The sequence below is a fragment of the Drosophila arizonae genome, chromosome 4 (genome assembly GCF_054131065.1).
Source record: "Drosophila arizonae isolate 15081-1271.41 chromosome 4, UAZ_ARI_1.0, whole genome shotgun sequence".
NCBI lineage: Eukaryota > Metazoa > Arthropoda > Insecta > Diptera > Drosophilidae > Drosophila > Drosophila arizonae.
This window is the reverse complement of record NC_142924.1, coordinates 21,609,735-21,750,846: the sequence shown is the minus strand read 5'-3', so window position 1 is coordinate 21,750,846 and position 141,112 is coordinate 21,609,735. Positions and strand designations below refer to the sequence as shown.

At 41.9% G+C, this 141,112-nt stretch overlaps 18 protein-coding genes across 30 annotated transcripts; 6 read left to right on the top strand and 12 right to left on the bottom strand.

Moving 5' to 3' along the window:
• Positions 1-782: 782 nt before the first annotated feature.
• LOC108614460 (ankyrin repeat and BTB/POZ domain-containing protein 2) lies at positions 783-27,759 on the top strand. 3 transcript variants are annotated; one of them, XM_018008598.2, is made up of 7 exons: positions 783-1,818; positions 10,346-10,526; positions 23,320-25,267; positions 25,325-26,306; positions 26,378-26,741; positions 26,800-27,127; positions 27,211-27,759. In XM_018008598.2, exons 2-7 carry the CDS (start codon positions 10,408-10,410, stop codon positions 27,454-27,456), a joined length of 3,987 nt encoding a protein of 1,328 aa, XP_017864087.1. In that variant the 5' UTR covers positions 783-1,818; positions 10,346-10,407; the 3' UTR covers positions 27,457-27,759. The 3 variants fall into 3 exon arrangements, with proteins under 3 accessions (XP_017864087.1, XP_017864086.1, XP_089325322.1); XM_018008597.2 differs by lacking the exons at positions 783-1,818; positions 10,346-10,526 and adding an exon at positions 17,530-19,107; XM_089469196.1 differs by lacking the exons at positions 783-1,818; positions 10,346-10,526 and adding an exon at positions 23,204-23,254.
• On the bottom strand, positions 27,752-28,427 carry Cpr78E (Cuticular protein 78E). The gene is made up of 2 exons (XM_089469197.1): positions 28,267-28,427; positions 27,752-28,197 (listed from the first exon to the last, which is right to left on the bottom strand). Exons 1-2 carry the CDS (start codon positions 28,276-28,278, stop codon positions 27,778-27,780), a joined length of 432 nt encoding a protein of 143 aa, XP_089325323.1. The 5' UTR covers positions 28,279-28,427; the 3' UTR covers positions 27,752-27,777.
• Positions 28,428-33,981: 5,554 nt separating this feature from the next.
• LOC108614013 (pyruvate kinase) lies at positions 33,982-36,493 on the top strand. Its single transcript, XM_018007881.2, has 2 exons — positions 33,982-34,832; positions 34,890-36,493. The coding sequence occupies exons 1-2, from the start codon at positions 34,361-34,363 to the stop codon at positions 36,350-36,352; spliced, it is 1,935 nt and encodes a 644-aa protein (XP_017863370.1). The 5' UTR covers positions 33,982-34,360; the 3' UTR covers positions 36,353-36,493.
• Als2 (Amyotrophic lateral sclerosis 2) lies at positions 36,395-42,078 on the bottom strand. The gene is made up of 5 exons (XM_018007874.2): positions 39,463-42,078; positions 38,781-39,405; positions 37,569-38,714; positions 37,034-37,185; positions 36,395-36,979 (listed from the first exon to the last, which is right to left on the bottom strand). The coding sequence occupies exons 1-5, from the start codon at positions 41,780-41,782 to the stop codon at positions 36,750-36,752; spliced, it is 4,473 nt and encodes a 1,490-aa protein (XP_017863363.1). The 5' UTR covers positions 41,783-42,078; the 3' UTR covers positions 36,395-36,749.
• Positions 42,079-42,219: 141 nt separating this feature from the next.
• Positions 42,220-45,590, top strand: LOC108614010 (uncharacterized). Its single transcript, XM_018007875.2, has 4 exons — positions 42,220-42,479; positions 42,531-44,588; positions 44,652-44,780; positions 44,842-45,590. The coding sequence occupies exons 2-4, from the start codon at positions 42,546-42,548 to the stop codon at positions 45,079-45,081; spliced, it is 2,412 nt and encodes an 803-aa protein (XP_017863364.1). The 5' UTR covers positions 42,220-42,479; positions 42,531-42,545; the 3' UTR covers positions 45,082-45,590.
• A 9,913-nt stretch (positions 45,591-55,503) lies between these two features.
• Positions 55,504-70,708, bottom strand: LOC108614011 (uncharacterized). 6 transcript variants are annotated; one of them, XM_089466884.1, is made up of 3 exons: positions 68,764-70,708; positions 57,380-57,613; positions 55,504-56,279 (listed from the first exon to the last, which is right to left on the bottom strand). In XM_089466884.1, the coding sequence occupies exons 1-3, from the start codon at positions 70,427-70,429 to the stop codon at positions 56,158-56,160; spliced, it is 2,022 nt and encodes a 673-aa protein (XP_089323010.1). In that variant the 5' UTR covers positions 70,430-70,708; the 3' UTR covers positions 55,504-56,157. The 6 variants fall into 6 exon arrangements, with proteins under 6 accessions (XP_089323010.1, XP_017863367.1, XP_089323011.1 ...); XM_018007878.2 differs by having other exon boundaries at positions 55,504-56,276; XM_089466885.1 differs by having other exon boundaries at positions 57,380-57,550.
• A 20,531-nt stretch (positions 70,709-91,239) lies between these two features.
• On the bottom strand, positions 91,240-95,718 carry LOC108614014 (uncharacterized). Of its 4 annotated transcripts, none has more exons than XM_089466786.1 (4): positions 95,330-95,718; positions 92,863-93,622; positions 92,401-92,796; positions 91,240-92,333 (listed from the first exon to the last, which is right to left on the bottom strand). In XM_089466786.1, the coding sequence occupies exons 2-4, from the start codon at positions 93,436-93,438 to the stop codon at positions 91,740-91,742; spliced, it is 1,566 nt and encodes a 521-aa protein (XP_089322912.1). In that variant the 5' UTR covers positions 93,439-93,622; positions 95,330-95,718; the 3' UTR covers positions 91,240-91,739. The 4 variants fall into 4 exon arrangements, with proteins under 4 accessions (XP_089322912.1, XP_017863371.1, XP_089322913.1 ...); XM_018007882.2 differs by having other exon boundaries at positions 95,536-95,718; XM_089466787.1 differs by lacking the exon at positions 95,330-95,718 and adding an exon at positions 94,589-95,317.
• A 117-nt stretch (positions 95,719-95,835) lies between these two features.
• Positions 95,836-96,571, bottom strand: Polr2H (DNA-directed RNA polymerases I, II, and III subunit Rpb8). The gene is made up of 2 exons (XM_018007883.2): positions 96,392-96,571; positions 95,836-96,339 (listed from the first exon to the last, which is right to left on the bottom strand). Exon 2 carries the CDS (start codon positions 96,332-96,334, stop codon positions 95,885-95,887), a length of 450 nt encoding a protein of 149 aa, XP_017863372.1. The 5' UTR covers positions 96,335-96,339; positions 96,392-96,571; the 3' UTR covers positions 95,836-95,884.
• An 85-nt stretch (positions 96,572-96,656) lies between these two features.
• Positions 96,657-97,531, bottom strand: LOC108612684 (uncharacterized). Its single transcript, XM_018005643.2, has one exon. The coding sequence runs from the start codon at positions 97,508-97,510 to the stop codon at positions 96,713-96,715; it is 798 nt and encodes a 265-aa protein (XP_017861132.1). The 5' UTR covers positions 97,511-97,531; the 3' UTR covers positions 96,657-96,712.
• Positions 97,532-97,737: 206 nt separating this feature from the next.
• Positions 97,738-98,409, bottom strand: LOC108612685 (uncharacterized). Its single transcript, XM_018005646.2, has one exon. The coding sequence runs from the start codon at positions 98,365-98,367 to the stop codon at positions 97,795-97,797; it is 573 nt and encodes a 190-aa protein (XP_017861135.2). The 5' UTR covers positions 98,368-98,409; the 3' UTR covers positions 97,738-97,794.
• Positions 98,410-99,763: 1,354 nt separating this feature from the next.
• On the bottom strand, positions 99,764-100,476 carry LOC108612795 (uncharacterized). The gene has a single exon (XM_018005796.2). The coding sequence runs from the start codon at positions 100,422-100,424 to the stop codon at positions 99,867-99,869; it is 558 nt and encodes a 185-aa protein (XP_017861285.2). The 5' UTR covers positions 100,425-100,476; the 3' UTR covers positions 99,764-99,866.
• A 1,319-nt stretch (positions 100,477-101,795) lies between these two features.
• Positions 101,796-102,535, top strand: LOC108612774 (uncharacterized). The gene has a single exon (XM_018005772.2). It carries the CDS (start codon positions 101,856-101,858, stop codon positions 102,444-102,446), a length of 591 nt encoding a protein of 196 aa, XP_017861261.1. The 5' UTR covers positions 101,796-101,855; the 3' UTR covers positions 102,447-102,535.
• Positions 102,536-104,251: 1,716 nt separating this feature from the next.
• Positions 104,252-105,348, bottom strand: LOC108614638 (uncharacterized). The gene has a single exon (XM_018008848.2). The coding sequence runs from the start codon at positions 105,210-105,212 to the stop codon at positions 104,592-104,594; it is 621 nt and encodes a 206-aa protein (XP_017864337.1). The 5' UTR covers positions 105,213-105,348; the 3' UTR covers positions 104,252-104,591.
• Positions 105,349-106,554: 1,206 nt separating this feature from the next.
• On the bottom strand, positions 106,555-107,436 carry LOC108614639 (uncharacterized). Its single transcript, XM_018008849.2, has one exon. It carries the CDS (start codon positions 107,307-107,309, stop codon positions 106,803-106,805), a length of 507 nt encoding a protein of 168 aa, XP_017864338.1. The 5' UTR covers positions 107,310-107,436; the 3' UTR covers positions 106,555-106,802.
• A 2,061-nt stretch (positions 107,437-109,497) lies between these two features.
• Positions 109,498-110,551, top strand: LOC108614506 (uncharacterized). Its single transcript, XM_018008664.2, has one exon. It carries the CDS (start codon positions 109,652-109,654, stop codon positions 110,435-110,437), a length of 786 nt encoding a protein of 261 aa, XP_017864153.1. The 5' UTR covers positions 109,498-109,651; the 3' UTR covers positions 110,438-110,551.
• A 1,347-nt stretch (positions 110,552-111,898) lies between these two features.
• On the bottom strand, positions 111,899-113,038 carry LOC108614507 (uncharacterized). The gene has a single exon (XM_018008665.2). It carries the CDS (start codon positions 112,951-112,953, stop codon positions 112,048-112,050), a length of 906 nt encoding a protein of 301 aa, XP_017864154.1. The 5' UTR covers positions 112,954-113,038; the 3' UTR covers positions 111,899-112,047.
• Positions 113,039-116,233: 3,195 nt separating this feature from the next.
• On the bottom strand, positions 116,234-140,705 carry Syn1 (Syntrophin-like 1). 3 transcript variants are annotated; one of them, XM_018008661.2, is made up of 8 exons: positions 140,192-140,705; positions 129,019-129,318; positions 128,444-128,904; positions 118,576-118,791; positions 118,190-118,506; positions 117,857-118,051; positions 117,391-117,765; positions 116,234-117,332 (listed from the first exon to the last, which is right to left on the bottom strand). In XM_018008661.2, the coding sequence occupies exons 2-8, from the start codon at positions 129,258-129,260 to the stop codon at positions 117,249-117,251; spliced, it is 1,890 nt and encodes a 629-aa protein (XP_017864150.1). In that variant the 5' UTR covers positions 129,261-129,318; positions 140,192-140,705; the 3' UTR covers positions 116,234-117,248. The 3 variants fall into 3 exon arrangements, with proteins under 3 accessions (XP_017864150.1, XP_017864151.1, XP_089322690.1); XM_018008662.2 differs by having other exon boundaries at positions 118,196-118,506; XM_089466564.1 differs by having other exon boundaries at positions 140,487-140,705.
• Positions 125,656-126,630, top strand: LOC108614505 (uncharacterized). The gene has a single exon (XM_018008663.2). The coding sequence runs from the start codon at positions 125,702-125,704 to the stop codon at positions 126,554-126,556; it is 855 nt and encodes a 284-aa protein (XP_017864152.1). The 5' UTR covers positions 125,656-125,701; the 3' UTR covers positions 126,557-126,630.
• Positions 140,706-141,112: the final 407 nt, after the last annotated feature.

Below are 141,112 nucleotides of genomic sequence, written 5' to 3'. Positions count from 1 at the left end.
ATCAAGTGACTGCCCTGACGCTCGGGCTCGGTTCACGTTTGGGGCATTGGCAGGAGCAGAGCACAGAGCACAGAGTACAGAGCGCACGGACGGCGACTGGTTTTATACATTGCGGCAGCTTCAAGCAAAAAAAAAAAAAAAGAAGCAAACCAGGGGAAAAATGCCGCTCTTTATTGTCATAAGATTTGAAAAGAACCGACGAGCTGGCCAGAACAATGTCACACTAAACTAAACCGAGCTGAGCCGAGCCGAGCAACGGCTGGGCAATAAATTCTGAAATAAGTTGAGGCCGATGTCAGCACAAATCTTTGAAACTTCGCACACACGACAAGGTCGTTTCAAAGCTTCCAGTGCTCACACATTCTCCCTGTTCTACTCCTCTGCTCCTCCTCTGCTTTGGTCTCTCCTGCTGCAGGCTCGGTTCATTGAACCAGCTACTCCTACGCCGCAAAACAGAAATCCGCGCGGGAAAAGGAGCGGAAAAATCGAATACATTTGGCAATTGGCAATTGGCAATTGACAACTGGAAACAGTAGCCAATAGATTTACGCCAACTGCAGTGGAGTCGGGAGTGCGCAGAGCAGCGCAAACCTGTCGCCGCCGCCATGGACATTCCTGGGCCACCAAACATTGCACGGGGTTGGAGGCTGAACGTGTGCCAAGCCCACGACAACGACCACTGCCACGGCGCGACGCTGCGACGTTGCGGCGTTGGCAGCGGAGCAGTAGAGCCACGTCTGGTCATAACAAGAGCAAAAATGCTAAGCGTAAATAACTCATAGATAATAATGCAATGCATTTGCGAGTAAAGCAATTGCAATGCAGGCAAAACAAAAGACTTAGGACACGAACTCGCCAAAGGAGCAGCGCGCAGCAGCCGAGTCATGTAACAGCCGCAGCCGCAGCCGCAGCGGCAGCAGCACTCGCAGTAAAATCGGCTCAAAAACAAGATCAACTGGTTTCAAAGCAACAACCAGAGGCAAAATAAAAAAGAGAGAAAAAAAGACTCACTCAATATGTTGAGCTCAAGACCTGTTGAGACCCAAGCAAGACCCATTGTTGGTCTATTGCGCGTGCCGTGCGCTGTAAAAATACTTTTTCCCAAAGAAGTTTCAGTTGTGTTTTTGACTTTTCGTCGTGCAGAACGATTCTGCTCTAAACGTGATTATCGCCCAGACGCAAAACGCAGACGCCGCGGGCGTTTTATGGGTGTATGTGTACGTGTATGTGCATGTGAATGTGTGAGTGTGTAATATTCGCGAAAAGTTGTTTTCGCTACAACCCATACTTATATACATACAAATATATATATGTATATATACGGTGTCTACCCATATGCATGCATACATATTTGTATATAAAGTCAATTTTCCTGTTAACGAAACCTGCCAAAACTGCAGCAGCAGCAACAACAACAACAACAACGACAACAAAATGCAACATACGTAAATTTGGTGTCGAGTGCAACTCCCCCCACATCCTCCGCGCTCTCCGCACTGGGTAAACATCGCATCTCTGTGTGCTCTGTGCGCGAGTTTAGTGATGTGCTAAATGCTAAACGTCTAGCAGATCAAAGTACTCGCAAATATGCAAATGCTACATGAATAATTATATGTGTGTACGTATCTCTCGAGTGGCCGCCGTTGGGTGAAAGTAAACGAATTTGTTGTAATTAATTGCACGCGAGCATCGTTTATGAAGTCTACATACGAAAGTGGATAAATATTTAAGACAATCTTCGTCTCACTTGGATAAACAGCGAGCGACATAGAATTGATGGGATTTGTCGACAAAGCTAAATGGATAAAACTATTTGAGGTGAGCTGAAGAGATGCCCGGTGCATGCTCCAATCATTCATTATGTTAGAACGAAGACTGAGATTGGGCCCAGCGAATGAGATAAAGCAAATATTTTGTTGCTCAAATTTACTGTTAAAAAGAATGTTCAGCAACGATGTAGATATCTAAGAAATTCTTTTGATTGGAATAAGTCCTCAATTCAAATATATACATATATGTGCATATACATTCATATAGCGAGATATATGTATATAATCTAGCCCATTTAGATATCTCAAATTCATAGCTAAACTGTTGACTTTGCATAAGCCTTTAGCGGACTTTAAGTCAAGTAGCGAATTAGATTCCACACTTAAGGCATCCATTTCTATTCACTGATATGTTATGAATATGTTAAGAACTCCAGAGCAGGTTGTAGGTCAAAAACGAATTGGTTTATGCAAATATTGAAATCTTACAACGGCTCAACTGTGTCGCCAGCCCCATTCCATAAGTTTCGGCAAATTTATGCCGCGAATAAAACCCGAAACCCAAAATTTGTGCCTTTTGCCCGACTCTTTGACAATACGGCCGAGCCGCCTTTTTGGCAGCAGCCACAAAATATGTCGCCTATCAAATAGATACATTTGCTGGTCTGCGTTCGCTGCTCTCTGTTCGCTGTTCTGGTTTTAAGTGGAAAACAAACAAGCTCTCAAAGAGTTTCGAAATAGCATTCAGGCAAACAGAAATGTTTATGCATATACCCACAGTTGCTGGTTAACTATTTTTATTGACTCTAGCTTCGACGCTTGACACCTTTGCGCTTTTGTTTACGATCTCGGCCAATGAGATAGAGCTTATTGCTTTCTTCTTCTTCTTCATCTGGTTCCCTATTTTTGGGTATCGAGTCATGTAAAGTGCGGTCCACGGGCGGGAATGACAACATTAGGGCGGACCAAACGATGCTTAAATATGTCATTAAAGTGGAATTTCGACATGTGATACAAATTCAAGCTCCGCAATAAAAGCTTTACTAAAATAGGAATAGAATAGAGTGAATAATCTAATATATATGTAAGTGTATAGTCCATGAAATTTTATACATGTCTCTATATTAAATAGATATATGCAAAACTAATATAGCAATAAAAGTTTATTAAGTCTAAGCATGGAATTTGTTGAGATAGAAAAATGCATTAAAGATAATAAACAAGTCATTTTTATATAATTTATGAATGTGGAACATATATAAAAAAAGATTAAAAATATCATGTTTAAAAATATCATGTGTATTTGAAGTGTTCTGCTTTCGGTTGAGTTTCTTATGCTAACATAAATTTTAAAAAATCAGGGTATAAATAGATAAATTAATACTGATATTGATATAAGCGCCAGATCACTCGATACATATATATATGTATTTATAACCATGTATATTTGTATACATCAGCTACTTCTCTACAGAAAATAATAATTATTAATATTGTATATGAGAAAAAAAAAAATTAAAACAAACAAATTTTGATAATTGAACAAATTAAATTACAGCTAGATGTTATAGAAAGGGAAACTTATATTGCTCAATACGATCAAAAATAATTGAACATGCTCAATGCTCAAGTATAAAACGAATTGTATAAGCCACATTAGACAATGCTCGCATAGAGCACAAATATTCTTTTGTGCCAGCACGAGAAACTCAACTGGAGCCAGCTGGTCGGCAATTGAGATGGAGACTTTTGACTCGAGAGTGTGGGTTGTGGTGCCCTCCAGTGCAGTGGGCTGAATTGGGGTAACATGAGACATAAGTCGCTCGTGCCGACACACCTGAGAGCTGACTCAACGGCAACGGGAACGACAATCGAGAATCGACAGATCGAATGGAACATTACGAGATCATTTTATAGGGCCGTACTCAAAGCGAAAGGGACACAAAAGCCAAATGCGGAGTGTGAGGTGGACACAAATGAGAAAAGAAACAACAGACAAACAGAGTGTGTGAGTGAGGGAGAGAGAGAGAGACAAAGAGCTACCTTTGTCAGCTCCAATCAAAGATCATAGATCGAGCTAGGTTTTAATTACCAGTGAAGCCCATTTTGTTTTTTGTTTGTGTTGTTGCTGTTTCTGGTGTTTGATGGGCGCATAATCGACACCGTTATTCCGCTCGCTGGAGACAACTTGATACTGTCCCACTTGGAGCTGTCAGCTGGCTGGTGCACCTCAAGCTGGGCGCGGTTCCCGAAGCCAATTGTCCGGCAAATGCGAGCTGATTACTCCGATTGCATAAGCTGCAAGTCAAACAGATTTTTCACTGTCAGATTTCCGTGTTTCGCCCCTTGGCAGAGATCACGCGACAGTCGAGCTGCTAAAACGCCGTTTCGGTGGCATTTCTGTTGGCCCCAATAGCAAAGTGTACACACAAAATCCAAGCTCCACAATCCATAATTTAAATGTCAATGAGCAAAAGAGCAGACAGCTAGCTAACCCAACAGCTGGCAGCTGGGTAGCTGGGTAGCTGGGAGATGCTAGCTGGAAGCTGGCTCCAAAAGCTGACCCAATTTCGAGCAGCCAATGCAACAGGTCGAGGCAGACCCGCAGACCCGCGGAGCCGCAGACCTGCAGACCCGCAGCTCGTCGCCAGCTAAGTCTCAAAACAGAAACACTTTCTCTTGATCGGGTTCTCGAGCGACTTCGGTCGTCGCGTCGACCGTCTGCAATTAAGAGAAAATTTAATTTTGAATTTATTAACAGCAAAGAAAAATACGAGCATGCAACACACATCAGACAACATACAGCAGCAGTACCAACAGCAGCAGCGCCAGCAGCCAAAGTCAGTTTGGATCGTTCGTTTTGACATTAATCAAGAGTTTGCCTGTTCTCAGATGAGACGATGGCAGCAAATACAACAATAAATAATTTATGCCATGGCGTATAATCAAGTTCAGGTCGAAAGCAGAAGGTATAATAATTAGGCACGTTATAGATTGAGCTTCTTCAACGAATGATAAATAAGGCGGTGCAAACTTTTCCTCAACTTCTCTCCTCTCCCCCTCTGACTCGCTTAATATTTTCAGCACTGTATAAATCAATGAATTTTTTAAATTGTTTGGCAGATTCTTAACAGATTAGCTAGTTGGTGGCAAGAATAATATATTTTGTAGTTTTTAGTTAGAAATTTACAAGCAAATAAAAAATACAAGAGGTATATAAGATAAAGTGTGATGTTTGATTGTTAACAATATTTATTTAATAATCAAAATAGTCCTAAATATAATAAATTTGTTTCTTGTCATTTTATTATGTTATTATAATTTTATTTAAACAATAAAAAAATAAATAATAATATAAAAAATAATATATTTTTCAATTTTATATTTATTGCTTTTTGCTTTTATTTCTAATATTTTTGTATATTTAAAGGTAAAACAGCTTGATAAAATACAAATAGTATTAGTATTAAAATAATATTAATAATAAGAAATAAATTAAAATAAAATTTATATGTCATTTTACATGCTTTTTATAATAAAATATTCTAGTATAAAAATATTTGTTTTTTGAAGCCGCTCATATATACTGCAACATCAAGAAAGTATGAATACAAATATATATATATATATATATATATATATATATATATATATATATATATATATGTATATGTATATATATAAAGTATAAAGACAAATACATACATAATGAGAAGTGCTTTTTGTTGTTTGTAAGCAAACAAATCGTGGCATATTCAGTGTAAAATAAAAAACTATAATTATAGTAAACAAAAATGCGGTATATTATGCAAAAAAGAAATAATAATATATACATTAAAAAAAATATATTAAGTAGTTTATTTTTTGTAGCATATGCTGTAACAAATTAAAAAAATAATATAACCTGATGCCACATTATGATAAAAAAAAAAAAAATTGAATATAAAATTCAGAGAGTTTTAATGAAATTGAATATTCTTTATAAAAAACAGTCAAAGTTCGTATTGTGATCTTACTATATTAATTACATATAGTTGTCTAGAAGGGTTACCCTGAAGATAAACTTCATAGAATCTATATGATCTATTGTGATCTTAAATATTTATATATATGTGATTTACTCTGTATATATGAAGTGGTACAAAAATACTCAAAATTGAAGCTGCCATTCAAGAATAGTTGTTAGTTATAAAATAGAAATACGCTCAACAGGCGCATAAAATCAAATGGGAATTTCCAATGAAATCATTTTATATATTGTAAAAAAGAACAAGTAAAACTAGATATATACAATACATATATGGAATTTATATTATTCAATGCAGAGACAATCAAAGAGGCCAGCATGATATATGTGAAATTCTCTTCTCATATAGCAATTTATTGGTTCAGTCGGCAATGTGGCCAATGTGTCAGCTGCTTGGCTGCCAGAGTAGCAAGCCCGCAATGCTCCAATCAAGGCGAAGTTACAAGAGCTATAAACTGCTGTGGTATGTCCGATTGTTTGAGTTGAAAACTCGTTCCCGATTCAAGTGTTTGCACTACGCTTGACAGCAAAGCGCAGCCGATGGAATTCCTTGAGAGTATCAGTTACAAAACGTTTCAATTTTTTTTGCTGCCTCACTGCGCCGTGTCCATTGGAAAAGTAATTTCGGATCGGTTATCGTTGGCCATTTGTTTGTTTTGAGCTATTTAAACACGCGCTCGCGCCCCCTGGCCCTAAATGAGACAATCAAACAGACAGGTAGACAGACATACTATAGTGAGAGCTGAGCAGAGACAATGAAATGGAAACAAGATATTTTTTGGCATATTACTTAAAACGCTTACCAAATTGGCTATAAATACATAAAGCGATGAAATGGATAGCAGCGCCAGTTGAACTCATTGCCTCACATAGACTCACATGGAGATTGGCAATCCGCATCTGTTGCCATATCTGTAGCTGTATCTAAAGGCATCTGCGCAACTGCCACCGCATCTGGCTATAAATGGCTAATGACAATCGATTTGCATAAGCAACGCAATTAATCTTTGTAATAAGTAGAAATCGAACCGCGACCAGACCGCGAAAGACAAACACACAAATCACGCCCGAGGCTTGAAAACTACTATTTAAAAATTTTTCAACGTATATCTTTTAGTATGATTAATGAAAAGATGTCCGAGCCGTGGCCAGACACAGAGACAGAGTCAGAGTCAGAGCCAGCTAAGCCGGGCTTATCGAAGGGACAGAGTGTCATTATTTAAATTATTTGTAAAGGGCGTCGATGGCCGCATCCATTAGTGTCACGTCTATGCGGCTAGAACAGAGCCCACAGACCACTGAGCAGAGCCCATAGCCCAGAGCCCGATCACACCAACGCCTGGACTCTGGATTCTCCACATTGTTGCATATTAATGTGCCATGGCCAGCTGCAAACAGTTAGTTCCATGTGCGGCATATTAATTATGAAATTTCCTACTCCACTCTCTGTGTGCGTGTGCGTGTGTGTTTATATTTATGAGTATTTTTCACGGCCTCTCTCTTTCCCTCTCTCTCTCTTTCTCTGTCTGTCTTTCTCTCGCTGACTTTCTGGCCTTTCACTTTGGAATGCGGTAGCCGCAAAAAGCAGCCCATAAAGCACATAAAAACAAGCCGGTCAGTTCAGATTCCATTTAGCAGTAAGCAGTGCAATCAGATTTGCCCAAATATTTCCCCAGGAGTTACGCAGCTTGCGAAAAAAAAGAAAACAACTTAAAATAAATAAATTATGTGCTTGCATTTAGGTACACTGGCAAAATTCTTTGCCTTAAGACCTCTTTAGCGATTAATATATATTTAGTTTATATATTTACATGCATATAAATATGTATGTTTATTTATATTTATCTATTTTTATTATTATTATATTTGTATTATTAATAAATTAAATTATATGCGATAGCCCAATTTTTGTAATATTTACTGACAATTTTTATTTAAAGAAAAAATAAAAATAGAAAATAAATAAATATGTTAAAAATGTTTTCATACTCAATAAATTAATAACTGAAAACAAAAAACTATAGATTTCTGCCTCAATCTGTATAGCACATAAATATCAAAGAATATTTAGTACAAATATTTATATGTCATTTATGAATTTCACACACTAATATATTCCAATATTTTATGTTTATATTATAATGCCGCATAGAGACAGACAATGTTCTCTTAATGAAATTTAGTTTCATCTATTAAGATATCAGTGTATATATAAAATAAATATAAAGTTCCCATTATCGTCATTTAAATTTAAAAATTTGAATAAAACCTCAACTAAAGCCCCAAATTTACAATTGATAAATTGATAATGCACAAAGCCAGCCACTAGACTAGATAACGAGTATACAAAGGCAGTCTTTAGATAAGGAATAGCAAGCAAACAAAGAAATCTCCCAGACATGGACTCAACCGTGATTAGGTGCAGCGCTTTAATATAAACACATTAAACCACAAAATTTGTTAGTTTGAGCACATGGAGCTGAAATGGGGTGCCAGTCTATCGTCAACTGAAGAACCGAGAAATAAAATGAATGAAATTCTTTCAATAGCAACTGCTAGCTGGCCATAAACTCTGTAAACTGATATCGCTGATCGAGCAGAATCATTTGAGCTCTTCAGCTCACAGAGCTTTCTCGGCGTTCGCCATAAATCTGGCGGACAGCACTTGAGACAGCGACAAATGCCGTTTAAAGATGCCTCAGCTGGGCTGCTATCGGGGCTCTATCGATTAGCAACTTGGCTAATTAATGCGCGGCGAGGGAACAAGACATAAAAATAAACTCCAAAACTCTCCAAGAAGAAACGAGCAACAGAACAACAGAAATCGCTCGTATCTTTTTGGGCTATCGATAAAGGGCCGCGGAGTCGGACGCTGGGCAAATATTGAACAAAAATAATACTATGGTCGAGGTTAATGCGAGCTCCCGGAGTGCTCTTCAGCGGAAGCCCGCACAATCCAAATTGAAGCTCAGCTCGAAATTATGAAATTTCGTGTATGGCACCGACCTTGTCGACCAGCACGAATCATTAATCATGCAGCACTATGGATAGTTAGAGACGCGTCTAACGGTTGCCCAGCCGATCTGCGTTACGTGTGGACGTGTCTTGCTCTGTGGCTATCGCAGAAGCTGAGGCATCGGCATCTGGCAGTCGTCTGCTTGGAATAGACAATGCACTCCCATCGCACTCGTCCACACCCATTTAACCAGTGCCACGTCCCCCTTGGGCACTTCCGATAAGATCGCCTGCCCCAGCGGTTCAATAGAAACCACAGAACAGAAGGCCCTCTGCATTTGCCTGAACCTGAGCCTGCGCATTTTTACCGGGAACGATAACATAACCAGCTGCATAACATGACGTCCAAAGAGCGATAGAAGTCGCTTCAGACTCTGATACTCTGTAAAATGATTGTTATTTAAATTCATGTAAGAGACAACAAATGAGAGGAAGTTTAACATACCCAAAATTAAAATTAAATTAATAATATTTATATATAATTTATTTACCTACATGCATTGGGAACTCTACTCTAAACCTTATTCCAATAATTATTATTACCCAAAACATCAGTTTGAATATTAATTAAGAATCGAAGCAAAGTGCCTGGGCGCCCTTAATCTATAAATAATTTGTTGACTCTGAAAATGATTCGATATTCATATTTGAATTTGCTTTGTTAATATTGCCGTTCGATCACACTGAATTTCAATTAACAATTCAGGAAATTTTCTTTAGAATTTTCTTTGTTTTAATATTATGTTTGGTTTGTGTTTCACTATCAACAAACTTTTAAGCAGAAATATTTATTTCTTCCTCTTCAACATTTGTTTTCCATGAATCCATACTTTGTCATGTTTTAATATACCCTGTTTTGAAATATCTTTTCAACTGTCATAGCTTGCTGGGTATTGTCAGAACACTTATAGCGCAAATATCTGGCATTATGCTCGGCAACAATTTCCAGCGAAATGAAATCGAACGGCATTTATTGCATGCCAATGTGGCTCCAAAGTTCTTGGCTGACACCTGCAGCCAGTGCTTGGGCAGAGTCAGAGTCATAGGCAGAGCCAGAGCCAGAGCCAGACAAGAAACCATTTATAGAGTAGCAAAACGATCAACAGACGATCAACTTTCAAGGCAATGACGCAAGGCACGCAATGCTGCCGCTCCCGCTCCCGCTCCCGCCTCCTCTCCCTTGCTGCTGCTGCCACTCCCGCTCCTGCTACTGTTTCCCGTAGCGCTCGCGGGCCCATCTCCTTGTCTCAATCACAGACTCTGTGTCAGTCGCAGTCGCAGTCGCAGTCGCAGTCGCAGTCGCTGCCAGCTGTCTGGTGACTTTGTTTTGTGGCTTTCTCTGAGAACGCTGGCTTAATTATTATGGGCAGAGGAAGTGGAGACGACGTTGGCAGCGGCTAATTGCGCTCGCTGTGCCTGCTTAATTTGTAGAGCCGGACGACCACTAGACACCTACCTAACTAGCCCAACTCGACTTCCCACTGAACAGAATTCAATTTTTAATAAGTTCTTTGATTTTCCCATTCGATTGCAGGGCCACTAAAATGCTGCGACAAAAAACACTTTAAGCATATTGTATAAGCAGCTCTTCGCAACATGCCCACTCGCCACAACTGGGATACAGAGCGCGTGGGCGTGGCACATTTGGCAGGTGCACTCAGTCCGCTGTGCATAACAGATGCCAATCATGAGATATTACGTCCAAAGCCACGCAGGTAAGCTGAAATTATTATTATTTATTTATGGGAATATATTTTGGTCTAATATAATTTTTATCTTATCTTTAAATATATATATACTTTTTTTCGTAATATATATCAAATGAACTTGCATTGCACTTTAAGTGCTTAAGATAGTGTTAAGCGCTCGCAAATGAACACTAGATGACGCCATTTTATTTTGAAACTGCCTAAAAGCATGCAACACTTTTCGTGAAACAAGTCAAGAAAATTTAAAGAATCGATGCAAAAAAATGCGTAACGAATTTGTTATATATATTTATTTAAAATGAACTAAAATAATATTTCAATTTTTTTTTTATCTTATTATTATTATTATTATTAATATTAGTATTATTATTGTCTGGCTAGACACCGGAGCAGACTAGCGAGAAGATTGCTTCCTGCGAGACCACTAAGGCGGTTAAAACGCTTGGGTTTTGCCAAAAATATTAGATAAGTTTAGTTTAGGGATACTTGTAAATATATATTTGTAAGTCCTCCTGAATACATCAGAAGGTTAGGTTCTATATAAATAATCTAATTGTGTTGTTAAGGTACTAAACTTGCATTGTACAGATTCAGCGCTTAAAATAAATATACACAAAAAAAAAAAAAAATTTTACATCCATGAATTTCCCATATTGTTTTCTCAGTTCTCGAATATATTTCTTGTTCTGTGAGATGTACTTCAATAAGTACATAATGTAGAAATATTTATAGTCTTGTCATTTTTAATTTATATTTTCAATTTCCAATTATTTTTTTTACTTTTACTCAATGTCTACAGAGTATTCTAATTTGTATTTAATATAAATAATTTATTATGATTTTATTTTAAGAGTATAAACTTATTTATATAGTATGTAAATATATATGAGAGTAGTACACAATATTAGACATAATTCTCTTGCACTATCGAAAGACTTTTAGCTAGAGTATTAGAATATTTTGGATAGAGCTTGAAGGGATAGCTCTTCCATTCAGGTGTTTCTCGTGCTTTTATCTCTTTCTGTTGTTTCCGATACGCGTATCCATAGCCGAACAATGGATACTATTTTCGGTCTTGGACACTTGCATGCACAATTGTGCACAAAAGCGTGAAGCGTCTGAAGCTGAATGGACAATAAACTTTTGTGTAGTTTTTGTTGTTGTTGTCTGTTTGTGTTCTTAGGCGGTGAACTTCTTTTCGGAAGTAGTACGTCGCAGTAGTAGTAATATCAAGCAGACGCATTCGAAGAATGGCCAATGGTAGACGCTATTTATTTTTTTCTTTAGGAATTGGGTTTGTTGTGGCCGAACTAGAAGTAGAAACGGGCACAAGACGTCTAGATATCAAAGTTATTTTGTTTTTGTTTTTGTTTTTCTACTGGCATTGTGAAGCCGGTCAAGGTTAATTTGGGGGGAAAATTAATGCCAGCGTGAGACGAGTAGAGCAGAAGATCTCTTGGTCGCCGGATGTGTGCCAAAAGCATATATATCTATACATCTATTATGAAAGTCCAGATGAATATTTGAAGCTGAATTTCGATAGTGATACGGACAGCACTGGGCGAATTCAATTAACTGCAAACTGGAGCTGAAGGCATTTCAATTTTCATACGCGATTTCTCAATCGAACAAAAGCCGCAACAACAATTGCAGATTGTAAGTATCTGTGTGCATATGTGCTGGTGTGTGTGTGTGTGTGATGTACACAGGAAACCGAAATATGACTGGCATTTTGGAAACTTTTTGCATTGGACAAACAATTAAAAGTTTTGAAATACGTGTAACAAACAAACAAATGACAGTAGAAATTCACACAGATGAAAGTGAAAATCGCGAAATGTGAATAATTAGCTGCGAACAATAATAATGCCATAGCAAACGAACTCAACTCAGCTGAAATAGGAAAAATTTACGAAAAATTCGCCACACACAATTCGCCAGCTAACAACAACAACAACAACAACAACAACAAATTGTATCTGTATCTATAGCAGCCACGTTAACATCTGCGCCAATGACAATGGCACGGGCATGGGCATGGCTCACGGTATCTCTCCGCTCTGGGCTCTGGGCTCTGAGGTCTGGGGCCTGGAGTCGAGGGCATTAAACCCCCATAGTTGTTACATTTTTTTATTAAAGCATCTTCAGCGCAGCATTAAAAATGCGACGACGACGCGAGGCAAGTGAAAATGTAGTTACCTTTTTACCTTGTCCATGGCTGTGCCCGTGCCCATGCAGAGTGCAAACACTTTCTTTCACACACACACACACACATTCAGATATATACACACGCACACATAGGCAAGGCACAGCACGGCATATTACCCATATGTATCTGTGAGATACTTTTAACGTTTGTCAAAATGCGACTATCTACTAACAGCTAAATCGCAGCTTAGATAGAAATATCAAGCAGAAAGGCAGGAACTGAGGCTGACTAATAGATACTCCTTAAAATTGAATAAAGGAAATTGAAATAAAACTTGCTATATGATGTATTGTATATTAATAAATGGATTGCTTAATGAGGGAAATAGTAGTCTATAAGCAAATATGTATTAATTAGGTAGGTTTTATAAAAAATATTTGCATTAGTTCAAGGTTTTATCAAAAATATTTGCATTTATAATTTATAATTTATATTTGCATAATTATATAATTTATATTTGCATAATTTTTAATTGGAGGATAAGTATTGGAAAAAAATCAATTAGCTTCATTTATTTATTTTTTTTTATATTCTCTTAGCTCACTTTGTTTTTACAGGGTATCATGTAGATACTAAGCCATGACTTGAATTCATGAGAGAATCATAATTTGGCACAGACTCTGTCCGCTCATTTGACAACTTTCTCCGATCGCTTTATGGCTATAGGTCAGCTGCAGTCAAGTACTAGACCAGAACGTGGCTAAGTAGCCAGAGCTGTCATCAGCACAGGGTATCTGAAGTCAGGCTAGACTGCACAGCTTAAGCCAGAGCTCAGAGCTTCCATCAGCTGTTGCTCAGTGCGCCAGATGCTGCTGCTGCTGCTGCGGCTGCTGTGGCTGCTGCTGATATCTGCAGTCAGCTGTGGATAGACAAACGTCTCAACGTCACACGCTCAACTAATTAAGTCGTTGGGGCCAAATGGGATTTAAAATTGGTTAGGTGGGCGAGTGGAAGGGGCAGCTCGAGCGGGAGGGGTAGCGTACGAGTGCGAACGGAAGCGAAGCTACTCGCATCCAATGACCGCATCTGCTGGCTGCTGCTGCTGCTGCTGCTGCTGCTGCTGGCTGGCGCCGTGGTTAATGGCCAATGTAAAGCAGCCAAATGCGGAAATCTTGTTAGCGCCCCGCGCACAATCGGCGCATATTTATCTATATATCTGTGGATCAGGTGCGATGTAATGATAGGGCTCGCTTGTAGCTACTAATGCATAAAACGCTCTGCGTTTCATAAGAGCCGCCGCGCACACAGCACATCACAGCAACAACAGCAACAACAATAATGATAATAATAATAATAACAATAAAAGAAAAATGAAACAAGTGCGATATACGCTGGGGCTAAAGCCCTTATATAACAACTGTAATTAGCTGCATAAACAAACATCCAAAAAGAAGAAAAAAAAAAAAAAATACAAAACTAAACGCACGGCAAAGTCGTCTTTGGTCTTTGGTCTTTGACCTCTTTTACGTTTCCTGTTTGAAATCGTACACAAAATAATGTTTAGATGACCAATCATGCGCGGAATTACCAGTGCTCTCAGTTGATGATTATGATTAATATTTGCGAGCAGAAATAAGCGCTTCAGAGATGCGCCAAAAGTGTTTAAATTTGTCTTTAAAGGGCATTCATTATATGAAAGAGCTAACATCTTCATAATTCATTAATTAGTGTTAAAAGTGGCGATGGTAAATCAATTCGAATTAACAATTTCATCATGTTTCGAGCCAGCAGTCAAAACTTTGTTCAAATATATATTTAAGTTATTTCTCAAGTCATTTCTGTATATTTTTTATTTAATTTTTATTTCATAAACTAAACTTGACATTTTGTAAAAATGTTATTAATTCAATATTTCATTCATTATATTCACAGAGATACACATAAATATAATATAATAATTTATATGTATAAATTAGTTAAAAGATATTTTTACATACTCGCAAGGCATCTGATAATATCAACTAATTCAACCGCAAATTGCAAATTTCATTAGCATTCTCTTCAAACTTTAGAGCTCTGATTGACATCCAACATAAAACGGGCTGAATAAGAAAATTTTATTAACGAGCTAAACCAGTTCGAGAATAAATCTAAGCTCTATCTCTCCCTCTCTCTCTCTTAAAACTGAACCTAAAACAACAATCTCTTCAATCTCTAAGATCTGAGTGCGTTTCTTTGTAATAAAATATATATATAACTATACACACATACATACATGAGCACAACAATATTTTCGGTTTTTCTGTTTTCCCAGACATGACTCGACACAAAAATAGAAACATATTTCGTCTTAAGCAATTTATGTCAAAGAAGTGTCGAAAGCTCTTGCATCGTGGATTATTGATAGCAGACTTTACTCTGGCTCGAGTTGGCAGAAAACAAAGAGCTTAAGACTCGAGCTAGCCTTGGCTAGAACCACTAACCACACTAATTAGCAACCAAACATATTGGCTTATGTCTGGACGATGCTGTTATTAATGGTTCTGAAGCACAATTTCCTGACTCGAAAAACGAAAGTAACCTAAGCCGCGGTGTACTGCAATCCCATTAGCCGACCTCAAACTGAAGTGACACACATATTTTGGATAGTTTCGTATTGCTTGGATAGTTCGGGCAGCTTGGAGAGTCTGTCCATAGCACTGCAGCCCAAGGGGCCGGGCACAGCTAATAGGTTTTTGGGCTTTTCTTTGAGCTGCAGTTGCCGCCTTCGGCCAGTTTTTCTACTTTTCTTATATATATGCTTATATATATTTCTTACAGTTTTTGGTTGAGTTGTTTAATAAACACGCAAATATTACATTAAACTCTCTGGTTTACTTTTGCTTTTGGGGCCTGCTGGAGCGCTGCTTAATGGCTGTACGCATACTTATTTACAGTCTGTCATTACAATTCAGTAAATTAAGCTTTTTAATGCGCAAATTGTTTCGAGCAACATAATGTTTTAAATAATTAACAACGCCAGTCGGGGTAGACTAGAAGCAGAAGAAAAGCAAGCACACGAAAAACAGAGGAAAACGCCAGAGAAACGATGAAAGTTATTGTATAATCCAACGGGCGGAGAGTACGCCGTACGCATGGAGCGAGCGTCTATTAGAGGTAGCGCCCGCCCAAAGTTTTTCCGCATTACGTGGGTGGCTCTAAACTCTTTCCCTCCAAATGACCGGCTATCGGTCTTAACTTTCTAATTGCGTTCGGGCTTCGTTTGTGGTTTGCCGGGCACGGCCCTAGGATGTAATTCTTCATTGGCACAAAAGAACCTCAGCTAGGTAGCTGCTGGCTGTAGGCTGATGGCTGCTGGCTGCTGGCTGCCCAATAAAAACCTCAAAAGACCGTTATATCAACAAGATGAGCTGGTATAAATCATTAGAAGCAGGTTATGGCCAGCGATTTATCTACGCTACACATGAAATGTATCTGCCAGATGTATCTTGAAAACCTACGCGTGTCTGCACATGCTCAGAACACAAAACGTGATCTTGGGCCCAGGCGCGGAAGGAAGCTGGCAAAACGATCTGATAAGTGTCAAGATTGTATAACCTTCGAGTGCGTTCCAGGCCACATAGTTCTCTCTCTCTCCCTCGCGCGCGCGTTCTCTCGCTCCCTCTCACTCTCTGACTGTATGCCTCACTGTGGAGTTGTGCATAATTAAATTCATGAAGTCTATGAATAGAGATGAGCTGAATCGCGACTTGACTCAAATAATGTTAGAGAAAAACCTTGAGCTCTTTTAACTAATTTATAAGTGAGGAAGATGGAAATTGTGTGTTATTTAGAGTATTTGATAAATGAATTAAAGGCAAAGCATCCAGTGTACTAGAACATGATTCAAGCCAAAAATCCATTTTCTTTATAACAAAAAATAAAGACATTAAAAAAGAATTATTTTTTATATAACATATATTGATGCTTTTAAACTATTTAAGTTTATATTTAATACTAATTTGTGAGTTCATATTATTTTATTATATTTTTATATCATTTAATTTTTATATTGTTTATTTATTGTAATGGAATTTAGGTACTTACATAAGCTTTCTTATTTATAAATTATTATACTATATATGTAATTATAAATAAATATATATGTATATTGTTCATTGCAATTTTTTAATAAGTTATTACTGTATATTATTATTAATATTTTTGAATTTTTCAGTACTTTTTGTATGCTATTACTGATTGTTATTAATTTAATATATTTTTTTTTTTTGTATATATATATATATATATATATATATATATATATATATATATATATATATATATATATATATATATATATATATATATATATATATATATATATATATATATACATTTTTTTTTATTTTGTTGGCCTAATAATTTCCTAATTTTTTAATTTTTTTTTTTTTATCATTATTATTTAATTTGCTATTTATTATTTATAAGTTTAATTTCTTTATGAATTATTTTCTAGATTTTTTTAGAATAAAATTTTATTGTAATAATATTAGTTTAGTATAAAAATTATACCAATTATAGTTAAATTTAGAGAGAAGACAGATGTAGAGGGGAGAGGTAGCAGTTTGTTATTGAATATTTTAATAGAAATATAGTACATGAAGCACGTCTGTATGCAGACACCCAACTCGCATTCACAGTGACTCGAAAATCACAATATCACTTTCAAACGAAGTACACACAACTGTTGGGATCTGCCCTGGAGTAAATCTCCGCCTGCTGCTGCTGCTGCCGCTGCCGCTGCTGGTGGTGTTTGTTGGCTGTTGTTGGATGTTACAGTTGTGCCATTGTTTTGGTCACACAGCTGAGAAACAACAACTCACGGCAGCTGAAATTACCCAAGCCAAAGACCTGCAAGGTGGCATGGGCTTGGGCCCCAAAGGCCTGCGCTACACTCTGTGAAAATCAGGAAAAACAGACGTCGCGTCGTCGCCGCGCTTAGACAATGACTCGGCAGCGCGGCCGACGTCGCAACGTCGACAGCGGCAGCAGCGGCAGCAACTGCTTTGGCTTTGAGCCGCCGGCTGGCAGTTGGCAAGCTTCAGTCAAGCTCGAAGTGTGAGCGCGAGCGGTAACGTGTTCAAGTTTAGTTTTTCCCGAGTTGTGTGAATATTCGGAGTCGGAGTCGGCAGTCGGAGCCGGGATTTCGGTTTCGGAATCAGATTTGGATACGTACGTCGGCCACGCAACGCTGCGCACGGCGCTGGAGCAATGAAAATTTATAATTTGCATAATTGTTGTTATTATTTGGTGTATTAAATTGTGTATGCCAGAATCGCAAGTCGAGTGCAGAGTGAAATGGAACCAAAGCAAAAGTCGTAGCTAAATGCGCCGCAACATCTAAAAGTTTTACAATTTCCAATTTTCTGAAATCCAACTCGATTCCTATTGGAGCCCCATCAGCATGTACTGCACCAAAGATTGCGCCTGTCGCCTCTGCCGCGAGCTGCGCGACTACAAGCTGAGCGCCAAGAAGTCCGCCATGCCGTTCCAGTCGCCCGCCAAGTCGAAGGCGAAGCTGGCCGGCAAGGCTGCTCCGCCCAGCTCCCTGCTGGGGCGCATGCTCAATGAGAACTTTATACTGAGGCGTCGCGGCATCTCGCTGAAGAACTTTCAGCCGCAGTCGCTGCGCAACAGCGAGATGTGTCAGTCGCAGCCGCGGGACTTGCCACGCCCAGCGCAGACACCCTCGCCCACGCCCATCGAGGAGCTGCCCGACTGGGCGGCCACACAGCGCAGGCGGGAGCGGGAGCGGGAGCAGGCACGGCAGGATCGTGATGGGAATGGAAATGGAAATGGGCATCTGGGTGATCGCGAGGTCAAACCAAATCACAAGGTGGTCATCTATTTCGGTGACTCCATGAGTCGGGCTCCGCAGCAGCCACAGTCGCCGACACCCGCATTGACTCCAAAGCTGCCCGCAGATGGAGGCAATCTCCACTCGCAGCTGCTGCAGGAGATGTCCCAGAAACTGCAGGCCAATGACAACGCCAAGCCCCAGACCGAGGTGGTGCTGGCTGCAGACGGGGCGGTGCTGGCGGGGGCGGAGGCTAGCGCTGATGATGAACTGCCGCCCTACATTGAGAGCGTGCAGAATGGCGTAATTAATATCAGAATTGAAGGCAATTACCGGCGCGCCAGCGCTCTGGTGGAAACGGTGGCAAAGCCAACTCTGGCCGTCGTTGGCCAAATGAAATCCGATGCTGCTGGCAGCAAACCGACTGCAGCTGATCATCATGATAATGCTGGCAATGATGACGATGATGATGACGACGACGACGACGATGATGATGATGATGACAGCGTCTCTGGCCCTGGCCACGATGCGGAGACCGCGAGTCAGTCAGATTCATGCGATTGGAGTTACGTTCAGGAGTGGCGACGCGCCGCGAGACGGTAGTGAAAATGCTTTAAATGATTTGCCATTATTTTCCATCCATTTCATTTCTTCTTTTATTTTTCACCATTGCTGTTGCTGGTTGCCCTCCGTTTTCGTTTTTGCATCAATTGTTGTCTGAGCTCCCATTCTGGCGCTGTGAAAGCAACCAGCCAGCTAGGGCTTGCCCTCAGACTGGCAAGTGAAAACCCATTTCGGGGCTCAGTTTTTATTTGCATGAGGACGGGTGGGAGGGGGATTGGGAGGGGGCTTACATGAGAGTAAAAGCGAAAACAGAAATCGTTACATCTGCATATCTCATTTGTCTAATTAGAGGAAATATGAATCAAGCTTCTCCTGTTGCAATTATGAAATTAGCATAATCTAACTTAGATCTAAAATTGAAATAATAATTGGAAAATGCCGCAGGCTCGAGCGTGCTCAATTAATTCTTTAATATTCTCCCATCTAACTAAAATTGGAATAATAATTGGAAGAGGCTGCAGGCTAGCGCAAGCTCTGTTACATCATTAAGATTCTCTTCTCTAGACTATTTTGTTGAGATGAAAGACTTGATTCTCTGTTTATAAGTATTGAAGGAAGACTCCAACACAACTGGAATGATTTTGAATAATTTGTAGCCATTTAAATCCTACATTTTCTTATAGAATATTATTGAATATTTTTATTTTTATTATATTAATATTATATAGAATAATATTATTTTTAAATCTATAATATAATAATAATAATCGTTAAGTAATATGATTTTTGGCATATCGGAAAATTTAGGCAGATCTGGAAAATTTTAATACTCTTAAGTGTATGTGTATAATATTTTTATCATTCGTTTCCGCTTAACTCTGCAGCGATCGACTGTTGCTGTCGCTGCATACAGAAATGCGAACAGAAATGAGGAATAGGGTTGAAAATGTTCGTTAACATGCATTAGCAGTCTACTGTTACCATACTGTTATTTAACAGAGCAAACACATTATTCTGTTACTCATTCATTCTGCTGCTTATTTCTGTTCCCCTGTTACCTCTGAAAACTGTCGTTCAAATTTTGACCCCTCTAACTATTTCTATTTTCCTCTCTTTATCTCTCTCAACTTCACTCCCTCTATTTCTATTTACCATATATTTCTCTATATTTCTATATTTCTCTGTGTCTGTCTCCCTCTATTTTTCCCCAACTCTCTCTCTCCCTCTCTCCCTCACCATCTCTCTCTCTCTCTCTCTTTCTCTTTCTCTCTCTCTCTATTTCTCAATATCGATTTTTTATTTTTGTTTCTCTCTTTCTTTATCTCTCTCTGTCTCTCTCTCTCTCTCTCTCTCTCTATCTATTTATATTTCTCTCCCTCTCTTCCTTCCGTCCCTTTCTCTCTTCTATTCTTCTCTTAAAGCTAATATTTTTCTATAACTTAATACACCATATTCAAAAGTTCTCAATCAGCGCCAGATAATAACAAGACTTATTTAACCAAACAGAAACATTTTAATTTGATATTTAATATCTTCATTAAACACAGCCAACTTCCTCTGCTCATAGTGTTAATCAAGGTGTAAATCATTGGGTAAAGCATGTCATGTCTGAAATGAGATTTAAAGAGATTAAAGTAGTTTGCATAGTAAACATCAGTAGTGCAAGCATCCGTTTGCCATTAAGTGTTTACACTAAAGAGTGGAAGTGGCCAAACGATGCCAAGCCGACTACATTGATCAGTCAATCAGCCAATCGATCAGTCAATGTGTGTTCCACATGCATGTACATATATAACTACATTATATATATTTTGATTCAGCTCAATAATGTCGAGAGGTCACTGCTCATTTCAAGTCGGCCAAATGAGCTCAGGTCTCAGCATTGTAAGACAATTCAGGAGCTATAAATCGTATTTAGCGCAACTCAACTCAACTCAACTCAACCATCGGCAGAACAATGGACAGTTTTTGGTGGCTAGAAGAAGAGGAAAAAAGCAGCTAAATTCTGGGTCAATCAAACATGGAGACCTCGCGACGTTTTATGTTACAACATGAAATCAAAAATCATAATAAAAGCAAACGATTTAACTTCAGTCTGTGCGCCATGCAAATGAGCGCTCGTAACTGCCTCTTAATTTTCGAGTCTTTTTTTCTGTATACTGTTTTCTTTGGGGTTTTTTCTTGCTCGGGCCCAGTTAGTGGGGCCGACGACAGTGCAGAAATGTGAGAACGAATGGCAACCCACTTTCATAAACAAAAGGAAACCTTTTAATCTTGCCGTGCACAGAGATCGTGATACTCTTCTAATAAATACTCTAACTGAAGCTGATGATTAAAAAGAAAAAAAAAAGTGATTCCAGTTAGAAATTTCAAGACTCGAGTGAATATTTATATTTTAGATTTAATTTACAAAGAATTCCTTCAATATAAATGATGGAATTAAGCTTTAGTCATATAATATAATTAAATTGATTTTTGTTTTATACACAAAGTCAAGGAACTTCTTAACAAATTCTCGATGAATTTTAGAGAACTAAGCTTAAAGTCCAATAATATTTAAAAATCTTAATTAATTGAATTCATAAAAATTATGCAGCTTAACAGTCACTTGAGGATTATTATTTTATTTAATGGAGCTGAGCAGACACGCGAAAGTGCTTAACTCATATTGCCAACAGGTCTTCAGCTTCAGGTTCAACAGCTTCAGAAAGGCCTAAGTCCCCTTTTGTTACACAGATTGCCAAAAGAATTTGACAAAGTCTCGCAAGACGCAGCAAGGGCATCAGCGACTTTTATCTGCTTTTAATTAGGTGCCACCACCCAAGACCAAGCCCCAGTCCAAGCTCAAGCTCAAGCTCGGCTAACCTCACACAGATGCACAGATGGCCAAGTAGATTGGCAAGACGGTGTGAAAGATAAGCGTTAATGTGACTGATAAATAGATACACAGATAAACCCATGGCAGCCGCTGATGCGGCAACCGTTAGGCGTTGCTTTGTTTACTTTCGGTTGAGAAACTCTCTTGAATTCTAATTGGTTGCATAACTGATGGCCCGCTGCCTTGAAATGGGTCAAGTCTCCAAGTATTTGCATAATAAATCCATTTTCTTGCTCTCTTTTTCGCCAGTCTGCTTCAGAGTGTCATAATACCCTAGTCAGATAGTAAAAGATCTTTGGCTAAACTTTAGCATCGGCATATTTTAGCATATTTAGCTATGCTCATTCCGCAATTCATAACTTTCAATAGATTATATCTTATAGGATTTCTCTAAATTTCTATAGGGGGCTTATAGATACCATGCGTCTTCTTTGCTTTCTGTTATTTGTCAGCATTCATTCTAACACCTCGAACTGTTACGCGGTTCCATTTTGCAATCATGAAAATGGGCAATTCATTAAACTTATTCTCTAAAGAATTTTAGCATATGTTCGCATTGAGGATATTTATGGGTGAGCTAAGGGATAATTGTAGTTCTTATGTAACTGAACTCAAATCCAGGCTTAAAACCTTAACAAAGCAGTTGGAGAAGAAAAAGGTTTTATTCTATTTATTAAAAGACTGAGTAGAACTGTCGTTAAAATTATTAGGGATAAAAAAAAAAACACAATTTTTAAAGGTGTTTTACTTCTTTATTTATTATTATTATTATTTCATTTCTTAATATTACATAAAATATTTTAATAATATACATTTATGCACATAGTAAATATATTTATGTATTTTTCACATAATAAAAAATTTTAAAAAGAACAGGAATGCTGACTTTAACTTAAATTGAGTGACAACAAAATTACTTTAGATAAATTATTTAATGTGGTCTTCTTGAAACTTGGATTTGACCTTGAAACTATTATGAAAAAATTAAGGCAAATCTTTTTTTTTCTTGACAAAAATTTGGTTACAACCATTAAGACAATTAACTTGAATTGACAGCAAGTAAAATTTAAAAAATATACGTTAATCTATTTAAAATTGTCCAGCAATAATAATTGGCTTCTATATATTTTTCTGTAGTCTTTTTTCTTTTATTTATTTATTTTTTATTTTTTATAACCGGATTTTGAAGTGTTCATGATACTAAAAAAGTTTAGTTAGTTTATTTTATTTCTATGACTGATATAAAAATATCACGCATTCATTTTTATTCCTGCTTTATAAGAATATTATACCTATACTGAATAGTAATTAATAATAACTAAAGCAAATAATATAATTTTAATATTCAATATATCTTATGTAATTGCAGACCCACGGGAAATTTGCCGCCCAACTTTGGGCAGCAGGCGTCCGGTCAGATGACGGGACTACCGCCGGTGCCGGTGCCGCTGCAGTCGCAGCTGCAGGCACAACAACAGACGCAGCCAGCGCTGGCGCCGCACACGTTGCAGGTGGGCGCTGGTGGGGCTGGCTTGACGGTGGCCATGGCCACTCCAGCGCCACGCGTCTTCAAGGAGCTGGCGCAGCAGCCCAACAAGGCGGCGCTCAGCAACAAATCCGCAGCGAATGCGCTGCCCTTGTCACAGCAACAACAACAACAGCAACAACAGCAGCAACAGCAACAACAACAATTGGCATCGCCAGTCATGAAGGCGGGCATGCCGCAGCGGGCGGTGGCGGGACCCGCCCGGCTGACGGTGCAGAGTACGCCCGTGAAGTCGCAGCCGCCGCAGCTGAGCGGCAGCCTGCAGAGCTCGCCCAGTCGACCCACGTTGGGCATACCGACGACGACAGTGGCAGCGACGCCGACGTCGACGTCGAATTCAACGCCGGCGCCACGCGCGCATCAGCATGAGCAGTTCCGAGCCCTGCAGCGGGTGCAGGAGTGCCACAGCTCCTCGGACGAGAATCGCAGCTCGGGGCATGCCAGCATGTCGGACACGGGCGGGCACAGCTCGTCGCCGGCCGGGGGCATGACATTGGGACCGCTGCCCGAGGATCGACTGGCCGCCGGCGTGACCAATCGCAGCACGCGCTCGCGACGCCATCGGGGCATCATGCCGGCCGGCAAGGCGCCCTGGAGCGGCAGCGGGCTGGAGGACATCAAGCTGGCCATACAGCAGCTGACGATGCGCTCCCAGACGAGCAGCAGCACCTACAGCAGCCTCAGCGCCGGCTCGGAGAGCTCGGAGCCGGCCCGCCGTCTGGGGCGCTACTCCTCGCTGGAGACGGTCATCACCAGCACCAGCGCGGATGAGTTCGTGTGGGTGGACTCGCACAACCGGCTCGTGGAGCTGCAGCACCCGCCGTGGAGCCAGCAGTGCATCATGCGCGTGCTGCGCAACGGGCGCTGCAAGCAGCAGGCGGATCACATCTCGGTGGAGGTCATCTCCAGGCTGGGCTACCTGCTGCAGCGTGCTCTGGTGCGCATCGCCAGGGAGATTCAGCGGTTCTCGGCCGGACTGGGCCTGTGCTCCAAGCAGGAGGTGACCGGCGCCTTCAAGGTGGTGCTCTGCTCCACGCTGGCCGACTCCTGCACCAAGGCGTGCCTGCGCGCCGCCGCCATGTTCGCGGTGCCCGGCGAGAGCGCCCTCAAGCAGAGCAAGTCGTCGCGCGCCGGCCTCCAGCTGTCGGTGGGCAGCTTCTTCAGATGGATGACGGACGCCCGGCTGGGCAAGTTCATACACGAGTACGCCGCGGTCTACCTGTGCGCCGGCATTGAGAATCTGCTCGAGGAGATCATGCTGCAGTGCGGCGGCGCTGGCTCTGGGGCAGGAGGCGGCGGCAGCATCACAGCCGCCGCTCTCGATCAGAACATCGCAAGCTCGGGCGACTTCTGGGGCCTGCTGCAGCCATTCGCCCACTTGAATGCCGGGCGCATTGCGTCCGGCGCACTGGCCATGCCACGCTGGGCCAGCCCCTTCTCGCTGGCCACCTGCGTGGGCAGCATCCGCGAGCTGAAGGAGAAGGCGCTGCGCACCCAGCAGGAGTTCCAGCACGCCGCCGCCCTCTCTAATGCGGCGCTCAGTGCGCTCTTCTACTTCATGCGCTGCTCCCAGCTGGAGCACACGGAGCTGGCCGCCCAGAGCTCCACGGCCGGCCAGGCGCCGCCCAACAGCGGCACGCAGAACGTCCAGGAGCTCTGCTACGAGCGCGCCTATGTAGTGCTGCCGCCTCTGGCCGAGTGGCTGCGGGTGGCCTCGGCGCACGCGGAGCACCGCAACGGCCTGATGATCGACAAGGATGACATATTGCAGGTGAGCTTGATCCGAATCCTCCTCTGTTTTACGAACTCAATCGAATTCCTTTCCCAGGCTGCCCGCTTGCTGCTGCCCGGCGTGGACTGTCCCATACGCCCGGTGGCCCATGACGAGGAGCTGCCCACCAAGAAGACGCACTTCAGCAGCGGCAGCGCCACGGGCAGCTCCACGGGCTCGGGCTCGGGCACTGGCACCGGCAGCAGCGCCAGCTCGCCGGCCGTGAGCAGCATTGGCGAGGACACCTCGGAGCTGGGCAGGCGCGCCACCATCGCCGTCGCCTTCAAGCTGCTCCTGACGGGCCGCGCCGAGCTGCTCGCCCAGGCGGCGCAGCTGCTGCCGCCCACGACACGCTACGACACACAGAACAGCGCCGGACTGACGGCCCTGATGATTGCCAGCATACGGAACGACGAGGTGGCCCTGCACGCCCTGCTCGACGCCGGCTGTGACCCCAACGTGGAGGTGCCGGCGGCGGGCACGGCGGGCTACCCGGCTATACAGCCAGACACGCAGCACTGGACGGCGCTCAGCTTCGCCGCCAGCCGCGCCAACTACGTGGCTCTGCGCATCCTGCTGGAGCGCGGCGGCAAGGTGGAGGGCGGCGCGCGCAACAGCGAGGAGCGGTGCACGCTGACCCCGTTGCAGCTGGCCGCAGGCACTGGCAACCTGGAGATGGTGGCGCTGCTGCTGGCCCACGGCGCCAACGCGTTCCTCTCCACCCAGCAGAAGGACACGCTGTGCTTCGCGGGCGCCGCACAGAAGGGCTGCTTCTGCGCCATCTCAGTGGCGGCGGCGCACGGACATCGCTCGTGCCTGCGCAAGCTGCTCACGCATCCTGTGTCGCCCGGCAACCGGGATGTGCTCTCGCTGGAGGAGATGCTCGCCGAGGGCGACGTGGGGGGCGTGCGCGGCGCCGGCGGAGGCGGAGGCGCTGCCTCGGTGTCCTCTGGCGAGGATCTGCTGCCGCTGCTCAACAAGACGCAGATCAAGCGTCTGCAGGAGGCCATGTACCACAGCGCCGAGAACAATCACCTGGGTGAGCAGCAGAGGGTGCAGGATTCGTATTTGGCCAGAGCTAATCTCCTATCTTATTACTTGCTCCTCTAGATATTACCATAGAACTGCGCAAGCTGGGCGTGCCCTGGACCCTGCATTGCTGGATGCACGCGCTCTCGGCGGCCCACGAGCTGCGCCTGGACGCAGTCATCGACCAGCTGCTGCAGGACTTCCTGCAGGTCTGCCCGGACGACTACAGCGCCCAGTTCGTCAGCGAGTGCCTGCCGCTGCTCTTCAACATCTTTCGGAACAAGAACGAGGGCACCACCCTCCTGCTGGCGGACATCTTTGCCACCTGCTTCGGCTGGGAGGCGCTGCACCCGCTCAAGGAGCAGCCGCCCATGCAGCCAGTGCAGGGCACTCGCATCGATCCGAAGTTTGTCAACAATCCGGAGCTGAGCGATGTCACCTTCCTGTAGGTCCACAGCCCGAGTCCCAGCCTGATTCTAGCTCTAATCCTGGTTTACTTGCAGCGTCGAGGGCAAGATCTTCTATGGCCACAAGATCGTGCTGGTGACCGCCTCGCCGCGCTTCCAGAGCATGCTCAGCTCCAAGCTGAGCGACGCCAACAGCACGCCCACCGTGCAGATCAATGACATACGCTACCACATCTTCCAGCTGGTGATGCAGTTCCTCTACAGCGGCGGCTGCCAGGCCCTGGACGTGTCGCACGCCGACGTGCTCGAGCTGATGGCAGCGGCCAGCTTCTTCCAGCTGGAGGCTCTGCTCAACTACACGGAGGCACGCTGCTCCGAAATGGTCGATGTGGACAACGTGGTGGCCATGTATATCCATGCAAAGGTGAGTCACGGCAGGGTCTCAAGCCAGCGAGCTCGGACTTAATTTGATGCTCCTCCCTTCTGTTCGCTTCTCTCCCTCGCCAGGTTTACAATGCCAACAATCTCTTGGAGTACTGCCAGTGCTTCCTACTGCAGAACATGGTGGCGCTGCTGACCTACGATGACTCTGTGAAGCGGCTGCTCTTCGCCAAGAAGATACCAAACCACGACGTCCTGGCCGGCCTGCTGCAGACGCTGCAGCAGCGGCTCAGGTCGCGCAAGCCGAACGCCGTCGGGCTGATCAACTCCTATCGCTCGCCGCCTGCGACGGCCACGCCCATCAAGAAGTAGCCAGCCCCCGTTATAGATACATATATATAATATATATATATATACATGTTCCGCTTATGTCATATTTATTGCATTGTTTTCTGTAACGAAGTCTCGCTCGTATGTATTATAGAGTCCAGAGCCCCTCGATTCCCCCGATTCCCCCAGTCCCAGTCCCAGTCCCAGTCCCACTGTTAATTTAAATACCTATGCTAGGTAACGTGGTACGGATTAGAGCGTCCTGTAGCTACCTGTAGTTAGTTGAAATTGTTTCTGCATTAATCTAAACAAAAACTCGAATAAAAACTCGACAAAGTTTTACAAGTTGTCTGTCCTCTGGGTTTATTTGTAATTGGGCGGCTTGATGTAGTCCGTGACGAGGACGGACTCCGCCGGCTGCTGCTGCTCGCTGGTCAGCTTGGCTGCCTCCGAGATCTGCGGCAAGATGTTGTTGCCCTCGGGCACGAATCCATGATCGTCGGCCTTGTAGTGCACCTCCACTTCCTTGCCGTCGCCGTCGAAGTACGAGTAGGAGCCGCTCACCTCGAGGAACTCCGTCTTGGTGCCCGCGTTGTGGACAACGGCTGTCTCCTCGCGATGCGAGCCATCCTCGCCCTGGTAGAAGAAGTGGTATGAGCCATCGTCGTGCTTCTCCTGTCCGGAGTCCACAATGCCCACGGCCGCCGTCGTCGTCGAGCTGACACGCAGATCAACGGCGTCGCCCAAGGCACCAACTAAACACAGTCCGAGAAGGCTAAGGAGCTGCGCGAGGAGAGAGAGGAGAACCAGAGTTAGCATAGACTCCCTAGCTGAGCCGCTCAGGCTACTCACAAGTTTCAACATGTTGCTGTTCGTTCCGCTGCTCGTCACCGTTTGAGCTTGAGCCGGGCCGGCGCTCGTCTTATATAAACGCCCAGAGCAAATCGAGCAAAACAGATCTCATTGCGGTCATCTTCCTTACCGGTTTTCGCTTGTGACATGCATAAAGTCGCAAAAATTCGTGAACCGAAACTCGTTCTAAGAATTAATATTATATCAATTAAGTGCACGTCCACGCCCTCCAGAGCATCCAGCCACACACACACACAGACAGAGGGTCCACAAGTACTTGAAGAGATTCATAAGTATTTAGATTACATATATGTATACTCATTTATATATAGGTAGGTGTATGTATAATCTACCCTCGGCAGATCGCATTCCTTGCACTTGTTTACTTTGCTCTTAACGCCAGCCCGGTTCAGCTTCGCTTTGCATTCATTATACGGCATGATTATGTGATTATGGTGGTGTGGGATGCTGTGGTTCGCCGAATAATTCTGCATGCATTGTTGCCTCTCGTCTTCAGCTCTTCATTGGACTTTAAATTCTTTTCTTTTCGTTTACTTTTTTTATTCAACCAGGAATCGAATGCTCATGAGTTTCGCATCGATCGTGGTCATTTTTCAGCTAAAAACTATTTTCGATTTTTCTCGAACGGCGATTTTCTCATTTCTCAATTGCAATTGTTTATACGAGAAAAAAAAAAAAGGAAAATGAAAATGAAAAAAAAAGACTATAAACAAATCTATGTTCCCCCCACACACTCGCCGCTCGACCATTTCGAAATTGTTATTTTTGGCTCGTTTCGTGCGGGAGCACGAAATTTTCCAGCCCCTGCAGAACACAATGCGCTCCACATAGACCCAGCCGGATCGGACCCAGGCGAGGGCTGGGCTGGGGCACGGCACAAGTCGAAATACTTAAAGGTGCCACATGCGCTTCGGTTGCGTTTCGTTCGATTTCGATTCGGTTTCGTGCCTTTTGTTTATGCAACAATAAATTATACATTTAATTTCGTTTCATTAGAAATGATACAGAAATATCGAGCAGCGCTCCGATTGGGGGTGGTATACCACTGGTATATAGTGTACATACCATGCCATAATCATATATATACACATATATATTCATATTTGCAGAGATTATACATTTATATACATTTATATATGCAGCCATTGGGCATTCAATATGAAGACGCAACTGGAAATATTACCAAGTGCATGACTGTGCCTTATATATTGTATATTTTATTTATACATTTAAATATTGTATATGCATATAGGTATATTGAATAGCTGTACTCTTCTGTGTGTATTTGTTAAATATGTAATTTACAATTTAATGTTTATTTATATGCCATTCATTTTATACTGAAGCATTTGATGTTCCTTTTGTTGCTCGTGTCAGTTGGCAACAGACATAAATCGACGGATTCATATAAATTGGAACTGTTTTGTTTTAGCTGTTCAATTGGTTTATTTTTAGATACCAAATACACATATCTCTCTGAAACATATGTTAATCAAATTTTGAAGGCTTACTGAAGGCAAGTATGCCTTTGAAATGGCTAAGGAACACTTAAGTTCTTTTATTGGACTTCTTGAAATAAAATAAAATGAAATAAATTATTTGAAATATATTGAAATATACATATGTGTTTATATTGATGACTATATCATATAAATATGTATACATAAATACATTTTAATATATGTACAATGGTATATTATATTGAAGATAAATTTAATAACATATTCAATAAAATAAAAATGTACATTTTATTATTAAAGGTAATAAAGGTAATAAGGTAAAGTAAAGTAAAGTAATTAGTAAAGCTATTGTTAATCGCAAAAAAAATTGCAGCAGCTCTCTTGCTATAAATTAAATATTTTTTTTATTAATTATTAATTACTTTGCATTTAAAGATAATCATCTTACGTGAGAAAATCTACAAATTATTTAAGCTATGACTTACAGCTAAAAATATGTTTTGAAATTAATTAATTAAATTAAATTAATGAAAATTAAATTCATTAATCGAATTAAAAAAAAAATTTTTTTTTTGACACAATGAAAAAAAAAAAAGAAAAAGATTAATTGTTCAACAAATAAAAGTTAACATAAACAAAATCTAAAACTTTAAAATTTATTTAAGTCTTTTTTAAAGGTAAAGTTTGTGAACAGAAGTTTCAGTTATAAGTATGAAAAAAGAAGATTATGAAAATAGCTAAAATATAATTTAATGAAAAGTCTAATAATTTATAAATCAATAATAATCTATATATCACAGCTTGAAAGCCATACTATATATGCATAAAAGTATATTCATAAAGTCCCTGGGCCTCTGAAAATTTATTTAAAAAAAAAAAATTATTTATGATTGGGAAGTTTTTAACAAAATTTGTATGTATAATATAATATATTAAAATTATACGTAAACAATTTGTTATATCAATAAATCCAAAATCACTTTTAGCTATAAGGCTTGAAAAGTGTATAAACAAACGAAAAAGGTCTACCATAATAATTATTAAATTTGTATCAAACTAATTCTCTACATAAATTTAGACAAATCCCTATGGTATGTGCTTAAAGCAGCTCAAGTATTCTTTTGATATTCATGCCTTAAGCATATCATTAAACTCTTTTAGACTAATTATGACTTTTAATCAGATGAAACGTTTCATTAAATTAGGCATTAAATTGTGAGTGCAAGGCTCGTTGAAGATGTCGGCCTCGATAACTAATTAGATGGTAATAGAAAATCGGAGTTCTAAGGGAAGAGGTACTCACCAGTTTTACTCTATCTCTATCTCTAATATTGGCTGCCTCTTTATCACTCCCTCTCTCACTCTGATTCTTATTTCAATAGAAATTTTTATATCGTTGAAATAATTCATAGTAAATACGCCTTTTTCCCTTCCCTGCCGTTGTTCAATAAAACGTCAGTAAGCGGAAAAAGACAAATCGACTAGAACTTTATATAAAAATCGATTCAGTTAGATCAAATATTATTTTAACAATTAAGAATGTATATTTCTATAGCTGCTTCTGCTGCTGGGTCTGCTGCTGCCACATTGCTTTAATTTCGTACTCGGATTGAATTAATTGAATTTGCCATGATTGATTTATGTTCGAGGCCAGGGGAGTCTGGAAAACTGTGCCAAGAGACTGCCGGGACTGTCTTTGCAAAAAGCCAAATACTCTGATCATCGACTGCTCCACGCATGCCACACACACGCACACACAAATACATTAACAAATATACGAAAATATAAAAATAGTTTTATTTTTATAACTGTGCGCTGGTTTGATTTTGTTTTTAGTTCTATTTCATTCCTTCTGCTTTTTTTTTTTTTTTGCTTTTATTTTTTATGGACTTCCCCCACATACGCAGCATGGCATCTGCCAAAGAGCACACAGCTGTCTTCCCATGCCACACAGATGTGCACACATATATATATCTATAACATATATAACACATATAAGTAAATCTCCATATATATAGAGAGATATTCAAGGAAGTTGTAAACTACGCACTGTGCCTATTAAATTGTGATTTGTTTCATTGGGTTGGCAATCTGAAGACAGTTCTATTCCTTGTGCTCCTCCCACAAGACAAAGGCTGCAAATTGTTGGGAATGGGGCTGGTGGTGGGGGATAAACAAAAATGACGACATGCGAAATCGAATGAGCAACGCAGAGCTCGGGAGCAAAATTTGTTCGTCTATACGAAAAATAAATAAAGATGAAAAATTATGAAAAACAGGCGGCAGTCAGGCGCTGAGACGAGTGGATTTTCCTCTTTTCTTTTTGGATTTTTCAGCGTTTTTAACGGAAAATATTTTTAGCCAAAAGGCAGAGCAGAGTTGAGTACAAATATTGGAAAGCCGAAAATTGTGTACATACGTATATATGTATGCGTGTGTGTGTGTGTGTGTGCGTGTGTGTGTATGTCTATATATATGTGCATTTGGAACTTGGCAACAGGCACAACGCCCACTTCCGCAGCTAGATGAAACACTTCCTACCCAAATATCCTGACGTAGCACTTCAAGTTGTGAAACAACCACAAATAGTCTATAATTTTTTATTAACTTTTATCCATTTTTTGCAGTTGTTCAATATTATCAGATATTCCTTAATTTTTCTGTTATGTGGGTGGATTGATTGGAAAACTATAGCGCTCCGATCCGTACACGCCGACGCGTCGCGACACACTGCAACTACGCTCCAAAATTTCGAAAACTCTAAGACAGCCAAATTGTTGAAAAATTCTATTCACAAAACGAAATGAAGAAGAAGAAGATGAAAAAATGTATTGAAATGCCGACACGAAACGAAACGAACTGTAAGAGATGGATGGCAGATTTTCGGGAGCGGTGCGAGCGAGAGGCCCAAATGGACAGGCGAGCGAGCGAGCTGGTGAGCGAGTGGCCCGGAACTCAAGTGCACGAGCGATCCACGACGAGCACGGCAATTCATGTTCGATGCTCAGCAGCTGGCCGCCCATGGTCTCGCAGCAGTACGCCACACAAGCCCCCCAGCCCCCACCTCTATACATCATCTCCCACCCACACACAGTAGTTTCCGCTGCCTCTGCCGCTGCCGCTGCCATTGCCTTGTGGCAGAGGAATTGTTTCTAAAAACGGACAAAATAGCTTATTAGGGAGGAGTCCCAGGCCCCTGCCCATGCCCATGCCCATGCTCATGCCCATACCTAGCCATAGCCCCACATCCGACGGCTGCAGTTCACGTCAAAGTTCAAGCGGCCTGCACTCGAGTGTGATTAGGTAGCAAAAGGGAAATGCTGCTGCCGTTGTTTAGACTAGCTCGTGCACTAGCCACACCCAAGACCTGGCCCGTGTCTCTCAAAATAAACAATAACAGCAGCAGCAGCAACAGCAGCAGCCGTAGCAGCAGCAGCAGTCCAAAAGAACAGATCAGTTGAAAATGGAAAACTGAGAAATGTTCGCCTGGAATATGAATTTTTTATTCTCTAAACATTCCGTCTGTTTATGTTTACGGGGCGCTGGGCTGGAGGGATGCTGCTGCTGCTGCTTCAAGTGGCGTTGGAAACTCGGAAAATGCTCAGTTACCCATGCTGCCAGCTCCCATTTAACTTTCTCTCACATTGTAAACATTTCACTTGACGCGTTGCTAAATTTAACATTCTCGCTTCACAAAACACACAAATAAATTACGGAAATAAACAAATTAAAGCAAGCAATGATCGAAAATTAAGATAAAATACCTGTGCGGTTTCTTCTAAATAAAAGAAATCAAAGAGATTCAATTTTCAATCATTTCAGCAACTTTATTTATGTATATACTTTATTATAAACTTTTAATTTTATTATTCCTTTCTTTTTGTATTATTTCTAATTGTTAATATACTTTTTCTAATCTTGAACAAAATTAGTATACCCATATAATGTTCCTTGTACTCCTGAGTTTAGCATAGATTCATCCATACCAATACTTACTATTTTATTATGTATTAAACTGCACGAATTTAACAATTGTGAATTGTGTGAAATCCATGTTAATAAAAAAATAAATAAATAAATACTTATTAAATAAATACTTACTTAAAAATATCATGTATAAGCAAAATACAATTCCTAATACAGGAAAAGTTTAAGCATCAATGTGACTTTTTCAAAAATCCTTATTCCTTTGGAATCTGAAATCTCAGCTTTGTTGAGAAAATGAGAAAAAAAAAATATGTCCCCAATATCTTAATCAACTTATAATACTGAATGATCTAGTAATCGAATAATCGTAGGGACACAGACTTCATTATTCCCAAGTTTCATATCCAAATCGAAATTGAGGCTACCCCACATGGATTTCCCATATAATAGCTATATATCCTATATATACTACTAGTACTATTTTCAGACCCAGGTCAAATATTTGAATGGTACCAACTTGGCTATCTAATAGAATAATAGGATTGTTTTTTAAGTCCTACTTTTTGATATACTCAAATCTCAATTGATTTTATTCAAACATATATTTGACACTCGTAAATCCTTGTGTTCGACTTTACTTTTATATTTGATTTTGTATTGAAAGAGGAAGGCGAAACTTGAGCACGATGTCCACAGTATCGAGACTAGTCGGCTCTACCAGAGGGAGCCAGATAGAAGTGTATGAAAATATTTGGAAGAAGCTCAAAATAGCTACCATCGATGTGGACAAGGTGCTAAAGGCCAAGGAGCTGCTGGCCGCAATGCAGCGCCGCAAGGCATTCAGGAATCTGTTTGGCCTGGAGGTCAGTGATGGCAGTGAACTGAATGTTGACGCCTTGCAGCGGCTGGAATCGGTGCACAGCCTCAGAAAGATGACCATTTTGGAAGACACCAGTACCACTGAAGATGTCGATATCGCTGAGGAAGAGGAGCTGAGCGAGGATATTTGCCAGTTGCCATTTGACGAAGAGCGGTGGGGCAATTTCTTCACCGACTTTGAGATCCTCGGCGTACCGGAGGGCGTCAATCCCAATGGGAACAACCAGTGCATCGAGCTGGGCTACGGCAGCACCGACGAGGAGCTGAATATGTATTTGCGTGAGTGTGAATGAGGGAATGACTGCACCTTGGGATTATTTCATAATTTTGTTGCAGAGACTGGCGTACGCTGTTTTCTGGTCGATTTGTTCCGTGGACCCCTGGGCAGGACTCAGGATCTGGTTGTCCGGCTGCGCGAGACAGAGATCGCCGTGTCCAAGGAGTACGGCTTTCCCGTCGTGTCCACCATCATTGCCAAGCTGTCACCGCGCCATCAGTACAGCGGATATTTGGCCGAAGAGTACACGACGGGTGTTAAACTGTGCCAGGGCGAGAGAGTCACCCTGACTACCGACCGGGATTATTCGCTGTTTTGCACGTCGCGCGTGATTTATGTGAATGCGCGCTTCCTGCTGGTGGATATTCAAAAGTTTGACATAATCCTGGTGGGCGAGGATATACAGCTGATGGTGCGCACCGTCCGTCAGGATCATCTCACTTGCTGCGTCTGCCGAGAGGGCACCCTAGAGTCGTTTATGCCGGTGCTCTTCCCGCAACGCTGTAGCCGATATCGCGTCTCCTACGAGGAGGTGGAGGACTTGACATTCTCCCGCGAGGTGGGCATCAATGTGGTCATATCCAACATCGCCGGCACCGTGCAGTACGTGAACGACTTGGAGAGGGTCATGACGCAGCTGCAGTGCGACGGTCTCAGACTCTACGCCCGCGTGGTGATCAACGACATTAAAGGCTGCGATGGTGAAATGAACTGGGTGGCGCAGCACTACGACGGGCTCCTGGTGGAGCTATCGGAGCCTCCGAATGCCCCGGATATTTTGCAAATCTGTCCCGATGCCCAGTGCATCCTGCAGCTGACCCATGCTGCCAAGAAGCCCATCATATTCAATCCCTGGCACATTAGCCAGCAGCGTTTGCGTGTCGATCCCGAGCACTATTACCACGTGTTCTTCTATCCGGACAAATATTTGGTCAGGTCGGACCAGTACCAGGGAGTCTTCTACTTTAGTTTCTTGCAAAGCGCCATTTTCGATCAGATCCTGCCAATGGCCCTCTCCAAGATGCCCCTCTGCGACAGCTCGCACACGGGTGCCGACGGCATGGCCCGGGCTGTCGTTACCGCCTCCATGGAGGCGAACGCCGCAGCCATTGTCATTTGTGGCGTCACCACGCGCATGGTCCAGAAAGTGGCGCACTTCAGACCCAAGACGCCCATCCTGTTTGTCAGCCACATGCGCTCCGCCGAGGACTACGTCTCCCTGTACCACAATGTCACCATGCTGCCGTTTCGCACCAGCTTCTTCACCGGCCATCAGCGCAACATCTACAGCAAGTCCGTCTTTGCCCTGGCCTACCTCGCCTCGCGCAAGAGCATCAAGGACGGGGACAAGATCATACTGGTCTACAACTACGCCACGGGCACCACGTTTCCCGAGAAGTATTTGATCTATACCTTCGATAAGAAAAATTTCGTATCCCATTTGGGCAAGTCGCTATTTCCACAGGATGCGCAATGCGATGTCTGCCCGGATAAGAAAGGCATCTTTATGTATACTCATTGAGCAGTGATACTACCAAGTTACCGTTAGCTATGCAAACTTAAATTGAATTGTTATGATAAATGTATTTAATCGGAATGTGTTATCCTTAAACTGTAAGCTAATCTGTAGAGTTATTCAAATATACATACATTATACATTATACACAGATCGATGCAAAACCCCTCGACAACTGTACAGACAAATAACAAGCCTACATCTATGAGGACCTACGAGGACAGTTGCACTTAATTTCTATATACAGGGTATATAACGTTTCATGGATATCTCGCGGCACGCTCGGCTATGTGTGCGTGCGTGCGCATGTAACAAAGCATAAACTAGAAATTATATTGATCGCTGGCATCCAAAGCCATAACAATTGTAACAATATTAATACAGGCGTCCAGTTAGGTTGAGCTCAAGGCAAGGAGTTCCGCTGCAGCGCTCTCATCGTGATATGCTCGTAGGCAGCCTTCAGGGTCGTGTAACAATAGCCCGCCATTCCATTCATTTCGGCCTGAAAGTTTGGCCCGCCCGTCAGATCGTCCAGCAACGCCAGCTCGGCGCCCAAATGTGGCACAGCGGCGCGCAGCATGCACAGCATAGAGAGTGGAATCATATTGTCAGCATTGAGCTGTGCGGCACTCGCTGCAATATTTACAGATTATTGACTTTGTTATCAAGCTAAGCTGAAGTACTCACTGGCCATGGCGTGCTCATACGCCTCTGACAGCAGCTCCATGCTGCGCTGTATCACAGTCAACATATCCTGGGGGCTGAACTTCTCCTGCAGCTGCTTCAGCGACTGTACCGCGGCCTCGAATTGCGTGTCCAGCATCACAGCATTGAGGCAACTGCAAAGGCAAACAACATTATACAAATCGGAGCAGTTGAGGGGAACGGGATTGACTTGTTTTGGCAATTAAAATATGGTCATTAAGATTCACAATGTCGGGGCAATCAGATAACTGAAACAAGCTGACAAATTATGGTTAAATATTGTGATTAAGTCGCTGAGAGTTTAAATCTAGTCCATGGAGCTCCAAATTGCGACGGTGGTCCGTTTGGGCAAAGATTCGAATCGCCCTCGCAGTTTGGAAACAGGTAAATATTAAAAAGATCATGCAAATATTTGATGTTAACACGAGAATTGCGAATGAGCCCATCAATTTTAATTGCCATCCCATTGCCATCGAAAGTGTAAATAAAATAAACGCAATGTTTATAATTTGTTAACCTGTCGTGGCCGAGCAGCTGGACCAGTTCCCCGTCGCTCAGCTTCTCGGCATGGTTTAGGTTGTGCCGGTACAGCTCATCCTTGCGATTGTATTTGTTGGCGTATAGCACGAACAGCGTGGAGTAAATGCCCTCGGACAGCATCAGTGGGTAGAGGAGCGTTATGTGGGAGATCACCTCTCTGCTGCCCTCGAGGTGACAGTAGTCTTCCGGCAGGGCAGGAAACATTTTACGCACGAACCGATACGTACGCCTCGATATGGACTCCCATTCGCGCATCGCCTGCTTGGCCAGAATGGAGGTGGGCTTCACCTTCCAGTAGCCGTAGGAGTAGTGGAAACAGTTGGCGATGCGCTCATTTAGTGCATACAGCGGATGATATTGATCCTTGAATGCTTGCTCCAGATAAAGCCGAATACAGCTCACATCGTGCTCGGTCAGTGTCGAGGCCATGCCAAAGCTGGGCACCTGCTCCAGCAGTGCGCTGCCCGTGGAGGTCGTCGAGGTGATCGAGCAGTTGCTGTTGTTAATATTCTTGGATATGTTGTTGTTGTTATTATTGTTCTGCAGCACGCTGCCAAAGCTGGTGCTCAGATTGCCTGGCTCCTGTCCGCCATTGAAGCTGCGCTCCAGCAGGCTTTCGTTGAGACCAAAGCTCACCAAGCTTCTGGTGTCTATTGTCGAGTTGTGCCCAATGGAGAGTAGGCTATCCGAGCGCTGCAGATCGTCCTGCTTGCTGCATAGCGTCTCCTGCGACTGAATCCGACGTGGCGTCGAGCCGAACAAGTCCAACGAAATCGACATCTTTCGAGTCACCAGCGTCGATTGCAACGTCGGCGTGCTGCTCATCAAAGGCTGTGCCGCCGGCTTCGGTGGCAGCGGCAGACTAAGTAGAATGTTGTTGAAGTAATTGCCCGGCTTGGGGCCGTCTCGAGAGCGCTGCTTGTTCATATAAATCGCTATGCAGCTCCATATCTGGGCCGTGCTCATCGCGGCTTTAGCCGGTTTCTTAAGGGTGCCGCCCAAAATGCCGGAGAAGACGCTGTTGCTGCTGCTGGAGGCGCTGCAGTTCGCCAGGTCCGATTCAAAGTTCTGGAACAGTGCACGCCACTTGCGATTGTGATCCACTACCATGCGGCCAAGAGAGCTAAAAGCAATAAAATAAGAAAAAAATCAAATATTATATGAATTAGCGTCTGCTTGGCATAATTACCTAGGGAACTTGGGGAATCGTCGATTCAGTGCCAGTTCACCCGTCTGGATGCGCACCGTTTCCCAGCTGCCACTGAGCTGGCCAAACATTTTATTGCCTATGAGCTCATAGTTGTCGTCGTCCTCCTCGCTGGCGCCCATCGAGGCATTGCCAGCATTGCCAGCATCGCCGCAGGGCATATAGTAATCGCCGCGCCCGTTAGGTCCCTGCAGCGTCAGCTCGCCCTCGTAGTAGTAGTCGTTTTCGAAGACAGCCACGCCGCTGCCAGTGAGATCGTCGGCCGCAAAAGTGCCCTCAAAGTAGTCGCCACGATTCGTGATGCAGCTACCGGGCCCGCAGCGCTTGTTGTCCGCAAACATGCCCATGTACTTGTCCCCGCTGATCAGGTCTTCCATGACGCCGTAGCCGCTGCGCGTGTTGGCCACGTACTCGCCCACATAGATGTAGCGATTGTTGCGCATCATGCCGTGGCCGTGGAAGAGCCCCTCGCAAAAGTTGCCCTCATAGATCTCGCTCTCCTGCGCCGCGCTGCCGTTCAGCTCGTAGATGCCGAAGCCATGAAACCGACCGCCCTTGAAGTTGCCCACGTAAACCCCGGTCGAAGGAATCACCATCTTACCATAGCCTATAAATGTGGAATACAGTCATTAGAAAAGTTTAAATATGCGAGGAGGGGACGCACCTTCGATGACGCCACGGTGAACCTCGCCGCAGTAGACACTGCCATCCGGATACTCCAGATAGCAGTTGCCATGGAGCACGCCTTTGCGCCAAGTGCCACAGGCCTTGACTCGGGAGAACTTTGGATGCTCGCGACTATACTCGTAGGCGGTGGAGCGCACGCTGGGCACGGGGCTGCCCAAAGGTCGCTTCAAGGCGGCCACAATGCTCGCCTGCAGCTGGTCGAGCCAGATCTTGCGTGACTCCGCCTTTTTGGTAGTCAGAAGAAAACTCTTCTCGGGCGTCACAATGCGCAGGTCGAGCTCGCCCTCCGACCAGACCCACAGCGCGCTCAGTGGATAGGTGTAGAGCGCATTGTTGCCCACCTGGCAGAGGAAGTCAGAGAAGAGTATAAAGCTGTGGCTGGATATGCTGATGCGAGCGTTGGCCAGCTTCAGCGGCACCAGCGTCGAGGTGAGTATGACGCGTCGCTGACGCTGCCTCAGATGCGAAATGCGGGGCGTGCACTCCTTGCTGCTCCAGAACTCTTTGGTATTGTCGGCCAGCTCCTGACTGATGCAGCTCTTGCGCGCGAACTCCAACCAGGCCAACCGATGCTCATCGTACTCGGGCTGGGTCTTCACGAGCAGCTCCATGAACTGGTTGAACAGCTGATAGATGCCGAACGGCTGCTGAAACAGGCGCGTTAAGTAGCTCTCCTCGCCCAGCTCTGCCAGGGGATTGTGGTTGCTCAATGGGGGCGAACAAATGGCAGCCACCGCCTCGCCAAAGCCGTTCACGGAGAGCACATCGCAATAGGCACTGGTGTAGCTCTCGAAGAGCTCGATATACTCGCGATGATAGCAAATATAGAGGAGATCCGCCGGCTGCACGTAGTCCGCGCGATAGAACCCTTCGAGGGAGTGCAACGTGGCTGCCAAGAGGCACACGATGCGCTCCCAGTTGAGCAAGAGGGGCGCCAAGACGGGAAACTCCCAGATCATCAGCGTTTGCACAGCCTGACGCTGCTTAAGGAGCAGCTGCAGCTGTGACTCCAGGTGACTAAGAAAGTAGTGGTACTGCCGCTGGAACTGGCGGCAATTCTGGAGAGTGTATCCGCCGGCACAGTGCAAGAGGCGCAGCTGACGAGGCCAGGCAGCGCCCATCTGCAAATGCAGCACCGTCTGCGCATAGGTGCTGGACTGGGATTGGGGCAGCGTTTGGATCTGCCCAGCTGCATCCAGCACTAGCGTGCGATAGTCGCCACAGGTGGCCTCCAGCGCTGTGTGCTGCTCCGGCGTAATCTGCTCCGCCAGGCAAATTTCCATGGGAGAACTCAGATCTTCGCCAAGCTGTTCGCGATTGTTGATGCCCCAGTGGTAGAGGCGCCCGTCCAGAGTCCGCGCCACGCTGTGCTGCCTTCCGGCGGCAATGCTGCAGACGCCCATGCCGTCGAGCTTCTCGAGGCGAGCGACATGGGCACGTCGGATGTGATCCCCTGTGCCCAGCAGGCCGCCGTTAGACGCACCAAATGTAAAGAGCTGAGTGTGGAGCAGCGCATAGCCCTGATGGAGCAGATGACGGGTGTTCGCTGCAAAGCTACGCTCCGAGCTGCCGCTGTGTATCGATTTGAGTGAGCCTTGCTCCTCTTGTGGCTGCTCCTGCTGCAGCTGCAGCACGTCGTCGGCTTGCTGATGCGGCGCCAGGAGCATCACGAAGTGCTCATCTCCAGCGACGAGGTCCAGCAGTTGCTTACCTTCCTCGCAGAGGCGCATGTGGCGAGGTTCCTCAGCGTTAAACACCTCTCCACAGCTGCCCAGCACATATGTTGCTCCGCGGACGCTGACAAAGACCACGCCCTGCTCTGAGCAGCAGACGCGACGCATGCTGACGCCCTCGTCGTGCAGCTCTAGCGGATCAAAGCTGAGCGTTTGCCATGCGCCCGGGCGACAGCTGCCTGCAATAAGCTGTCGTTGGACGCTGCCATTGGCGAGCACCACAAAGAGCTGTCGGCTCCCGCGACAGTAGTCCACGTCAACAACATCCGTTCGCAGCAGGCTCAGCTCCAGTGTGTGCACATCGTGCGTCGGCAGCAGTGTGGCCGAATAGAGCGAATGATCCGCTGTTAGCAGCAGCAGCCAATCAGAATCGAACTGGACTCCAGCCTGCGAATCAGTCTCGCGTCCAACTTCGCTCTTACTACTCCCTATGCAGCAGAGTCGCAAGGCAGGCGAGCGGGTGAGCGGAGGCACGCCCTTCCATTTCAGCTGCAGTGCCTTGCCTTTGTAGTAGATGGCAAATGCCTCGGCATTGCTGTTGGCTGCCTCGCTGGAGCTCGACATGCTTCTTCTTCCAGGACCTTGTTTTTGTTTTTGTTGTGGTTTTGCTTTCCACTTGCGAGTTTTGTAACACGCAATTGCAACTACTCTAATTAGACTCTATTTACACATAATAATTGCATTTTGCCCCGCAGCTTAATGCATTCTAAGAGCACATTATGACTACTTTTGAAGTTATCCACGGACGCGAATCGCCAGTTGTGTGTTATGCTTTTCAAATTGGCAAATTTTTAATAAGTTTTTATTTGTGATGGTTTTGCGGCCAGAGTGACCGTAGATGCACAAAGTTAGATTCCAATATGAGAAAACATACACTAGTCAGCAAAATTCAGGTTGTAAAATTAGCTAGTCCGCATTGTGTAATATTTTATACTTATTTTATTGCAGGTTCTATAGTTATAATGAAAAATATTAATGAAAAATAAATTATTAAATATGATGAAATATATACATAAATAAAATATGTTATCCACACAAAGCTGCAGACACATGCAGTGCTGGTATTTATTTTATTGAGACATTTTGCTTTTAAGCAGCAACGGTCACACTGCTTCGCCATCAACAGCTGCGCCGCTGGCAAATCTTATTAAAATTTGTAAATTTTGTTTACAACGTGGAAAATGAATACGTTCCGCTTGTGTGCTAACTATTATTAACAGGCCATAATTTAAATAATTTTGGCAACGAGTGCAAACAGCTGGTAAGTACTAGTGACCTTTAATTAAACGACCTTGACTATTTTGGTTTCTAGGTCTCGGCCAACGCAATGGAATCTGAGAATTCTGGGGGCGTAGCGCAGGCAGATGACTCTGGCCTTTTCAGCTGCAGCAGTGATGCAGATGATACAGCAAATCATTCCAGAACATGGCAACTGCCTCAGGAACGGGTGAAACAGGACGAGCCACCTCACGAAGCAGAGGACTCACTTTTTATGGTCTCACAGGAGCTGCGCAAATCGCGCAGTGAAGTGGAACGTCTGACCAAGTCGGAACGGTGGTACAAGCAGGAGTTACAGTCACAAAAGCATAGCCGTCTCGAAACGTTAGAGCGTCTCTATGTCCAGGAGCGAAAGTATATGCTAGAGAATCAGAGACTACAACAGGAATCCCAGCGACTCCAAGAGAAATGCGCCGCACTTGAAAAATGTGGACTGGCGGCAGCTGGTACAACAATGCCGTTGTCGTCAGAAATAGCAAAACAAGCCACAAGCGAAAATTTATTCGAATCTTTTGAGGCACAGCAGCAGCAGGCAAAGCTAATGGACCAGCGACAGCTCACGGAAGTGCTGCGTAAGCAAAAGAAACAATTGCTCGCCGATATGGAGCGTCTGAGTCTCGAACATGATAGCAAGCAACTAGAACTACAGCGGCAGCTTGCAGGTGTCGAATTGGAAAACAAACACATGACGCGTCAGTGCAAGCAGCTGATCGACGAGCAGCGCGAACTGGCTCATAAGCTGGAGCTGAAGTCGACTACGCTTCGGCATGTGACAGAAGAGCGAGAGCAGCTGCGTCAGGTCATCGCGGAGCTCAATGAAACGCTGCAAACGCAGGAACAGCTGCTTGCGTTGAAAGAACGGGAGTTCTTGGACATGAAGCAGCACTACGAGCAAAAACTAAGCAGCGAGTGCACCATTGACGCCATGCACAACTATAGCATGGCATTCCATGGCGCGATCATTGCCAAGACGAGTGAAATAGCAACCCTAAAGCACGCACTGCTTGAGCTGCAGTCGGAGTTGCTGCTCATGTCGAAGCTAGAGGCCCAAAATGAGGAGCAGCAGAGGCAGTTGGAGCAGTTGAATTTTCAGCTGGAGGCACAGCAATTGGAACAGGCTCTTAAAGACGCTCGACTGAAGGATTTAACAACGGAAAAGGAAGCTTTCGCTAGGCAGCTGAAAGAATCGCAACAAGCTCTGCAAATAGTGGAGCAGCAGCTTATGGAGCTCCACAAACAATACTCCGAGACGAGTGCCAAATATGAACACACAAAATGCCAGCTCGAGGAGCAGCAGTCACAAAATAATGAGAAGCAAGAGAAGCTTAATAAGCTTCGGGAACAGCTTCAACTTAATGCAGAGCAATATAATCAGCTGAGTGAGGCGAAGGCCCGAATGGAAGAGAAGCTGAATCAGAGCCAGACCAAGCAACTCACAAGTGCTGGAACCCAAACGATGCCCGTTGAGCCTGTGCTGGAGCAGCGCATTGAGTCTCTGGAGCAGCAGCTGACGGCAGTCAGCAAACAGAAGCAACAAACAGTTGCGCTGCTGCAGAAACTGTTGCAACAACAGAATGATAAGATAAGGAATACCAATGAAATGGAGGCAGATTGGATGCAGCTGCTCGAAGCACTGCAAGCCACGCAGCAAATGGAGCGGCAAATGGAACTGCAGCTGCAGCAGAAATCCGACGAGTTGCAGCAGCTCAATGAGCTGTTCGCTCAGCAAAACGAACAGCTGCAGCAATTGCAGCTGTTGAGTCGAGCCCATGAAAGCCAAAATAGCAACGAGCTGCAAAAGCTCAGGCAAGCACAAGCTGTCGATGCGGCTAACCTGAAGGAATTGCAGGCACAAGTCCAGGCGCTGCTGAAGGAGCGACAGTGTGCTCCCAGGAAACAGCACAGCAGCCTGCTGCAGATTCTGGAAGCGGAAACGGGTCGCAAGCTACAGCATGTCAAAAGCTGGCCCCAGCTGACCAAATTGCTACGACAGGAGCTGCGCGCTGCAAAAGCTGCAGCAGAGCTGCCCATGCTTAAAGTGAAGCTAGCTAAAATAGGAGGCAAATACGAAGAAGCTCTAAGCAGAATCAAGGTGGGTTGATGGATATGGATAGCAGAAGATGAGAACTCATTTGCACAATATATATTTCATTAGTTTCTAGAGCAAAGTCTGGCCGCAGAAAAGGCTCGTTTGAAACCTGCAGATTTAGGCAAATCTTCAGCGAACTCTACGCCATTGGAGCCGGCTCATGAGGTGCCCAATCTGATTGATGACTACAAGAAGGTGAGCACTGCATACGGGCATTCCAACTGAATAACTCAATTCAACTATATTTTACTTTCAGCTCATTCAGCAAACTGCACAGGAGACGGGTCGCCCACGCAATAGTTATATATTGGATCTAATTGAACGAAGTCAACGTAGTCAGCCAAATTTGTGCCAACTGAGCAAAGGCTTGGCCGCTTGCCGTGAGGATATGCTAAGTCTCACTACGCTGCTGGCCGGTCTGGAGTCAAGCAGAGCACGGCCAGAGAACATGCCATCCCTTATGGAAGAGCTGCGCGCCGTTGCCGAAAAGGCTTGAGTCACAGAACATCAGCCATATCCATTAAACTTAGTCACTTAGCATAAATCATAGATGATAAATTAGCTTCAATTTTTTGTTGTATTATTTGATGTACTTATTTTGTGTTCTTATTGTTTTCCCTTTTCTTTTTGTGTGTGTTATTGTCTTTGCAAAAGCAACTATTTATGTTTGTTAATCATCTCATTTCAAATGTGCAATTATTTCGAACATTTCATTAAACATTTATTGAATAGCCCACCTTATTGCTAACAAGGCTAACTAGTCCCACAGCTTTCAGCTCTATATAAAATCGAATATGTATTTTCTATAGGCATACATTTCCATATCTATTTCTGTTTGTTAATCGAATCGATTTCTTGAAATATATCGAATATATTACGAATATATATATACACATAAATGTATATTATTCATAGTGTATATCTTTTTATACATTTCATATTTATTATATTACATTATGCAAATATATTTATCCCTATATATATATACATATATTCCAAAAAAGATACATATTTGTTTTATTTTCAATTTGCATTTTAAAAATACTTACAATAACTATTTATTTTCATAGATTTGTTAAATTTACCAAATAAATATTTGATTTTATTTTAATCTCTGAACTTATGAAAAATTAAAGTACAGGGTATTATATAAATATAGTTCAGTTTTATTCCATGTGTTAATCGATTTTAAACATTTTTAGCAATACAATTTTCTGAGAAATAATATATTTATACTATCTAATATTAATTATAATATCTAATATTTTGATATTAATATTTCCCAGTTTCGGCTAGCATAATAGAGCAGCAGAGCGTATGTTTAAGCTTATCCCAGTCGATTATTCACATTTCGCTTGCTCACATTTTATGTGGCGGCATCGTTTTATATATGAAAACCTGGCATTGTCAACGCCTGGGCCTTGGCTATTGGCATTGGCATTGGCTTTGGCTTTGGCATTGGCATTGGTAGAGGTTGTGGCTAAGGTTCTGGCCAAGGTACGTGGCCACTTGGGTATTGATAAATGCGTTGAAAAGTAAGCGACCGCCCAGTAGATTTGCACCCAAACGTCGCCCTTCCGTCTTTCTGGCAGGGCACAATCGTTGGCCAAATTCAATTGGCGCAATTTTTCATCGTTCGCAGTGCCTTTAAGGGGAACCGCGGATCCATTTCTGCTGCTCTGCCTGTTGTAGTTTTTGCTGTAGGTTTTGGCCGTTGCTGTTGTTGTCTATTGTGCCTGCTTCTGCTCCTGCCGCTGTTGCCGCTGCTGCTGCTGCTGCTGCGCTGGCAATTGTTCTCTGCTGCAGCTCAAGGTTGTTTATTTTGAAAAATCACCAACTGCTGAGAGCCGCCCGGCCGAACATCGTGGCCATGTGGCGGCCTGGGATTTAATTCAATGCCCGGACATTTATAAATTGCATTCAATTTATACACAACACGAAAGCGTGATTTTTACATTTTTACAATCTGGTGAATAATAGATCAGCGTCGCATTATTGCCGGCCGCTCGTTACTGTCCTTTGGCCTCAGCGGGCACTCGCACTTCTCTGACACCACGATTGTCGCCTAGCCAATATCATAATTTGTATATTTTCACAAAATCCAGATTCGAATTCTATCAGGTCTGGAAATTCCTGAATTTGATATAGATATGGTGAAATGACGTAGAAATTGATATAGTGAAATGTTATTTGTGGTTGATCGGTTGATCTTAACGTTCTTATCTCTAATATTTTTCGCTGGGTATCTATCTCACTCTTTGTAGTTGTCCCTCTCTCTCCCTCTCTCTCCCTCTCACTTTCTATATCTCTGTCATATGCTCAATACTTTCCTTTCCATTCTCCATTCATATTTCTATCTTTCTGTACTGTTTGGGAGAAGTCTCTGTATCCCAATTTATTCCTCCTTCTTTGTCTTACTGTCTCTTGTTTTCTTCCTCTCTCTCTCTGTCACTCTCTCTCTCTCTGCCTCACTCTCTCTCTCTCTCTCTCTCTGCCTCTCACTCTCTCTTTCTTGCTCCCTATTGCTATATCTGTCTGTAATTAATTCGATTTCTTTACATATATCTTTCTTTCTCTCTCTCTCTTTCTCTCTCTCTCTCTCTCCCTCTCTCTCTTATCTGTAATGTTTTTCTGTCTCTGTTTCACTTTTCTTTTTTTTTATTCTTCTCTTGTAGTTTGCCTTACACTTGACACATAATTTACATATATCTTTCATATTTTCTCTTCCTTTTAATTTTTATCAGCCTTAAGGTATTACTACTATTCATAAAATTCCATAGAAATCTAGCTGACTCTTAGTATAAATAGAGGCAGCGAAATCCTTTACAACATCAAGTCGATGTTGTAAATTCATTAAATCAACTTGATCACAACATAAAAGAGCCTCAAAGAGTTTAATCGACGTGCTCAGCAGCAGGACAAGAGCTGCTTTAATGAGGTGCTTAGAGTGCTGAATAGCTGGCAGGAATCCGAGCATGGCTCAATTTCATTCGTGTCCTTAGTCGTTAAATGGCACAACATTGTTTGGGAGTGTTTAGGCTTTAATTTGAGCAACATTTTAGCACTAAGATGTCTGCAATCAAACGTATCAATTGCCCCGACGGAGAGTGCTTTTTGCTGTACATGTCCACGGCGGTTGTGGGATCGGCTCGGCTCGGCTCGGTTCGGGTCGCTCATTAAATTGGCTCTGGGCAAACACTGAGGCCATAAACATTTAATTCTCACCAAAGCGATTGATGCGGCCAGCAGTCGAAGGGTCGTCGGTCGTCTGGCTGCAGTTCCAAATTGCAAATGCAACTTGTTAACCTTGAAACTATGCAGACAAACGAACAAACGGACAGACAAACAGACAGACAGACGGACAGACAGATAGGAACGGCAGCAACAGCCCCACAAGACCCCAGCGCAGTATGAGGCATTTAGTCAGACATCGTCGTTGCTGTTCGTCTGCCGATCAGTCGTCGTCGTCTGTCTAGCTGCGGCAGTCCTCCATCTCTTGTGGCCTAGGCTGATGCTGATGCTGATGCTCTGATGCAGCTTCTACCCCAAGCTAGCACAAGTATATATTGAATAATGCGTTTATGGGCAGATGAATGACACTTCATACAGGCGGTTGCCTGCTCTGGCTGCTGGCTGCTGGCTGTTGGCTGTTGACTGTTCGCCTCCTGCTCGCCACCTTCAGCCGCATCCTGCCACCTCGGCGCAGTTAGCGTCTCCTTCGCTCTGGTGGCCAAATGGCCTGAGCTGCATTTTTCATGCGTAAACTTCGGCCCCAGGCGGCGGGCTGGCAGCGACTGCACCGACTATTCGTCATATGTGCCTGGGCCATGTCAGAGCTGTGTTTGAAAGAAATTCGTTTAAATTGTCAATTGTCTGGGATCTGTGCCCCTGCAAACTGGTTTCCAGCCACTCCTAATGAGGCGCATCAAAAAAAAAAAAAAAAAAAACAAAAAACAAAAAAGGAACAGAAGAAGAAGAAAAAACTAAATAAATAAAATAAACGAATCCAAGCCAAAACCCTTTTAGCATTCAGCTGCGACGGTGGCCACGCTGGCTCAGTGCTTTGGCTGTGGCTGTGGCTGTGGCTGCTGTGCGTTTGCATTTAGCAGGCAAACTACATTAAATTCAACTTACCCACACACACACATAGACACATATAGTGTGAGTGTGTGTGTGTAAACTGCATCTTTAGTGGCAGATTCTGTGATTCGGCTTGTGACGCTGATGCGGCTTCTTGTGCCGGGTGTTGCAATGTCATTCGTTGCATTTTATGCACTTTTTGCACTTTACGGCTCGAAGGATCGTGAACTTGGCGCTGGCCATAAATAAACTTGTATCTTTAAGATACAAAATAGTCGTAAAAAGATCTGCAAATAACCCCAAACCGAAAGGCACTTGAACTTTTGAGCTTTTAGCTAAACGCGCCCATTAGGCCACAAGAAGGGAGCAGAACAGATCAGGCCAGATCACCGACAGCAGCTGCGATCATCTTCATTTGGCTTAAACTGCACTAAGAGATCGCGAGAGAGAGAGACAGAGAGAGAACATTACACATATAGCATGTGTATGGTTGCAATATTAAATTTTATATTTAGCGCACGTTTTGAGCCTTTTGCATACAATGGCTGGCAGCCCGGCAGGCGGCAAGGCGGCAAGACGGCCACTGGCAAACCTGAATAGAACATCTCTGAAAAAGATGATTTGGATGCCACAGAAAGTTGTGATTGAAGCTTTAAATAGAACAAGCGATTCAGTGACGTTTCAGGCGCAGCCATTTAATTGCAATATCATTGAGCCTATCCAAGGGGCTTTTCAAACATGGCCCTTAATATTCTAGCCATTAGTAAATAAATACGGATTATAAGCCAACACTTTCCTCTTCAGACATAAATTACAATTAAACAGTTTCTGAAAGGTCTCACCTCCCACTCTCTTTCTCTCTCCCGCATTCCTCTCAACAACTCAATCAAGTAACAACTTGATGAACTTGCATTTCCTCGCTTCAAGCTGTAAAAAACCACATACACACAAAAGTGAAGAAAACAAACAAACATATTTCAATCTTCTTAGCGCTGCTGAAGCAATTTGGCCCAATTCAATAGAACGCATTCGACTTGAAGCATTTTGAGTTCAACTACACGAGGGGCATCCAAAATTAATGGCATGGAGATAAGTTACGAGTGTTGAGTAGAGATGTGAGAGATGAGAGCTGAGTCGGTAGCCATTTCACTGGAGATCATAAAAAATAATTACGTATTCTCTAACATCGTTTACTATTGCGTAATGCCCTAACATGAATGCGGAGCATTAGGCATCTTAACTTTGATGATGTTTTCAAATATATTAAATGAAACTAGGGCAATATTTGTTTATGTTTATTTATTTATTTTTTTAAATTATGTTTACTAGTAAACTAACTAATTAGCTAGCTGGTTAGCTATAATATATTTATAAAAATTTTTATTTGATTTATTTATGTCTATCTTTGATATTGACTTCAAATTTATTAAATTAAAAATATTTGAAAGACAATTAAAAAAAAAAATTATATTTACTATAATATAAATATTTATTTTAATTACTTATTTCTATCAATAATATGCTTTCAAATATTTTAAAATAAATCATAAATTAATATTTTAAAATTATATTTTCTAGATGCATTTGCTAATTAGCTTTAATATATTTAAATAAATATTTATTTCCATCTTTAAAGCTGAGCATCAGACCCCTTAACCTTGATGATGCTTTCAATGTATTAAATTAAGTAAATAAAATATATTTCGACAAATATTGAAAAAATAAAAGTTATATTCCCTTCATTTACTTGTGCCTCCAATAAAATATATATTATATAAAGTTTAAGCAACTAAATTAACAAATTAGTTATTCAATATAATAAAATGTAAATAACAAATTTATTTTATTGTTTTTATTAATATTATTTAAAAATTATATTATTATTATTATATTAGATTTTATTAAAATTTTAGGTTTTATATATATTTGTTTATATATTTGTCAATATCTTGACTTGAAATCTGTCCTCAATCCAGAAACCCTTGAACCTTTATCTATGTATTTTGTTTCCGCCCATAGGTTTCATAAATATATTTTATTAATTTCCTTGCGTATACGTAAGGTTGCAGGAAATACATGTGTTTTAAATATAAAAGATAATTTTGTATATATGAATATATATATGTCTGTATAATAACATATCTGACCAATATTTATTTAAGATTTCTACTGCATTGTTTATATTTCAAGTATTCTTAGATCTGCCTCATTAATCTGCCATAAAACATAGCATATAGATACATCCGACCTGCCTGTCTACGACTTTAAATAGTCCGGAAGCTAGGCCCATTATTTGCATTTGCTTGCCACGCAGTGAGTGTATTCAGGTTTCAGCTAACAGCTTTGCCAGCACATCTATTCTCGTCACTTTGCTGGGATTATTTAATCAATGGGGCTCGTACATAAAAGGGCATGAGAGCAGCTGAATGATACTCCAGCGTACGCTCAACCACTGTGGTGGCAGTGGTGGTGCTGGCGCTGGCACTGGCGCTGGCGGTGGCGGTAGCGGAGCAGAGGCAGGTACATTGATCTCGCGCCACTAAAAGAATACCGTTAAGATGCAAAGATACTGCGAGCCAAGAATTCAATGACCCAAACATTTTGGGCCATTGTGTTGATTACGTCAAATGGGGCTGGCGATCTGGGCGGTTGTTTGCGCTTGCTCGTAATGCATTAACATTGCTCAAGTTGCCAACTGAATGGCAAATCTCGTTACTTGAAATGCGCCATCCCGCCGCATGTCTCTGACTCTGGCTCTGGCTGTGCATGCAAATGCCGCTGCTGCAGTCGCCGTCGACGTCGTCATCGTATGAGCCCCTGCCGAAGGCGACGCTGCCCTGTCCATGGCCATGCAATTTAGTCAAAGGCCCTAACGGCATTTGAGCCAAATGCGTTTACGCATCCGCTATAAACTTGTATATGCCGGCTTGCCGGTTCTAAGCTTAGGTGTTGCTTGGGTTAGTTGAGCGGCTGGTTAGTTGGCTAGCTGGCTAGCTGGCTGGCTGGCTGGATGGCTGACTGGCTGCTCTTGGTCGGTCTGTCGGTCGCCAGAACCAGTTATGCTTTAAGCAGGAGCATGCGACAAATGCCGTCCAAGTCAACTGTGACTTCCTTCAGGATGGGATGCGACAGGCACGACGCATAGTTAGAGCGACGTCGCTGGGTACTGTTAATTGGACTCACACTGGCACGCCCTGCCCCCCTGTGCCGGTCGTCCATGTGCGTGGCGCACTTAAACGAGGTTAACTGTACTCACTGCCCAGCCAAACGGTCCGATACGCTTGCTGTGCCTTACCTCAAATTTAATTTCCACTTACGTCAGCTGTGCTCCAGCCCCAGCTCGAGGGCTGCGGTCAATGCACGCATTACCAGTTCTGCCCAGCTTATCAACAGCCGATCGCCAGAGCAGCAGCAGCCTCAACTCTCTATCTCAGCCATCTCCATCGCCATCGCCATCTGCATCTGCATCGGTCTCACCCAACCCATCAAATCAGCAACGTGACGCTGCCCTTGGGGCCCATAACCGTGTTATGGGCATTCGGCGCGACTTATATATAACACGGCCATAACATTTGCACCGCAATAATAGTAGTAATAGGAACCTGAGTGCGCTTCATTCATTCAAGGATAATATTACGGCTAATGCCACGGCTGGGCTAAGTAATTTCATTTGGCAACGTGCCCGCAACAACAAACGGCAAATTATTATAAAGGTGCCCAAAAAATAAACGAAAAACAAGAAAGAAAATAAATAAATAAAATAGAAAGAAAAAGAAAAACCAAGACGAAAAGCTCAGACAGCATCGCAGACTACAATTCCTCGGGCGGCTTTGGCGTCTGGCTTTGAGTTGGAGCTCGAGTTGGAGATGAGCGGTGTCTTGTGTGAAAATCTGGCATTAGATACTGCATCATAAAGTGACTTTAACTGATGCTCAAGCCAATTACAACAAACAATGGAAACACGTGCGAAATAACAAGGAGCCAAAAGGTAATAAAGCAGACGCAGTCAAGTTTAAGGTGTTCAAAGATCATTCAACTACCCCAAAGACCAAAGACGGGCCACATCGATAATACAAAAATATTGCTGAGAAAGAACCGTTGGCGAATACCTTCGAATGCTTAAGAGCGTATTTTACGAGAATTGTTATTGCATTTCAAGTGTTGCCCATTGCCGGAGTTCCCACTCGACGCTGTTCCCCCCACTAATAACGTGTGTGTTGAGCTCAACTACTCAAGGCAACAGAAACAAAAACTTTTCTAATAAATATATTTGACCTGCCAACTGGACTTGGGTGAAGCTATAGCGCCTCAGGTTCAAGCTGCTTGAAATGTTTTTAAATTTTATGTTACCTACAAGAAAAACCGAGAATTTTATGGGTCTCCATGAGCCTCGATTTTCTGTTGTTGTTCTTTTTTTTTCATATTTAAATTTCTTGTATAATTCATTTTAATTTGGTATTCTAAAAAACGTACATGCTAAATACCACTAAAATCAAATATTAGCTTGCATTACTTTCCAAAAGGATGGCAAACACTCAAAGGAAGACTGATAAAATATTGACTAAGAAAATTAAAAATATAAGAAAAGAGATCAGACCACAATTAATAATTAATAATTAATAATTAATAAAAAGTGTTTGCTATATCAGAAACTCTTTAACTAAATTATGCAACTGTGGAGAATATTCAATAAACGTTTTATCATTTTTCTCAATGGTCTAATTTTTATTTTTTATTTATTTATTTATTTATTTATTTATTTATTTAATTATTTTATTTATTTATTTTATTTTATTTTCTTTTATTTTATTTTATTTTTTTTTTGTATATTTTGTTTTCTAATATGATTATAAATTTTTAAATTAATTCATTTGGTAGTTGATTAAGATTAATGATTAAATTCAACATTCGATTATTGACTATGGTAAGACGTCTCTTGACTTACCTAGATATAGAAGCTTATTCAAATTTAATATTTCATGAAAAAAGAAAATCCAACCCTTTAAGCTCAGTCGCAGCAGCTACTGCGCATCTCTGATAGCTGCTGCTGCTGAGGGTCTGGAATCTGTAACAGCAGCTGAGGCGAGTCGTGTTGCTCCATTAGGCCATAAAGCGTTACCAAATGCCATTTGCACGTGAGTCTTGGCACGCCCTAGGTGAAAGAAATGCATCGATGGGATCAGATCGAATTGGGGCTGCATATCGCTGAACGAATGGGTGGATGGCGGGCGATGAGCATTGCTGATAATGATGATGGGCATGATGAAATGAAATTGTTGGCTTCGATTTTGGCTAATTGCAGAGTCCATTGAAATGCCTACTTAGGACTAATTGGTCCCATCGGAAGCGCCGCCGAGACATGTACAAACATTTCACGCTGTGCTGTCATAGATGTTGTAATTGATGCCGCCGCAGTGCCATGTCACAGATGTCACAGCCAGCCAGCCAGGCAGCCAGGCAGCGATTGGAATATATCAGACCTAGGAGCAGAGCCCAGAGACTCCCTCTGTCTCTCTCTCTTTTTGGCTCTGAGGCGGCAGTCGCAGTTGGAGCTAGGCAAAAAGGACGGCAAATCTAACAACTTTGATTGACTTGTGATTTGAAGGCGCGCCTAATTGAAGCGAGGCCAGTGCCAGGCGAAGATCGAGAGAGCGAGAGACTGAGGGAGACTGCAGACACTGACATGCCTTGGAGACTGGACACACTGGACACATGACACTCTGTCGCTCTGCCGCTCTGTCTGTCTGTCATGACCGTGTTGTCGGTAGCTCTGGCAAAATGTTCGTGAGAAATGTCATTAATACGAACGACGTGTTGTGGATGCGGCTCTAGTAACTATTCGAGGACGTACGTCTGTGAGTCCATCTTGAGGCAGCAATGGGATCTCTCTCCAGCTGTTGTTCTCCTCCTGCTGCTGCTGCTGTTGATGCTGCATTGTTGCACTTAATTAATGCGAGGCTGCAAGCCAGAGGTTCACTTCATGCCGCATCAAACACGCCCTCGGCATTCGTGAGTGTGTGCGTGTGTGTGTGTGAGTGTGTGTGCTGCCATATAAGGTCAAGTGATAGGCGTTGGTCGTGTAATGGAATTGCTATAAGGCACTTACACTTAGAGCCTGGCGATAATAGCTTAACATTAACGTTTACCAACTGGCACCCAATCGCAAGCGTTAAGAAATTATGTGAAACATGCCGCATAGGCATCCAATAATATACACCCCATACATACAAATACCGATACATATACATAGTCGATACCAACCTACATCCCCTGGCCAGCTGAAGGCGTTAATAGGCGCTGCAATGCCAATAATTTGCAATTATACTTAATTGTAATTGTAATTGTTGTATGGCACAACAGCTCGTAATTGAGTGTGTGTTTGTGTGTGTTTGAGTGTTGTCTCCTTCTTCTTCTCCTTCTACACTTGTTGCTATTATGTTGTTTTTTTAATTTATCGGCTTTTATTGAGAGTATTTGCTCATCGTGTATGTATATGTGTGTGTGTGAGTGTGTGTGTGTGCGCCTGCAGGCATTATGTACATAACATTTTCGTGGTGGCTTAAACGATCGTTTACTTGGCTAAACAAATGTTTCGCTTGATGTTGCCCATTATTTGGGGCCTAATTGCTTATAGAGGCATAAATCTCTCACATAATTGTGTCAGAATATCTATAAATCGCCTCACACTCATATACCAAGTCAAGAGTTCGATATTTGTGCCTCTATTGAGCGTCTTTAAGATCAGTTAAACTTGTTTAAAATCTCGCTTAAATCTACATTTTATTTTAAGATATCGTTTGAGTATTCAAATGAAAAAATACAAAAAATTCGATATAAATTAATAATTATTTTAGTTTATTTATTTAAAATTGAATTAAGGAAAAGCAAAAATATTTTGTGGTGCAAACGATATCTACAATACGCCAAGTTTTCACCATTATTGCAGACTAAGTGAGAATCGCTATAGTCAATATGATTAGATCAACGTAAATACATATAAATATGGCCTGTATAAATGGTGAAAATTGTCTTTGATATTATAATATATATATGAAGGTGATTATATATATATAGTTGCAAATCCGTTTCGAGTTCGTATCGTCGCTTAATCTTAGACTACAAATTTATCAAAATCTCATTGTTTTAAGTGTGGGTATTACTTAGTTGGGCTAATATATATATCATCATATATAGACTCTAAGCATACATATTTATATTTTCATAGATCGTGTTCCATTGCTTATACTAAACGCTTAGCAGTTATGACAAATGTATTAAACTAATTATTTCATTTATTCACTTATTGCTGCTCCTTGGGAGCCGTATTAGGGTTGTGTGTATTTGTGTGTACGTGCATGCGTATGCGTGTGTATGTGTGTGTGCGTGTGGGGAGCGCTATGTGCTGCAGCTTAATATTAAGAAAAAATACTCAGTTCCAGTGCTCTCGATAGCTCCAGTAATTCTCCTCCGTCATCCTCCTTTGCTCCTCCAGTCAGTACAATATTCCCGGATGGACAGCGCCGCTGCGCTGAAAATAAACATTCGGATTGCTGCTCAAAGTGGGCTCCAGCGTCGTATAAAGATTCGTTTCGTCGGGTCGTATAAACATGCCTGCTAATGCGGGGAGAAAGAGAGAAAGTGAAGAAGAGACAGAGAGAAATGTGGATCAAGATAATGTAATTGATATTATAATTGTTGAATATTATTAATATTAATAACTATTGTATATTATAATGTATAAGCTTTTATATATTAGATAATGCATTAGTACCACAAGTGAGTCTAAGATTAGGTGGGATTAGTCATCTGATAATTATACTTAAAATATGTAATTTTCTTGGGGTTTGCAATAATTGTATCATTTTATCATAGAGCCAAGTAAGTGTAGGGGATAAGCTAGTCGAGATTGGTCGACTCAGAAGTTATAATGATTTTCAGGCATCTATAGCACAAATTGAATTTCAGTCTCAATTCTGTTTAAAAGATGCTTAGTTTTTCAATTCTAATCTTACGAATTTGAATGAACTAGTACGGGATATCTACTAAGTCATGTGATATGTTTTGCTTTAGCAGCAAGCAGAGAGTTGACAGTAAGACAGTTCTGAATGCTTTATATAGAAGTAGCTGAGTTGCTTTTCTTCTGGTTACAAGTTTAAAGCTCAGTTAATTACATTGTAATTAAAGTAAAATGCTGCCACACTCTAAATACATTTATAATGAGTAGCGCACGCAGCCCTGAGCGCGATGGTATGCAGCTAGACTAAAATAAGACTCTTCTTTACCGCATTTTGTCTAGTTGGAGGAACTATACGAAATCATCAATTTATGTTTAAACAAACTAGAACCATAGATTGATTTTCATACATTATTTATAATGTTTTGTTATGGTGGGTTGAGGAAACGGTACTCAAATATTTAATCAGTTTACTGACAGAGTCTTAATTTATATACATATATATAGAGCTTTGTTTTCATAAAATTGAGCTAGTAAACGGCTTACTATTGTTAGTAATACTTGAATACAATACAACATTGTAAACGATATTCGATCTCTTTTGTTACGACTATTACCTAATTTTTTTATTTTTGTGTTCAAGAATTTTTCATTTATATTGTTACAATACAAAACTTGGCCGTTAGTAATCTATGAAAATACATAAACAAAAGTTGGTAGCTAAAGAACATGTAGAACTAAACAGCGTTGTTGGTATTACCTGGGGCATAGCGCAGCGTTTTGGCCAATTGCGCTGCCTGTGTCATGGAGGTAATCGAGTTACCCAGCTGTTTGAGGGTCAACGGTGTGGCCAGCTGTGTGGGCGGTGCGGGCGGTGGAGGCGGTGGTGGTGCGGGTGGGTAATAGCAGAACGGGTGCGCGCTCAAATGTGCTGGAAAATAGTGATACATACGTGTATAGCTCGGCGGTGCGGCGGTGACCAAAGCGACTCGATCTGCTGGCCCGGAACCCATAGTTCGTGTGCAAGGGTTTTGTAGTGTGAGTGTGTGTGTGTACGTGTGCGTGTGCGTGTGTGCAGTTTATCGATAGTGATTTTCCATACCAAACCAAAATTTTAAGCCCAGCCGTGACACAGACACACACACACAGAGAGGCATATGCATAAATACATATATGGAATAAACATATTTACAGTAATTATTTTGTTGTGCCACACATATAAAAAAAGGTATATGTATGTATATATATATGTAGATATATTTTTTTTTTAACAATAAATGTAAATTTAATTAAATTTCAATAAGGTAAAATACCGGAAGCATAACCAAAAATGAGAGAAACATTCGAAATGATTGATGAATAAAATAATACAAATTACAAAAACAACATCGCATGATTATGTAATGTATGTTGTGTGTGCGTGTGTGTGTGTGAGCGTGCGTGCGTGAGAGTCGTGAGCGTGACAAGAATTTTGAATGCATGATGTTGACAATTCGATGAAGGAGACGATTTGATATTTGGTTTTTATGTTGTAGCCGTTGCAATGAAATGTTTTGTGATGTGTTTAGACGATGATGACGATGAGCATGATAGTGTGTTGGCGATGATCATGTTTTGATGAGTTGACAAAAATGATATGGTAGAAAAATATGAATATATAGTATATGCATTATATATATGTATATATATAATATATGTAGAAAAATTGAGTGCAAGGTAGCTTAGACAGAAAACTTAATGGCGAATCATATAACAGAGATTTCAAATAGATGTCACAATTTTCGCATTGGGCACAGATTGCGGCCCTAACCGCTGACCAAGCTGACCACGCTGACCCGACCGCTGGCTAGCAACCCAAATACCAAATTACTCTGCCATATTTCACACTCTCGACTCTCGAGTCTCGACTCTCTGCTGTCCGCTGTCGGCTCTCGAAAAGGCGCCAGCTGTAAACAGCAATTTATGAGCTTAATGATGTCAAATCTGTGCGCGAATGGAGCTAAAACCTTTCGTGTCAATGGGCCAACATAATATTATAACACCCTCAAGCCATAGAGAAAGTCTTCGTGCTGTTGATTGTGGCTCGTTTATCGCATTGAGCAAAACCCAAAGCGTTTTTCGTAGGAATTCAAACATAGTTTTGCCTTATTACAGTTTTTGTGCGACAAGGTCATTAACAGCACATCGATTCGTACGACGCTTTCAACTTTATCATTCCAATCACGCTGACTGACTCGGTCAGATCTTCAACTGTTTATATAACTCTATTTGTTTTTTTGTTCAACCAACAAATATTTCAAAATTCAATCTCTGATAATTTCTCGTTTATTACGTGCTTTGGGAAAGATATTTTGATAAATGAATCGAAAATGTTTTATTGTTTTATGAGAACTTTAGTGTTATAATGACTAGAAATACATTATAAGTGTGTGTGCTTCAAAGCAGCAAACCGAATTATTAAAGAAACTCCAAGAGAAACCTGAGTCGAAAGACATTCATCATTAAGAAACAAATATGGGATCAGTAAGCTATAATGCTTAACCATTCCAATAAACTATTAAATATGAAAATATATCAAAATACATTAAAATGTGTTAATTTGCATATATTAATATATATTCGATTTCTTTTAAATGTATATAAGCCTATTTCAAACATAATTAAGCGTATATTAAATATGTGAATAGTCTAAACCCACAAAGGGGAAATGCGCCAAAATACGACTTAATTCCAGCTTTCATCTATTGAAAACTCGCTCGATTGCAGCAATAAAATTCACTTCTGATTGCATTAATAATGCATTATTATATGCAGCTAACTTGTCCTAATCAAGCAACTACTTAATCAAGTTTGTCGCTTAAGTCTTTTGTTTGAGCACGCCTTGAGCTCCACTTTTTTTTGGACTGAGCACGAGCTTATCATTAGAGTCCACTTATATAGAGGTATTTGCGTACATACTCGTATAAATATCACTTAAAATGCAAAGCCAAACAAATGGGAGCCAATCAGCAGTGAGCGCCTTGGCGAGCCTAAATCAGAGCCGGCATGAGAATGCTGTCGCTGCTTGCTGCCCGCTGCCCGCTGCCTGCTGCCCGCTTTTGCAGACATGCTTATAAATTATGATTATTATATTTTCAACAGCTTGCAGGCCAAAGTAACACACACAGACACACTCATTTATAGGGTACACACAGTAAAGTATGTTAATGACATAAAAACCGAACAAAAATAACAGAGACTGAGATAAAAAAGAAAAACACGTAGACTCTAGAATTGCTAAACTGGACACTGGGACTGGGATTTCTGCTGCTGCTGCTGCTGCCGCTGCTGCTGTGAGTGCGACTGCAACTGCGACTGCTGAACTCTTGACAGTGTTAAATGCAGCAGTTACACACATGCGCCATCTATCTGAGTGCTGGCTTTGCTTTAGCTTTTCTTCAGCCCCTGGCCCCTATCCCCAGCCCCGCTCCGTGTCTGCTGCTTCACAGTCTTGGTTTTCTAATTAACTTAGAACAAATACTGCAATTAAGCTCGCTTGTTTCTGCTGCCTGGCTGCTCTGACGGCGCACGAGCTGTGAATCTGGAATTATGTGTCAGAAAATGAAAATACATGTGTAAACGTGCACATGTGTGTGTGTGTGTGCTCTATGTGAGTGTGTTTGCATGCACATTTGCAAACTAGTTTTCAGCTGTGACTGCTGCTGCTGCTGCTGCTGCGGCTGCTGCTGCTGTTTTGCCGCCAGCTGAAGCGGCAAATTTGGCTTAATTCTTGGAGCACGGCCAATGCTGCTGATGCCTCTGCTGCTGTTGCTGCTGCTGCTGCTGCCTGACTTCATTTGGAGCTCAGCAAATAAGATTTCTAGTTACTAACTGCGCACTGAGCGCACATTCTGGCAGTGCTAAAACGTCTGTCAGCTCGCTTTACAATTATGAATTATGCTCGCTTGCATAAAATATGCCACTTTGTGGCTGCTTCTGCTGCCACATGCTCAGCTGTCTGTTCTCTTCACCGGCAACAGCAACGACAACAACAACAGCAGCAAAAACAATAGCAAAATAAGCGGCTAATTAAGTGCAAATATGTATGACCAGGCTCAGCGGCGCTGCCCTTCCTTCGTGCGTGTTTCGCAGCGCGTTTGTGTTGGTGCATCCGCGTTTGCATGTGTGGGCGTTCGAGTCACAGTCCGCTAGAGATGACACTGACTGATGACAGCGATAGTGACTGTCACTTAAATGCTTAAAAACAAGAATCATCTAGCTATAATGTTTACTTCTATTGTCTTGTATTAAAACTTGTATAATTATTTCTTCTAATACAATGATTAATTTGAATATTATATATATTTTATATTATGTATTTATGTTTATAAAATATCATATTCTATAATTCATTTTAATTGAATTTTGATTATGAGTAATCAAGAAAATATTGTACACAAATATGTTGTATAGGATAAACATTCCTTGGAATACGTTAATATTATAAAATATATATACATTTATTTTCCATGCTCCTGTTTGTTGACTGTCTAGTATTAAACGTTTTTGAATTCCTCCAACTCTATATTTTCTTGTAAATTTGCTTTTATTTATTCAAAGTATTTATTGATTGATTTTTATCAAATTTGGATATGTATCTAGATCTAGGGTAAAATCGTTTTAAAATTCGATGTCTGATTCTATTATTTTTTTTTTTTTTAATATGCAAATTTTATAGTTATGCCTTTCTAGTAAAGCTATTAAAAATCTTCTTCGAATTCTAAGAGGTTTTGGAAATTTTATATCCTATTTCATAGACTATTATGGAATTTTGTATAATAAATATTTGTATAGCACAAGATTTATTTCATTTAATTTTTTGATTTTGAATGAAAAAAAAAAAAAAAAAAAACAACTTGGAATATATAAAATATATAATTCTTATTATCATTGTTTCAAAATTAGTTTATTATTGTAAATAAATATACCATTTATTTAATTTAAAGAAAATAATATTTAAAATTTGCTATCAAGAAAATGAATTATTTAGAGCTCAAATGAAATATTTCTACAAAATGCATATTTTATGCGATTTCAGCTAAATTAAATATTTGCGCATCGCAATTATTGCTCATCTCTATTGACAGTCAGCTAACCGCTAAAGTTTTTCCACGTTTTGCATTTTGCAGTTGTCGTTTACGGGAAGTTCTCGGATCTAACCGCCTTCCACACTCACTCTCCATAGCCCTCTTTCTCTGCCTCTCTCTCTCTACCCTTCTCCCTTCTCGCTCGCACACACTATCGCTGGCAACAAGTTAAAGTTAAACCAACTGCCGCACGTTGACTGATTGCTACGTGCAGATTGTCATTGTTCACTTTTCATGTTGTTGTTGCTGTTGTTGTTGTTGTTGTTGTCGTTGTTCTATCCGTATTGCCAACTATTCTTATTGTTGTTGTTTGTTGCTACATACTTTGCAGACTTGAGTAATTTCCTTGGCGAGCGTCGAGTTTTTCCTTATTGGCTCTGGCTCTAGCTGCAGCTACAGCCACATCTGAGGGGTCTGCTGCTGGAACTCTAAGGTCTCTGGTCTGGGGTTCTCTGCTCTGACTGTCTCTGTGTGCGTCTGTGTGTGTGTACTTCGAGAGTGAGTTGCCAGATGTTGTGATATCACGAAGCAGCATTATAACTAATTGGCCACGTTCGTTGGGAGCTCTCTGTGTAGAGAGTTCATTGTCATGAACGTGGCTAGTGGCAGCTAGCGAGCGCTTGGCCACGCTCTAGGCGGAAGAAAAGCATTTTTCACATGCCCGCAACGCGCTCAGCGGCTCAGCAGCAATTTGCATATTTTGGGCAAGGGCGTATGACCTTCAAATTGCTACAATTCAATTTGCATTAAGTGCGTGCTGCCCCCACCCCAGCCAATGCTCGATACCGTAAAGTGCTGCGTTGCCAGCGTCTTGGCCAATTTAGCGTAATAATTTAACGCATGCAGTTGGCATGGCTCATTGGCTTTTGCTGTGGCTGCGGCTGTGGCTGTGGCTGTGGCTGCTGCTCCACTCGCTTGGCTAACTGCCTGGCTGACTGCTTCAATCGCTTGGCTTTTCCGCTTTCGGTTTCATTGCAACAATTCGGAACTGGTTATCGATTACGTTTACAACGTCGTCCAAGTCGAGCTCCCAGTCGTCGTTGGCAGTGACTGCGGCTGCTGCTGCTGCTGCTGTGGCTGTGGCTCTGGCAGCTATTTCCAGGCAAAACTTAAATATCATCCAGCTAGAGGTTCAGGCTCGACTTTGAGTGGGGCGCTGTTATTGCTGTTATTGCAAAACCGCTATAATTTTGTGGTAATATACAGCGACGCTCGTTTCAAGCACGTGCTGCAGCATTTACTCGACTCATATATTAAGTTACGAACACACACATACACACACACTGACACACAGATACTGTACAGATACTCAGCAACACGTACTTCACAGATTTGTACGTTACGCCATAGTCATCGCCATAGTCATCGTCGTCGTCGTCGTCGTCATCGTTCTTTGCGGTCCATTTTCTGTGCGCCTCAATTTGATTTTTGTTTTTCAATTTCAAGTTCGTTGCCTAAGTCTTTGGTTTTGTGTGCTTTGAAGAGGGCTTAGAACAATTGAGGCTAATCGATTTTTTTCTATTTTGTTTTTTGTGTGTATTTATTTTTTTATTATATTTCTGACAGCTGATGCTGGTCAACGTAATTCAATGAACCACTCCAAGCAATAAAGTTGGCTTTTTATTATTAGTGCTTAAAGTTGAAGAATTTGACGAAATAAAAGTCTTGACATAAGCGAGAGAGATTGTCGATTTGCTTGGAATACATTTGCAAATACAAAGTAAAACTATTTATAAATCGTTAAGCATCTTTAGGTTATCCTAGTCCTGCCACACGCACAATTTATAAATGTTTCGGGCGAGCAATCTACGCTTGAGCAGCTTATTAATTATCTGTCTATAGCTAACAAGAAAGCCAGCCGAAGGTCAATGGAGCTTGTTTATACGGCCGATTGTATTACACGATCATCAAAATCATTCACAAGCTAAATTTGGCCAAAAACTTGTATGTTCTACGAAAAGAACCGTTCTATTGTTGAGCCCTGATGCGGTAAAGGGTAAATTTAAATAAAAACATTTATTTCTAACCGTTTTAGTTTATAATCTACTTTCGGTATGCGAACTGATTCCGATTAGAATGTTGGGGATTGTCGATAGGGTGTGAAAGCTTGCAATTTGTGTAACAAAAGAGTTTTGGCAATAGACTAGTTGGCTTATTGACACAATTCTAGGCTAAGACGATTCGATTATGTATGGAATTTAGCGAGCTATGCTAATTATAACAGAACTTTCTTGCTTTCGCGTTGTTGACTCAAGCGATCAAAGTCATTGAAGAATCGATCAGCCTCTCTCAAGTGTCTGAGCTGTTGGAGCTGTTGGAGTCGGCACAGTTAAATGGGTATGCCAGAATGTGGCCTCCTCTGACGGCTTAGTGTATAAGTATTGATATATCCCATAGATAAACATGAGCGCACAAGACAAAAACTTCCGCGACAGCGCTCCAAGCCGCGCTTAACCTTCCCAGGTACCAAGCACCAGGCACCCAAGTCGACAACAGCAACAACAATCAATGAATTAGCATTGTTGTTGTAGTTGTGGTTGTAGTTGTTATTATTTGTGTGATTGCGATTGTTATTGTCGTCGCTCGCTGCAGCATTGGCTTGAATGATTGATTTTATATATGTAGCGGCCTGGCATAAAGTCACTCAATAAAATTACGAAAAAATGCGCTGTCGCAGAGAACAAAGGCCAACGGCAGATGCATCCACAGAGCCACCTTACTGACCAAGTGGCCATCGTCAGTTCAAGTGCCTGACGGCGACACATCATTGAAAAAACAACAGAAGAAGCAGAGAGAAGAGAAACGAAACGAGATGAGATGAGCACAAATCAACAGCAGCAACAACAACAACAAATGATTTCATCATGCAACAGCGACGGAAGTACCTAAATAATGGGATGCTCCACTAAGTACTTGATCACCTTAGGGCTTGGGTCTATAAAATAAATAAACATATCTATATATATTTATTTTTAAACAATTGTTGATTAAATCGACCTTATTTTCTATAGCTCAATTAAAGCTTTTGTATAACTAACTGTGGAAGGTTTCTCCATTTAATTGAGCAGAAGCAGCGAAATCCTTGATGATGATTAAACATATATGAGATATTATTAGTTAGCCCCTTTGACAACTGCTTATAGTATACGAAAATATATGTATATCATATGTTTATCTTTTTTTATATACTATAGACCTGCAGTTTGTTGTCTTATTATAGCAAACCCACATAGTTGCTAAACCTCCCTCTGAGTATCTATTTTTGTGACTACGCCTGTCAACGCGTCGTTTGCTCCCTGCAGCGGCTGCTGCTGCTGCTGCTGTCGTCGTCATCATCAACATCGCTGTAGTTGTAGTTGTAGTTGTTACAACAATGCGCCTTCAATTAAAGCGAGCAACCTTGAACTCTTTTCAAGCGGTTTATGCGCGTTCAATCAACGGCAACGGCGACTGCTCATATCGGCCATATCGCGAGTCAGCAGCTCGAGCCGATCCTTGGCCATGTTGGCGACGCGTCGCAGCAACAATAACAAACAGCAAACAGCAAACAGCAAACAACAGCAACAGCAACCAGACCGGTGAGCTCTGCCCAGATAAAAGCGAAGCTGTAGCTATAGCTGTAGTTGTAGTTGTAGCTGTAGCTGTAGCTGAAGCTGTCAATCTGCGTTCCTCTGCCTCTGCTTGTGCCTTGCCTTTGCCTTTGCCTTGGCAATCATCGAGCGCGGCCTCTGCTCCGACCACGAACGGCTCCGGCTTTGGCTCATTCCTTGGCGTCAACGCCGTTAGCTGTCGTTTAGTTTATTGTTGCAAATTGCTCAGTGAATTATGTGCCGAACTGCTTACTGGGAACGACCACACACACACACACATACACACACACATGTTATGAGACAGGGCTTGACAGGAAATTTGATATTGTGGGTTTATTAGAAACCAATTTTACGCTGGGTTCCGTCTTACCTAAGAATGAACGAATGAACGAATGACCGAACGAACGGTTCATTTGCTAGCTTAGCGCTAAATTTCGATTTCAATATAATTTTCCCAACTTCTGCTGAAGAATGAAGGCACACAGGCTGAAAGCTGGGATTAGTCTCGAATGAGTTTGAAATTCATATTTATCAGCTCAATATGCCACACTAATTAGAGCTCGAGATAATTTAAAGTAGGCTCAGCCTGTTGAGAATTGGCTAGACTTTGATTTATATCCTAAATGTGTCTTTTCAAGTTTGTTGCCTAAGTCTTTTGTTATCGCTCAGTCAGTTCACGTTGGTTTATGGAAATTAGTTTTGATTTCTTTTATTATCTTTTTCTTTTTTGCCTTAGCAGCCCACGTAGAGTTTCAGTTTTTCATTTTTAATTCTTTTTTTTATGATTTTCATGTTACATTTTTGCCCTTAATCAAGCAAAAACCCTTTTGCCTGTGCCTCGCTCACTTCACTCAACGCAACTTAGCTCGACTCGAGTTGGCTCGGCTTGGCCTGGCCCGGCTTGGCTTGGCTTGGCTCAAATCACAGCCACAACCCACACACATGCCATAGTCCGGAGCCGTGACGGGACGGGACGGGACCGATAATGTCAGCTCAGCTCAGCTCGGATCAGCACTCAGGCTGCTCCGTTTGCTTGTTAAGCCCTGTGCCAACTTTGATTTTAAGCTCTGTGTCTCCAGACGTTTGTATCTCTTGTTGTTGTTATTTTTTTTTGTCATACTCGTTGCTCTTGCTGTTGCTGTTGCTGTTGTTGGTACCCTCAAATGCACTTTCAATTGCAGACAGTTTGACGTATATATGCAGCTAGCAAAAGTACTATATCTTTCATTTATCTATCTATATATGTACCTACCTATATTTTGTCTCTCTGTCTGTCTGTCTGTCTGCTGTGTCTCTTTGTTTTGCTTTCTTTATGCAGCGATAGCCGAGGCCCAGACGCAGAGTGAGGCTGCCCACAGGCACTTGGCGGAGACGAAGCGTTTCAGCTGTGGGCTGTATGGCTCCAGCTCTAGCTCCAGCTCCAGTTATACCTCTGCCAGTGCCATGTATTGGTTATACTTGCTTTCATGCGTGGCAAGAGCTTCACACACACGCACACATACTTAAAGAGTCGTCGTCGTCAAGTAGCTACCATGTAAAATGCTTCCTACTTGAGCCCAGAGGCGCATTGTTATAATTCGGTAAATTATTGCAACATTTATACCCTAACCAAAAGAATCGTTATGTAAGCGGCTCGTAAGTCCGAGAATAGTGAACAATTGCAAGTTGCATGCCTTCAAGGCAAATGGAGACGAAGACTAAGGACTTAAGAATGCAGGCATATCAAATAAATTCTTAAATATTACAATAATTGCATTTAATTACAATGAAAGGAAAAGCGACTTGCATAAGGCAATAAATAAATTGAGTTTTATGGTCTCAGCTCCGCTTTACGTAAGGGTATTTCAGCTTCGTCTAGGCTCGATTGTTGATTGTTTGATGTAATCGTAAACTTTATGTTTTTCATTAATTAAATTACGTAAAGTGTAAAATGTGTTACATGTTTCGGACACGCACATCCATCGCCTGGCTCAGGCCCCCTACCCCACTCTCTCTCTCTCTCTCTCTCTCACCCTCTCTGTCTCTAATCTAATAGCACCCTGGTCAGCTGTTGTTGCTCGCATTAGAAAGCCAGCGTACAAAGGCCTTTGTTGTGTGTTTGTTTTGAAAAGCTAAACAAAAACATTGCCAAATATTTATTTTGTTCGAGTTTGATTTATAGTTCAGGCAGAAGAGCAAAAGCTGGTCACATTTTCACTTGCTCTTTGATGGGGGTTGCGAGCAGCTTCTATCAATGGACAATGACATTTAACACCTTTTAATGACCAGATGTGAAATCTGGCTAATAAATATATACCTATATAAATATACATCTATGCCCTGGCTTGATGGCTTCATTTGCACAATAATAATAATAACGACCCGAGCAGTTAACAAAAATGATTAAGAAAGCAGCAGCAACCGCAACTAAATCGAAAGACTTAGGCAACGAACCTGCGCGACGTTCTCACCGAAACGAAAATGAAAGCAGCCAGCCAGACTCGGGCAGACTCAAACAGAGTCAGGCCGCCAGGCAGCCAGTGCCAATGCCAATGCCAATGCTAGTGCCAGTGCCAGTGCCAGTGCCAGTGCCAGAGCATAGACAAATGAAGAGAGAGATAGTCAAGCAGATTGTCAGACGGAGAGACTGTCAGATGGACGGATGGATAGCTGCTGCTGCTGCCGCTGCTGCTGCTGCTGCTGCATGTTGTATGCTCTTTTTACACTCGGCTTACACGACGGCTCTTGAGAAAATTAATATGCCAAACAATTACAAGGCATGGTAAAACAATTTTAAGCCCAGTTAATGTCGCTGCACAGTGGTACGAAATGTGTATACAAAATCAAATGTACAATGTACAAATAGTCAAACTCTGATGCCTATAGACTAACATAGTTAGTGGAGAAAGTAGAAGATATCTTCAAAAATTCTTGTGAATAATTAAATCCATAAGTTTTTCTTGCCACTGTAATAAAATGTGGCTTTAATTGTTTTTCTAACGCTAAATTGTTGTGCCACTGTGCTATGTGTATGTGTGTATGTATGTGTGCGTGTGTGTGTTAGCTACCGTTTGGAGATCAACTATGAAAGTTAAGACTTTTGCTTTTCTTTGGCTTTTGTTTTTAGAAAGAGCGAGCGTACAGATAAACAGCAGTTCAAGAGTTCGCCCCAAGGCGTGCCCCGCCCACTTTTGCTCGACATGTGTGCTGGGGCTGCCTCTGAGGCAAGAAAAGAAAGTTATTACAAAATCCACCGAAACTGACAGCTGACAAGGGCCAGAGTCACAGCCAGAGTCGGAATGGGGATCCGGGACAGCCGGTAGCTTGGGCTGGGCCTAATGCCGAATGCCGCATGCCAAATGTGATTAGATGCGGACAATTGTGACACTATTGAGTGGAATATTGAATGGAAAGCAGGTAAGCTGTGTTGGAGGGGGAGGGAAACTTACCACCGCCGTTGTTGGCACTGGAGCAGTGCTTGGAGCTGAGGCCCTGGCCGGTATTCGTTGCGGAATTGGGCAGGCCGCAGCCGCTCATGACGCCGTACTTGATGGGCTTGAAGTGGAAGAAGGATGGCGAGTAGCCGGAGCCGGCGCGACTCAGCGAACTGAACTGCTCCTCGCGGTCCTCGACGTAGAGCCCCTCCTTGCCCATGGCCGCCAGCTGCCTGCCCTTGGGCATGAACATGACCAGGAAAACGGTGGCCGACGTGGCCACCAATCCAAAGGCGATGCAGGCGTCCTTATGCCGCTCGGCCACCGCCAGGCCGCACAGCATCCAGCCCAGCCAGATAGGAATGGCGCCACCAATAGCCAGCCCGATATATGTCGCCTCGCGATAGTTGTCGCGTATGCCCCGCGACTTGATCGCGAGCACCGCGATGAACACAATGAGGAACACGATGTAAATCAGCGAGAAGAGCAGCTCCGAGAACTGCGTCTTGCACAACGGGATTAGCACGGTGCTCACCGCCGCGATCCGCGTGTAGATCTCCGGCGTGCCGTCCAGCGTGGTGTAGGACGTCGGATAGAAGAGCGCCGAGTAGTTGGTCTGCGAGGCGACTGTCGTGGACAGGAATCCGCTGCCCATGACCGGCACGCTGGTGGTGTAGATCTCGGGCGGCTGTGTCAGCAGCCACTGGGCGCCGATAGCCACCTGGATGAGCAGGGCGAAGAGCAGCAGCAGGCCCTGGTAGGGGGCGGGCAGGTAGACGCCGCCGTTCAGGCTGATCAGGAACACGCACTTGACCAGCAGGGCGGCAAAGACCAGGGCGTAGGCCACGCCCACGCCAAAGCGTATAGCCCCACAGCTGAGCAGCGTGGGCTGCGCAGTAATGACGGCGCCCAGCCCGGCGCAGGCGAACAAGCCCAGCAGCAGCATCTGACCCAGAAACAGATGGCGGCGCGAGGGCGACGTGCGCCAGGCCTTGAACAGCACAAAGATCTCGAAGGCGCCCATCATGAGCATCGTGAGGCTGGCCAGCACCAGCACCGGCACCACCCACACCTCCTTGCGCAGGCCCGCGAACGGCAGCTGGGTGGTGGACACAATGCTGGGCGGCGTGGCGGTGCCGCCGCTCGTCGTGGCACGCGGCGTGTTGGCGGCGCGTGCGCGGGCGCCCTGGCTGCGCGTGGGCGTGGCTGGCGTGGTGGTGGCGGTGCTGCTGTTCCTTCTGCTGCTGCTGCTGCTGGTGGTGCTCGGTATCAGTGTGGGCACCACAAAGAACTCCGTGGACATTTCCAGGCGCGCCGCACTCGAGATATTCACCTCGGGCACATTCAGATCCTCGCGGCGCAGCAACTGCTTGGCGCTGCGTCGTGGTGCAGGTGGTGTGCTAGTGGTGCTGGAGGTGGTTGTGGTGGTGGTGGTGGTGCTGGTGGTGGTGGGAATGCTGCTGCTATTCGCCTTCAACAGCTGATAGGCATTGCGCTCGCGTTCGCGCTCTTGGGCGGAGCTGGCGCTGACGCTGGTCACCAGGCGAACGCGTCGCCAAATGTTGTTGTTGTTGTTGCCATTCGAGTTTGGATTGCGCGCCGCCGGCGTCGCCGCGATTAACTGGAGGATGAGCAGCAGCAAGAGCAGCAGCCTGCTGGCCTCGATCCAGCTCCTGGCCATTGCAGTTTGCAGTTACGTGACAACTCAAATGCTGCACATGCTCGCGCGCGCACACGCACACACACACACACACACAAGTATACACGTACACACGTAAGTAGTAGTTAAAATAAAAGCAGAGGCACACACTCGCGATTTGGCTGTCGTTTTACGTGTTATTCTTCGTCTTTCTTCGTGTTATTCTTCGACTTCGACTTCCACTTCGACTTCGTCTTCGTCTTCAAGCGCGCTCACACGTCCGCTCGCCAGGCCCAACCAACATTGACTGGCGTCTTCGAGCGCTCCGCAACTTCGGCTTTGGTCTCTGGCTCAGGTTCGGATCTCGCAGACGTTTGAGCTTGAGTTTGAAGTCAACCAAGTCGTAGACTCGCTTGCAACTCATACAAATGCTTTGGTCTCTGTTCTGCTCTGCCCAGCGCTGCTCTGCTCAGCTCAGCTTTGTCTGTCTGCTGGCGAATTGGAGCTTGTTATAGAGAACACTTTCATTCGTTCTGCATATGTGAATAGTTTGGCTTGGCGCTGTGGCTCTGACTGTGACTGTGAGTGTGAGTGTGTGTGAGTGTGGCTGAGGCTGTGCCTGGAAAGTGCTATTAGCCGCAGTCAGCCACATTTACTTCGCTTACCACTCGCCAAAATGGGCCCAACAAAAGGCAAACAGCCACACAAAGGCGGTTGTAAATCAAAAGCCAGCTAATGATATATCGATATAGTCCGCTCAGCGGAGGCCACTGCGACGCGTCGCGGCTATATATACTGATCGGCGAGTTTTATTGTTCCCAAACACCGTTAGTGCTAAGTCGTTCGTTTACACTTGCGATTCCATTATAATGTGCTCAATATTTGAATACACAAATTTCCCCATTACTTTTCGACTATTAACTGAAGGTTTAGAGGGTAATACACAAAAAATTAAAATTGGTTATAGAATTGTAGATTATAATCTTTTTATTTACAAATAATCGTTAGAAGAACTATAGACTGCCAATTCTTAAAAAATATTTTTTTTTTTTAAATTTTTCTAACGAGTTTTAGAGTAAATTGAATTCTTTTAATTTATTTATTATTATTGAAAATATTTAAATAAATATATATGTACTTATTTACCTATATTTTTTAAGAATTCGCAGTCAATAATTATTATAGGAATATCTTTATTTTATATTTCCAAGCTCTTAAATATTCCAAATTATTTAAAAAATTAATTTTTTCTTTTTATTAAGTTGTTTAAAATCTTCTTTTCAAGTTCATGCAAATAAAGTATGATAATTTATTTTATATATCTACATTATTTATTTTCTTCTTAAGAATTATTAGTGTGTTGTTTTATTGGAATCTTTTGATTTTATATTTTTAAGTAATATTCCAACGAAATATTTTCATATTTTTAAATGTTATAACGAAGAAAACTTCACCATATTCGAGCTTCAGCCGTTAGGGTTTTCATAGACTTTTTTCGAAATTTCTTTTTCAAGTGTAAGCACGGCTTCAGTGGGCTTTACTGTCGTCCAGTGGTCATTGGTCATCCGAAAACCGTATCCATTTCCATCCATATTTGGCACAGCGCACAACGAGCCATTAGCCGCAGCAAATGTTATGTAGATCGTGTCGAGTCGGCGCGCTCTGTTGGCGGCTGTTGAGCAGGTTAACAGGAGCGGGGGATCGCGGGGGTGGGAGACAGAAACGGTATCGTTAGTAGAGATCTGTCTGAAACTGCGACCGGCCGTCTGACAGTCCCTGCCCTGTTCAGTTCGACTCAGTTCTCCATTATTGACGTAAAGACAGGTAAATAACCTTTCGGCATTCCCCAAAACACTTCTGTCCCGTCACATAAATGAAGGCGTACTACAAGCTGTGCCGGCCACTCGCCCTCGGTCTCTCATTACACAGTGTACTGCATGCATTATATATGACGAATTGGCAGAAGTAGGTGTCAGCCGACTGTCAGCCATTCTTATTAATACTCAAATTCTTACTGCCATCGCATTTATCTTATTATCGATTCTTGAGAGCTCTGCCATACTCGCACAGTAGCTTTTCGAGCTGAGCTATCATGGGAGATGTATAGGGAGAAAGGTAAGTATTAGATAAGTAGCAATAATGGAGCTTGAAAACCTGGTACAATTAAAACGGAAACCAAACTATCGATGATTTATAATAGGTAAATTTTACTATTAATATTTATTTAATTTAATAATCTTTTTCTTAATATTTTGTCTCACTACTCAAAATAAAATAAAAACATTTAACAAATTTTACTTCACATAATTATTCTCAAGTTTGGTAGACTTAAAGACTCTGTAGATGCTCAAATATGTATTTAGAATATAATATTTAAAGATTCTGTTCAACCCTAACCCCAGATCTAATCTCTCTGTCTTCAGGCAAAGAAAAAAAAAAATATTTTGTTGACGTACGTTATAACTATAATTAATGGCAACAAATAAAGCAAGCAAATATATTAATCAATCTATAAACAAATTAAACATTTATAACAGCGGCAGGCCATGGGCGATTTCATAACTGACTCGAAAATTCTAGAGTTCGATAATCGCATATGCCTCGCTGTAAATATAAAGTTTAGCCAACGGCCATTGAAATGTGAGATGAAGATAATTAATTCTTTGGCTGCGCACGAGCCAAAACTTGTGAAGCCGTTGTCAGGGCTGTGCCAATCCTGTCCGAGAGCACTCGATCGTTATTAATGCAATCTCTCTCGAGATTGTCAATGGGCCGTACGGAAATTCGATCGAGGCAGCCAAGCGACTAAAGCGCAGTCTTAAGCAGTACTTACAGAGATTTAACTGAACAGTACGAGGAATTTGTGTAATGTGGCCAAGACGGAGCCAAAGCCGAGGATTATGCTAATGCTAAGGAGTTGAAGTACTTCTCATATGCGGGGCGAGATTTTAATTAGAGAGCCCGAAGATACAGTTATTAAAGCAACTTAAGCTCGGATTAGACCCGCCTTGACTTTGACATGACGCACTGAGATTGCAATTAAGGAATTTCTCAACTGGAAGCCAATCTTAATGGCTGAGAAATTAGAAAATTGTATTAGAAAAGCAAACTTGAAATTATTATTATTATCAGCGCTGGCTGATCGCCTTGGCTCTATGACAAATCTTAGGCACTTATTTACTTTTGAGCAGTTCTAAGAACTCTTCTGGGCCCAGAGGTTGGCTCAGCTGCTCGGCTTGGCTGATCAGAGCGGCATATCTTTTGAACGCCTTAATTTATTGGCTACAAGACGAGCCGGCGCCAGGGTCAAAAGTCAGACATGGACGCCGTTTGAATTGTAAATTGTGAATTCTGAGCTGTGAGTTGTGAATTGTGAATGCTTATATTTGGATCGTAAAACATTCTGATATTAATTTCGGCAATGAAATCGCAACGTGCTGCAGAAGATGCTGTGCATAAATCATTCAAAATGAATTTTCAAATTTTAATTTAAACCAGTTGCACAAGTGCATTGAACTTGTACGAAAACTGAATACAACACCAACAGTATCAACAACAACAACAACAACAACAACAATATTACAAGATATTGCCCGACTACTCGTAAAGACAAAAGCCTTTGGCGAACTTATTTATTTATCAATATATTGTGCGTACCCGCACCGCCTCTGGTTTGCCTTTGAGCTGATTGTCGACGTCATTGGGACCGAAACTGAATTCTGATTTATAAGCATGCATCGCGAGCACTCTCCAGCAGCAGCAGCCGCAACAGCCCCCTCACCCCCTACGGGGCCGCCTTCATGCCGCTGCCCTTACTCAACGGGGCTGCGCTTTAATCACGTGCGTGCAATGCGCACATGATGCGACTGCTCCCCAATCCCATACCCCATGCATGCCTCAAGCTCAGCTCAGTGCCGATGCTCATGTCGATGTTGCTCTGGTGTTGCAAATGCTGCCAGGGCAAACACCCAGCCACTCAGCCAGCGAGCCAGCCAGCGAGCTAGCAAGCGAGCCCCTCTTACTATACTGGTAGAAATTTTAAGTTAAGTACAGCATTTAATGAGAATAATAATTGTAATATTAATACTATTAATATTAATATTACTATTAATATTAGTTGTGAACTTAGTAATGATTGCTGATGAGAAAATTTCTAGGCATAGGAAACGGCACTGCTTTCTGGTATGTATGAGAAGCGCATAGAAAGCTAATGATTTCAAATTTATTATTTTCTAACAATGCAACGCATTCATACAGACATGCATAAATCCATCCATAGATAAATACGTAGCTGCTCTCTGATTCATACACATACATAAATTTCTATGAATATTTTTCAAATTCAAGCAGATATTCATATTTTACTTTATAATATTTTTAATGAACTATATAATAAACGTAGTTTATATATATTAACTAATTTTGATTTTAAAATAAATTGGTTTATTTTCTTCCCTACCCTAGTTAAATTTGTAAAAAACTTTAGACACTTTGATAAAAAATAAATAAAAGTTTATTATTACTTATATATATTTTTTCTTAAACACAAAAGCTTATTGTTAATAAAATTAATACATTTATTACCATTTGTGATTTTATTTTTTTATTTTTATAAAAGGGGATATATTTATTTATTTAGATGTAGATTTATTATATATGATTATTCTTAGATTACAAATGATAATGTGCCGATAAAAAATCTTTTGTACTTTTGTATATGAGCACATATTTCTGTATTTTCATACCCTCTACCTAAACATATGTCGCGCATAGTGGCCCATGATAGCCATTATGCAGCAGCTCTGGCTGTGCCGTTGTGTGTGTGTGCGCGCATGCGTGAAGAGTCCGTTTTAATCGTTGCTTGGCCATCGAATATTTCTTCGCCACGACGTCGTCGACTTGGCTCGTAAATCCGGCGTATAAAAGGCACGTTGTGCGCTCCATTGGCCAAGCGGCCATTGTTATAGTCTTTGGCTAGCTGAGCCAAGCTGCGCTGGGCTGGGCTGGGTTGGGTTGAGCTCGTTGGGACTGTGACTCCGACTGCGACTGCGACGCTGACCGAGGCCAGGCCATCGTCTGCTTACCAAAGGCTGATTTACTATGATCCGCTTGAGTTTTATGTGCAGAAAGATAACATTTTTAAGATATTGACACCTTGTTAGGCGTTTGAGAGAGTCGACTCGAGCCGCAACTAGCAACTGGCAACTGGCAAACGCTTTGCGCTAGGGTTAGACGTGGCCAGCAGAAACGTTCTGTTGCCAAAGGCAAAACCCTATTCGCAGCGGGCACGCCCCCTCCAGCTGTTGCATTTGCGTGGCTAATTGTTGTTAAAATTAAATGCGGCACCAGCGTCAAATGCATAAACATTGCTAGATAATCAAAGCGGCGACGTGCCAGATGCAAAGGGAACGAACGACCCACCAAAAGAGACTGAAGTGTTTTTCCTGTTCCTGTTCCACGCCACCTCCCTCGCCTTCTCTCCATGTGTGTCTACCTCTTGCTCTTTGTTTCACTTCCATGTGGGTGTCACAGTCGAAGCGCAAGGCGGCTCAGCCTAATTTATGGCATAGGAATAATACATATCTTTATGGCTTCATTAGCGAAAAGCCGTTCAGCAACCAAAACGCCCCACTCCCAGCATCCAGCACCAGCCACCAATAGCACCACCAGCGCTGCCATCACAGGTCCGCATAAACCATTCGACACGCTGTCTGCAGCAGCGCCAAAAGGATCGACATCGACGCAGTCGTCAAAAGACTTCGCTGCTGTCTACCTCTCTGTCACTAGACTCGGACTTGGACTCGGCCAGCATCACATCAGATCACATCATTCCTCGGGGCCCATGCACTTGAGACAATGCATACATACATACATACACACATATTGTGTATGTGCTTACCTCAAAGAGGTTCTTCTAAATGCCCTATTGGGTTATGCAAAGTGGAACGATTTGCTCTGTGTCATAGAATGTAACAAAAACACAAGAAAATATTATCTTTCTCATTCAACATGCTGAAAAGTCAAACAAATAAATAATTCTGTATGTACAAAATAATATTTTAAAGAAATATATAATAAAATAGTGTTTAATAATATAATATAATATAATATAATATAATATAATATAATATAATATGATATAATATAATATAATATAATATAATATAGTATAATATAATATAATATAATATAATATAATATAATATATTAAACAAATCAATTTATAATCAAATTTAATTATTATTATAATCATTAATATCTTTTTTTATTGTTATAAAATAAACTTTTAAACTTAATATGAATTAAAAGTATTAATCAATTGAAAACTTATTGGAAAGCTGATTTATGAATTGATATATATTTTAAATACATTTAAAATGCATATAAATTAATAAAATATATATATATTTTTTTAAATTTAAAATAAAATTATTATTTTCTTTTATTAATTCATATAAAATATTTTAAATTCATATTAAATTATTATTAATTAATTTTTTAAATTTAATTTATAAATGTGCATAAAATTAAAAACTTAAAACTTGAGGCTTATAAAACAATAACAAATAATTATTGTAAATTGAATTTAATTTATGAATTAAATTAAAAATTAATAAAGGGTAAAAATAGCAAGTCAATATAAAGCTGGATTTTTGAGTTTCACACGGCAATTATTGCCTAAAATCCAAAAGTTAATAGCTATAATATATTTTTATATTAATATTTTAGTAATGGATTACTATAATTTCAATTTATTATTGCTATAATTATTTCTAAATAAATACAAAAAATTTCTATTTGACGTGCACTCGTAACTGCTATATGAAAGGCGTTGTTGTTTTTTCGTTCTTTCTATTTTTCTGTGTGTGTGTGTGTGTGTGTGCTAGACGCTTTTCAGTTATTGGAGAATCAATCAATAGATTTTTTCGGTATTCAATTGAATATCTTTGGGTCAACTGTCAAGAGCATCTCAGAGTCGAGCAGCTGCTTGATGCGCTATTCCCACATATTTGACTTTTTTAGGGACTTTTTTATGTTTTGTTCTTCGCGCCCGCAGATTGATTGAGCCTTTTATTAAAGCGCACGTACAGCGTATTAAATAAATTGTTAGTTACGTTGCGGCACCAGACCCCATACACCAGCGCAAGCCCTTCTCCTTCAGTTCTCTGCTTCTCTGAGTGCTGCTGCTGCTGTTGTTGTTGTTGCCGTTGTGGATCTTTCTTTGGTGTCGTATGGCAAACGGCACAAAACGCCCCCGAGGTGTTGTATAAGAAAATCTGTGCAGGAACACAGCATGAAAAAGCCGCTCAACGTGCTGCCATTTTTACAACGTCATTTTCTGGAGATCCAAGTGTCTATGCCCAGCTCCAGAGTGGATGTGGATGTGGATGTGGTTGGCTATGATGTCTATGCATTTTGCTTTATGGCCCAGCCACGTATCAATTATGTGCCAAAGTGCTAATGGCTGTTGACGGCTGAACAAACGGCCTGCACTGAATGCTGAGCACTCGATGTCCATTGTGGGTGTTGGGCATAGAAATTCCACAGCGAGAGCGTTCTCAGCCCGCGACTCGAGTACAGTTCACATGGTGAAAATGATGTTGATGTTGCCTTTGGGCTGTGGCCATTGGTTATGGTGTGTAAAAGTGAAAACTGGTTTTAATTGCTTCTGCCAGGCAGCCAGCGCATCAGCCGCATCCGTCGCACCGATGCACCAATGCACCAATGCATCGATGCTCTGATGCACTGATGCGCTGTAGATCGCGTGCATTGGCCTGTTCCAACATTTCAATTATGACACAAATCCATTGCGCATCGCTTAAATAGCCAAAAATCAGCGAAGCGAGCACTCAAATTGCAAATGTGCTCCCCCCCCCCCCCTCTCTCTCTCTCTTTCTCTCTCTCCCTCTGTCTTCCTCGAAGTTGGTTTTCTTTCTAGTTGTGCCCGTTAGGCATCTGCATCCAATTAGGTATTAGGCGAACTGCCGCTGCTGGGCTGCTTTCTTTTGTGGTCCTGGAGCCGGGAATCGATGCCAGCCAAACGACCTGAGCCAGGGCTTGAGCTCATTCCATTGGCCTTTTTTGGGTTAGTGCGCTAGTAACTTATACGCTTGTCGTTCACAGGCGCATGATTAATGACCAACAAGGGCCGGGGCCAATCCCAAATGGAAGTCGTGTAAAAAAAAAAAAAAAAAAAAAAAAGGATGCCAGCCCAGCTCCAGCCAGCCGACTAGCCGACCAGCCGACCGTCTGAGTGCCCGACTGCCTGGCAATTGGCTGGCACTCTAGCAAGCCGGCCAAATGATATTTGAGCCGATTCTCCAATGAGCTACTGCAGTGGCTAACTCTGGCTGGCTGTGATGCAAAGATTGCTGAGCCACTGATTCGGAGCGGCGCAGCAACAAGTTTCGCTTGATGTTATCCCAAAGCCAGAAACTTGACGATATTTTAGCTTGATTTTAGATAAGCAATATTATTTTTTATTTTTTATTTTTGTAGTTTTTATTATGTGAATAAGTATACGAATTTATAGCTGGACAAAAAGATTTAAAAAATGATGAGAAAAATGTCATATGAACATATTTTAAAAATAAATCTGACTGAAATGTAGAATTTTGAATAATATTTTTAAATTAATTATGATGTCTAAACAAAATAATGAGACAATTGATAATAAAATATTGAAAAATAAATGATTGAATTCAAATAAAAGAATATATATTTAAAATTATTTCAGAATTGTAGATGCAAATTTTTAATTTAATGTAATATGATACTCGAATATTTTTTTTTTTTAAATAAATGAATAAATAAGATTTTTGTCTGATAATATTACATCGTATTTTATTTATGTAATTATTTATTTTTTGTTGATTTTAAAAAATTTAAATATTAGTAAGAAAATATTTATATATTTTATAACTAGAATTGAAAATAAAACAATTTTGTAACTTTTATTATAAACTTACAAAAGTATATAAATATATTAAGTAATTTAAATTTAGTTTTCAGAAAATAATACCAAATTAATTATTTTGTTTTGATTATCAAGAATGTATTATTTATTTTCATTTAACACAAAAGAACAGCACATAAATAAATGTTAATTCATAAACTAATAATTTTAATATATACTATATTTAAAGTAATTTAAAGTAATTACTGTTTAATTTAATTTAATTTAAAATATGAAATATAAAGCAAGGAATGCAGCATAATTATTTTAATAATGTGCTGAAATATGATCTTAAAATATTAAAATTGATAATTACATATTCACTAAAATATTTTCCACATTTTCCATTTCCATTCAATTTACAGGTATATTTGCATCTGCTGACCTGGTAAGCTGCATGTGCTGTGTGTAGCGTACAAACAAGTAAATCGCTGCGATATATGTAAGTTTCACACCTGAATGTAATCGAATTTTTATCATTTTACCTCCGCATTGCATTGTTGCTAGGCAGGCTAGCAAGACTCTACTACTACAGCAGTACGTAGACAAAGATAGAGGCAGAGGCAGAGGCATAGACACAGAGGCAGTGGCGGAGGCAGAGGTAGAGGCCCAGGCCCAGGCTTAAGCTCTGGCCGGCCAGCAAATTGAAATTTATTGCCACTGAGCCACTGGAAATGCAAGCGAGTTCCGTAACAAGCCCAGCGTACGTACAAAGGCCGGGCGGACGGGTGCAAGTGGAGAGGGCGTTGCAAAATTTGGTCAGCCAACTGGTCGCGTATGTGGGTCGCATTTGTTAGGCGTTGCCAGCAGCAACGATTGCTACTCTTGGTCTGGCCTGGTCTGGCTTATTGCTAGATGGGATAGGAAGTGTGACATTAGCCCATTAGAGAAGCTGGACGACCATCGACCATCGACCATTGGCAATGGGCAACGAGCAACGGGCAACGGACAATGAGTATCGTGAATCTCAAATCGGGAATCGCGAATCAAGCATCGAGTTGATTGTCAGTCAGTCTCCGGCTCAGTCACTTAGCCATCAAGTGGCAGGCACTGGCACTGGCAAAGGCGAAGGCAAAGCCAACGCCCGCACGACCTGGACTTGGTCTTGGACTTGGACATGGGTTCGAACTGGGAGTTGGGAGTTGGGAGCTGGGAGCTGGAAGCTGAGAGCTGGGACTTGCCACCGCCATCGAAGATTTATTGCTTAGATAAGCGCGAAAAGTTACAGATGCTTATGCAGCGGCAGCCACTGCAAGGCGCGTCTCGGTTTCAGGTTTAGATTCTACCAAATGGACGAGGGTAGCTCGACAGATATCGAGGCAGCCAAATGTGGTTTATCACAATTTGAAATCTAATATGAAGAATCAATTCAGTTGATTCGATGTAAAAACTGAAAAGAAAATTTCATGAATTATTTTAATTCCTTGGCATTTTCGCTAGCTCAGGACTTTCTCTGGCCTAACTAATTAGCTGTAATTGACTGTAATCTTGTGGAACAGCCCTCGCTGGCAGTGCCTGCAGCATGTTGTCGACGTCGTCTCGTTAGCGAGGCGCGATTGCTGGCCGCGATTGGCAATTGGCAACAGCAGCAGCAAAAGCAGAAGCAGCAGCAGCGGCCAGTCAATGTCTTTGGTCTAGGCTTAAGGGCCGCTCGATAAGCATCAGAGCCTTGCTAGGTAGCTCAGGACGGGTCCTGGCTAAATTAGTGGATGCCGCTTTTAATTCCTATCGCCTTATCGCAGCAGCAACATCTTAAATGAGGTCAATTATCAATGGGCCGCAGCCAAAAGTGCAAGTTGTTCACCAGCTCTAACCAGAGCTTGGGCATGGACTTGGGCTTGGGCTTGGGCTTGGTCTGAGACTTGGTCTGGAACTATGCGAATATAAAGAGCAGAGCTCATAAACGCGAGTTTCACTTTCAATTCGACGGCGACGAGTGGCGAGAGTAATAGAAACTGCACATTAAACGCAACACGTGCCACGCTTCATGGGAGCCGCAGCTCCAGCTCTAGCTCCAGCTGCAACTATGGCGAAGCGCTGCACTTGCAATCAATCACAAAAGCCAGCTAGCTGTAATTAGCGCAGGGAAAAATAGAAAAAAAAAATAGAAAAACAACAGCAACTGTTGCTGGCTGAAATATCGCACAATGCACATTGTGCATAAGAAACAATGAAAGCATGACGAAGTCAAAGCAGCAACAACAATACAAATTTGTATGCAGCCAGGCAGGAGAAGGCCGCAGAACAGATTGCAATTTGTGCAGGCAATGGAGCAGCAACTTGGCCAGTTTCATTGAAAATTTGTATTTCTGTTGAATAACAATGGTAATAATGGTTAAGTGCGCTGCGTCCAAACAAAACCGAGCAGCAAAAGTGAAAATTTCATCAGCAACATCAACATCAACATCAACAGCATCTGCAACAGCATCTACAACCGCAACAACACCAACAGCAAGCAAAGCCTAAGCAGTAATCAACATGAAAATTTGCTTTTATATAAATTGCAAATGAGCATGGCAGGGTCTGAAAGTCAAAGCCACAGCCAAAGTCGGAGCCAGCGCCAGAGCTGAGAGTCATTGCCAATGGCATTGCCAGTGGAGCGAGAGTCAGATCTCAGTCAAGGCAAGAGATGCGACTCGTAAAAGTTTTCCAAATTGAAAGCAGCTAAAGTGTTAAAAGTCTACTCAAATGATGTGTCCATTTTTTATATAGCAAGTCGAATCATTAATTGCTTAAGGAAGTAGTTGAGCTCGCACTAACAGCTTTCAATTTTTGAAACTTAAGAAATACAAGTTTTTCAATTTGTCATAGCGCTGAAATCATTTTTATTTTTTTATTATTATTATTTTTTTATTCAGTCAAAATATTTTGTAAATAGCTTAACCTTTTTAACAATTAGTTCGTATTTTTTAAGCTAAGTATCATTTCAATTTTTATTAAAATTTTTATAAATTGAATGAAAGAGCAACTTGGCTACGACTCAATTGAAGAACATAAATTTACATCTGTTAAAGTTTATATGTAATTTATACAAATTTACAAGCTAAAACCTACCAGCAAATATTGAAACTAGCAAGAACTAGAAGTGGAATATATGTATTTAATACATAATATAATCTTAAATATAAGGGTAATTTATATATTATTTACCAAGGTTTTCCCTTGCAATATAAATTTTCCGTATTACACACAATATATATGATATCTAAATCTAAAATTTGTATTGAATAATTTAATGTAAATTTAGGAAATAATATGAAAATAAAATAAAAAATAAAATAGGAAAATTTGTATGTAATAATTTATTGTAAATGTACGAAATATAAAATAAAAGTATAAAAAAAAAAAAAAAACATTTTATTAATCGAAATATGAAATTTAAATAATAATAAATAAAATTTATCTCTGATTTTTAAATCATGTTAAGCCTCTTATCAATTCATCATGAAAACCTAATGGTCAATTCAGCTATTTTTATAGATCAAATATATGTAGAGAATATTTAGAGCTAACAATTAATACAGCTAGGCTTACCTAGAAATCTTTACTCACTAGAAATCTTCCACTTTACTCATTTGAATTCGCAATGTTTTCTAATGCTTACAAATTGTTAGGTGACAGAGATCCAGTTGTTTGATCAATTGAGCAGAAAGCTCTCAGTTTTCATTGGGAGCTGGCTCTGCGTTCGCATGATCGTGCCATTGACAACATGCACAAATGTTGACCTTTAATTACGACAACCAAAGCTGCAGCAGAAGCAGGAGTAGCATCAGCAGCAGCAGCATGCACAACTGCAACAACTTGTTTGTGGCTGGCCACTGTTTGCATAACTACGCACATAGCAACGGCCAGAAGCTGGCAGAAATATTATAAGAGGAGGCAGCAGCAGCAACGACAACGACGACAACTGCAATTTGTCCAGCTGCATGAGACAAGAACAGGCAGCGAGGTAAAAGGGGCGCAGATGGAGTCATGGCATCGCAGGCACAGAGACACACGCATGCGAGCAGCAGCAGCTCGACTGGGGCTGGGTGACAAGTGCTTAGTGTCAGCACCTTGGTTAGCATGCAGAGTGGAGCGGAGTTGAGCTGAGTTACCTTCCCTGTGCGCTCTGCGCACTCCTTGCGGCTTCCAGCTGTTGACAATTTTGTTTGGCTTTGCCAGGATGCATGTACGCATATGTCGGATGAGCGGGAGAGAGGGGCCGGGGGCTCAGTTTACACATTAATTATCACTTTTGTTACCGGACGGTAGCACGCCAGTGGATGATGCCAGCGTGAAGAAGCAGCAAGAAGAGGACCAGGACGGAGACACACGACAGACAGGCGACAGATGGGAACATTAGAAGACAGGCGTACTTAGTTTGTTGCCTAAGTCTTTTGTTTTTCTTTACGCCACTTGCCGTTTGCCAAGTGATAAATGAACTGCTGAAAGCCTTAAGCGGCCATTGCCACGTCGAGGACGAGCGGGTGGTGCCCTTTGCGGTTTATGATTTTTGATTGCCAGGCTGAAAAGTAATCGATAATAATCGATAGCAACACCCACTTGATAGCCAGACGACGCGACGTTTCAGGCGTTCATATGAAAATTAAATTATAAAATGCTTTACAAGTGGATCGGCCCCCAACGGGCAACAGCCCCTGCCACGCCCGGCATATGCAGGGTCTGCTGGCTCTGTTGGCTCTGTTGGCTCTGTAGCCTTGCTGCTGCACAATAAAATTGCAAACAAACGAGGGTGGACATGCGATTTCCTTGACATTTATGCAATGCAACTGGCAAATGGCAACTGGCAACTGCAGACGCAGTCAGTGGGGCGGTTCAGCCTGTCTGCCACGAGCAGAGCCGCGCCACAGCCGTGGTGCTCTTAACCTCCGCTCGAGACCGTGCCACGCCCCACGCTTGTGCAGCAGCAGATGCGTTCGAGTCGAGGAGCCAAAGCAAATAGCCTGTGGCCAGATTTTGTCTTTGCGCACAGGGCAGCACGTATCAATTATAGGCAACAGTAACAGCCACAGCAACAGCAACAACAACAACAACAGCAAGAATAACAACAATAACAATATGAGCACAATCTCAACAATATGGCCAACGACATCAAATTATTGGTTTTAGGCCAAACATACGAAGTAACAAGGGAATCGATACAGCAAAGCAACAGCGCAACACAATCGATTAGAAACAATGATATGTTATGTTCATTTGTTGCTTGTATAATAATATGCTAAAAGCGGAAAGCAGTTTTCTTTTCTGATTTTTATCAGTATTATGTCTAACAAAAGATTCAATAAATAGAAATCAATAAAATCGCCGTCTAAGAGAATGCTGTATCATTAGACTTTCACTCTAATCCTCTTTAATCTGATTAAAGTGGAAGAATAGCAATGCCATTTATTTATTAGACATTAGGCTTACTATGTGTTTAGGCAGAAAGGGAAAACCTAACCAAGCAAATAACCCCCAGCTAAGTTAAATAGTGGATTCACTGCTCATCTAAGATATTTATTAATTTAATTGTTACAAAGAATTGATTCTAGATAACAAAGTTTGAAGCCAGAGCAACAAAGGCCTTCAGGCGCATTGAAGATATTTCTAAAGATAGTAAATACATAGAATTCATTCAGATTTTCTTATATTTAGCTGATTGCAGAAAGTAAAAGAGAGTTAAGAGCAACAGTAGAAATAGGAGTAACAGTCGTAATAATAATAGTAGTAGTTGTAGTGGGAGTAAAAGTCGTAATAGTTATTGAAGTAACAAATGTAGACTGTCACACTACAGTCACAGTAATAGCAGGGACAGGAGTAACAGTCGTAGTCTACTACTAACGTAGTACAGTAGTAGGAGTAGCAGTCGTAGCATTAGTTGTCATAGTCGATCGATTTTAAAGCAGCTTCACAGAGTTAATTTCTAGCCAATTGACCGATTTGTCTAAAACGAGACTAAAATATAATTTAACTATGACATTTGAGCGTATCCCTATTTCAAGACTTTTTTTTAGTACATTGGCCAAACCTCATTTGCATTTTAGTAGCGTAGCCAATCCACTGAACTGCTCCGCTAGCAGCTATAGTAATGGGAAATCTAGTCCGAAGGCAAACCGAGTGCCGAGACAAAGACAAAAATTCAAAACGACTTTAAGTGCCCACAAGCCTGGGCCAGTTACAGTCAGTGCCAAACTATATCTGTAGACTTTAGCTGCGCTTTGGTACCTAATGGACAGCCGCAGCCGTAGAAGCAGGCCAAAGCTGTTGGCCAGGACTGGAATGAAGTTCGAGTGCGAGTCGGCGTCGGCGTCGGCGTCGGCGTCGGCGTCGGAGTTGGAGTCAGGGACTGAGCTTCAGCCTCAGCGGTTACAGTCCTGCACAAAAAATGATTAATTCCTGGCCTGATAATTTATGTAGACACATAATTCACAGCGGGACATATTTTAGCGAGAGTTCAGGCCGCAAAAGCGGTCGCCACTTAAATGCGGCTCTAAAAATAGCACAAACACATGTACACATATATCTATTATATAGATGTGTGTATGTGTGCGAGTGTGTCGGTCAGCTAAATATAAAAGGTAAAACTTCAGAGCGACGCAGGCATCGGCGCACGCATTTGATTTAAATTGAAGCTAAAGCCAAAGTCAAGCCAAAGGCTAAGATCAAGGCTATTCTATGGCCATCCACACATACATATAGCCAACGGAACGTGGAACGTGGCCAGCGCCTGGCTAAATCATCATTATCATTAAATATTTATGACGCAGCGAGTGAGCACTGGCTGAGCTCAGGTCCTAATCAAAACGTCGGGTCGTTCGCCTTTTTAGCTAGAAAATTGTCAAGTTCGTTGCCTAAGTCTTTTGTTCCCTTATGCTGAAAAATATTCAAAACGAAATTTATGAATATGAAAGAGTGGATAAAGCAAATTCTTGTCATAATTCACGTAATTAAAGCCAAGTTCATTAGATTTGGCATGCCTCTACGGTCAGCGGGGCATATTTCAGTCAATGAACGTGTTGGAGCACTAAGAAATTGAATGCTAAACTCTCACTTCCTACTTAAGATGGGCCGTCAATGGGCACATGAAGTAGCAGCGTCCACGTATTTCCCTTTGTCTGTCCAGCACTCCCAATGGGGGAGCATCATCAGCAGCCAGTTGACATTATTACGATGTTCAGCCAGGCAAGCGCATTAGTTATCTGTATGATGCTTGAGCTGCACTTCCTTGAAGCCGATGCGCAGAGCCATGCATTGATGCCCAATAGATGGGCAAGAGCTTTGAATGCTCATCCTCCTCCACTGATTGAGTCAGCTGTGACTGTCGCAGCTGCGGTAGCAGCAGCAGCGGCAGCAGAAGCATAATTTGTGCCACAGTGGCTGTGGCTGTGGCTGTGGCTGTGACTGTGGTTGGGCTGTGGTTCTGAGAGCCAGGCAACTGGCATAAATTCTATGCAGGCAACCCGCTGGCTTTCATTTCTAATTTTTGCATTTGGACCACTGTGGGATCGGCTACCGTCTACCCGATGGGGCCCGATGTCGATGTCGATGGCGATGTTTTAGCGCATTTTATTGCTTTATTTGAGACTTTGGCATCGCAACGCTTGTCAATTTTACAACTTTATAGAGGCGAGCGCTTATCGTTTGCATATTTATGCCCCGCTCGATGGCCATGTCGCTTAATATTTTTGACATATTGGCTATGCCGTGCGCTCGGCCCAGCCATTGTCTGCCCGGACTGGACTGGACCTAAGGCTGCTGTCTGCTGTTCGCTGTCTGCCTCTGCCCCGGCCGCTGCCTCTGCCTCCACCTCTGCCCTGGCTGGCTGTGAGAGGCTCATTGTTGTCGTCATTTGTTGACTGCGCCTTCCACAGAAATTTGTGCAACTCGACTCAAGGAGTTGAGTTCTGTATTTGCGTCTGCGTCTGCGTCTGTCTCTGTATCTGTGTCTGTATCTGTGTCTGCGTTCGCATTTGAATTGCAAATCCTATTATGACTTGTGAAATTATAATTTTTCTAGCCAGGCCGCACAGCCACTCCAGGTTCATGTCCATGTCCATGTCCAGGGTCCAGTCTGCAGTATACAGTATACAGTCGGCAGTCTGCAGTCTTCAGTCTTCAACCTTCAGTCCGCACTCTGCAGTCTCTTGTCTGCGGTCTGTTGTCTGTTGAAGCAGAGGGTTCAATAGCATGAATTATGCATATGCAGGCGCTTTTGGGGCGCACACGCATCCCATGCACTTAGTTATGATAACGTTGCACATTTTGCTGCAAGTTGCTCCTGCTCCTGCGGCTCCTCCTTCTCCTCTAGGTCTGCAACCAAAGCATCCTCATCTATTTGTTTTGGCCAGCTACAACGCAACACGCCACACCCCTCACGCCCCACGCCCCACGCCTCAAAAACAGAAAAGAGGTGCATCCGCAGCAGCATTCGCATCCAAATGGCCAAATGGCTTATGCTTTATGCGTAGCAGCTGCTGCTGCTGGCCACTGTAGACACTGCAGAGCAGCAATGCGAGATGCTGACTCGGACGACGCCCCCTCTTTTGGGTGCTACCGCAACTCGAACTCGAACTTGGGCCCAACCATTGCTGACAGAACAAAGAAGTCGTTCATTTGTAATTGTTGTTGCGGCTGCTGATGCTGCTGTTGATGCTGCTGATGCTGGGGCTGATGTTGCAAAGGGCGCACACGGCCAAAGGATTACCAGCAGCAGATGTAGGGAGACGCACATACTCCAACACATACATGTATGTATCTATATATGCCTTGCTATGTGTGTAGCTAAAGTGTGTGCCATGTACACATATTTATGCTCATATAGAGGCTGTATGAGGATGTGCGCTTGCATATCTTTTATGACTTTTGACTTGCCTTTGACTCTGCTCGGGTTGAGTTGAATGACCGCCTGACTGCATGTGTTCGGCTGATGAGCTTTGTCGAAAATCCATCCATGGTCAACATTCAGACACAGCCATGAGACGTAACTTAATGCCTAGTAGGAGTCTTCAAGTCGGCTTTATGAGGCATTGCTGTCGGTGATAATTAAACAAAAAATGCACTTTAGAGTCCTCTCAGCTAATACAAGAAATGTTCACCGCATGCTAACCAAATTTTATGCTTGGCCAAAGTTATTTATGATGTGAACGTAGTGAGACCATTTCTAATAATCATACTTCGCCTTTAACACATTTAATTAACTTTAACATTTACATATCCATCGAACCTGGAAATAACTAAAAACTATACAGAAATTGCGATCTATCTGGATATCATTAGAGTTGAATCTGAAACCTAAACTCAGACAGAGTTGGGTACGAAGTGAAGAAGATGTGTCCGTCATAACAACAACTACTAAGGTAAAACCAGGTAAAGCTGAAACGATAATCTTGACAAATTTCATACAGAATGTCTTCAAAATAAAATTAAGAACAATATAATATCTTGAGACAGTTTTTGCTTCAATAGAGTTTCTTTTCCTTTCTTATTTGCCCACCTCAACTAACGATGATTCCCAAGAGATTTAGAAGTTCTCTCCCAAATTGTATATATATCATTTCACTTTATTCTGCATTCAAACAGCTTCTTTAGTGTTTCACTTTTCTAGTTAGCATCTGCTTTCCATAATTTCTGGTTAGAACAAAAAAGTAAAAAGGTAGTAAACCCATCGTGGGCTTAGCCTAAGTGGAGGACTGCAATTTCGTATGCAGGCAGTTCTTGCCCACTCACGGCTAAATAAGCAGCCTATTAGCTGGGCTTCTTTTTGCAACGCCAACTCCGCACACAAATCACACACAATTAGATGTCAGTCAACGTGGAACGCTGGTCAACTGGCCATGATTGGGGCCTCTGCTCGTCCAGGGCGCTCAGCGTGCAGTGATTCCAGCTATGACATTACCTCAATGTCAGCGCAAATTTGCAAATTAGCAGCAGACAACAAAGGAATTATATATGCACATTATATAATGCGAGTGGCGAGCCAACAACGTCAAATGATTGGGCACCGAGCAGAAAGAAAACCCAAAGCCCAAACCGAATCAATTTGCTGCGGATCACAAAATGAAAACGAGAACTCGGGGAATCGTCATGGCATGGATCTGACTGCTGCAGTCCCATCTGCTGCTGTTGCTGCTGTGGCTGCTCCTCCTCCTCCGCCTCTTGACTTCAAGCACACATTTTTCCCATCATTAACATTGCGCAGACGAAATCTGCATGCGGATGAAGTTAAGCCAGCCAAGAAACATGCGTACTTAGTTACAGAGCTCTTGCGTCTGCGACTATTTGTTTCACGAATTCGCAGCGCATTAAACCAGAGAGCAAAAGGCAAAAAACAAACATCTATGAAGGAAAAAAACTGAAAGGCGGGGCATTAGCCACTGCAGGATATCCTAGAACAACTTTATTAAATACTAAAAATATTTATTTTACAAAATAACAAAAAGTTAAGAATCAAAAAGCTTTTTTATAATTATATGTATAATATATGTATTAAGATATATTTTTATATTATATATAATTTAATTTAATAATAATATATAATATATAATATATGTATTAAGATATATTTATATTATATATAATTTAATTTTATAATAATAATAAGGAATAAGCAAATGATAGAACAACCAATTGTTGATAAGAGCTAGAAGTATATAAGAATTTATTAATTCAAATATTTGGAATGACCACAAAACCACAAAATTTATATATTTATTACAAAAATAATAGAACAAATTTTTGAATATTTTTTATAATTTAATTATGTGAAGAAATAAGATAATTTTATTATATTTTATTTTTAAAATATATTGAAACATCATCGACAGCCACATATCAATCCAGATTCCAATAGAGATTTTCAACAGAATTTGATACTCTATAGCAGTTAACACTCGATTGGGCAAGTGCTCATCGTGCAGGGTATTCAACAGCAACAGCAGTGGCACTCTGTCCATCGGTCCAAACAAGGCAAAAGGCATGTCCATCCTCCTATCGTAACAAGAACAATTTGTTCTAATGCGCCATGGCAGCCGCAGCAGCAGCAGTAACAGGAGTAGTTGGAGCCATCGCAACGTGGTGCTGGAGATGCATAGAGAAAGGAAAGGGCAGCCACTGAACACGCAATGGCCAGAACAAATGTAGACATTAAGCTGCTGGCTGTGGCCGAAGCGAGCCCGATTTGGGAACGGAGGCGGCAGGCAGGCAGCGATGGGTGGAGCGTGGACGAGGCGCACCTTAACATCGAGTGACACGCAATGGACAAACGCCAACGCCAAACAAAGCAGCTGGCTATCATAAAAAATCATATACAAATACACATACACATATATAGCTATGTATGTATATTTGTGTAAATATATTTAATATATGAAATTTGCCATATTTCTCGCGCTCAGCATTTTCCCAGCGGACGGACTCCTGGTAGCGTTTCAATAAATTTGCTGTGGAAATTTCATTAATCGCCATTGGAAGCAGATCCCCCAGCCGCCCCCTAAGCCTCGGGCGGGCAGCAGGTGGACGGCAGCTAATGGCGAGGATGCCTGTTTGCTGTTGCACCATGGCCATAAAAATATTTGCCGCCTCAATGTGAGTGGCTTATAAATTTGCACAAACGCGACCATATATAGCGGCTCTGTCATGGGCCCATTGGGGGCAAGGGCAGGGGCAGGGACAGGGGCAGAGGCTGGGACAGGGACAGTCAACGGATCGCAGACCACCAACCACCAATGCTTGACAGTTGTACCTAACTGTTATTGTAGTTAGCTTGTTGGCATTGGACAGAGGTTTAGTGGTTTTCCTAGGTGAGCCTAAGGTTTTTTTTCGGAGAACAACTCGATACTCTTTGCGCAGTCATTCATAAATTTATATACAATTAGTGTTTGATTCCATATTTGTTAGTGAATATATATACGAAACATCATTGTTAACTGTTTTTTCATTTATTTTACATTTGCAAAATGTTTTACTTGCTTATACTATTTACAATTGTAAATAAAATTTCAATTGGTTTATATTTGGTTTCGTTAACGGGTGTAATGAAGTGGATACAAAATGCAGCTCGATTAAGTTAAGTAAATATGCATGGCCACAATGAATTAAGTTTAATTTAGGCAAACTTACGAGCTAAAACTAAGCGGTAAGCACTGCTCTGGCAAGTTTTCATTGAAATTAAGCAAAGGGAATACCCTTCATCTGGCTTCTTTTCTTTTTTTGGCATAACTAAGACTGAGGTTGTGTAAATTCATATTGGGGCTTAAGTCTAAACATCTTTGGACTAAATCATTTGGTTGAATTTTCTATTTAACTTTTTGGGATTGCAGCTAAATTAAATGGCAAGAACTAATTCTAAGCACGGCGTTTACTCTATGGCACAATCGCTTTGCTGGCAAGCAGTGAGCATTAGTCGCTTTTCTGTCGCTATTTCTGGTTCATGTACATGGTCGCAATCTTGTCGAGTATCGTGTCGATGGAGAGCAGCTCCTCGCTGAACTTCTGCATGGTCTGCGCGGGCACAATCCACTTGAGAAACTCCTCGACATTTAAGCGCAGCCTAGCCAAAGGCGTCAGCGTTGGGTCGTCGTGTGACGGACGCTGTGCCAGCTTCAGGGATGCGATGATAACGTTATCAATCAAACGCTTCTCGTAGCCCAGCTGACGCAGCTTCTGCGCTGAGCTAATCTTCTTCAACACAACGGCGATGTTGAAGCGTATGCTGGATAGTGTATGAGCATCTTCGGTCTGGCTATCGTTGAGCTCCCCCGTTGCTTTGCACTTGGCACAGTGCTCGGAATGCGCCTGCAGCTCCACTTTGATTTTGAAGAACTCATGGCAGCCAGGACACATGTAGGCTTTCTGCTGCTTGTGTATCTTCTTCATGTGGTTCTTGAGATGCGCCAGCTGCGAGAAGGCCACCTCGTCCGTACATAGCTGGCAGCGAAACGGCTTTTCTCCCGTGTGCTTGCGAATGTGCAGCTTCAGCACGCTGGAGTGGGCGAACGTTTGATGACAGATCTGCAACAGATGCAACATTGATTCAATTAGAAGATACGTCTCCTGTCAGCCTCGGTCTGCCACTTACCCGACACTGATACGGCCGCTCCCCCGTATGCATTCGCATATGCACATTGTATTGCGACTTTTGTGTAAAATACGAATTGCACACCTCGCAGACGTGCGTCTTAATCGCGGCGTGCTTCTGCATGTGCGTGGCCAGATCCTCATCTGGTTCGATGGTCTTATGGCATATTTCACATTCAAGTTGACTCAGCTTGTGGTGCTCCTGATTGATGTGGGCGCGCAGAGCCAATTCAGTGGCAAATTGGCTTTCGCAAATGGTGCATTTGTGCTCCATACCCTGCTCATGGCGCTCCATGTGCACACGCAGATTGGCATTGGTGGAAAAGCTGGCCGAGCACTTGGTGCAGTTGAATTGCTGGATGCTCATCTTGTGGTGGGACACCATGTGCTGCTGGAGCTATCGTGGACAATCAGAGCTATCAGTTTCAATATGAGATAATTGCAAATTTATTTTGGTACTCACTTGGCCGCCTCGTGCGAAGCGCTTCTCGCACAGCGCACACGGATATGGCTTCTCACCCGAATGCAGACGCATGTGCAGCTTGAGGCGCTCCTTGAGGGCAAACGACTTCGGGCACTGCGTGCAGGCGAACTGCTTCTTGTGCTCGTGGGCGGTGGTTATGTGGTTCTTAAGATTCACCGCCTGGCGATAGCACTTGCCGCATTCGGTGCATTTGTGGGGCCGCTCATCGGAGTGGATGAGCATGTGTCGTTGCAAGTCGGTTTTACCACCGAACTCCTTAGAGCAGTGACTGCACACGTGTTGCTTGCGCTTGGAGGACTCTGTCTTGCGTGGTGATTTCTTCGGCTCTGGTTGAATGTAGTCAGCATCTGTATCTGTTGAGTCCTGCTCTGCCTCCTGCTCGCCATCCACGTACAAATCTTGCAGGCTGCTGTTGAGGCTGCTCTTGCGCCGCTTAATGGCCGTCGCAGCGGGCGAGGATTCACGCGCCGCCGGCGGCGATGACAGCGAAATACCGCTATCCGTGAGCAGAGAGACGGCATCCTCTTTCGAGAGGCTGCGACGGCTGCGTACCATGCTGGGTTAGTTTTATGTCTATTACAGAGGTTCCTGCACCCGGCACCAGATGCTAATTTACTTGGGTAAGGGGTTATTGTTTCTACGATAGGGTTTTGCTTTGATTTTTCTTTATTATTATTTTAGCTAGAGAAGTAGATACCCAAACACCTTGGATTGTTATAGCGATTTAGTTAAATTTTCGCTGCAAGAAAAAGTTAAGAGCTCTTGTTAATTATTTAGCTTGCAATGCCACGTTCTAAACAACTCACAAAACACAAAACAACGAAAACAACAATAAGAATTTCAGCTGTGTCCACCGAACTTCAAAAACTGTCGCTGACGATAAGAATTGTATCGAGGGGAGGCGCAGAGCGAGGCATATGACGAATTACACAGAGAAAAAAGTACCAGGTGATTGTAACCAAAATACCTATATATGCTGTATGCAACTGAATTCTTATTACGAAATATTTGCCAAATTAATGTCTACTATCTCACGTTCGGTCACATAATAAATATTAGTACTCGACTCGAGTACAGTTTTTTTTTTTTTTTTTTTTTTTTTTTTAAGTGTAGTAGTACTTTATTTATTTTGATCACTTTATCAGCTAGAATTTCCAGGTAGTATATATAGACGACATATGTGGAAACTCATGTGCGCTACACTCAAAAGTTGTTTAGTTTGTTTTCTCAATCTTTTGTTTGGAATGCGAGAGAGCGAGCGCGCCGCCAAGCTAAAACACTGATAAGCGCGCGACAAAGGCAATAACTGATAAGGCGTAGTCTGATCAGATAAGACTCAACTTATACAACTGATGGTAAGGTTTTCACTAAGCAATTGCTGCTGTTCTTGATTCTGCTGCTGCTGCAGTCGTTGCTGCTTGAAACTTCCAATGAAATGGCAAATTAAACCAGGAAAACTGCATGCAGAACAAAGAACTGTGAAAATCAAGAATAGACGATGACGACGGTGACGACCCTGGGAACAGTTAGCTCGAAATGCTCACTACATAAACATCTGGCGAACAGATTGCCCACACACACATGCACATGCACGTATACACTAAGAGGAGATTTACAGACCTTTGGCGACGCTTCATTGACATCGACACACACACACAAAAAGAGAGCAACAAAATCAAGGGGCGGCGGCGCGCGCCAAACTTACCGTGCTTAGTTTCTATGAAGCTATTGACGGCAATCGGGAACAGCATTGAAGCATGATGTGCCCAAGTGCAGGGACAGGGCCACAGTTCACACAGCTGCACGTTACGCAAATGAAGCGTAAAACGAAAATGAAAACAGTGCTGAAAAGCGAATTGGAAGCGCGAACCGAACCCTAAAAACAAAAAACACACACACACACACTCTCAAAGAGCTTTAACTGTAACTATTGCAGCTCTGCTTGCGCCCGCGTCGCCCGTGAAGCGACGCCGCTGTCTGGCTGCCTGCCCGCACGGTAGCCAGCGATTCATTAAATTGAAAGAGAACGTTGAAAAAAGCACGAACGACAGCGAAAACTCACAAAAGGTGTGCGGCTCAAAGAATACAAAAACAGCAGTTTTGTAATGCTAAATAGGCAAATGGGGAGCGACAACGACGCAGACGACGATGGCGATGACAGCGACGGCCGCAGCAGCAGCAGCAGTCACAGGCAGCGCAGTTGCAGAGCGCTGGGCGTGCGTCTTGCTGTGGGGTCAAACGTTGAAGTCTTCTGTTTCTGTCGAGCAGAACCAACAGTACGAAAGAAGAACAAAAACTACTGCAAGAATTTTGTTAGTTACTACAAATTACCGACACCAATGAGAACTAATTGAGTATATTCCTTATATACATACATAATTAAATACCAGCACCACAACAAATTCACATATTTAAGAAAATCAGAACAAACTTGAAAAGAACTTACCCGCAGGGGAGTGCGAATTATTAATAATGAACAGCAGCGAAATAAAACTTACAATTGACTGTAGCACGCACACAGGAACATACTCAAACAAGCACACAAAGCACCACGCACACTTAAAGGCTACATTTTATGTATTGTTTGTTGAAACTTTATTGCGTTTGCCAAACAAACGCCCATTTTTACTACACATTGCACTTTTCCTTTACCTTCAGACACCAGAGCCATAGACACAAATATACTGCAAGCTCATCGCAAATCTCAGCTAAATTCTGAGTTTATTTCACATCTTATTTCTTATGCTGCACAGCTAAAATCCACCGTTTTGTTTAGTAAAATGTAATTCTTTTCTGCACCCCGCTGTGTAATGTTTACTTCTAATTATGAAGATGGAACTAGTTCAATTCGATAATATCGATAGCCAATTTTTTGAGCTGCAATACGATATTGAAACTTGAGCATTTTATCGTTTGTCGCTTATGGTAACACTGCATTTAACATTCAAAGCATTACAGTAAAATTATTTAATTTACAAAAATAGTGTGAATTATACAATGTTCAAAACGCCAGTCGCTTCATTAGCAAATACATGTGCTGGTCCACTTCGAATCCGTGCAAATTGTTGGCATCTCCTTGCAGACGCATCAGTAGACCACCAAAGGAAACGTACGCCGACAGCCGTGATGACTCGTTGTGCGCCTCGTCGCCCTCAATGCGATATATCTTTCCGTACATGACGTACTCAAAACTATCAGCTCGCGTGCCTTCATGCTCCATAGGATTATATTCGCCACTGTCGGGACAACCATCTTCACGCAATGTTGTGGCCAGCACCAGGCGGAATTTGTCTCCCAGTTCCATGGGATACAGCCATGAATTTATATCCAGGATGAGGTCCATTTTAAATGATTCAGATTCGCAGTGCAGGCGGGAAACACGGTCAAATTTTTTGCCCTCAGGATCCATGTCCTTGACGTTGAATATGTCTTCGAATAACACACCAGCCATTTTGCCTAGGAAACTTTATGAGTTGAGCTATTCCACTTGTGGCCGCCATATATTTACCTTATGTTAAAATCCAAAATTTCAATGCAGTACAATCCAGTTAGCAGTATCTACTACTGGCAGTCAATTATGTGTTGCTATTATATATATTTGTTTATTTTGTTGCTATATTTTTATTAAAAATACAGCGTTGTCGGTAATTCGGTTTAGCGTGCTATAGGGATGGATACGTTGTAGAATGTTCGCGAGTGGCGGTTTGCCGATATAGTAATATATCGATAATAATGGAGTTGCCGGACTGATATATTTAGTTATAAAAGACTCATTTGTACCAGAAAAGTAACGATTTATTCAAAAATTATTTACAAGTACTCACATTATTTACCAGTTCTGCACTTGGTCAGAATAGGCAATAATGCGACCGCCAGAAAATATTGGCCTGCGTATGGCGGGCGTCAACTGGGCGAGAGGTGCTTTAGGTGAATTAACGGTAATCTTGGCGGGCTTTCGCTTCAATGGGGCGTTGACAATTAGACGCGCAGGCCTGAAGGGAATGCGGCGCTCCACAAATGGCAGAGTCAATTGAGTCGCTGGGAATGCAGCATTAACTCTATTGATAATCTTGGCAGGTCTTTTCTGTGGCCGAGCAGTCAACTTAGAGGGACGTCGGTTGGACTGCACGGGACGAAGCATCTGGCGGAAGGCGGTAAAGCGTTGCACCAGAGGCAATACAAATTGTAGCTGTGGACGTAAGCTAGCCAGGCTTATGGTTGCTGCACTCTGTCCTGAACCATTGGCGTCTACATTCGTGGGCAACTCCGGCGGACCGTAGGTCTCATCAGGAATTTCTTCAACTGCTGGTGGGCCGTAGGTCTCATCAGGTGGCCCATAGACATCGTCGGGTGGTCCGTAAACAAGCTCCGGCTGTTCCTCAGGCGGTCCATAAACAAGTTCCGGCTGTTCCTCCGGTGGTCCATAGGTCAAATCTGGTTGAGGAAAGTCAGCAGGCTGCTCCGTCGGCAGCTCAAATGGTGGATCAGGCGTCAAACCGGCTGGTGGATAAGGAGCCGCCTCTTGCCGCTGTAGAACAGGTCCCGGAAAACGTAATCTAGCCGCTTCACTAGCATCCAGGCTAGCTGCCGCACAAAGGGCCACAAATAAAAAGCTCGCTCCAAACATTTTGCTGTCACAACTGCTGCTGAACTGCTGCTGCCCTCTGTCAACTGTCGACTTTAAATACCCATCATAGACCAAAGCTGACCTTCACCAACAAAGTGTCCAAACTGCCCAAGTGCCCAAGTGCCCAAATTGCCGACAAGGCCAATCGAGCGATGACTTATACGGCAAGCCCAAGCGAGACGTGCCCAGCCACTATGACTAAACCGTATGCACATGTGAACCGAAGATTTTATGTGGCTATGGCCAACTTTATTAATAGCTTTTACATGACTTAGGTTACAATTTTACCAGCTGCGGCGCAGCACCAGGCGCTCCGGCACTGGCGCCTGCCTGCGGCGAGCCTGTGGGAAGCGTTGATAGATTCTGGCGGACTTCTTATCCTCGGGCTGATCGAGGGTCGTGGAGACAGCGATCACGGTACCATCCTCGGCCACTTGCACGAGCACTTCCTCCTCATCTGCATCTGCGCCGGGCTGCTGCTTCGCATCAACAGGAGTCTCCTCTTCTGGTATGTCGTCCGTTTCGATGGGCTGCTCCGGCTCCGGCTGGGGCTCGGGCAAATCGTCTGGTTGTGGCTGGTCATCCCCACTGGTGGGTGGCCCATAGACGCTGTCCGGTGGACCATAGGTATTATCTGGAGGCAGATACTTCACTTCCGGCTGTGCAGTGGAGCTTGGCAGCTCAAAGGGCACTTCGGGAGTGATGCCAGCCTCTGGGTAGCCGGTGGGCGCAGGACTTGGTGGCGCCTGCTCCTGCCGTGCGAGGCCACGTCGCGGCACAAATCTTTGACGCAGTGGCTCCGCACTGGCCAGGACGGCGAAGCCTAGCAGCAGAAGTGTTGAAGTAGCTTTAGCCATTTTGACGATCGACTCAATTCTGTTCTGAGTTGCCCAAGAGCTCGGCCTATTTATAGGGGCCTCCCGATCAGATCTGTCGTTCATAATTTATGCTCGTCACTTTCGATTGTAGGCCTCCTAGCAGCTGGCTGGCTAGCTAGTTGCTGTTCTCGTTCGCTCGGCACGGCTTTGATTATGTTGGCCCGATCGAATCGGCTTGTGATTTCTGTTTAATGCTGGCTACGTGACCCTTTTCCCAATTTTGGCAGCCAATGCTAACCGGGTGTTTATCGACTGCCGGTGGCGCTGGGCTCTCTCTCTCTCTCTCTCTCTGTCTCTGTGTCTCCTCATTAACACGCCGTCGACAGCGGTTCCAATAGGCTTTAGCTCGTAGTTCAATTCCCCATTTGTTTATTTCGGTGGGTTCTTGGCTATTCATAATTTTACTTAATGGCTTTTATATTCATAACCATTGGCCTTTTCGTAAACGTGTCTGGATAGCCTCGCCATTAGACACAATTCTCATCTAGGTCAGGTGGCTCTTGTTCAATTTTACATACAAATCTCCTTCAATGAGCTTCTAACGGATATATTATATTGTGGATATATTATCAAAAATTAGCCATTAAATACTGTAACCAAAATAAAATTATTTTTAAAACCTCCTTATAAAAGTTTTCATTATATCATTGTTTCATCGTCCTTGAGGTTATTAAGAACAGAGTTTAAATTAAATATATGAATTTTCATCTGTTTATTTATTTATTAAACATTTTTCTAAATCGAATGTTTTGCTTACAAAATATGTTACAGAGCATATAAGTATATTTATTTTATATGTATTACATTATTTATGTCAAATATCCACTTGTCCCACTGTGATAGGATTAAAGCTAATTTATTATTTATTAATTTATTTATATCCTGAAACAGTATAGAAATAATAAATACAAATTTATTTATTTAAATATATATAATTCTATTAGTAACTTCATTGAGCTTTTATATTTATGCAAGCATTTGCTAGGACATAATATCAGAATAGATTATATTACATTATATACATTATACATTATATATACATTATTATATACAACATGTAATATTCTCAGATCGAGATTGTAATTAAGTTAATTAAAAAAAAATCAAAGGTTTGAAACAACACAAGGGAAAATTATGATTTACCAAGCGTTGCTAAAATCAGATATCTGATATTAAACAAAGTCCAAAATTTTTCCTGTTTACATATCCTTATAAGCAACTAACGAAAGTTTAAAAAAATATATAGTTTTATATTAAAAGTGCACCCTTCAGCTTAAAAGGTATCAAGTCATGACAACTAACATAGCTCTATACAACAAATGTTGGATAGAGAAATTTGCTGGCCATATTCAAAATTGTTTACAAGACTTTGAAGTTGTAGATTTTGTTTAACAATGTTTTATTTATATATATTTAATAAAGAGTTAACAAATATTTAGGTCGATGACTCGTGGAGAACATTCGTAACAACAGTCCATCTATTGGATGGTGTAGACCAGAATGGGCTTGGACCGTATGATCTGAGCGGAGCGCAGCTTCTCTGATGCAGGACGGCGCAGGCGCAGACGGCCGTTGCGTGCAAGGATCAGGCTGGCGGGAATGGGCTCTGAAGCTGGATCGGCATCGGCTGGAGCCAGATCCTGGTCTTGGTCCAGATCAGCGGCAGAGTCGGCAGGGGGCGGGCCATAGGTGTTGTCGGGCTCGGCAGGTGGCGGGCCATAGGTGTTGTCCGGCTCGGCGGGTGGTGGACCATAGGTGTTGTCAGGTGGGCCATAGGTCAGATCGGGCTGCGCCTCGGTCTCCGTCTCGGTGGGCAGGTCAAAGGGTATGGCGGGCGTGACACCTGCAGGCGGGTAAGGTGCCGGGGCAGGCGTTGGAGCGACGTCCACAACTGGATCCACAGGCGCTGGCGGCGCCTCCTCCTGGCGAGCCAAACGCAAGCGGGATGAGCGATTGCGCAGACGTGCCGGCTCCGCCACAGACACCGCTGCGATGGCAGCCAGGATGAGCAGAGAGCTGGTGAACTTGAAAGCCATGTCGAACTGTTGCTGGTTGCTGTTAGAATGTTGATATCGACTGCGAATCGCAGACTTTTTATACACGAACATTTTGGCAGTCATAAATGGCACGCCGAGGGACGCCCTCAAGATGGTGTCCACATACGTGCACCTACGTGACAATATTTCCTCAAGGGCCCATGTCTAACCCATAACCGTATAACCGCCGACCATTAATTCGATTCGCCACTTAACTCTGAACTTCGCACACTCGATCGCCGCGCACTGCTGGAACCTGTGCCTGAAGCTAATCAAATTGTATTTTGGGCAAATGCTCAACTGTTTTATCCATGTGCTTCAGCTACATTGGGGCAAAAACAATGGCAATAATAAAATAAGAAATTTTAGATATGGATCATTATATTTTGCAGATATGTACTGTATATCAATATATTATTAACTAATTAATTATTAATTAGTTAATTCATTATATTCATTTGGTTTAAAATACTACATAGCTTAGTTTAACAAAGGATTACAGTTTTAAAAATTAGCTTTATGATTTCCATAAATAGTTCGAAATTATTTTTTTTATCAACTAAATTTTAGGAAGTTCAAATATTCCTATGTTAATTATTCAGATTGACTTTCTTTTAATATTTTGCTTAACAATGTTGCAAACTAATTCAAATTACAAATTAAAATTTTTTTTAGTAAATTTAAGTTTAATACAAATTTTATTTAAATTCAAATTTATGAATTATAAATTTATGTATATTAATTGTTGTAACAATTTGCCTCTCTCTATCAAATATGTGTTCTCTTTTTATATATTAATTAATATATTTTATATTATTATATATATTTTATATATATTTTTTTTATATATCAATATATATATTTTTAATATTAAATTTAATTTTATTATATATCTATGAAAATTATTTTTCAAGAAAAATATATATTTTATACATCTATTTGTAGATAGGTGGTATAAAATATATATTTTTCTGGAACAATGATTTTAATAAATATGTAATAAAAATAAAATTAATATTCTAACAAAATAGAAAAGTAATAAAAAAAACGTATTTATATTTCTTTTCATTATTATTATTATAACTACGTATACATCATTGCATATCATATTGCACCTTGAAGTTGAACATAATGCCCAATAATAAACAAGCATTGAGGCACTGTGCGGCGCCTGCTTATCATGCAGGTCAATGGTTTTTTGGATTACTAGTTTTTTCTTCGTATTTATGTTTTTGTTTTTGTTTTTTTTTTTTTTTTTTTTTTTTTTTTTTTTTTGGAGTGGGCTATCAAATTATTGACTGCTTTATATGCGGAACGTTGTGGAGTGGTCTAGAATTGTTGCAGCTTGGCTGACACGGGGCCAGCAACGAGTATAAAAGCAAAAGCTCCATATACGATCGACAACAAAGCTTAACAGCAACTAAGACGATCATGGCACGTTACCAGCTCACTAGCTCCCTGCTGCTCCTGGCCATCCTGGTGGCTCACGTAACCGCTGAGGCGCCACGGCGTTTGCGCTTGAGTCGACAGCGCCATGCGTTCGCCAGGCAGGAGGTGCAGCCCACGCCATACCCCTCAGCGGATGAGTTGAAGCCGGAGGAGCCCGCGCTCATCTATGGCCCACCACCGTCCACGGATGTGAATGAGCTGCCCGCCGAAGAGGAGCCGCCAGCAAACAGCTTCCAGCCCGATGTCGAAGAAGTGGACATAGAGGAGAACTCGCTGGAGGAGGTGACCACCCCAGCAGCTGCTGCTCGCTTGCGCAGCAGCCGCCAGAGATTGGCCAAGCTGCAGCTGGCCAAGGCACAGCCCAAGCGCAAGCGTCAGCGCATCGCCCGCCTGGAGGAGTTGCCCGTGGAGGCGGCAGCACCAGCCGTTCCAGTGGCTCCAGTGGCTCCAGTTGCTCCAGCCGTTCCGGTGGCTCCGGTAGCCGCCTTGCCCGCACCACAGCTCTACTATGTGGGAGGTCAGCAGCCCTACGTGGTTGCCTACACTGCGGCTAGCCAGCAGCTGGCCTGGTAAACGATCCTGTGATTGATTGATTGATCGACTGTTATTTGCATAAAAATGTTTTGTTTGGAGTCTATTAAACTGCGTTGAACTTAGCTGCATTCAATTCTTTTTACTTTTCCAGTTCCGTTCTTTGCTCCTTACTTTTTCAGCGGCATTTTCAGTGCTTGACACTTTTGCTCCAGTATCGACTTTTTCGCAATTCACTCGCCATTAACAAGCGCCCAAGGAGCACTTTTCATTGTTTGCATCCATTTTCATCCATTGCATATTGAAGTTGTTGAGTTTTTGTTGCACATTTTTCTGCATTTTCTCCACTTTTCCTTTGTTCTGGCTCTTTGAATGCATTTTTCATGCTTTGCCTGCTTATAAATTGTTATTTCTATGTGTTTTTCTTTACTATTATTCCGTTTTTCCGTTTTTTGTTTGCTGCTTTTAAAAGGCGTTTAAAAGGTTTCAATACTATTGTTGTCCGTCTATTGAAGACTTGTATACTAAGTCGAGCATGATGCGCTTCAAGCATATATAGATGGGCATATATGTAGTATAGTTGGTGTAACTTGTGCTTTCCACTGCCGCTAATCTTTGTTATAATCGTTTTGGTAGTTGAAAATATAGGTATTTTTCTGTAATAGTTATCATCATTATCAGATTGAAATATAATAAAATTTAATAATAATATTTAGTTAACTTCAGAGCCGTGGCAAATGGGAAAATTTATATTTCCTATATTCAAATAAAAAACAGAATTTTCATTTCATTTTACAGCTGGAAGCCTGGAAATTCCTAAGTGAATTATTGATTATTTAGCCATTATTTTTTATTTAGCCAGTTTGTCCCGACTTTAATGCTGTTACTGGTTTTAAAATTGCGTAAGCATAATGAAAGCGTTATTAATATGCATTTACTGTGCTAATTATAGTTAAAAACATTTCCTTATGGCTATGTAAAATTAAGAATATGATTCAACCGTCAAAAGTTAGATATTCAGTGAAAGTTGATACAATTCGCTTAACAGGGATTATGCATACTGTGCAATAACAATCTTGAAGGTTAAAATAATTAAAAAAAAGTCTTAACATAAAGAGGAAGAAATACATTTTATTATTCAACTGTAATTAAAAAGTTTATGACAAAGATCATTCAAGTTTAAATATACGTTCCTTCATGCAAAGTAATTTTGATAAAAAGATCCCTAAGGTAACGCAAAGATATCATTGACCACTTTCTTTTGATTTACCATGATATTTCTCATCAGGTTTTCTGAATAGATGGAATATTGAATATATTGAATTAAATGAGTTTATAATAGATAATATTTATAATAGAGAACTGATTCATAATATATTTTATATTCTGAGTACAATATGCAGAGTTCAATATTGAATATAGAACTATTGAATATAGAAATCCGACAATATTGCAGTGTACAAAAGGTACAAAAGAGGCCAACTAATTAGAAACTAGAGTATATTCGTATTAAAGTCTCATTGCGATTCCTTTGATATACTTACTTTATATATTGAGATTGATAGAGCCTTTGAAATTCCCATGCAACATTTGCATGTTGCCTTAATAATAAATATCATTCGTATGATGTATTTTCTCTATATGTATGAAACGGGAAAAAAAGAATAATTGTTGCTGAAACTCCAAATAGATATAACAATATCAGTAGCAGAAGAATAAATTTGAATAAAAATTATTTACATATTAATATTGTATAGGGTCTTTATTATACCCGTACATTCGCATATTGCTTCTATAAAATGGAGATAAAAACCAAAATAGACACATTCAAATAAACAGCAGTCCAATAAGTTTGAATAAATAATATTTATTTAATATATATAGATTTATTAATTGCTATTGAGTGGGGGCCTTTACAGTTCCCATGCAATTACAATTTGCATATTGCTTTTGTAATATAATTTGTATATTATATTTTCTCTATTCATATGTCAAATGGCAATCTTATCGCTTGAAAAATCACAATTCATTCCCCACGATTTTGGTATTTCCTCCCGGTTTTCAAGATAAGTTGCTGAGTAAGCGTACGTACACTCTCTACTCACACCCACACACACGCACACACACTTGTGTGGGCCTTAATTAGCCAAGAGTATTGTTATTTCTTGAGTGGTTGGGAAACGAGCTTTAGCCAGCAAAGAAAGATCCCCGCGTCTCCAGAGCACCAACATTCGGCCTCGAGCTGTTCCTCAGTGCCTCGATGGCCTGGTAGTTGAGGAACCAGAATGGCTGATTATCCTGGGGCAGCTGGCTCAGGTAGTCAACATAGCTCTGATCTCCATGCGCATCGATGGGCAAAGCATTCGCCACGGGCCTGACGACACTTGGAGTGGGTGGAGGGCTCGCCCCACTGGCGTTGGGTTGGGTGCTGACCACAGGGCGGGCACTGGCAGCAGAAGCAGCACCACCAAAGCGGTTGGCCACGTCAACGGTGGCCGGCACCACACTCGATGCCACCACGGGCTCATTGCTGCTTACGGCGAACACGAGGGGCACGCCCACTGGCGGCTTCTGCGAGGCGCCGTAGGCCAAGTTGACTGTTTGCGACTGCTGCGGCACTGCATCCGAGCCGAAGCGTGTGGCAATGTCCACGCCAGATATGTTCTCCACGGCCGTGTTCTGGGCGCCGTTATACTTGTCCTTCTGGCTGAGCCCGCCCGGCGGCCGTGCGCCAGCAAAGGATGGCCGCTGAGCCTGGGCCAGTTCGATAAATCCAATCAGCATTAGTACGCTTAAACTCTTCCACATTTTGTTATGTTTAATTAATGCTTCTGGTTTTATTTTCAATTTGCAAATTTCACTTTATCAAAGCTCAAAAACCGGCACGTCGAGGCGAAGCTGCTTCACTCGCAGCGTCTGGTAAACTGAACAGCCGAAAGCGCTTGCAATTATTTAAATAAGCCGCGAGATGCTGAGCTGACTCAACCCAAGCAAGAGACAGAGATAAGACACTGATAGAGACAGCAATAACAACAGACGCAGCAACAGCCACAAAGGTCGACAAAGAGAAAGATGCCAAGCGAGTTGGAGCTGCTTCTCTTTGAGGCTTATCAAGCTGATTGAAGGCCCGTTTGACCCCCACACATGTGAGGCAATATTTCTAAATTTCCCGCTCTCCCTTTCTAGCTCGCTCTCTCTCTCTCTCTCAGTCACTTTTCTATATACATTTTGAATTTAAAATGATTAGCATGTGAGAGCGAACAGCCAATAAATCTCTTTTATAGCTCAAGTCTTGTTAGAGCTGAATTTTACAGGGTATAAATAATTCAATCAGTCTCAATTTAAATATTCTAATTAACAGCTTTACTATCTTATTGTTGCTAATTCCCTCCTCTACTAGGTAATTAAACTCTTATTCAAGCTGAACAATACTCTGGGCTATAAATCTATTACTAATAATAATAACTAGAGGCAGTTGTGTTTAGCAGCGGATTGGTAGGAAATGTATTTTCTTTATATATTATTTATATATAATAATATTATTAGAGGGAAAAGTATTTACAGAATTACAGGAAGATTAATGAGGAATGCATTTATGAAAAGTTTGGAATAAAAATAAAATAATACACATATATTATATAAGCAATAAAATATTATCAATAAAATCATTTTATATAAATATGTAAATAATAATATTTTTTATAATATTATGTATGATATTATTGAACCTCTATTATATTAATATTTATTATATATTATTATTATATTATTTATATATATTATATTTATATTATTATTTTATTTTTATTCCAAATATATTCCCCACTAATCTGTACTTCCCTCCTTTAATATCATTTTTATAGGGTAGCAATGCTTCGATTCCTGGCAAATTGAACTTGAATTTCTTGTTTACTTGCGGTTTGGGAGATACCCAGCCCAATGTAAGCAACTTCGATTTCGTCTTCGTCTTCGTCAGCATCAGCATCAGCAGCGTCGTCATGTTTTTATGACGCGTACGCGTGCGCTCCTTAACCGGTTACTTGGGTTGGCCCGTCCCGCAGTTTGGTTTTGGCTCTCAGCGTAGCCGCAATCCCATCCAATCCCCCTTAGTGATTCATAAGGCAGACAGAATGTCTGAGCACGATCTGTGTGAGCTTTTGTTGTGTTTCCTGAACACTTTATTTGCAATTCGCTTACAATCAAAGGTAAATTTCAAATGCTGAATAGTTTATGGTGTATGTGTGTGTGTGTGAGTCAGTGTATGTGTGAGTTGTTGATATGCCGTCATCAGGGAGCTTCGTTGAATCGTCATGGGTTTTTGGGTCATGCAGCAGCTGGCATCTGGCTAAATGCGACTGCCCGGTCCAGGCAGCTCGCCAGCAGATGAGCTGGGCACATCTAGGCGCGTCGCACCACAGAGCGGGCAGCGCTCAGCTTGGCCGGGCGGGCAGCGGCGGCGGCGGCGGCGGCGCGACGATAGGCCACAGGCTGGGCGCGTCGGAGCTTGGCGGCGCGTCTGGCAGCGACGAGGCGGGCCTGCTCGGTGGGCACATCGGCGGCGGCGTCAGCGGCTGGCAGATCATTGCCAGTGACATCGGGTGGGCCGTAGACCTCATCGGGCACGGCGTTGGGAGCTGCGTCGGGAGGGCCGTAGACGGCATCGGGCGTGGGCTCGGCGGCGGCTGGGGCGGCTGCCTCATCGAAGGGCACCTCTGGCTTCAGTTCGTCGGCTGAAGGATATGGCGTGACGGCAGCATCCGCATCCGCTGGCGCCAGCTCCTGGCGTGCAAAGTAGCGGGAGCGTCCACGGCTGAGGCGCTGCGCCTGGCGCTGGCGCTGCACCTGGCACTCGCTGACGGCCAGCAGGCAGGCGGCGATCACGATCAAGACTTGGAACTTGGCCATATCGATGAGTTGCTGGATGGGTGTGTGTGTGTGGTTCTAGGAAGCTGAAGCCGACGACTGCTGCAGTTGGCAGCCAAGCGCGGCGTTTTTATAGCTAGGACAGATCTGGAAACAGTGGAATCGGCTAACCATGTTCCAGCCCCACTCGAATCTGTTTAGTGTGCGGTGCGTTGGCACACTCTCTGACGTCGGCGGCTCCATTGTGAGCGGCTGCTCGGCGGGTTTATGTGCGTGCGACGTGACAAGAAAGAACTAGCAGAAGAGCTGGAAGTTCGATTTATAGTTCCGCCATTAATCAATCCAAAACCGGAGCGAACACTATTCAATGGAATAGCACTCGGAAAGTCTACAGCTGTGGCGCTACCAAAGCGCGTTGTGTTCTAGTTTACTTCGAAATAAATCAGCCTTCAGGAATTCTTAAGTGTGCCACTTATATAAAAGTAAGCGATGAAACTTTTGAAAGGTGTACTTAACCTAAAGAAGTCAATACTTTCTACATTTTGAAACACTATAATATGCTAAACTACTGTATATACATATTGTTTAAATGAAATTATCTAATAACTATTTTAGTTTTTTTTCATTTGTCAAATCTTAAAAACTAACTAAGTGAAGTTTTAATAATCATTTTATAAAGTATAAATCTTAATGAAAGTTATTAACACTGAACTTCAATTGATTTATTAAAGTAACAAACAACATTCATAGTGTTAACATTTCATAGATCAAAAAAGATTTCTATAAAAAATGCATTATGTCACAATAAAATATCATAATAATAATTATCAAGTTTTAATATTAGAATGAAGATCCAATCTTAGCATCTTTTTTTTTTTTTTATAAAGGCGTAGGATTTTAAGCAAATGCATACAATACAATACAATAACTCATATCATTTTTTTAAGCTCGAGGATATTTTAATATATAGCATCAAGTCTGCAAAGTGGAAACAAAAATGAAATTTGTGTGTTTTATATTACTTAGATAAACTTTCAAGTTAAAGCAATAAGCATGATATGGTAGGCCTGGCATATTAAAAAAAATCAGCCTAAGTAATTTACTTGATCTATTTTAAATAAAGGATTTTCAATTTACAGCTCTGAAACCAAATTGAAATCGGAAATCAACAACATGAAAACTGATCAGAGTATCTAACTTTAAAAGTGAACTTAAACATAATAGGGCATAGAGAATAATAATAGTGTAGGTCGCTCCAGGTGATGTATTAATTAATATATATATGTGATATATACAATTAATATTAGAGTCTTCGGTATATGGTCTCCAGAGTATATGTATGTAGATATCGTCAGTTGCGCATGGGACGCTCTAGTATAGATCTATGGTCCGATACGTTAGTTCAATCAACCCGTATTTTTAAGAAGAATATAATCATACAGTTTTATTCCCTAAATATTGATATATCCAGTATATATTTGATTTTCTAATAATTGATGTATCCAGACACAAGACACCGCCAGTTATTCATGGAATACTAAAGTGGTTATGTATAGGCCTTTAGGTATGTTGGATCGAACTATATTTTGAGGAGGAATTTAGTCATGCAGTTTAATTTCCTAAACTATGATATACCCAGTATATCCTTGACTTCCAAAAGGGAAATAGACTCTAGAGTGTGCGTAGTTACGCATGGAACACCCAAGTGTCTATCTATGGCCCGATAGGTTAGTTCGATCGTTATCAGAGGACGTGACGTGCTGCAATAGTTAGTTAATTGCTCATAGCCGCCCTTGGGGTTCACCTCAGTGGCAGTCGTTGATCGCATAATATCGATTATAAGTGTTTAATAAATATTCTAACACTCAAGCCCAGACATAATGCAATTGGCAACAAGTTTTCGCTTTCAATTGATGTGGGCAGCTCGTCAATGGTTGGGCCGGTTGGGCAGCGCCTTAGAGTTGCCGATCACGTAGGAAACGCATTTTATTTCCATAGAACATGGCGACGATTCGGACGTGGTGGACGTGGATAAGCAGTCAAACACCAGAAGCAAAACAAATGCAAAATATTCAAGCAAATATACATATAAGCATATATCTATATATATTTCGTTCGGTGTGTATAAAATATAAGTAATAAAATAAATCAATAAATGTGATAGCCGTGCGCCTAACGATGTTCCACGTATGCACATGTCCCGATGTACGACTCGACATGGAACGGAACGAGATGAGACGACTCTCGCTTTCATTGCCAGTTGAACAGACCCGAGACCTGAGACCTTAGAGAGCCCGAGAACATTGTATAAAAACACCAGACGCATCCGCAGCTGAAATCAGTTGGAATATATCGCCTCACTTACGATAGACCTACAGCACAATATGCAGTGGATGCTTGCTCTGGTTCTCTGCCTGTGGGCTTCGGGAATCGCCGAGACGCGTCAGATACGCATCAATCGGTATGCGGTCAGCGTTCAGGAGGATGACGTACAGCAGGCGGTGGTGAGAGAGCTGAAGCCCACGCCCACGCCCACGCCCACACCATATCCAGCCGCTGGCTTTAGGCCAGAGGGACGCGCCTTTTGGCTGCCGGGCGAAGCCGATGCCGCGTTGCAGCCCACTGCGGGCTCTGACTTGGGCACAACTACAACGGAATTGCCTCTGGATGACGCGACAGCCAGCACCACGGAAGCTCTCGATTTGAGTACAACAACAGCAGTGGACTCGTTAGATGCCACCACCACGGCTGCACCCATTGAAGCCCGCTCAGGCCGCGCCTTTGCCGGCGCCCCCTATCCAGCCGCCGGCTATCGACCAAGTCGCGCTTTCCTGCTGCCCACCGAGCTGAAGCAGCAGCAGCAGCAGCAACAGCAGCAATTAGATGCTGGCAATGTGACTGAGACAGCTGCAGCTGACGACAGCAATGCCAATCATCCAGTGTGTGGCGTCAGCACAAATCCGCTGAAACCCACGCCAGAGCCTGGCTCCAAGGATGAGCCCGATGCCGAAAATGTGCTCTTCACCGCCAGCCTGGGTCCAGCTGTGCTGGTGGCCAGAGCACCAGCATCCAGTGGTGTGCCTGTGGCCATCCCACTGCGCTCTCAGCCGCTGATCCAGGCGCCCAGGCGAGGATTTGTCTACACCACGCACGTGGAGCAGCGCTGGTGAGCAGGCCTGGACTGCATCTCTCGTATTATTACATTGTTGAACAGTTTAGTCATAAGAATTCCATGTTGTGTTTTATGTTTTAATAAAGGTGAAATATATTCGAATTTATCTGTATTTTAATGTTCATAAATGTTTATAAATTCATCAGCCTGGAGGTTTGCAAAGTTTGGTCACGAAATGTGTAACGCAAAGAGGAAATATCTATGACCTCATAAAGTCTATATAGAAATTCCTAATGTATATCATTAGCCGTAGTGGTGTGCTCACATCCGTTTGTTTGCGTATACAAATTGTTAATTATATATGTAAATATGTATGTGTGCGTGATTGTGTATATTGTGTATAGTCTAAGAATATATACTTTCCCAAATGGTCAAATAATTAAATATATGTACATAATCAAATTTATCTATAAACGTTTAGGCAAATGAAAGGGAATGAGTCAGAGTAGGAAGTAGGGAAAGGAATACCATAAGAAGAGTCACATAAACAGTGAGAGAGCGTGAAAGCAATAGGAATAGTAAGTGAAATAATCAATAGGAAGGCTAGAGATGAAGTGGAACGATGAAAAAGAGATAAGAAAGAAGGATAGAGCAACATAATCAGTAATAAGACTTAGAGAGGGAGAGAGGCATAGAGACAGAGAGAGAGAGAGAGAGAGAGAGAGAGAGAGAGAGAGAGACAGGATGAGAGATATGAAAACTATTAGTATAGGTCGTTAGATCTTATTGATTATTGATTATTATCACGAAAAAAATAAAGATATTCTGAAATATATGTATGAGAATCGAGTAGAAGAGCAATATTTTATAGAAGTGGGAAATTCATTTTAAAATATTTACACAAAGAGCGATCAAACAAGATGAGTCTTATATTCGATAATTTGATTGCAGCAGCTCTTTAATCAATTGATAATTGTTAATTGATAATCCATCTGCATGCAATAAGACTAAAGGTGTCAATATAATTAATTCAAGCTTATTATTTGTTTTCAACTCGAATTGCATCATGAAGGCTTTTGTGAGAGATTAATTTGAGAAGATGAAGCGTAAAAGCGATATTTTACATCTTAAGGAAACGTGTGGACAGAGATACGAAAGCGATATATGATATGATGAAAATATACTTGCCGTTACAATCAACATTGAAAAAGAGCCAGAAGAGTCGATGCGGTGTCAGCACTCAAGGAAATATTTTTGGAGTATCAATAACACATATTGAACTGAGTCAGAGCGTTTGAATGATGAATGTAGTTCCAATTAATCAGAAACAAGGCAATATGAGAAATGTCTTTGTACTCCAATCTTAGAAAACTAGATTTCCTGTTCTGATAGTGCCCTAATTTCCAAAAATAGAACTATTTTATATCTTTAGTCTCCTCCGCTCTTACAGCTTCGCTTTTTCCGCTGCTTTATATTACTCCCCTTATATGCAATGCACTAATGCAAATGCTGGAGCTCATCCCATATCAGTTATTCATCATTTTTATTAAATGTCCTTCTTAAAACTAAATTAGAAATCGTAACACTTTCGATTATCGTATTCAACATAAAAACAAAGCTTTAACTCGAGCGCAGTGCGGGGGGAAGTGCCTGCCCGGCCATCGATAGTCAACGCAAATTGTGCACGTAATTGACAATCAGTGGATCATCGAGGCTGGTGGGCACGATTTCCACCGAATGCACCACCGGCTGCAAGTGGACATCGCTGTCGATGTGCGTGAAGCTGCCCAGCTGCAGTTCGTCATGAGTGGATGAGCTGGTGAGGTGCGACAGGTCGGTTAAGCTGCCATCCAGCAGCACGTAGTCGGCCTCCGGCTCGACGAGGGCCAGCTCAATGGCCACGTTGTTGGCCGAGGGGGCCTGCGGCTGTTCGGCAATCGCAATTGTGGTATTGTCTGTGGCCACGGCCACGGCTACGTTGGGCTGGAGCGAGTCCTCGGAGGATATTGTCGCATTGATGGCGAATAGTTTTGTTGTCTTCTGCTCGCTGGCTTGCTCCGTTACTGTTGTTGTTGTTGTTGTTGTTGCTGCAGTTGCTGTTGTTGTTGGTGCTTCACTGTACTCGGTTGTGGTGCTGACCTCCGTCGTAGTTGGCAGACTGCTGTCCCCACTGCCAGCGGTGGCTGAGGCATCGCTCTCGTCCGGCTCCTCGAACTGCTGCTCCACTTCCGCTGGCCGCCTGGCCGGCGTGCTCAGCAGCAGCAGCTTAGCCGACTTCATTTGACCCACACTCAGGTCACCGGCGACGGTGCCGGGCGCAGGATCAACACTAGCCCAACCAATTTGCACGGTTGCATCCTTGTCGCGACTTTGTGCCACCGATGCGGTCGTCACTTCTGGCTCCACCGTGGTGCTGGCCTCCGCGGCGTCGGCTAGCCCGCTGCTTATTGTGGTTGCCTCCTGCTGCGCCTCCGGCCGTATGACAGCCGTCCGTACGCTGGCACCCAGGCACAGCAGCAGCAACAGCGCCAGGCCAATGCCGTAACCGTATCCGTATCCGTATCCTTTCGGCATATTTTTTGTTTTTCGCTGCTCTCCGCGTTTGATTCACACTCTTTAGCTGTAGTACTAAGCGCTGACATTTTCCAGCCGAGCGTATTTATAGCTGCTCAACTAATTCTAGCGGCCAACGCCCGTTTATCCATGCCCAATCTCAGGCACCTGTCATAATTCCGGCCCTGAAGCATTTAAATCGACGCGCTGCTTCCGCATGCTGTCCAAGCCGGAAATGTAATTCCCTGTGTGTGTATGTGTGCGGCTCTGTGCGTGTGTGTGTGTGCGGTGGCTGCTCTGGCCAGTGTCTCAGTCGTGGTCATCGTGTCAACGTGGAGGCCAAAAGGCGGACATCGTTCGCTACACCTTAAACCTGCCCGTTGACCGCAATGATGGTCACAGAGTCAGCCCCAAAATCGCTTTACATATTCCCCCACCAACCCCACTCCCCTGCCCCTAGCCCGGCTTTAACAACATGTACTTGTGCTCGTTGTTGTTTCTGCTGCTGCTGCTGCTGCTTCTACTGCTGCTGCTGCATGTTTGCCAGCAGTCGATTTGAGCTTGTGTTGGTGATGAGCAAAGTTTGCGGCTGACCAGTGCCAGTTGTTGGGCATGCCGGGCACGTACACTTGGTGACTTTGTTTTCGTCTTAAATGCGAATTGGGAAAATTGAAATAAATAGCCGCATGTTCTCATACTCGTAGTCGCTCCCATACACTGCGTACATATGTATATCCATTGGTATGTAACTTAGAAACGTCTAACAGGCCATCAGCACCAGCTCAATAACGGCAGAGAAGCCAGCAGCACCTAAGCCCCTTTAATGTGGAAGGTAAAATGTGCTGCGCCATTTAGTAAAACAAAAATGAATTTAAGTATAACGTTATTTAATAAAATAGAAATTATTAAATTATTTATTGTCTAATATTGTTTAATTTTACTGATAATAAAATCAGTAGAGCGCTTCACTGAAATCAGAGAAATAAAGGCGATTTAAATAATAAATGTTAGTAAGAATAAAAAGATTGAGAAAAATTAATAAAAAGAGGAAATACACCCAAAAAAAAATAATTAAAATAAACACATTTTACCGTGATTTCCTATTTCAGACTATAATAATAATACGTAATGGAAAATGAAACAAGAATGATGAATGAACTGGAATTTTTTAAATGTTTGCTATGTAGATGAGTATATATAAAACTTGTAGTCAGAGCTGAAAAAAAGAATTTTTATTTTACTTTTATGCAGTCATTAAGTCACTAGAAAAGTAAATATTATATTATTTACGAAGCTTGGAATTTGGAATAATTCCATATAAATCTTTAGATTAGAAACAAGTAATAACTATTATTTATTTATTTTCTGGCAGGTTGTTAAGTAAGACTAGACTAGAAAAGTAATTTGAAGCATTTTAGAGATTATGTACAACATTTTTTTGTCTTTCATTTATCTAAATTAACATTAAAATAATTTTAACATAAAAAACTAAAATCACAGCATAAAAAGAAGAAAACAAGAGTTGAGGTTCATTTTCTGTTATGCACGCGGACCTTAAAGCAATTTTAAGCAGTTAATAATAAATGTAAGAATATGTTTGCTATTGAATTACTTACTGCCAGTCCAGCTGCTATCATCAATCAGCAGCTCCCTTTAAATGAAAATTAAATAAAATCTCTTCAAGTGCCGTTTACAGGCAACAAAATTAGCTGAAGCACGCTTCGGATGAAATTTTAATTCCTCATGAAATGATGATGAGATAAAGTAGAAAATCTAGGAATGACTTATGGACTCTCTTAAGCAGGCGGGGCTAATGACTAGAATAGCTAATCGAAAAGTTGAGGCATATTCGAATCTAACTTAAAATTATCAATCAAGTAGATAATTGAAATTTAAAAAGCCTCTTCACTTTGAATATATAAATTATATTATACAGCCATATCCGAGTCCACTTCCTATCATCAATCAACAGCTTCCTTTAAATTAAAATTTATAAAAATCTCTTTAAATGCCATTCGCAGTCATCAAAAATCGATTACCTCAATCGCTGAAACACGCTGCAAATAAAATTGTATATTCCAGTTTCTTAATCAATAAAAAGTTAAGAGGAAGTTAAAAATCTGTAGCATCGAAAAGTTTGCAAGCAACAAGGTGCGCTGAAGTTGTAACCGAGAGAAATTGTTATTAAGATAATTATTGCCTTTGCCTGCAGAACTTTAAGTAATTCCCAAATGAACAAAGTTTAAATAAAGTTTGCATGGCTAAGGTAAGCCAGGTTGCTCAGGATGCTGATGATGAAGCAGGAATGCCCTTAATGTAGCTGACTTGCTGACTTTTTGCGGCTTATGGCTTACTGTAGTTGCCAATCAACAAACTTATGTAGGACAGGGCTAGAAAAAATATGATATGTCAACTGGATTGAGTTATGGACTTTACAAACAGGTCTCATCTGATTCATTTTCGATCGACAGATTAACTGCTTAAATAGTTGATATACAAAAAACAAACAAAGACAGCGACTGCACCAGTTAAGACTTTAGCCAAATGAAAGAAAAACTTGAGAAGCTTCAAGATTTACTAGCTGAAATAGACATAAATGTTGAAAGGAAATAAAGTGAATAAATAAATATATATATGTATGTGTAAACAAAAATATATTTTAAGAAATTTATAAAAAGTAATACTTTGGTATTTTCATATCATTAAATCAGAAGAAAATGATATGGAAAAAAATATATATTTATATATATTTTTCATATTAATAAAAAAATGAAATGAAAAAATGAAAATTGTGTCAATTTGTATTTTGGCCATGTGGCTGCCATGGCTGGCACGTGCAAGACGCCATCTGGAACAACAATTTTAGCAATCATTACAATGATGACCGCTGTCATACATCGCTGTTCAAGTCATATGGACCATTAACCCCGCCAGCGCATAAATCAATGAAACCAACGGGTTTTCCTGTTGATCTAATATTCTTCCGACAGAGAGCTGTGAATTGTTCCCATTCCAAGTGCGACAGCTCTGCTTATTTATTCAACTAAAAATAGGCTGCTTTGGAGAGCGTAATATTTTTTGGACATTTATTATATCAATTTATCAATATATTAATATATCAAAATATAAATATATCAATATATTAATATATCAATATAACAATATATCCATATGTCAATATATCAGGAATTCTCAAATAAATTGATAAATGAAGTTATACTTCCCTTTCATAGCTGTAAACCTCTAAAAAGAGAAATCCCCAATAAGATATACTGTTATTTGTATTATGTATATATATATATATATTTATATATAAGTTTATTATCGAAGATTCAACACTACTTATGTTAAAAATACATATTGTACGTCTTAAGTTTATGATTCTATGTTGATTTTCTTGGTTGTTGTTGTTGTTGTTGTTGTTGTTGTTATTGGGACTCTTGTTCTGCTCTTTATTTGATTTTTAACGAAATTTCAAATTTCATAAAACGAATATGTGATGCTTATATGTGGGTCGAATGCATAATAATTGCATTTAGATCATGTAGATGATGTACACGTAGTGTGGGCTAGGGGTAGGAAATGCCTGAAAGTACTCGTATATGATGAGTTGATAAGTAGGTATTTTCGTATGTAGTATGAGATGAAGGAATTCTCCGCTATGCTTTAGGGCCTAATACATCGAGATATGTGTGCTTCGTTTAGATACAGATACAAGATACAATTAGTTAAGTACAATTACGATAATTATTGTTCAACTTGTGTGTGTGTGTGTATTGAATATATCAATATATCAATATATCAGATTTGCATTTAGATATTCGTTTTCAAATTGGATTTAATTGTAATTTTAATTTCTTTGCTTTGTATTTAGATGGTATATATTATCAGTGTGTATATGACACACGTCCGTATAAAATGAATTTACGTCTACTTACAATGTAAAAATGTTTTGGTTTGTGCTTGTCGGTATTCGATTTAGTTCTCCCCTCGAAAGATTCTACTTTTTGCTTTGTGTTCAGTTTCTGTTTCTGTTTCGTTTCTGCTAACCTTACAAATAGCCCAATAGCCATCGGGAAGCACATAATGCTCACTCGCACTCGCCATCTGCTGCTGGCCAGGTAATCCTCTCAAGCGAACAAATCTCTTAATACTTCAATGAAAACTGTTAAATTCACTCTCTTCGTCTACAGAGCATAATATTTATATAAAATTAAAAAAATGTAATTGATTTATTTTATTTTGGGTTTTAGATATTTCCAAACTATTCCCTCTGATGCTTGCTGGGAGCAGCTGCTCCAACTGGCCAAGGCCTCCTAGGCAATATTGTGCACCTTCGCCGACAGGCAATTGTGCACGACGAATACAACGGGCTTGGGGCAGCATTCCATGTCCAGTTCCTGCAATAAGGGAATATGGGTTCAATTGCCTAGTTCACAATAATTTGCAGAGACTCACGATTTCGCCATCCTCGCCAAAGTCCAAATACAACATGCGGGCGCCATCGTCCGCGGATCCTTTCAACTTATCGAAGGCGAACTGCCAGAGCTGCGTCTTGGTGGTCGCCGACGCCGCTGTGGGCGTGGACGAGGCGAAGCCGCCGCAGTCGTATAAGAAGAAGCCGCGATTTATGTGCACAACCAATTGACACTGCCTGCCCTGGTAGAGGCAGCGAAAGGAGAACTCCCGCTGCAAATTGACCGCCTGATGGGAGCCCTGGACCAGAGCACGCGCCCACGCAGCCATGTCGCGGTGCGTCTCCGAGCGCAGCCAATAGACCAGGACGCCCCGCGCCGTGCCGCACCGCACGCAAAACACCGTTGTCTGCTGGCCCTGTTGTTGGAGGTTAGGTTGAAAAATATAATTCATTAGATCATCAACTTTCTCTCTCTCTCTCACTCCATCTCTATCTCTCTCTACTCACATTTAGGGACGAGTTGTTGCCAGCGCCGGCCAGGCGGGTTGTGGCCAGCGCATAGCTCTCCACGGGACGACTCCAGGCTTCCACGGACCAGGGCGCGCTCTCGTAGACCCGAAACTCCCGCTCGGTGACTGCCACGAAAATGGGCAGCCATTTGTCGCTCTCGTCAGAGCTCTCCGAGCTGGACCGTCCGCTCGGCTGAGGAATTATAAATATTGTATGATGGAATGTCAGCTACAATTTATCATATTACTTATTTATAGCCCGAGTCTAAAAATGACTCTATTAGATGAAAGGCTTTTGGGCTGAAGCGCCCAGAGTTGGGGGGAAACTTACACTTACCACCTCGCCGGCGACGCCTCCGCTGGTGGATGTGCCACTGCCGCCGCTGGCTGCGCCGCTGCCTCCGCCGCCGCCGGCGCTGCCAGAGCTGCCACCGCCTCCACTTAGGCGCTTGCTAAGCCAGCCAATGTGCTTGAGCTCCCCGATGAGCGCCGAGAGCGCACGATTCGCCTCGAGCAGGGAGCGCTGCGTGCTGCTGCTCATGGCCGAGTGGAGCGCATTGAACCAGACCAAAGCTTCCGCGGAGTCGGCCGCACGCAGGATGCACGAGTGCACGCCATCCGGCGAATGGAGTTCCAGGCAGCGGTTCTCTGCAAGTGCCAAGAGCAGTTCGATTTCTGGATTAGCTTAGCCCATAGACCAGACCAAGGACCACTCACCCGGATCGATGTACTTGAGATTGCGCGCCAGATGCGTCAGCTGCAACGGGATGTAGCGCGTGTCGGCACGCGGCGTTGTCTTGGGCGTCGGCGCTGGCGGAGATGTGGGCGCGCCCGGACCCAGTGGGCAAAGGAACGCGCGCTGCAGCTCCCAGCCCACCTCAGATATAATGCTCGCCTTGCGAAAATAGGGCGTCACCTCGCGCAGAAATTTAACTGCAAATACAGACATCAATGTACGGAACACATGAATATGCATATATGCAAGCCAAAGGAATTCAAGCCATCGCCCTCTGCGTGTGCATCAGGCAGTCTCTATGTGTGTGTGTGTGTGTGTGTGTGTGCGTGTGGTGACAGCAGCCACAGCATCCCAGGCAGCATTCAATCAGCCAGTCCCTGCCAACGTCAGAGCGTCAAACACAAACGTTGCGGCATAAATTCATTAGAGTTTCCGCTCCATTTTTATTCGATTTTGCACACATGCCCCGGACCAAAGACACGCACAGTGACACAAAAGCAACTGCCAGGCGTTGCACTTGAGTTGCACAATCCAAGTTAATTTCTATAAAAGGGAGTGAAACTGCCCTAAGGACTGCCTCAGTTTGCTATCCTTAAGCGATTTCAGTCTGCGACTTTCTTAAGCGAATAATTGCTCGAATAATTATGGCATCGCTCTGAGGGAGCGAAAGGCATTTGCTTACGGATCAGAGTTAAATCCAATAATAACAATAACAATGAGAGTGCTACAGTCGAGAGTGCTACAATAAGCCCTGCCGAGGTATTGTTGTGGAAGTTGTTGAATAACTTTTCTGTTTCATTCCTGCTTCCATGAATAGCGCATAAAATATATATGTATAAATTTGGAACAGTGAATTGAGCTATCTAAAATATATTTTACTCTTAATTTATTTATAGAAAATACACTAATTGAGGTTATTGAATAACTTTATACTTATACATACGGAACATAATAAAGATCGATAATGTGTTAATCGATTTTAAATTAAGTATGGACAAGTTATGGATTGTCTTATGAGATCATAATTTGAATATACTGTTGGAGAATTTTCCTCACATGCCACCATGCCACCAACCAATTATACATATTAAATTACCATTTGATATGGGTTTAAGGTATACATACATAGGAATATATAAAAAGGTAAATTTACTGCATATCTGGAATATAATTTAGTTTATAATATTCCTTTTTCTATGTACTCCTTTTTCTATTTTACTCTAAAGCTAAGTTTTACTGTATTCATAAAATAACTCGTTATAAAATTTAAGTTTTAGTTCTACAACTCTTGCCCCACTGTGCAGCTGCAATGCAAATTCTGAGCGCAGGTGGTTTGTAGTAGATAGATACTCGTTTATCTGACTCTCGAGTCCGCTGTGTGGGTGTGTGTGCTTGCCTCTCTGTGTTTGTGTGTGTGTGTGTGTGTGTAGGTGTAGGATTGCGCCTTCCGCCCACAACATTTGCACATTTCCGTTGGCGACGCTGTTGTCGTTCGAGTGATTTGGAAATTCAATTTTCACACTTAATGCCAACTGTTGGCAGCGCCTTGCGGTTGGTGGGTGGTCGGAGTGGGTCGGGGTGCCTCAGCATCGTGCGCATAGCCCCAACTAATTAGAGCAGACCGGGCTGAAGTAACCGTCTCACGGGCGGCCCTGCCGACAGTACGAGACTCGCAGCAGCAGTGGCTCACTAATTGCTTGGCATTTACGTGCGCCAAATGGGCTACGAGTGGACGTTGCCTCTAAGCTGGCAGCTCAGCAAACATTTACATATAGAAATATGCAACCGACGACCAAGCAGACAAACAAACAAACTACTGAGTGGGAAACAGCAAAAAATGTTGCCTAGCGTGAGGCGCTGCTGGCCGGCTTAGCGAGGGGCGGAGGCGTGGCTGGTAAGCCTGAAGTGCACTGAAATCCAAACAACAAAACGCAAAAGTTTAGAAACAACAATAACAACTGTAATAAGTTGTGCAAATTTTTGCATTTCAGTGTAAATAAAGTTGCAATTGCAGCAAACAGAAAACAGAAAACGAAAAGCGGAAAACTGAAAACTGAAAGCTGAAAAAATAAAAGCAAACATAAACATAAATAAACAATTCTACTGCGAATGCTGTAAGCCGAATGTAAACTAGTCCTAATACCTTTGCCACATACACATACACTTCAAGCAAACAACAACCAGCTCTGACCTGCGCCCAGCCCGAAAGCCAAACAATTATTAACTATTTACATACATTTAAGCACATATGAATATTAACAAAAATAATCTGAAATGTCATTTGCACTGAAATATAATGGTAATTGCAGAAAAGCAATTGCTTTCAGCTAATATATAGTACAATTAAATATTTAAATCTAAATATTTAACTAGAGATTAATGAATGACAACAATTATTTGAAACGTAATTTGTATTAAAATATAAAGGTATAAAGGAAAGGGATTGTTTTCAGCTAATATAAAGTATAATTAAATACTTAAAATATTTTTATTTAATAGTTAATTATATATTAGTGAATATTAACTCAATTATATAAAATATAATTTCTACTGAATTGTAAAGGTAGTTGGAATTAAGAGATGGCAGCGAATGTGTTTAGCTATATATTTATAGTAAAAGAAGATATTTATAAATATAATTTAAATTATTGAATTCCGCATGTAACCAAAGTTTGTATTTATTATATTGTTACTGAATTAATTTGAAAGCTGCAGCAATTGAATTATGTATGGCATAACATCAAAACATTGAAATTGAGAGATTTTCTGGCAGTGCAACAATTTTGAACTGCCTTGGTTTCCGTTGTGCTTCGTTATTTTTGCAAAAATGTCTTGAATACTTTCATCGCATCGACTTTTCTGGCAACGTCTGGATCCCAAAAGACCCCCTTAGCCCGCTCAAATTATTCAGCTGGGCGCACTGAAGCCACAATGAGGAGCGCCTTTACGTTGTTGCAATTCAACAATCGTTCAATATTTTTGTATTATATGACATCATTTAATGCATTAAATGACAATGTTTAATTAGGTGTCAATATTTAATCTGTTACAGGTCAATATTTAATTAATTAATAATTAATAAATAAACAATATATTTAAATATTAATATTCAATAATTAATATGACAATGTTTAATTAATTAAATCAAATTATAATTTGTAATGCATTTAATTAAATGTCAATATTTAATTAATTAAATCAAATGAAATAAATGAAATAAATTACTGTATGCTTTAATATCTGAATATTTTCGATTATATTGGCTTATATAAGCTTATTGAAAATATCTTTGTAGAAATTTGGGGAGAATTGATGGTAGCTCAGGCTCTATATGTTTAAAGGCTTTATATTTGTTCATTTAATTAGTTTATTATTTATTGATTTCATTATGTGACTTTGACTTTAATGTAGACAACAAAGTTATCTGCGCGCTTTTAGAGATGAACCTGTCTTGTCTATCAAGGAATAGAAGCTCTTAGTAGAGAGCGTAGCAGAATAATACATATGAATGTATGAGAGGTTTGCTTATCTGTATGCGTATAAGAGGGAGCATCATTGAAATGATTTTTAGCTCCTCTTATACTCTCATATGCTCAGCCAAACATCAACCTTCTATTGGCACATATATTAAATCGTAATAAGAAAATGAAATTTTTCGTATATTTTTGGACTTGGGACATTAGAATTGGGTCATTGGACTTGGAACCCATCAACCAGACCCCCGACTAATACTCTAATTTAAGAGAGGTGATTCTTCCTAGAGATTAGCTTGTAAAGAGATTTTGGTCATTCATTCCGACTTCTCTTACTTAAATTTATTTAAAAGTAATATAAAGTGTAAATGTCATACAAAATATAGATTTTTAAAGATAATATTTTTAAATATTAAAAAAAAATAACAATAATATTTAACCTTAAAATGAGCTGTAGTATCTATAGGATTTAAAAGAATAATAATATTAAATAAATTTAATTCAAAATATATTTAAAGTGTTACATAAATGTATATACATTTGCAAGATTTTTGTAGCAATAATATATTCTTATGCTAAAAAATAAACACTATTCAAATAGTTAAGCAATTAGATAACTTGAAAATAATTATTTGTAAAATGTTTTCTCTATGTTGTTTTATTTCATTTTAGTTTTTTTCTCCCTCTCAAAAATAGAGCGAAAGTTGCATAAAGCACAAGTGGAGATTAGTTTTTACACCTTTGGCAAGGCAACGTGAAACGGTGGGGGCAGGAAGGGGAGCGGCACCTGACCGCCCGCATAAATCAAGCCGGAAAGTAGCCAAAGTGGGCGTGGCGTGGCATGGCGTGGCGATGGGCGCACAAATATGATATCAAGTGCAGGCGGCGTTGCTGGCGCTCTCGCAAATCGTGCGTTAAAACTTTGCACAAAGTTTTTAGAGTAAAATCTCACGCGCTGCGTTCCGGAAAGGAAGAAGAATTTGTTTTTGGGGGGAGCGCGGGAGGGGCACAAGGAGAGCTGGAGCGTGGGCTAGGCGGGTTTTCAGATGCGGGCTCTGTTCAGCCGGCTGGCAGACCCACAAAAGTATGCCAAGCTGTAAAAACCATTGCTAATGGACTTTTGGTAGGCAGGCAGTGTGAATGGGCGAGAGCGAGGGCGAGGCAGAGGCGGATGCAGAGGCAGAGGGATGTGGCCGACTGAATCCTTAGCCAACTGTCGTCGTCGACGCCTTTTGCCTGGGCGACGAAATCTGCCGTTGACATTTGGCAGTTGGAGTTTGGATTTTGTGCAACTGGACGGCAAAAGTTGGGGCACAGAATCCCAGTTACAGCCGGCAGCTTATTTAAATTACAATAAGACGGCTGAGTCGACGACGACTACGACGACTACGACGACGGCAACGACAACGGCCAACTCGACTCAATGGAGGCGAACGCCTGAGTCTGGCAAACAACTTGGCCAAGTTGTAAATTGAAGTTCGAGCCAAAGGCAGAGGCAAGGGCAAAGGCAGAAGAATCGAGGACTAAGTCTGCCTGAGCCAGAGCCAGAGCCAGAGCCCGTGGAGCAGCAGATCGCTGTTAAGCATTTACGCCGTGCGATTGCCCTTTTGGCTGTGATTTTGCCAGGGATTGTCATGGTAATGCTAATGGATGCTTGTGCCATTTTACGTGCTTATAGATCTGGGCCAATTTAATTTAATGAACCGCCTCATTCAAATTATGAAAGCTGCCTAAATATGCACACACATACACACTCACACAAACAGCAATATAACAAAAGGCACAATTTGCATACGCTCACTGTCGAGGGATATGTTGACTGGCTAATCCAAGTTGTAACTATGAAATAAATGTAAGGAAATATATAAGAAATGCATAATATGAGAAATGTAAGGAAAAGAAACTTAAAAGTTATACTAAATTGGCAAACTTAAAGGCAATCTAATAACTTTATTTGTTAAAGATTATATGCATATAAATAAGTAAATGATGAACAAAAGTGCTAAAATGCATATATAATATATATATAATAAAAAAGATATTAAATATGTATGAAACTGCCAGCGAATACATTAAAATAATAGTCATAAAAAATAATAAACTTAAAAAATAAAATAAATAATAATTGTATACATTTAAAAATAATTTATTTGGTATATACATATGTATACATATATTTTAGTATATTTATTTATTACTTCATTTCCTTATTTATATCATTAACTTTAGCCTATTAACAGGCTTATATTATTCGGCTGAGTAAATTCTACAACTATAAATTGCTTATATTAAAATAAATTTAACAAACATTCTTTAAAATGAGAGCCTGTCATTAAATTGGGTTTAATGTAAGACACATATTTCACATTTATGAGTTACGAAAGCTTCATTGGGTGCTTAGTGGTATTAACTCCTAATTTATAGCCGTGATTAGAAGACATCCATTAGCTGACTGCTTCAAGGAGTCATTAATGTTTTTTTTTTTTTTTTTTTAGCAATATTTACAGGAAAAATTTACAAATGAATACTTTGTATAATATGTATATTTGTGAGCTAAAATATTAAAAAACAATTGCATACAAAATAATTTTTAATTCACGACTTTGAGTTGAATTTAAAATTCTGTGCTTACTGAAAACTAATTAAATTAATATTAAATTAATCACATTTGATGAAGCCAATATAATAAATTAAATTAAAGATACATAACTCCTAAGCAAAAACTTTCTTAACATTAATAAATTATATTATAAATAATAAATAATAAATAATAAATAATAAATAATAAATAATAAATAATAAATAAAAAATAATAAAAAATAAAATAATAAATAATAAAAAAATATTCACTGATAGCAATATTTTAAGTATAATAAATATTGTTGATAAATACAACATAAATTTCTAAAGTAAAATTAAATATTTTATAATTAAAGTAAGTGTCTACACGGTTGTGTTTAACTGCAATCACAGGTAAATGATAATATTTATTGACATTCAGTCAAGCCTAAAGTAATATTATTTTATTTTTACGTACATATATATGAATGCCATGGAGTAGAGCATTGCAAATGCGACAAATGACTTTTGATTAGTTTCTCGACATTTATTCGCTCTTAATTTTTGGGGCGACAAAACTTTGGCGAAATGGATCAGCGACATGTGCGAGCAGCTCGTCAGCTGCCTAGCATGCGGCTCACGTTGGCGATGACGGCGATGACGACGAAGCCGTCATGGGCATCGAAACGGACGTGGACGTAGAAGTCGGGGCGAAGATGGAGGCGGAGGTGGAGGTGGAGACGTGCACAGAGGGCCCAGGGCGTGGGTGGAGCTGGAGGTTGTTTCATATTAAAGCGTCGTTAACATTGAGCTTGATGGCTGCTTTGATGGGCTTCGATATGTTTTTAAATGCGCAAATATTGCGACTCGTGTCCCATTTGCATTGCCCGGGCAAGAGTTATCGTTATCATAGCCGAAATATAAGCGCAGCCGACCTTGCGACCGTTACTGAATTCTGATGTAGAATCCCTGCCGACCCCTGGCAGGCCAGCCGGAGCTACAGTTATGTACTATAAAAGCGAGTGCACCCACAGCAGCCAGTCACACACCGTTAACAATCGTTCGACGAGCAGCAATGAAGAGCTTTACCGGAATATTCCTGATGCTTCTGCTGGCCGCGGCCAGCTCAGCAATGCCGCAGCGCCGCCAGCTGAAGAGCCAGCGTCAAGTGGAGCTAGCCAGCACGCCGTATCCAGCGGCTGGCTTCCGGCCAAAGATACCGTTCGATCTGCCCAGCGAGAGGCAGCCCAAGCTGGAGGAGCCACTGGCCACGACAACGGCGCCATCGGCCAAGACTGAAGTGGAAGACTTTGGCATCACGGAGGAGCAAGCGACCACAACGGAGCTCTTGGAGCAAGAGGTACAGGTGAATGCACGCACACCAGCCAACACCTATGGAGCACCCGACCAGCCCGAAGATACCGTGGAGGTGGTGGCCCAGGCACCCGCTCGAGACTTTCAGCCACCCGTTCGCGAGGCTGCGCAGGATTTTGCCGCTGTTGCCATTGATGGCATTGCTGGTGAACAGCAGCCTGTTGCTGATCTGCCTGCCCTGGACCAGCCCGAGACGACGCTGAGCGAGGAGCAGGAGGAGCTGTCCACCACCGAGATTGCCCTCAAAGTGGCCGCCACACCCGCCAACACCTACGGAGCACCCAACACACCCGCTCGAAGCTATGGCGCACCCGAGCTGGAGGAGCTCGACAACGAACTGGAAACGGAGGAGTCGCAGGTGGAGCTGGTCGAGGAGGCGGAGCAGGAGCTGAACGCCGCTACCCTTGGTCTGTCCAGCGGCCGCCTCGTGCTGCTGCCCATCAACGCCGCCGGTGCCCAGTTCGGCCGCCTCCTGCTCGCAGTGGAGCAGCCCCAGCAGCAGCCCCTCAGACGCCAACGTGTGCGCAGCGAGCGACTCCGCTTGCGCCGCCACTAAATCCAGCCAAACCAAATCCAACTCTCTGATATACGAACTAGAAATGGTATTAAATATTTGCAGGCAGCCTTTAAGCACTTGTTTGTTATCCAGCTGTGCCGGAAATGGAAGTAGAAGTAGAAATGGAAGTGGAAATGGAAGTGCAATTGGAATTGGCTGCTGCAACAGAGTCAATTCTCCAATTCTCCATTCGATGTGCGTGTTTGCACACAGATGGAAGTTGGCGCAGCTAAATTGTCCTCCATGGTTCATTGCATTGTTTATGCGTTCTGTTTGCCATTAGACTCGAGTCGAGTTGTGTCGAGTCGAGTCGAGTCGAGTCTCACGTCTGGCACAGTCAATTGCCTAATTGATGCTTATTGCAGTTCCTACACTTGGCAGTAAATCGTTGTCGGGGGAGCGAGCGCTTTGTCGAATATCAAATACTTCCAGCTAGAGCAAATAATCCGTGGCAGTGAATGGAGAGTGGAATCACTCTGCAGTGATGGTGATAGATGCTCCTGAGCAGCACGCAATGCAGTCTCTCTAGCAGAGAATCCGATTATGGAGTGTATTCCGGAGTATCTTCCAGTTGATCAGCTCGCTTTGCCGGGCTATGCGTTGTGCCTCTTGGCACTTCGGCTGATGGAAATATAGTGCGTAGCATTCATTTTAATTCGCACGGCAGTGGCAACAAGGGTTTTGCTGCTGCCACGCCCACGCCGCCCAGGCCGCCCACACTGGCATGGCAACTATGTATTTTGGGGCCGTTTTGATCAAATGGAAAGAAAACTTTTCTCATTACTCATTGCCAAGCCAAGGCAAACAAACAAACCAACGAACCGACCGAGCCAGGCCAACAGACCAGCGCAACTAACGGCAGTCAACAACTAAGAGTCAACAGGCAGGGGGCGGGCCGGGTTCGAGTTGATGGGGGATTTATAACAGTACACAGCTGCAGCAGCAGCAGCAACAGCATCAGCAGCAATAGCAATTGCAATAGCAATAGCATCAACAAGAGCAACAGCATCAGCCGGCTGTAGCTTTCCATTTTCTACTGACTAATCCCACGTATGTAGTGCTACGGCTACACTGAGCGAAACTAGACTACTGAATACAAATGAAAATTGACTTACCTTTTTAGAGCTTTAGAGATTTCAGCTAATTTATTGCATTTTAAGTAGATTTAAGCAAGATGAACTTCTCTTGAGATTATCTGAACACAACAGTAACTTTTTTTCACAGTGTACAGTCATGCTGTACACTGAGTGAAAGGAGTATACTGATTGCAAATGAATTTTAGCCAAATTTACTGTTTCCAGCTAATATATAGCATATGAAACAGCTTTAAAGAGTCAACTGAAATTATTTTAAGTTTTCTATACACAATACCAACATTTTTGGGTAGTGTACGGGCATGTAGTACCGACTAATCCAGCGTACAGCTACCTCAATGTAGCATGTTTTACATATTACAATTTGACCAAATTTCCTTCACTTTTATATATCTATTTTTAAAGTCAAGTTTTGCACAGTGTATAGCCGTGTTCCCCTTTTTTGCACAGTGTATAATTATGTTGAACTAACTAATCTAAGGAACGACTACACTGAGTAAAACAAATGAACAAATTTCCATAACAACACATAGACTTCTGTGGAAATGATCTATTATATCAGTTTAAGAATCGCAAATTTTGTTGCACAGTGTATAAGAGCTTCCTGTTCGTTAGCTCTACTCACTGGCAATTTTTAGAGCACTCACTCGCTCCATTTTTTTTTTTTTTTTTTTTTTTTTTTTTATATGTATATGTATCTATCTTCCGTCCAACTATGGACAAATGTTTTGGGCAAATAAGAATGTCGGGTTTAAGCATGTTTCAAAATTTACTGGGGATTGAGTGCACGTACCTTCCAGGTCCACGACACGGCCGGCACGCTTGAGAGCACGCACCGCCTCGTCGTGGGTGGCGTCGCGCAGCTCCTCGCCGTTCACGGTGAGTATGGCATCGCCCACGTAGAGGCCCTTGGCCTGGTCGGCGGCCATGCCCCGAAAGATCTTTGAGATGAGGATGGGCATGCGATTCTCGCGGCCGCCCTTGATGGATATGCCCAGGCCGTTGTTGTCCGACTTGATGATGCGCACATGGCGCTTCTGATTGGCCACATGGTCAGGTACATCGCACATATCCAGGCCGCCGGCGTCCGCATTATTGTTGTTGTTCAGGCAAAGGTCGCCGTTGTCGTTGCTGCCGGTGCCAGTGCCCACAGAGCCATCCAGCTCCGTGTCCTGAACCACCATGCCCTGTAACGAGGCGGAGCTGGGCAGCGTTCCATTCTGACTGGCGCCTCCTCCGCCGCTGTGATTGCTTCTATAAGGGATGAGATACGTACATGTAACACACTCTCTCTCTCCCTCTCTCTCTCTCTCCTTCTCTCTCTCTCTCTCTCTCTCTCTCTCTCTCTCTCTTTCTGATCATACATACCCCAGCGTGCCGTTGAGTGTTGTGGATTGACCGTCGCTGGCATGATTCGTCGAGTCGCACGACTCATCCAAGCTAACGGCCAGGAAATCCGTTTCCAGCGTCACCATCACTCGATACCAGGAGCCACGCACGCGCGTCTCCAGATTGCCGCAGCGCATTCCCGACGGCGACGGCGAGTGCTGCTGCGGTATGGGCTGCTGTGCCGCTGGCGGCGCACGCCCCAAACTCGACGATTCCACCATGATGCTAGCTTACAATGGTTGCCGGGCAGAACAATCTACATTGCAGCGCGTTTGGAATCTGAAATAAACAAAATAAATCAGAGCATTAGAAAACAAAGTACAACAGATGATATATAGGAATACTTTATATATTTCATTATATATCATATATAGGAATCCTTTATATATATCCATTAAATATATATATATAGAACTTTTATTCCTTTGAGACAGTTGCTGCGCAATAAGAATTCTCCCTCTTTGAGTTTCGCACACGCAAATTGTCATTTGCCATTACTTAGGGGGGGAGAGCTCTTCGTTTTTTCATGTCTGAAATTCAATTATCATTTCTGTCCGTAACTCCTTCGCTTTTTAGTACTCCCCCCTCTTTTTTAACAACTTCCATTACTTTTACTTAATGTCAACCCTCTGCCTGCCTCTCCCATATTTAATCACAATCTTTACCTTTTGCAAATCACAGTTCTTTAATTTTATTTGCGTTTTAATGTCAGGTCTAGGTATTCTATTCTATCGTCTTCTTTTGCCCTGTGGCATAATTTGCGCTTTCTATTTTATTCATTTCTCTTTGTGCGTCTCATTTTATATCATTTACCTTTCTCCCTGAGCGTCTACATCGCTCACACTTTCTTTTTCACACTGTTTCACTTTTGTCTCTCATTTTCTTTCTCCCACACACACACACACCCCATCTCTCGCTCTTTCTCAGTAGCTCAATCTATCTCGCTTTCTTTCGCTCTCTCTCTCTCTCTCTCTCTCTCTCTGCCTTTCTCTCTATATCGCTGTCTCTATGTTTCTCTGATTCTCTTTCTCTATTTTTCTCGTTCCTTCTCTCTATCTCCCATTCCCTGCCTTTCATTCCTATCATTATTCTCACTATAGCGTTTTCTTAATTAACTTACTTTTACCTTTATTCATCTCTATTTTTAATAATTTATAAATCGTTTTATGTTCCCTCTCTTTCTTTATTTTTCTCCTCCTCTATCTCTACTAGTCCGCCGCCAATAAGAGAAAGGAAAGTAATGGAAATATAACGATTTCCTTTGCCATTTCAATACGAGAAATATCCCCCCGTTGGTTGGATTTGGAGCACTGACACCTTAATTTCCTTGCGCTGCCAGAGAGCATTAGTCAGCTCAATATTAATTTAGACAGGCGGCTGTCAGAGGTGAAAACAATTGGGGTCTTAGCGGATCTCAAATGAAGTGTCCACAAGGCAGCCACAAATTTGGGACAGGACGCCACAACATTTGTCATTGTTTTCTGGCCACGATTTATTGCATTCCACGCACAGAGCCCGGCTCCAAGCAGAACTGGAGCAGCCAAATGGACTTGGAGTGAGAGGCAAATAGATGGAATGCAAATGCAGCGAATTGTGCGCATCCTGTGCATCCGGCACATTCACATCCTTTGCAGAAACAGTCGGCAGCATCAGCAGCAGCAGCGGCAGCATCAGCAGCAGTTGCAATTACGCATCTTGTCGCCGCCGCGGGGGGAGTTTTTGTCTGATTTTGTTTTTGACAAGTGACTGTTCCCCCGTTGCCCCCCCTCCACCATTGCCATACGCCTCCTTTGGCCCAACCTCAATAAACAGAGCTTGGGGCAGGCAGACATCAGCTCCGTCTCGCCCTGCATGCGTATGTGTGTGTGTGTGTGTATGTGGCATTTGTATGTACATTTCCGCTGACGCTTGAGCAGGAAGTAATTTTGCCACTGCACTCGGTCTTTGCCTCTGCCGCTGCTGCTGCCTCTGTTGCTGCCACTGGCTCAGCAGACGTCGACGTCGACGTCATCGTCGCCTGAGTCTGTTTACTTTGCAATTTATTGTGCAACATTTGTAATTATTATTGCAATGCTTGCATACTTCTTGGCACTGCTGCCGACCCCTCCCTCCAGCCCCCGCAACCCCTTGGGCAAGGGCTGGCAAAAAGTTTTTGAAAAGCGCCAAGTGTGCGAATCCTTGAGACGGCAATGAAGACGACGACGACGACGACGACGACGACGACGACGAGGACGACGACGACGATGACGGAGTCGTGCACGCCGGAGTTGAAGATGACGACGAAGATGACAACACACTCATAATTGTAAGTAAACATCAACAAATACAAAACACACACGCACACACACACTGGAAGAGTTTTTGTTGTTTATTGGGGGCTGTTTGAGCAACCAGCCCTATAAAATGTGCGTCATAAATATCTATGAATCCAAATTTAATCCGGCCGTAAGGCTAATGCGCCTGAAAACTTCAGCTAAACTCAAACAAGAGCGCATCAAATATTTGTGTAGGTGAAGGTAACTTTGTGAAAAGCCACAATAAAAGACTGTAGCTCGCTTTGTCTGAGCAAGTTTTTTCATTTCATTTTACATTTTAATGAAAAGCTCTTACAAGTTAAGCTCTAGGTATATATATTTATGGCGATATTCTCTAGTAAGGCATTCCATGTGAAAACATAACCAGTCTAGAGCTTGCATACCTCGGATTATTATTCGGCAATGGACAAGATTTTTGTGTAAAGCAACGCGAAAAAGAAACCTAGTCGATTTCTTTCATATTTGCTAATTTTTATACAAAACTCGTTCTGAATTTGGCCATTGAAACGTTCGCAAAGAAAGTTTCTTGAGACATCAAACATCATCGTCAGTCTAGATATCCAGATGAACATTAGTGTCCTTCAGACTGTTCCACCCCCAGGAGCGTTGCATTGATTGCAGATCACATTGGAATGTCCATATTGATCATCAACTTATATACGTCACGATTTCAACTTCTGCCTCTACCTCTGCCTCCTTTGAATATATACAATACTCGATGCTACCTCTTACTTGGAAGCGACCCTTTAACGATTCGAGCAGTGCGAGTTACTAACATAACGCGCACGGCTCAAATCGATAACTTGTCGCTTCCAAGGAAGAGGCACAGGCAGAGGCAGAGGCAGAGGCCGGAATCGAATGATTAAAGCTGGACTCAATACATTGCAACTAACGCAAAATAAAATACGCAGAGCAAAAACAGGTGCCCCGTGGTACGTCATCCCAATCTTGAGGCAAGACGGATCGGTAAGTATCCATACATTCCGCTACGGCTGCAGTGGAATCGTTACTCCATGATGCTTAGCAATCATTTGCAATCCACCATATTGAAATGGAAAAGAGAACAGATGTTGGCCAGAAGGAGACGTTTGAATGATCCATATGGAATGAGCTGGAGCTGCTGTCACTACTGATAATGCTTCTAGCGCTGCTCCTAGTTCCCAGTTTTAATCAGTATATCAATTCCAATCAGGATGCAAATTCAAATCAGAATATACAGTTCCGGTCGAGAGTTGGTTCCAATCGAGATGTCGGTTCCAGACTTCAAATCAAAAAAAAAAAAAAAAATCAAATGGCTCCACACAGATTTTTAATTCCAAATAGGATACCAGTCCCAGGAGAGATGACGTTTCCAGGCAGGATGCCATTCCTAGTCAAGATATCTATACATTCACTAAGACATAATTAATCAAACTACTATTGTATTTCACTTCACATCTAATGTAACACTCACATTTGCAATCTACACACAGTAGGCGTCAACAAATTTACTATATTATACAGTAGTATAGCAGTAAATAAATAAATATAGTCTGTCAGTCAGCCTCAGGCGGACCTGACTATTCAAATCAAAAAAAAAAAAAAAAAATTTTGTTTAGGCAACTATTTTTCACAACTATACATAATTTTTTAGATTTTATTAAAATGTTAAATTTTAAACTTAGCTCTGAACAAATCGAGAGATGATTGTGTACTGAATAGAAAACAGAAATACCAGCGGTACCTGCCTTGCTTACACGAAATCAAATGAAAAGCCTACTTTGCCGATAGAATTATTCCAGCTGAGTTTACTCTGGCTCTTACTATTATCAGTCTGGCATGAGTTAGGGATAGCAAATCGTCGGTAGTGTTTAAGTTAAGGAGAGCCGCACTTAACCGCTCAATTCATTCTCAAATTGCTGCATTATCAAATTGTTATTAAATCATAAGAACTCTGGTTTTTCATTGCATACCAAGTCTATTTAGCGAACATAGAAATCAACATCCTTAATCGAAGATATCGAAAATAGATTTATTTATTTATATTATATTTATATTTATTTATATACTTCCGAATAAAATATATATACATACACATTATTTATATACCGCTAAATATATTTCCTAAATATAAATATATTTCCTATAACAATGAAAGGAGGTGTATACAAAATAGCTTTTGTGCCCCATTCAATAATTAAACAAACTTATATAGCTTACCTAAATAATGAAAGTACAAGTTTTTGCTTTTATAAATTATAAGCACAACGAATTAATAGGGCTAACAAGTTTCACACTTAGCCCCTGGCTAAGACGATTCGGCATTTTGCCAACTTTGGCTTCTGACTGGAGACAAACTTTATAAAAAGTTTTATTTTAACTAGGCAGATAAGGTATGCTATTACAGGACAATAAACTTAAATAAATCATTTACAAATAATATTATTTGTATATACAAAATCCAAAAGAAAATCTTTATAGTATTTAAGAGTATTTTATTTTCATATTTGTCTATTAAGCTACTTTGAGTACACTGTACAACATGGACTCTGTCTTTCGAGCAGAATGATGATTGGGATAAGAATATTTTTAGAATTAAATTCTGAGCACGTCCCTTAAAAACGTGTACAGCTTTCACGAAAGTGCAAATTAAAAGTCAAGAAAGAATATAATTGTATATTCCGGAAAATTAAAAATCGGGGAATACCGTTTTTTTTTCTAAACTTTAATTTTAATTTAAGGCTTAAGCCAATTGAAGTAAGCTAGCACAAATTTATTAAATTTTTTAGATAAGAGTATTTGACATGCAATAAAAAATGACATTAGCAGCATTTTTAAGCATTTGTAATCTCATTTCTAAATCATAAGAGCCTTCATTAACTGTGTATAAAAATAGCCTTTCGAATAATCTCAGGTCAAGTCTTTTTAAAAAATATAAGTATATATTACACGCTATATAATGCTGCAACTCTGGTGACTACCCTCGCTGCTTGGCAGCCTGACAGTGCTGTTGCCCCACTAAATGCCCGTGGCAGTTGAACCTGTTAGCTGTTGGCACCTCCAGCCGAGCTGGCGACTAACTAATCAACGCGCTGTGACTAATTAGGCAAAGGCCGTGTGGCAATCCAAAAATCAAATCGAAATATTAATAGCTTGCGGCATAAACAATGTTTTGCCACGTTGGCAGGTTGCTTTTGTTTATTTTTGTTTGCCGTCGCTGTTATTGTTTTTCTTTCTTTTTCTCTATATTCTCGTTGCTGTTGTTGTTGTTGTTGCGTTGGCTGCTTAATAAGCGCCGGACGTAGCTTGTCGCCGGAGCCGTCTGCCGACTGCGGGGCAATTTTTCATGCTGCGCTTTGGCTAATTTAATGCTAGGCGGTCATAAATTATGCGGCCCCGAAAAGTAGGCAACAAAAAGAGCAGAAACGAAAAGCCTGGGAAATGGCAGCAGCTGCTGCAGCAAGCACAAAAACTCACACACACACAAAAAGCGACACACACACTCATGTGTTTGCAACTTGCATTCAACTCGAAATTTTATGCGCGCTTTTCAGTAATAACGGTTTTTTGTTAACTTTTTTATTTTGATTTCTTTTTTTTTGGTTTTGGTTTTGTTTTAAACTTTTTCATTGCTGCGTTTGCGTTTGCGTTTGGTTTTTTGTGCCAATTTTTTGTTCTTTCGAAAAAATGTAAAATATGCGAAGCATTTCAGCACTGGGATGTTTCTGTATTGATATACGTATGTGTGGGTGTGCGTGTGTGTGTGTTTGTTTGGGTGTGTACAAGAAAGAGTGTGAGAGGTGGCAATAAATACGCAAGCGTTTGCCTTGAAGTGTTTGCCACGACACTTTGCCCCAAGCCCAGCACCGGCTGCCACTTAGCCATATATGTATCTATATATATACATATTTATGCATATATATATACGTGTGTGTGTCTGCGTGTGGGAAGTTTTGTGGCTACGCCATCAAAAAGTCATAAAATCATAATTTGTAAACGAGAATTTATTTCGAAAAATATTTATGACTTGCTCCTTTGCTGTTTCACTCGCGAGCATTCGCGGAATGTGTGCGTGCCTGTGTGTGTGCGTGTGTGTCAGTGTGTGTGTGGAGGTTTGCGCATGGTGCTTGCTTCATTACGGTCATGTCTGCTGCTGGCACCCAATTGCGTTGTCCTCATCCTCATCCCCATCCTGGCCATTTGCTACCATTAATTTGATGTCAACCTTGGCAAACGTTTGCTTCTTGTCCGCTTTCATTCCGCAATCTGCTCTATAGATAAATCGGTTCAATTGACTTTATGCACTCGCATGTAACAAACCAACTGCGAACTACGTACATATAGCAGGCACCGCAATGCATTTAGCTCGATAACATCTGATTGAGCTCGCCCACAACTGCCGCAAATGCAGCCGAAGTGGATCAATTACTTTGATAATCCGATATCTCACACTGAAAGCTTTAACTTCAACGTAAGTAATATGATATTCCTCATATACTATATAAATTATGTTCTTTATCTTTAAATTGTATAAATAAAATTAAAATTATATACAATTTGACTATTAATGTTCTTTATAAAGCTGAATTTTTCCTATATACAAAATAAGTTAGTTTCATCTAATGTAGAGTATAATCAACTACTATTGATTATAAAAATTAAATATTATAATATTTTGAAAATATATTATATTTATAATTTATAAATTTAATTTTTTTTTAAATGAATAATATGAAATGAGAAAAAAAAATAACACAAATTTATATTTTATAAATCAATTATTCTCTTGGCTCTTCTATGCGCTTCTCACAAAATCAACTAAGATAGGCAAATCTTATGCAAAACCTAAATAATTTTTTTTTTATCGAGATATACACTATATTCTGAATATATACATTTCACTCGAGAGTCCACAAATGATATATCATGTGCCCCATGATTATTTGGAAAGTGAATGTCAAAGAGGAATATTGTTTATTCAACTACTTCTATACGAGTTCCATTATTTTTCGATAAGTACAAGCTCACACGGCACACTCACACGTACACATACACACACACACACAACCTGTCAATCACATGGCGCAAACGTTTGGCCTTGACACCAGCAACCACTTGCCACCGGCCAACGGTTGGTCGGATTGGTATGGAGCAGCAGTCGGAGTTGGAGTTGGAGTCGGAGCGCGATGCCAAGCAGTTCGCGTCCACGCAATCTCTGCCACCGCCACACGTGGCCCACAGTGCCCCAGTGGGGCAGCACAGCCCACTGCCATGAGCCAATCCGTGTGGCATGCCTCTTAATCATTCTTAACAATGCGGCGTTGGCATTGCCGTCGATGTGCGCATTAAGCAGGCAGCTCGCTCAACTGGTGGCAATCGATATATGCTTATATAAAGCGTCTACATAATGTACCGCATTTAGTTATAAATTGTACACTAATGATCTTTAAATATACATAATGCCACAGCACACACACACACACACACACACACACACACACACACACACACACACACACGCACACAAGGGTGGATACAGGCAGTGCTAATGCTTTACTCATTCAATTTAGTTTTTTGCTTCGAAAGAAACTCAAATGGAAGCAAATCTCTTGTTGGATTTGGAATGCAAACTTGGCTGAAGTTGTTATGTAAGAGGATAATTTTGGTATACTATATATTAAAACTAATATATTAATATTTCAATAAATATCTCTGTATATCTCAAGTAAGTTCTCTGCTTTTACTGTTGATTTTTTTTTTTTTTTTTTTTTTTTGAAGAAAAATTACATAGCTTTGTAAATAGAACGAACTTAAAAACACAGTTCAATAAAGAACACCAGTATATTTGGTTTTGAAATCCTATTGCACAATACAAATATTAATACTGACTTACTTTTTTACTGAGCTACATATGTCTCCATCTTTGACGCATTGACATAATATAATAATATATATTATGAATGGTTTTTGAAAAGAATGAATATATAAATATATTGTATAACTAATGCATGAATTGCTCAGATCAAAGAAAACTCATATGGACCATAAATAAAGTCATGAAAAATATTATTGTAGTTTTACTAAGTTCATGGAAAGGAACAAAGATATTTTCGATTTTCAATGCGTATACGCTCATGTCCAACTCTGAATTTTTTACTTGCTGACAAAATATTGAGAATCTCACAATTTTGCATATTTAATAATAGGTTTTTCTTTAAACTTTAATTGTTAGTAATCTGATGTTATGATGAGACAGCAATTCAAACAAAATCCCATGTTCAAATCGGAAAATCATACTTCATTTTTGAATATTGTAGCACGAATTTAAACTTTAAGCTTTAATTTTTGTTAGCCATCTAATACAATAAGTTAAATAGTTGATATTATACTTTTAATTATATATTGGTATTCAATTGAATACATATGAATATATATAGTATACACGAGTATATATGTACATAAATATACATCTAATATAATTCCAATCTTGTACTAGTTAACTATATTCTCAATTTCAGCTCCCACTCCAAGTAATTGTGAATTCTTGATACACCCAGGCAAAATAATTTGGTTTAGCTTTGTTTTTCTCAGTCCCAACACAGCTTAAGCCAACTTGTTATTTCTGTATATTATTATAGGTGTTTTTCTAGCTGTTGCTGTAGTTGTTGTTGTTATTATTGTTATTGGTGCCCGTGCTCGCCCACTTATAAGTCCGCTATTGAGTTTTCATATTTATATATGCTATGTGGGTAACCGCAAAGCCGCCATAAAAGCCAAAAACAAATCTGAGAGACAGGCACACGCACTTTCACACTCACACATATGTGGACACACGTGGATTTTCAGATTTCTATACAGGCCCAATAAAGCGCCCATCTACCCCATGTCAACATGCCGAACTGACCTGACCCGACCTGACAAATTATTCAGCATTGATTAATTATGAAAATGCGTTTATATTGATTGTACTCTTTGTGTATGAATGTGTGTGTGCGTGGGTGTATGTGTGTGTTCGTGCTTGTTCGATTCCAGCATGCCAGCCATTCGTGCCTGTTTATGTATATTAGTTGAACTCATGGCAGTCGCACGCTGGGGCGAGTTGCCCCATAACAATTACCAAGTGCTGATTGTGGCCAATGCTGGGATTATTATTGTGTACTGCCGCTGGCAAACAGACACACTCCATGCCACGACCACGCCCACGCCTACGGCCCCTCCCACTTCTCCAAATCAGGCAAATATGCCGAACGAGGCAACTGCGACAAATGGAAATGTGTGCAGCTGCTGTGCGACTGCGGGCCTCTGTAATCTCTGTGAAAGGCAGGTGAGCGAGAACGTCATCATGGCACGGCGCGTCGTCGCCTTTTCTACTTATTAATTGCCAGTGTCTTGGCATAATTTCCACTCATTTGTCTGTTGAATGCAAGTGGCTGCCATTGTTCCACAAAAGTCAAGAATCTGCTCACGTACGCCATGAATGGGAGGCTAACAAGCAGCAGGAGAGGTGGGGAGAGGGGCAAGCCGAGAGAGAGAGAGAGAGCAGGGGAGGCGCAGAGGTGTCTGGTTGGCTGGTTGAAATGCAAAATGTGATGATGCAGCTTCATTAAGTGCAATTTAAGTGCAATATCTTTCTTGGGCCGCTTCAGCTCCACTCAACCCAGCCCAGAGCTCGGTTCCATTGCTCCATTGCGAGCTGATGAAAGGCGTGATGACAAAAGGTGCACGGACCGAGAGGGGGAGCGCAAAGATGAAGCCGAAGTTGAGCTAACTGAATGATGCGGACGAGCGCAATGTTCTCATTCCCTAATGCAAGTAATTGCTCGACGCTCTGATTAAGTTTAAGTTGAGCGCAATTTGGGCTTCTGTCTTCCTGCAAATGCTAAGCCAAAAAGCGGATTAAGTGCTCTCAAATGTAATTTACACGTTGAATTTAAGAGTGACCTTAGAAATGTAAATGCTTTCGCAGTCTTGCAAGCTGCTCTAATAGCCTGCACTAATGTGGGGAGATTATAGAATATAAAATGTATTCTAAATAAAACTGTATTTCATACTAAAAGCAAGTCCTTAAGTGTTTGTTTATGCTCGCATATTCTCAGTTTTAACGGCTTTCATTATAGACTAAAGCCTTGGCATCACTAGATTAAGCACAAGGAGACAGACAGAGGGAAAGAGAGTGGGAGAGAGAGAGAAAAGAAATTACAGTTATCTGTCAGCATACATCGTCAAATGCATGTCAATTATGACTTAAATGCTTAATGCTAATGCCGGCAAAAAGACGCTGGGCTAAGGACAGCGCATTGACAGGTGGCAGGGGTAAGAGCACTGCCAGGGGGACGAGGGACGCATGATGGCAAAGTGGCAACGCCAACGCCAACGCTAACGCTAACGCCAACGACAGCGCCGCAGATGATGTTGATGAATGCCGATAGTAAACGGAATTAACTTTCACGCAACATAACGACGTTGACGTCGACGTTCGCGTCGCCAGCGACGACGCTCCAACAACTTGAATGAAAGAAAAAGCTTACGCTAATGTCAGACAACGGTGCAGAGCACAACTGGAAAAAGCTTTTCGGCAAGCGCGCGTAGTAAATGTGCGGGTGTAGGTGGAGCATGGTTGATGGGCGGACGGGCGGCTAGCTGACTGCCTGGCTGCCTGCTGGCTAGCTGGCTGGTTTAACTGGTTGTATGGCTGTGGGCGGCTGTTGGGTGCGAGGGTGGGTTGAGGGGGCATAAGTCAAACAAACGACGCCGATGACATCGGCGTAGCCGACAGCGCGTTGCGCTTGGTTAGAGCCAGAGCCTAGCCTATAAATGTTTGTAAATTAATAAACAAATCATGCCCGCCCCTTCCTTACCTTAGCTTCTCCGCTCGCAGTGCTGGTGTTGGTAAATTTAAATGCTTTTTGGCTCGACGGAAAACAATTAATGCAAAAACTTGGCAGCGACTTACTAAAGGGGGGGAGACGAAGGCGCATGCGCTAAAACTTGCTGCACTGAAGCATTTCTATACACTCACGCACACAGTCACAGCACGCGACTTGTGCGTCTCTGTGTGAGTGTGTGTACTAAGGATTTTCGTTGTAAAATTATTTTTATTTTTATGGCACTGTTCGGTTTTGCTTATATTTGACTGATAACAAATCTATTTACTTTAAATAACCACTGGAAACAGGCAGAATAACAGTAGCTGAAACAACAATGGCAGCCAATTATTAACTATTATTATTTCGTCTAGCGCTTTTTTTTATTATTATTGTTTGTGTAGCAGAAAGCTACGGCGGCAACGGCGACGCAAGCTTTAGCTTAAACGACGCGCAGCAAACCCGTTACCGTTAGAAAATGAACAGCGACTGAGGTTGCAATGCTGGAACAGCCAGCAGCAAGCGGCGCTTGGCTAGAGCTTTCACTGCCAGCGTCGGCGTTGGCGTCAGCGTCATCGTTGCCGTTGTTGGTGGAGAAGTCTATTAGTATTGGTATATTGCTATTGCTTGGCCGGCAGCAGCAGAGCAACACGGTTAACAGTCATGTTAACAGAGCAAACTGTTATTGTGTAACAGGCGTGTGCAGTGCTGCCACACGATTTGTTGTTGATGTCGAATAGTGATGCCAGATCGCCTACTTAGCTGGCAATGCTGTAAACTTACAGCTGAGCGCACTTGGCGCTAAATTTGAAATTTATTATGAAAATTTGATTTTAATTGTAGGTGTTTATGTATAAACATACACTCCGTATACAAATAATTACTTTATTAGCTATTAATTAGCGATTTCATTTA

Coding starts and splice junctions, on each gene's coding strand:
- Als2 (XM_018007874.2), bottom strand. CDS start 41,782: ATGTCGAGCTCCAGCGAGGCAGCCAACAGCAATGCCGAGGCATTTGCC. Junction 39,406..39,462: donor TCACCGTGGCGTCATCGAAG/GTGCGTCCCCTC, acceptor CCACATTTATAG/GCTATGGTAAGATGGTGATT. Junction 37,186..37,568: donor CAGCTGCTCGGCCACGACAG/GTTAACAAATTA, acceptor TTGCCTTTGCAG/TTGCCTCAATGCTGTGATGC.
- LOC108614639 (XM_018008849.2), bottom strand. CDS start 107,309: ATGGCCAAGTTCCAAGTCTTGATCGTGATCGCCGCCTGCCTGCTGGCC.
- Syn1 (XM_018008661.2), bottom strand. CDS start 129,260: ATGGTGGAATCGTCGAGTTTGGGGCGTGCGCCGCCAGCGGCACAGCAG. Junction 117,766..117,856: donor GCAACAACTCGTCCCTAAAT/GTGAGTAGAGAG, acceptor CTCCAACAACAG/GGCCAGCAGACAACGGTGTT. Junction 117,333..117,390: donor TTGGCGAGGATGGCGAAATC/GTGAGTCTCTGC, acceptor CCCTTATTGCAG/GAACTGGACATGGAATGCTG.
- LOC108614013 (XM_018007881.2), top strand. CDS start 34,361: ATGTCCACAGTATCGAGACTAGTCGGCTCTACCAGAGGGAGCCAGATA. Junction 34,833..34,889: donor GGAGCTGAATATGTATTTGC/GTGAGTGTGAAT, acceptor ATTTTGTTGCAG/AGACTGGCGTACGCTGTTTT.
- LOC108614505 (XM_018008663.2), top strand. CDS start 125,702: ATGAAGAGCTTTACCGGAATATTCCTGATGCTTCTGCTGGCCGCGGCC.
- LOC108614014 (XM_089466786.1), bottom strand. CDS start 93,438: ATGGTACGCAGCCGTCGCAGCCTCTCGAAAGAGGATGCCGTCTCTCTG. Junction 92,797..92,862: donor GCTTCGCACGAGGCGGCCAA/GTGAGTACCAAA, acceptor TGTCCACGATAG/CTCCAGCAGCACATGGTGTC. Junction 92,334..92,400: donor AGCGGCCGTATCAGTGTCGG/GTAAGTGGCAGA, acceptor CATCTGTTGCAG/ATCTGTCATCAAACGTTCGC.
- LOC108614460 (XM_018008597.2), top strand. CDS start 18,116: ATGTACTGCACCAAAGATTGCGCCTGTCGCCTCTGCCGCGAGCTGCGC. Junction 25,268..25,324: donor ACAAGGATGACATATTGCAG/GTGAGCTTGATC, acceptor TTCCTTTCCCAG/GCTGCCCGCTTGCTGCTGCC. Junction 26,742..26,799: donor CTGAGCGATGTCACCTTCCT/GTAGGTCCACAG, acceptor GTTTACTTGCAG/CGTCGAGGGCAAGATCTTCT.
- LOC108614638 (XM_018008848.2), bottom strand. CDS start 105,212: ATGTGGAAGAGTTTAAGCGTACTAATGCTGATTGGATTTATCGAACTG.
- LOC108612795 (XM_018005796.2), bottom strand. CDS start 100,424: ATGGCTTTCAAGTTCACCAGCTCTCTGCTCATCCTGGCTGCCATCGCA.
- LOC108614010 (XM_018007875.2), top strand. CDS start 42,546: ATGGAATCTGAGAATTCTGGGGGCGTAGCGCAGGCAGATGACTCTGGC. Junction 44,589..44,651: donor AAGCTCTAAGCAGAATCAAG/GTGGGTTGATGG, acceptor ATATTTCATTAG/TTTCTAGAGCAAAGTCTGGC. Junction 44,781..44,841: donor TGATTGATGACTACAAGAAG/GTGAGCACTGCA, acceptor TTTTACTTTCAG/CTCATTCAGCAAACTGCACA.
- Polr2H (XM_018007883.2), bottom strand. CDS start 96,334: ATGGCTGGTGTGTTATTCGAAGACATATTCAACGTCAAGGACATGGAT.
- LOC108612774 (XM_018005772.2), top strand. CDS start 101,856: ATGGCACGTTACCAGCTCACTAGCTCCCTGCTGCTCCTGGCCATCCTG.
- LOC108614506 (XM_018008664.2), top strand. CDS start 109,652: ATGCAGTGGATGCTTGCTCTGGTTCTCTGCCTGTGGGCTTCGGGAATC.
- LOC108614507 (XM_018008665.2), bottom strand. CDS start 112,953: ATGCCGAAAGGATACGGATACGGATACGGTTACGGCATTGGCCTGGCG.
- LOC108612685 (XM_018005646.2), bottom strand. CDS start 98,367: ATGGCTAAAGCTACTTCAACACTTCTGCTGCTAGGCTTCGCCGTCCTG.
- LOC108612684 (XM_018005643.2), bottom strand. CDS start 97,510: ATGTTTGGAGCGAGCTTTTTATTTGTGGCCCTTTGTGCGGCAGCTAGC.
- LOC108614011 (XM_089466884.1), bottom strand. CDS start 70,429: ATGGCCAGGAGCTGGATCGAGGCCAGCAGGCTGCTGCTCTTGCTGCTG. Junction 57,614..68,763: donor CAGTGCCAACAACGGCGGTG/GTAAGTTTCCCT, acceptor CCGGGCCAGCAG/ATCGAGTCGCTTTGGTCACC. Junction 56,280..57,379: donor AACGCTGCGCTATGCCCCAG/GTAATACCAACA, acceptor TCCCCGCATTAG/CAGGCATGTTTATACGACCC.